Source organism: Triturus cristatus, chromosome 7, assembly GCF_964204655.1.
Source record: "Triturus cristatus chromosome 7, aTriCri1.1, whole genome shotgun sequence".
NCBI classification, from domain to species: domain Eukaryota; kingdom Metazoa; phylum Chordata; class Amphibia; order Caudata; family Salamandridae; genus Triturus; species Triturus cristatus.
Genome location: NC_140590.1, coordinates 218,939,796 through 219,083,974, shown reverse-complemented (window position 1 = coordinate 219,083,974; position 144,179 = coordinate 218,939,796). Strand labels below are relative to the sequence as shown.

The following is a 144,179-nucleotide window of genomic DNA, read 5'->3' as shown; positions in this document are numbered from 1 at the left end:
TTGGTTGTAATAGGGAGTCCCGACTTGAGGACTCTTGTCCGATTCCTTCGGTTGGAACTCCCACATATGAGCTCTACTCGAAACACGGTATCGGCCCAATTGCCTTTAACGAGACATGGACTCGATACACGAAGAAGGATGGTATTCTTAAATGGCCAGAAAACGGTAGTTTTGATCCTGATGTGCTAGATAATTTAGAAACAGTTTTGTTCAAAAGAAAAGCCCGGCCGGCAATGTTTGACTCTCTCCGCCTTTGGCGTAAGGAAGCCAAACAGAAAGAAATTAAACAAGCAAAACGAGCTAGGAAAGCACAGGGTATGACGATTATACAGGCTGCCCAACAGTTCAAGAATGATGAAATTGACAATGCGACTGAAATTTCAGAAAGACAACATCGTATGGCGATAGATAAATGCTATCCGGTGTTGCCTGTTTCTCTTTCTGATAACAAGAAAGATATAGAAGAAGATCCCCTAATGTCTCATTTGTTGAGGTTGCCTCCGCCTTATGCGCAAAATACCAATGTGCCTCAGCCGTTACAGCCTGCTCAGTTGCTGTTAGTACCTCCGCCGGTTCCGGCTCTTCAGCATTTTCCTTCTCCAGTACTACCGCCCTTGCCGGTTTCACCATTAGTCTCAACTTCTCAACCTTCATCTCCTGATCTTAGCTCTCCTTTGCCTTCTGCTCCTCCTGTAATTTCTAGTTCTCCTCTTGATAATTCTCCTAATATTCTGTCTCCAGTTCTGATGTCTAATTCACCGTCTATGCACAAGCGTCTCACAGATTCCGTCACTAGTATTCTATCTCCTTTCTTTGAAGCTCTTAATGCGTCTCCGGCTTTTGCACGAAGACAATCTCGTAGTCAGTTCCCAGATTTCGAGGAACGAGAGAAGCTAGATTCTCTTGCACGAAGATGGATCAAGAAGGGTCCACAATATAGTATGTCTGATATTATGCCTACCTTTTTGCAATGGAATGCACCTACACAAAGGTATGTTTTTAATGTAATGTGCGATATTCTCATTAAAGAATGGGAAGATGTGAGTTCGAGTCCGATCTCACAAGATTTATTAGATGTCCAAGCAGATTTTGAAAAAGGACTTATTGTAGGTTCCAAAGTTGAGGAAGCTGTAAGGACACTCATCTCTTATAGAACCTTATAGTTCTCTCAGATTTTTCTTGATTCTGATCCGTCGGTTAAACTGACATCGAAAAATTACCCTATGAGAGAGGTTCCTCCAGTATGGAAGGAAGAGGTTGCGGGAGTAGGTGCTAATCCAGCTCACTTTCAGCGTATATGGGTACATGTACCATGGAAGAGATCTGAAGTGTTGGCCCTTAAGCAGACTCTACCAGATCCTCGTAAGAACCCTGCAGGTTATTACAAAGAATTATCGCAGACAATCGATGCTTGTATTATGAATCTGGCAGATATTGATATGCTAATGGGTAATGTAGTCCCACAGACAATATGGGCTAAGATTCGTAGAGAGGATCACGCACAAGAACTGGGTGCTACTTGGGATGTCATAGCTGATACAGATAGAGACCAAGTGGGTGGTGCAAAGCCTGACGCTTTGATCTTTGAACTTCCTGGTAGAATCATTACGTTAATGAAAACTATGATGCCTGCATTGAGAGTGAATTGGGATAAGCTAGCAACATGTAAACAAAAGAAAGATGAAAGTGTCTCTGATTTCTTTACTCGCTTCGAGGAGACATTTATGGATCATAGTGGTCAAGACATGGCTACCGAAGGTGGACGGCGACTATTCTTGGACAAATTTGTATTCAATTTGCTTCCCGAGCTGTCACACAAACTAAAGGATTCAGAAAGTTCTTGGGCTGTTTCTTCTTCTGCCCAGATATTGGCTACTGCACAATATTACGAGAATAGAGACAAAGAAGAAAAAGAAAAGCAAGAGAAGAAGACGAAAGATTTAAAAACGAAGGTTCTCTTGCAGCAAGCTTATCCGCCACGTTATGTTCAGCCTCAAACTCAACAGCCACCGCAGTTTCAGAGATTGTATCAGTAACCTGAGCCATACATTCTGCGACCTTTGTTAGGTCCTAATCAATGTGCTTCTTGTAGAGAGGAAGGTCATTTTAAGAGCAGTTGTCCGAATTTTATTGCAGCGCAATGGAGCATCATCTGCTCCACGAGGTCGTGCTGGCCTCCAGTCAGCAAACAGAGGTAGAGGTCGAGGTATGTTAACTCAAGAACAGCATGCCCTTCCTTCTCCTAATTCTATGAACTACTTTGACCAGCAGAATGTGAGATCCACTCAATATTATAATGAGGACCATTATGTTGAAGGCGAGAATGAGAGTCTTCATGCCAACTAGGACAGCCATGGACAAAGTAGAGGAGTTGTGCCAATCCCAGTAGATCAAAATGGCCCTTATGTCAACGTCACTACAATGGGTGTATCAGAGCCATTCCTTCTACATACTGGAGCAATGAGAAGTTCTATTATTCATTCTAAACTCCCTGGGGCACCTTTGTCTGGCTTAATGAATGTTTCTGTAGGATTTTCTGGCGCCCCTGTTTGCAATCCGGTTTCTTGTCCTTTGCCTATTTCAGTTGGTCCTTATGACTTGGAAGCTTCACTTTTGTTAACGAATGGTTGTGGTGAGAATCTGTTGGGTCTAGACCTATTGAAAAGGGTGCATGCTACAATATATTGTTCTCCTTCAGGCGTACATCTCACCCTGGGTCAGAAGTTGATCTCCCCAATGTATCTGTCTAAAGATCAGTTTCCTCCTGAGTTGCTTTCTCTTCCGACAGCACTTTGGGCCACGGGTCCGAATGATGTGGGTTGTCTTGAGATACCGCCTTATGTTGTTACTCTTAAGCCCAATGTTGAATTACCACGCATCCCACATTACCGAATCTCTGCAGAGGGTGAAAAAGCGCTTTTGGAAATCATTCATGATCTTATTCGGAAGGGTGTGGTCGAAGAAACGAGAGGCAACACATGCAATAGTCCTATTCTTCCTGTTCTTAAACGTACTGATCCTTCTCAGCCTCCTGTGTACCGGTTTGTAATTGATCTGCGAGAAGTAAACAAAATTGTGATTCCACAATTTCCTGTTGTTCCAGATATCACTGCTTTGTTGACTATGATACCTTCCACAGCGACTTGGTTTTCTGTTATTGATCTAAAGAATGCCTTCTTCAGTATTCCAATTGCAGAAGAGAGTAGGGACATTTTTGGTTTTTCTCTTGGAGGCCGAAGCTTCCGATTTAAGCGTGCACCCCAAGGGTACTGTGAAAGTCCCTCCATTTACAGCCAAGCTTTGAAATGTCATCTTGATACTTTTCATTTGCCGTCTGGTGCCGCCCTTATCCAATATATGGACGACTTGTTAGTCGCCGCCGATTCAGAAGATATCTGCAAGGATGTCACTGTAGCACTGTTGCGTCACTTGTTTAAGCTGAATCACAAGGTTTCACCTTCCAAACTACAGTATGTTTGTCGAGAGGTTACCTACTTGGGTCATCTCCTATCAAAGGACGGACGACGATTGACACAAGAACGAATTCAGGCGATTGTTTGAATGTCTGTGCCATCCACACAAAGGGAAGTACTTGCTTTTCTGGGAATCACTTCTTATTGTAGACAGTGGATCCCTAACTTCTCTTTGATCGCCAAACCTTTGTTGGCACTCACTTTAAAAGATACGCCTCATCCCCTTCCTTGGACTGAAGAGTGCCAAAAGAGTTTCACTGATTTCCGCACTGCTCTGTGTTCTGCTCCTGTACTAGGTACCCCAGATTACACTAAGCCTTTTACGCTGTATGTTCACGAGAAAGAAGGTTGTGCATTATCAGTCTTGACACAGCAATTTGGAGATAGACAGCGGCCATGTGCTTATTTTTTGGCTACGTTAGATCCCGTAGCTAAAGCATTGTCTAGTTGTCTCAAAGCCACAGCAGCCGCAGCGATTTCTATCCGACAGTCCGCTGGGATAGTGTTAGATAACACTCTCATTGTCATGCTACCACATGCAGTGGATACCTTACTAAACAGAACGAAGACACAGCATCTCACGAGTGCACGTTTAACTGGTTACGAGCTGACGCTATTGGCTAGTCACGTAAACATCAAACGATGCAACACTCTGAATCCAGCTACTTTGTTGCCCCTTCCATATGAGGAGAGTGTTGAGGATCAACATGACTGTTTCTTCCGTACTGAGGAAGAGACAAAAGGAAGAATTGATTTGAGAGACACACCATTAGAGAATCCAGATGGGACTCTATGGGTGGATGGTTCTTGTTTTAAGATGCCTAATGGGGATATGGTTTCAGCCTATGCTGTAACTACCTTACATACGATTGTGGAAACTGCGCGTGTTAGACACAATTCAGCGCAAGCAGCAGAGTTGATAGCACTGACGAGAGCTTGTGTATTATCAAAAGGGAAAAGAGTCAACGTGTACACTGACAGTCAGTATGCCTTTGGTATCGCGTTCAATTTTGGGCGTCTCTGGAGAGAGAGGGTTACCTAACTTCACATGGCACTAAGATACAGCATGGTCAGTTAGTGACTGATCTCCTTGAGTCACTTGCTTTACCTGTTCAAATAGCTATAGTGAAGTGTAGTGCTCACAAGAAGATTACGGATGATGTTGGACGAGGAAATGCATTTGCTGATGAAACAGCAAAGAAAACAGCGAAAGATTCAATGAGTCGAATGTATATGGCAGGTCCTGCGAATTGGGTCATAGAGAGAGGAATGTGTGAGAATACAGTGGAAAGCGTGAAAACGATTCAAAAAGAGGCTACAGAAAGAGAGTTAAGCAAGTGGAGAGAAAGTACAGGAATGTTAGATGAGATGGGTTGTTGGGTAGAATTATCCGAACATCAACGTTGGTTGTTACCGGATGCTTATGTACTCCCAGTGGTTACTATGGCTCATGGTCCAGCTCACCTTAGTGCAAAAGGCATTTGTAAACTTCTAGCTCCAGTTTGGCAGAATGAAAATATTCCGAAATGTGCAGACAACGTAGTAAAGCATTGTATTGTTTGTCTGATGTATAATCCAGGAAAGGGAACCCCCACTCCAGCAGGTCACTTTGCTCCTCCGACATACCCATTTGAAGTGTTGCAAATCGATTACATTCACATGGATCGATGCAACAACCTCAAATATGTTCTGGTGGTAGTATGTGCCTTTTCGAGATGGATAGAAGCATACCCTTTGAAAGACAACACAGCTTTATCCACAGCCAAAATCCTACTAAAAGAGTTCTTTCCCAGGTTTGGATTGCCGCGCATTGTCTGGAGTGACAATGGGAGCGAATTTGTTGGCCAAGTCATGCAGAGAGTTTGTGCAGGTCTTGGAATCAAGCAAAAGTTCCATGCGGCAAATCATCCCCAATCAGCAGGTTTAGTAGAATGTTACAATGGGACCTTGAAGTTAAAGCTAGCGAAGATTGAAGCCAGTACAGGACTTAATTGGCCTGATGCTTTGCCGTTAGCTTTGCTATCCACCAGAACTGCAGTACACTCTCGTCTGGGACTTAGCCCTTACGAAGTGGTGTTTGGCCGTCCGGCCAACATATGGGCAATACCTCGTCCTAAAAGGTTCTCAGATTTGCCCTACCCAATGTTGATTGACTATTTGCATGACCTTACAACTAAATTGCATGTCCATTATCGACAGGTTTAGAGTGCTTTGTCGGAGGCTTCCACAGATCCAGGTCACTCCATCCATCCAGGTGACTGGGTCTGCACCCAAAATTTTCAGAAGAAGAAGAATTTGGAGCCCAGATGGCGGGAGCCCCGAATGGTCCTACTAACAACAAGGACAGCAGTTAAAGTTGAAGGAAAGAAAAATTGGATTCACGGTTTGCCCTTGCCTTTTGATCAGTGGGTTCGTAGAGGGGTTGGTGACTGTGAAGGCGAAACAGTTCCACGATTTGTACCCTTTAGCGATGCACACCTGAATGGGACATTGTCTGAGAAAGAGGACGACGACATTTTACAGGAAGCAATTCCATTGCATCGTCGCTTGAATACGACTAAACCAAGAACATTGTTTCAAGATCAGAGTGTTCTAGGGAAGGAGCACTACAATCTTAGGTCCAGACAAAAGAACAATTGAACTCTCTTCTTCTCCCTTGTGTAGTGTTCTGTTTAGGTTGCAGGGTCACGGTAGGAGTCTAGGTCACGACCTGAGTAGTGACCATAGGTCTGCAGGATTTTCAGTGTCATAGGACGGTTGAGCATCGTGACTTCAGTGATTGAGGAAGATTGCCGTGAGCATCCACTAGTGAAAATGGAAACTACACCAAGTTGAGGAAATATGAATTTTGTGATCAGTTATGTCCCCTATCGTAGACCCCAACGGCTCCATGTGCATGCTATAAGTACATGTATGTTCCCTCCAGTTCCAGTTATGAAGACGCAAATACATGTGCGTCCACCGTCAACATGTCCTCTTTCAGATCCGCCATGAATGGGTCAGATATTCCATTCCTAAGTATGAAAGGCCACCGACTTTATGTGGTTCACTTTCCACATTTTACAGATTCAGGCGAGTAGGCCCTGAATTCTACCATCAAGCCTTTTCCTGCCTTCTGCCTCTGAAAGCTCCAGTCCGAGCCCGCATCTGTATCCATGAACTTTGTCCTACTCCCTGCGCGGCTAACGGTGCCTGATCCAGCCTGTTGCCTGCCAAAAAGCTGTATTTCACCTTCAAAATTATCTGCTCCGCTCCTCATCCGATGCATTCCTGTCTAGTAGTTTAGGTAAACATTCTTCCAGCTACCGTGCAAAGGGCCAGGCCTCACTGTCCTCATGCAAGTAATTCATAGCCCCTGTTACCATGGAAGATTTCTGCCCCCTCGCATCTCATGTAGACACTTAGACGCTTGTACACGCACTAACAGTCAGTATAGAATAGATTTCATCCTAGAGACCTTTCCTTTTGGATAATACAGTTCTTTAAACATAAGATATTAGATATGATTTGGGATTAGGTTGACATGACCCCCCAGACTTCTGTCTCCACATATAGAGCTAAATGTCAAGTCCCCTTCACCCTCTAGTTGCACGTCAATCACACGTCATGCGGCTGCGCGCGCATCTCTGCCAAATATTTCTGCTGACATTGCAGGATTCTCTTATGGATCCACCCACTTGTGACATCATGTTTAATGACGTATTTAGTTACGCCTATGTTTACGCCTTTTTTCATTACGTATGTGTATCATATCTGTATTATCAGCTGTTACGCCTCTTGCATCTGTCTTAATGTAATGCTTTCCATATAAATACCATTACTTGTCAATAATGTATTGCCTTCCCTTCCTGAACCTTCGTGGTGATGGAATTTGAAGCCTGCAGTTCGAACTGTAAATTCCTTTGTAGAGGAATAAAGCCTTTTAGAACCTCTAATACCACGGATTCTGCCTCTTATATTTACTGAGTTATTCTTACTAGACTTTACCGCATAAAAAATAGTACCGGTAATGAAATATTTACCACATAAATTGGCGCCCGAACAGGGACACTTTCTCATCTCACACGCCGGAGGTGCGTTGCAGGCCCGGTCTCCTGCCACAGCTGAACGGACAAAAACGCGTACCTGCAGGATTTCCTGTATCTCCCTCCGGCCGAGCGGGGGTGACTGAGGCTGCGATCAACACCCAGACGAGGCGGTGAGAAGTGCGAAGTATCCCGACCAGAGCCTAGCTGAGAGAGCAAGATCCGAGGTATACAGAGGCCCACCAGGTTCCGAAGTTCCGAGTCCAGTCGAGTCGAGTCCAGTCCGGTCCAGTTTCAGTTCAGTTCCGAGGCCTTCCGTTCCGTGCTACCCGGTGAGTACCATTGCCGGGGAGGCATTTAAACGTGCACATAGTCTGTGCCGGTCAAGACGGGTTTGGGTACACAAATCCGGTCTGCACTGTTTCAGCAGTGTATCTGTACTGTTTAGCAGTATATCTAGTATGTCTTGCATATAATTAAGTATTATTTAGTGTTACTATTATGTCAGTAACTAGTTTTCTATTAGTTATTATCGTTCGTTAAACTGTTAAATGTAGGCCTGGGCAAAAATTTCGTTCCGTTCGCGGAAATTGCGATAATTTGACATTTTTGCGTTCCGCGGAGAGCGCGAAAATGTCAAAAATTCCGGTTTCCGCAGCTTGGCGATAATTTGTTTCTTGCTCGCGCTGTAAAATTATACATTCTCGCGCGCGCGCGATCGCCTTACCTGAATCCCTGCGTTCGCCGACAAGTTTTCTTGATCCGGTCGCGTTCTCCATGAGATGTTGTATTGTTTTTAGCCATTTGCGCTGTCTCGCGACAGTTCGCGCCCGCAGTGACGTCATGCGTCGCGCGATCACGTCTTTCTTCTCGCGATCATGCACCGCGAGAACAACTCAAAACAAGATGGCCGCGCCCGCAAGCAACCACATGGGTAAGTTGGCGACCCGCAACCATGCAGAAAATCTCGCGAACATGCCGGAAAAAAACTTCCGCATCTTCGCGATATTTCTGCTTGTTTGCGATAATTTTAAACATTCTCGCGATAATTTGCGAAGGTTAATTCCGCAAATTCCGCCCACCCCTAGTTAAATGTTAATTGTTTTAATACGTTCTACATATTGTGGTGTGAATGATTGTTCATTATTGTGTTTATTGTATAAAGTGTGTTCTAGTAATAAGGTCTAAAAATGCCGCTCTTTTCGAAATTAAGACAGATCAAAACCAGAAAAGGTGTACTCGAAGAAGCTGTTCCCATCCCACCTAGGGACACTCCAGGGTACTTTATGTATCATAAACATGGCCTAGATGCCGTATTATTTCTTGATTTATGGGTGGACTACACCAAGGATTTACCAGAGAGTCAGAGATGGCCCGCAGCGGGGACCTGGGATGCAGATTGCATCATGAGAGTAGAAGAAGAATTATGGAAAAAGAAAGCCAGACAATCACAGAAAGATGCCATTGAATTATGGCGTAAAGAATCATATAGACGTACAGAAAAAGCGCTCAGACAGGAAGAGAAAGGTAGGGAGAATTCAAATAAAGCCCGAGAAAATTTATTAATCGAGGAAGGTACCCGAGTAAAAACAGAACAAGTAGACAGACGACGAAACACTCTTATGAATGGTATGTATCCTCTTTTGGCCGAAGGGTTACCTCAGGCCACCGCGGAAATACCGAAAAACTTGACACCCCCATTACTCCCGATAAAAGCACATCCTAAAACAGCAAAAGACGTTTTCCTTTCCTCCTATTTAGATGACGTAGCTCCCGAGTATGCTAATACCATACCACACACACCGCTTGCTGATGGTGTTCAACGTCAAGATCATCCGTCTGTATCCCCGCAACAACAAACTCCTACGCCCATTCCCACAGGTCCATCCGTTTCTACTGTTTTTCCCGCATCTACAATTTCTATCTTACGTCCAACGAATCCTTTCTTGCCCAGCACCTCAGATGGTGCTACAGGAGATACGACAGACATGTTTGCCACACCGCCGCGAAATAAACAGACCCTTAGAGATTTAGCACTCCAACGTACACCCCAACTAGCGACATCCGACATGTTTAAAGAACATCTTGTGGATTGTAGATACGATCCAGTGCCAGGTAAACAGGACAGATTGCTACTATCATCACTACGTATAAGACGAGCTACATTGTATTTAATGACGATACCAGGAATGGTTGAACACCTAGACAATATATATCACTTTGTCCAAACAGGGCGAGGCCCAGAAAGTATTAACGAAGCTATGGAATACCAGAAAGTGGATGTACAAAGACAACTACTACGTTTTTTCATAAACTGCGTGATCAGGAACCAAGACAGGCCTGAGGCAGATCATGATACCATGCAAAAACTTGCCAAATGGGGTCAGAACATATCAGACGAGAAACATGATAGACAGGCGTGTATAATCGCCATGTATCGAAAGATCCGCAAGGAAGTAGAACGAATACATAAAGAAAGACGAGAAGCAGACAGAATTGAATCAGAGGGAGAGGAGGAGCAAGAATCAGAACAATTAGATACGATAGCTTACGTAGGTAGAGGAAAACCCCATAATAATACTAGATGCTTTAATGATCCGATACGTCCGATACGTCCAGAATGTAATAGACATTTTCAAACCCCTATGTTAAATACGAGGTCCCCTGAACACCTATTCCAAGCCACTGATAAATTACTCCGAGATCGAAGGGGGTACCATATGCTCGATTCCATGGACGAACAAGAATTAGCCAGGTCAGCAGTACTATGGGCTGACAGTCCCAGCAAATACAGTGATGATGCACTAGCACACACGTTTCTGAATCTTGCCCCAGACGAACAGCGTTTAGCTAGTATATACATGATTCAACACCTCCTTATATTATATAAAAGCCAACACTCCGATCCTGGACCCTTACCTGACATATTGACAGAACTACTTACGAATAAATGGAGAGGGTCAGGTACTGATTTAATTAAAGAAATTCTAGAATTTCGAAACCAGTATATAGTTTTCGCATACCCAGAACATGTTCCAATTCCCACTAGGGGTAGAAAAATGTATCACATAGATAGACAGAATCCGTTACGCGAAGTACACCCAATCAGAGGTGAAGATAATAACTTTACACGCGTGTTTGTGTACACGCCTATAACTAAAATTGAATTATTAGAAATGAAGAAAGTAGTACCCAGCCATGACAAGGATCCAGCAGGTTTCCACCGTGAGATAAAAGACATGTTACTCATGGGAGAGTATACCTACCCCGACATTATGAAAATATTGAAAGTGTTAATGCCTGCCGGTGTTTACGAGAAACTCAAAGAAAAGGAATGGGAGGTGGGAGACCAAAAGATAGATTGGACAGCATTAGAGAACGAAGAAAAGGCCCGAGCTGCAGGATCAGGGCTTGGGGAAAAGACTACAGCACTACCAGGATTACTAGTGCAGGTACTGCCACGTTTATTAACTACGAAAAAGGAGGACTGGGGTGCAATCTCAGCCTGTAAACAAAAGCAAGATGAAGACACTAGTGATTTCTATTCCCGATTTGAAAAATGTTTTGGTATTAATAGTGGCATAAAAGCAAGTAGCGAGTCATATCCACATCTGTTTGTGACAAAATTAGTTGAAAATTCCCTGCCGCAAGTTAAGAATAGAGTATTGAAATTTGAGAGTACCTGGCAAGGTAACACACCGTCACAGATGTTACAGATGTTACAATATCACCACAATAGAATTAGAGAAGAACAAGAACATGAACAAAGACGTATGAAAGATACGAAAATGAAAATGCTTGTTGCCCAGACAGTTCCAGCCGATGGTCATAAAAAAGGTGATTCCGCAGGTCCAACGAAAGGGACATGCAACTATTGTAAACAACAAGGTCATTATATACACGATTGTCCAGTCCTGAAACATAATATTGCCACAGGTAGAACCCAGGAAAGACCACGTCCACCTAGACAGGATCAGAATCAACAACAAATACCTCAGCATGCACAACATAGGTCAGCTCCGCAACAACTAGCTCCGCAACAGGCAGCTCCACAACAGACCGTAGCACCACCACAAGCGCAGCCTATTGCTGCCACACAAGCAACAACGCAACAGATGTACCAGTATGCACAAAATGACTATCCCGATTATCAGCGATACACATGAAATAGCCTAGAGAGGGAAGTTGGCTTACCCCTTATCGAGGTTCCTGTCGATCAAGAGGGACCTTATGTGCATAGTGAACTATTAGGGGAAGACAGAAAGTTTTTACTTGATACAGGGGCAAGCAGAACAACTATACGACGCAGTGAAGTTCCAGGGGCACCCCTCTCAGGCTCACAGAATATTTCCCTTGGATTCTCAGGAAAGCCTATCATTAATGAAGTGTCGCAACCTCTTCCACTTACGGTTGGTCCATTGACACGAACTACAGATTTATTGCTTACTAAATCATGTCCAGAAAACTTGTTAGGTATAAAAAGATTGAAAGCTCTAGGAGCTATAATATGTTGTTCTCCGGAAGGAGTACGATTATTTTTATGTGACTTCAAAGGTCACTACGTGTCCAGAGACATGGATCACCGGCTGCAGAATTTACCTACACACCTATGGGCACAAGGCCCAACTGATGTTGGTTGTATGAACATTACACCATATCGAGTCACACTAAAAACAGGAATAGTACTACCACGAATGCGACAATACAAGTTACCACCAGATGCTGTTGTGGCTTTGCTGCAAATCATTGACGAGCTCATTGCACAAGGAGTGGTTGTAGAAACCGACTCCAATGTATGTAATTCCCCGATAATTCCGATTCTTAAGAGAACGGATCCAAAAGCATCACCAGTATATCGATTGGTTATTGATCTGCGCGAATTAAATACATGTATTGTACCACAATACCCTGTGGTCCCAGATATCTCTTCATTACTAACAGCTATTGACTCAGAAGCAACGTTCTTCACTGTAATTGATCTCAAGAATGCCTTCTTTAGCGTCCCAATAGATCCGGAAAGTCAATATTTGTTCGGATTCAGTTTAAATGGACGAAGTTTTAAATTCACACGCGCACCTCAAGGATTTACAGAAAGCCCCAGCATCTATAGCCAAGCACTGAAACGAGAACTTGACAGTATCCACATGCCAGTTAACACTGCCTTGCTTCAATATGTCGATGATTTGCTGATCACCGCCCGAAGCGAACCTGAATGTGAAGAAGCGTCACTGACGGTTTTGAAATTTCTGGCCGACAAGGGGCACAAGGTGTCCCCTTCTAAGCTGCAATTTTGTGTCCAGCAAGTTGTTTACCTTGGGCACTCGCTGTCCAAGGAGGGAAGACAGCTTACACCCGACCGCATCCAGTTAATTGCTAACATGTCACCACCCAAGACACAAAAGGAGGTGCGGGCTTTTATAGGTCTCACTTCATACTGTAGGCAGTGGATCCCTCAATATGCATTTCTAGCAAAACCACTCATCCAGTTGACAACACAGGAGGCAGCCACATCGACTGTTCTCCCTTGGACTCAAGAACATACACATGCCTTTGAAAGCTTAAAGAAAGCTTTATGCCAAGCACCTGTTTTAGCAACACCATGTTACAGTAAACAGTTTACACTCTTTGTTACAGAACGCGAAGGTACTGCCTTGTCAGTACTCACTCAGGAACAAGCAGGATCACACAAACCATGTGCTTATTTCTCTAGTACATTAGATCCAGTAGCTCAGGCTCTTCCTGCGTGCCTGAAATCAGTGGCAGCAACAGCTTTAGCAATCAGACAAAGCGATGCTATAGTGTTAGGACATCAATTGACAGTACAAGTACCACACGCAGTAGAGGTTCTCTTGAACCGCACACAAACACAACATTTGACTATAGCGAGACTCACCGGTTATGAATTAACATTGTTTCAGCCACACATAGAAATCAGACGTTGTAATACGTTAACTCCTGCCACACTTTTGCCAGTAAATGGAGCAGATCCATTGGCACATGATTGTATTGAAGTCATTACTATCACGACAAAACCCAGACAAGACTTGACAGATATCCCTTTATCAGATCCAGACCTGACATTGTATGTAGATGGTTCATGTATGAGAACAAGTACAGGAGAGTTAGTGGCCGCTTACGCAGTCACAACAGACACTAAAGTCATTGAAACAAATTGTATTAACACTTTGTCAGCTCAAGCAGCAGAGCTCATCGCTCTGACACAAGCCTGTATTCAAGCCAAAAATAAGAAAGTCAACATATACACAGATTCACGTTATGCATTCGGAGTCGTCCATGATTTCGGCGTACTATGGCAAGAGAGAGGTTATTTAACTTCTCACGGCGCCCATATCCAACACGGACCACTCATTCAAGCCCTATTAGACGCGATTCATTTACCTACTGCAATATCGATTATGAAATGCAAAGCCCATACAAAAGTTACCGATATCATTTCTCAGGGTAACGACTTAGCTGACAGAACAGCTAAACAGACTGCTCAGAACCAGACCCACACAACTGACACGACAAAGACAATAGTTCTGACACCAACACATTGCATGACAGTTAAGGATCCCGCCCTTGATGTAATTGACATACAGACACATGCTACACCAGAAGAAATAAAGAAATGGACTGAATTAGGAGGGATCCAAACGGATCAAGGATGGATGACGAAGGAAAAATCTATATGGTTTCTTCCCGACTCCATGGTTCAAGTCATCATTAACACAATACATAGTCCAGCGCACCTAGGAGAAAAAGCTATGCTAGACAGCATTCAACACATTTGGTTTAACAAACACTTGCGAGCAGCAGCCAAACAGAAAGTACGTACCTGTATGATATGTTGTCAGTTTAATCCAGGTAAAAGCATCCCCGTAGAGCAGGGTGGATTTCAACCTCCCGATCATGCTTTTGAAGTCCTCCAGATGGATTATATCCAGATGGAACGATGTCGAGGATTCAAATATGTTCTCGTAGTTGTTTGTGCTCTTTCCCGTTGGACAGAAGCCTACCCGGTTTCAGATTACACTGCCCCGACTACTGCCAAACAGCTAGTTCGAGAATTCCTCCCACGATATGGTTTGCCACGTGTTGTATACTCAGATAACGGCCAGCCATTCTCATCTGAACTAATGAAACACGTTTCACTTCTATTAGGTTACCAATGGAAATTCCACTGTGTCCGACATCCCGAGGCAGCAGGTCTTGTGGAACGTCATAATCAAACTCTGAAAATTAGATTGTCCAAAATATGTAGAGAAAAAGGAGTCGATTGGATAGTAGCCTTACCAGTTGCGCTCTTTTACATGAGAATGGTAGCACATTCTCGAACAGGGCTATCCCCGTACGAAGTGATCTTCGGTAGACCACCAAATATGTGGGGGACGCCTATACCTCGCAAAATCACTGATGTTGACTGTAATATGCTGACAGATTACCTGGCTTCCTTGATGTCTGCACTACAATCTTGTCGTTCACAGGTAGCTGCAGCCTTTCCCGATAACACAGAGGTAAAACCCCATGACGTGGTTCCAGGTGACCTGGTTCTGGTGCGGAATTTCGACCGGAAGACCCAACTGGAGCCTAGGTGGAAATCGCCTAAACTCGTTCTACTAACAACAAGGACAGCCGTGAAGGTCGAGGGACGTAAAGGGTGGTTGCACTCGAGTCATATCAAGAAATTTTATGGACTACCGTCCGATGTGAACACTCAGCCCTGTATTCCCTCACAGACAGACTCAAAGCTTCCCTTGGTTGAACAAACAAAAACGGAGCTTTATAAACTGAAATTAAGGTCTAGCAAGTCAGACAATTTGATTGTTTAAGTCCTCTCCAAGATGAATCGGTTGAATTTGTCTCTGACATGTATCCTCTAGACCGGAGTAGAGAAAGAAATCGACAGATGCTGCTTAAAAAGCATGCGTATTGTAAATCACTTCGTAGTCACTGCACAGTAACATTATTAATTTTGTTTTCTCTAAGTTTTCTGATCATTATAACTAGTATATTGCTACATATGTATTACCCTATTTCTAAACGTGATTACAATGTTACTGCTGAACATTCTTTTAGCGAATTACCTCCGCATGAGTTGTCCTATAGATTTGCGCTGCGCAACAACACATTCATTAGTATGTTACATCATTCCCATCAGACCAGCAATGCTACAAATTGTTGGATATGTGGCCGACTCCCTCCCTATCAGAACTATAAGGGAGTTTTGCCCCTCTTTCCGTACCCATTCACTCATAATGGCTCCTGTGGAGCATGGTTTAGTTTGATCAATTCTCTAGATTCAAATTCAGTAGTTTATCAAGACAACTGGGTATGGGGAAACCTGAACCTAGTTTTGCTTAAAGTCTGCTACCCTAACAAGGAGGGACTTCCCAAAAGAACAGGAACCGATCTAGAAAATGAAGTATATGGATTAGGTAATTTTACACTTAACCTCATGATTCTGAATGTTGAATCTGAAGCTACACCAATCTTGCCCGCTATGTCAGTATTCCCAGTTAAAGGGGAATTATGTGTAAAAAAGAATGGTTCCATACACATGGGCCATAGTAAATGCACCACTGTAATAAAATTCAGTGATCAAGGCAAGTCTACATTTAGAGCTTCCCGTCATTCCTACTTCATATGTGGCCAGACCGCATATATACGTCTGCCTCTAGATTGGGATGGTACCTGTTACATAGCATTTCTTCTGCCACCTGTCTTCCTAGCCCCTCCTGACTATCACCGAAATATCCATTTAGTACACAATAGACAGCAGAGAGATCTCCCGATTGTCGATTACACTGAAACGGCATGGGAGCAATACACAGATTTCAATAAAGGTTTCTTTCCCTATATAGGTACAGTCACTAATAGTAAGCTGATACGTAGATTAACTAGAACCCTTGAAGCAGTAGTGAACGAGACTACTTCCGCCTTAGGCAATTTAACAGAAGAGCAGTCTGCTATGCGGATTGTTGTGCTTCAAAATCGTCTTGTCCTCGACGTCATCCTGGCCGATAGGGGCGGAGCTTGTAGGGTCACCGGATCAAGTTGCTGTGTTTTCATACCAGAAAACTCGCCGTCAGTATATAAAGCCATAACTCGCCTTCATAAGATTATAAGCCAGATACACCAAAGTTCAGGCACCTTGACTTGGTCCGGTTGGTTCTGGAGCGTGTTGTCAGCCTGGGGATGGAGAATCCTATCCTTCCTAGGTATTGGCTTTCTCATACTATTCAGTTGCTGCTTATGTCTACAATGTGGGCCAGCAATATGTGGTCTGTGTGCCACATCGTGTATCCCGCATCCAAGTTTTCGTTCAAGATCCCGGAAGAAGAAAGAAGAACAAATGATGCTATATGAACAGATCGATGGATTGATGAAGATCGATATCTCCTGAGGGTCCGTAGGGGACAAGGAGGGAATGAGGAAATATTAATTTTGTGATCAGTTATGTCCCCTATCGTAGACCCCAACGGCTCCATGTGCATGCTATAAGTACATGTATGTTCCCTCCAGTTCCAGTTATGAAGACGCAAATACATGTGCGTCCACCGTCAACATGTCCTCTTTCAGATCCGCCATGAATGGGTCAGATATTCCATTCCTAAGTATGAAAGGCCACCGACTTTATGTGGTTCACTTTCCACATTTTACAGATTCAGGCGAGTAGGCCCTGAATTCTACCATCAAGCCTTTTCCTGCCTTCTGCCTCTGAAAGCTCCAGTCCGAGCCCGCATCTGTATCCATGAACTTTGTCCTACTCCCTGCGCGGCTAACGGTGCCTGATCCAGCCTGTTGCCTGCCAAAAAGCTGTATTCCACCTTCAAGATTATCTGCTCCGCTCCTCATCCGATGCATTCCTGTCTAGTAGTTTAGGTAAACATTCTTCCAGCTACCGTGCAAAGGGCCAGGCCTCACTGTCCTCATGCAAGTAATTCATAGCCCCTGTTACCATGGAAGATTTCTGCCCCCTCGCATCTCATGTAGACACTTAGACGCTTGTACACGCACTAACAGTCAGTATAGAATAGATTTCATCCTAGAGACCTTTCCTTTTGGATAATACAGTTCTTTAAACATAAGATATTAGATATGATTTGGGATTAGGTTGACATGACCCCCCAGACTTCTGTCTCCACATATAGAGCTAAATGTCAAGTCCCCTTCACCCTCTAGTTGCACGTAAATCACACGTCATGCGGCTGCGCGCGCATCTCTGCCAAATATTTCTGCTGACATTGCAGGATTCTCTTATGGATCCACCCACTTGTGACATCATGTTTAATGACGTATTTAGTTACGCCTATGTTTACGCCTTTTTTCATTACGTATGTGTATCATATCTGTATTATCAGCTGTTACGCCTCTTGCATCTGTCTTAATGTAATGCTTTCCATATAAATACCATTACTTGTCAATAATGTATTGCCTTCCCTTCCTGAACCTTCGTGGTGATGGAATTTGAAGCCTGCAGTTCGAACTGTAAATTCCTTTGTAGAGGAATAAAGCCTTTTAGAACCTCTAATACCACGGATTCTGCCTCTTATATTTACTGAGTTATTCTTACTAGACTTTACCGCATAAAAAATAGTACCGGTAATGAAATATTTACCACAAAGTAATGAAGAGAGAAGAAATGAAATGAAGAAAGCATCTTGTAAAATAATGTACAGTCGTTACAGTATAACTCTATGTGTTTTAAAATCCTTATGTATTGCTTTGGCGATTATTGGTTGGATAGTTTATGTTTTGCAGCCAAGAAACACCTCCCCTTCCTCCTCTTTGCCTTCCTCTACTATCTCTCCACACCTCTTTCATACTTTTCCTTCACATGAACTTGTCAGAAGAACCGAGTGTCACAACAATTCCTTTGTCCAGCTATTACACCAGCATCAATTAGTGGTTAACACAACTGATTGTTGGGTATGTGGTCTTATGCCGCATACTACTGAGAAAGGAATACCATATTTGGTTCTCCCTTTCTCCTATGAGGGTTCTGCTTGGGTATTCTTTGTTATTTTCTCAAATGCATATCAAAGGAAATTCAGACGGTCTGTTGCTTCACAAATTAATTATCCGGATTTTAGTCATAGTTCTTTGATTAAGGGTATGGTAGTTATGGCTAAAATCATGGAGAATAGCAAGATTTCTATCGATGAAAGAAAAACCTACACCAATTGGAATGTCACCCAATACATGTCGAGTCTTAATAATAAAATGGGAAAGGAGAAATCCTCATCAATCTGGACTATACCGCATCAAGGTAACTTCTGTTTAAAGATAAACGATCGCTCTTCTGACACTGCACCAAAGAGTAACTGCTCCTACACGTACATTTATTCCTCTCAAAACTCGCCTCCTCTAGTACCGTCCCAAGGCACCTATTTCATTTGTTATGATAGAGCTTATACCTGGTTGCCAACTGGTTTCTCTGGTACCTGCTACATAGCTTTCCTTCTTCCTCCTACTTACACTGCTTCTGCCAATTATCCCCGAACCCGTCTCAGCCGAGGAATTATTGACTCCAAAGACACCACGGGACAAGAAGGAGGAGATTTCCTTAAAGGTTTTCTTCCCTTCTGGGGTCCAATGGCCAACAGCAGAAATATAAGGCAACTGGTCCGTGTTGTAGAGACTACAATAGACATCACTGTAGGAGCCTTGAGTAATATCACGGCGGAACTACAGGCGGATCGTCTTATGACCTTGCAAAATCGAGTTGCCTTAGACTTTATTCTTGCCGATCGCGGTGGAGTGTGTAAATTGATCGGGTCAAGCTGTTCTATTTTCATTCCTAATGACGCTCCGACAGTATACCAAGCTATTTACAAGTTGCATATAAACTCCGAGTCTATTCATCAGGACGAAGGAGATTGGCCCTTAACGGAATGGTTTTGGGGACTCCTGTCCAAATGGGGTTGGAAAGTATTGACATTCCTTGGAGTAATCTTGACAATCATATTTTCCTGTTGCCTTTGTATGCACTGTGGTCCCGCTATCTGTGATCTTTGTGCTACTATGTGCATTTCAAGACCCAAACCTCAAGTAACAGAAAACATAAGGATGATGTTACAACAACAGCTTGATGATCTCATGGCTATTGATGTGGACTCAGATTAACGTGAGTCTATCTTGCCTGAGTTCTGGCAAAAGGAGGGTCTGAGGAACTTCGATTTTCGATCACGATCGAATCGACCCGCCATTTTGTAACCCGCCGCCATTTTGTGTTGCCATCACTCAGGCGGCACAGCGAACGAAGTCTATTCTGCTTTTCCCATAGCTTGGTGTCGAAATACGTCCTCAGCCATGTTTGTGAAACTGATGTTTGGACTAGCCGAGTACACTAATCCGTGTCTGGCTTTCCTAATCCCTGTTCCAACTATCTGTAGGCTCACACCATTCTTTCCTGATCATATCTTATCGACTGGCCTTCACTGTCTCCTGCTAGCATTCTCTTGTGTCATGCCTGTCCTCCAATACACACAAACGTATCTCACCACCTGCAAGTCAGTTCTATTCTGTTAATAGATTAGTTCGGGGTGGGATGACAAACACAGTTGGAGGAGAGGTCTCTTCGAGTCATCTGATCTTTTTGTTTTCTAACCCTTCTTACTGGTTCCGCTTTATTTTCCACTTACCCTATTGGCTCTTTTCTTCTTTGCTTGGGGCGTGTGTTTTCTTAATAATTCTGTATTGTATAGTATTTAATCTGATGCGCCACAGAGTGAAGTGGCAGTCTCCTGAGAACCTACTTTGTGTACTTCTAGGATAACTGTACTAGCTGCAGCTAAATAAATCCAATCTTCTAACGCCGACAGAGTGTCCCGTATCTCTGTGTAACGAAGCAGGTGAACCCAGGAGACGGAGGGCGTACCCTGCGCCACCAGGTCCAAAAGGTTCTGGTTCTTCACACCCTCTACAAGTAGTCTTTTAAAACATGTCTACATGTAGTGCAGCTTTAAATTGTCAATTTGACCTGGCAAAATGAACAATTTGCCAGGCCTAACCCTCCTTTTTAAAATACATATAAGCTACCCTTAAAGTAGGCCCTAAACAGTCCATAGGGCCGGGTGCATTATATTCGAAAAGTAGTACATGAGTTTTTAAATTTTACATGCCCAGTTAGCGAAAAAATACAAAATTCTTTTTTCACTACTATAAGGTTTACTTTTCCCACAGGATAACATTGGGTTACCTTATTACATTTAATATTACATTAATTCCCAACTTCTAATTGGGAGACGGTGGAAATGTCATGTTTGCACTCAAATGAATTGTAATTTAAGATCCTCTCTAATGGAAAAAACAGATTTTAGATTCCAATTTTGAAAATGCCACTTTAAGAAAGTTGTCCTTTCCAGCCCAAAACTTTCTGAGCCCTTTTAGGAATTTCCATCTGCCTGGGCCTGTGTTTTGCTCCCCCATCAGTAGTGCTTATTGGCTCCCAACAGTGAATAATTGGACATGGGTGTAGCTGGGATAAAGGCCAGGATGGGAGGCGATGAGCTGTCTCGAGCACACTCACAAAGCACCTTGACACCAGCCTTTTGTCACTGTAGTCCTCTTGGATCCTGGGCACGGGAAGAAAGGGGAAGGAAGGAATTTTCAAGAACCAGATGTGCGGCTGGACTAGAAGTTCTCTCTCTTCAAAAGGTGGCAACAGGTATAAATATTAGACCTCCTGAGCCACCCATCAGTTCACTCCTGGACCTGCATTGTATCACCAGAAGGACTGCCTTGTACTTAAGCATGTTGCGTGAGGCCTTTTTGTACCTTAGAGGACCTCAATGCTGCTGTCAGTGGAATGGCTTGCTGCTTGAAGCCTGCCTTGTACCAACAGAGGACTTCCATGCTGCTTGAGATTTGCCTTAAGTCTTGATCCCAGGACTACCACAGTGACTACAGGGATCAGTTGTCTCACCTGCTGTTCTGAACAACAGGGACACAACAAGCTCCAGAGACATTCCTGCAACTGCCCAGCCAACCTGCTGCAACTGGCCCTGCCTGAACCTACAACTTGACCTTCCTGAGCTATGCTTGCATCTGCTGGAATGAGTTCCTGATACCCAAGTGGTGCCTAACAAGCTCCTGGATGCTTGGCTGACATCAGTTGAGCTCCTTCCATGAAATCCTGAAGTTTTGGTCACTGCGTGCCGGACTTTGACAGGGTAACGTTTTTAGTGGTAATAGCCTTGTCCCTGTATGAGGCCTGCACTCCATCGGAGTTGGCCTGAACTTGTGACTTTGTCTCCAACTAACGCAACACCAGATACCCATAGTTAGTGATTTCTGATTCTTGGTTGCTGTTTTCACTTAAACTTTAGAACTGCATATCTCTGGTTCTACTGACTTTATGTATACATTTTTACTCTATTTTTCCAAATTGGTGTGGGATATCTCCTGTGTTGTGTTTTCATGTTATTACTGTTTGTGTGCTGCATATATACTTAACAGAGTCCCTCTGTGGTAAGCCTGACTGCATTCATGTCAAGCTATCAGAGGGTTAAGCACAGGTTAATTTAGTGACTTTTGTGTTTCACACTGACAAGAAGACAACAGAAAAACTTTATTTTTACAATTATGGGGCCCAATGGTAAAAATCTGTCTCTGGGGCCGCACATCAGTTGCACTGCAAAGTTGGTCTCTTACCCTGCTCCAGAGTTGCTACAGTGTTAGATAAGTGACATGCAAATAGCAAAGTTGGATAGGGCACAGTCATAAAAGATAGTCAGCACTCTAGGAACCATTTGTGCATCCCTCTAGTCTGCATTATCCAAGGGAGCAACGCAGGCCTCTCATTTGCGTTGAGAAGTTCTCAGTTGGCGGGGGAGTGAAGGACCAGTGATTTAGATACAACTGAAATCCATCCCTTGCTCAGAGGGCCCTGAATCAGCCTGGACCTATACTATTGGAGGTTAAGCAGTTAATGCTGATGAACGTAGAGGGCGAACCGCAGCTGCAGCGATTTTTTCAACTGTGTGGTGGTATGTGAGAACGCCATTTTTACGTCTTGAAATGATAATGGACTCTCCCTTCCACTTATCACCTAGATCTAGATAGATTATACCAGTGACGTCCCATTTCCTGAACCTCTTGAGGCACGACACCTGGGCAAGTTGTCATCCCCTCCACAATAATGTATGTTGTGTGCTTTGCTTTCCCCACTCCAGGCGCATCAGTGCCATGCGTCAAATGGAGAACAGCACCCTAATGAGCTCAGGGAGTGAACGGGGAAGCATCCCTCCATTGAGTATATGAAAGGTGCTATTTAAACCTAGTAGGTAGAGTTCTAGTGTATAAGCCAGGTCTCCAAATCCCGTATTCATCTAGTCAATAAAAACCAGCAGTTGCGAGGCCCGGTAATACATTTGAACATTGACGATGCCCCCATCGGAATACGACGGGCAACATTTGTCCTAGGTTAATGTGAGGGTGTGTCCGGTCCAAAGGAAGGCCACCTTTCCTAAGATTTGAAGAGGAAGATGCTCCCATGACTTACAGACATGTTTATTGTGGTCAAGGGCGAAGGAAGGTTAAGGGATTTAGTCAAAGCTAGTTCTACAGAAACATGGATGCCAAGATACAGAAAGCTAAGGCATTTGACTGAGATCTATGTCTGCCAATTTGTGGCTTCCGCCCTCTGGTGAGTTCCATATGGAGCAACTTTGCCTAGTTAGTCCGCACTACTGAAGGCTTTCCAGTTGGGCCCAATTCCTGCAGGTTCATCAAACAAAGCAGCACATTGTTTGCGTATAACGCTATCCTATCCTTCACCATGCCAGCCCTATATCTGGGCATCACATCGAATAACCCTAACCAAGAGTTCAAACACAAGTGCAAAGAGCAAGAGGGTTAGAGATATCCTTGTCTGGTCCCCCTGCGAAAGGGGAAGGGATTTGAAAGAGTCTCATTGATTTGCACCGGCGCTGAAGGGAAGGCATACAACAACCGAACATAACACAGAAATCATGGGCTGAAGCCCATGGGCAGCAACACCTGGTCTAAGAACACACATTCAACCAAATCCAAAGTCTTTTCATAGTCAATGAGCAAAGGGGAATTGGATTCCTGAATTTCGGTGTGGTAGCAAGGCATGAAAATGTATTGATCAGGATGGACCAAATTAGTGGTGACACGGAGAAGCCTATGAGCCAGACTTTGGCAAAGACTTTAAGCTTCTAATTAATTAGCAAAATTGGCCTATATGTGACACAGACATCAGGGGGTGCCCAGGTTTCTGAAAACCTACTATAGTAGCAAGATCCAATTCCTGCAGGAAGCTCCCATCGGCCACCCATTCCAAGTATGGATGCAGCAATCAGGGAATAAGGGTGCTGTGATATTTACAATAGAATTCTAATGGAAATTAGTCTGGGCCAGGTGTTGTGCCAGGGTGTAACTCAGTCAAGGCTTCCTTCACCTCCTGCAGCATCAGAGGGGTGTCTAGATCCACCCGCTGCAGAGGAGCTGTTAGAAATGGGGTCTCTATTTGGCAAGGTCTTGCACCTTTGTCCAAGTAGGGACCCTTCTTCCTAGTTAGGATAAGGGAGTTACACTCCTAAAATAACCCCTTCTCACCCCCTTGGTAGCTTGGCATGAGTAGTCAGGCGTATCTTAGAGGCAGTGTGTAAAGCATTTGCACATAGCCAACAGTAATACTGTGAAAACACTACAAAAGGACACCACACCTGTTTAGAAAAATATCCAATATTTTTATATACTTAAGACAAGACCAAAATGATAAATATCCACAAAACAATACTTAGAAATCTGCAGTTATCAAAATAACCTTGAAAAACAATTCCTTGAAGTTGATAGCTCCCTCTTGGGCTATCACGGCGTTGTGAACAGCCATATTCAAACAGTTCTGGCTGACTGCGGCAACGCGGGCTAGCTACGGTGTCAGGAAGACCCGCAAAACAGTACCTTTAGAAATGCAGGGCATCGGGACCTCTCGTTGAGCTCTGAAAGCACAGCGCCTGCAGGCGATGGTTCCAGGAGGTAGGTGCAGGAGTCATCGTGCCCTTGAAGTCACACACATTGCAGATCGAACTCCTCCTGGTTGAAGTCAGGAGGGCTGGCAACGGCATGCGTTGGGTCCTGCGGTGTGAAGTGCAGCAGTGCGGCGTGCAATGCCCTCAGGTCACGGTGCGAGCTCAGTGGCAGTGTCAGATGGCATCATTGGTGAGACCAGGGTTGTGGTGCAAAGTGATGCGGTGCTTGTCGCGGTGCTGGCAGGTCGCGGTGCAAGCAGCTGCATCGCCGTTGCTGAAGCACTGTCGTCGGCTGACGAACTGGAGTCGATGGCGACAGCATCGGTAGGCCAAGGCTGCGGTGTGGGATCAGGACCGTGCATCGTGTGATTTTACGAGTGGTGCCCTCATACCACGGTGCAGGCAGCGGCGTCAAATTTGGCGAGGAGCGTCGTCGTTGGGGATACCAAGGCAGTGTCATGAAGCGAGGTGGTTCAGAGTGTGGTACCCACAGGTCGTTGTTCAAGCAACAGCTCAGTGGCGACGTCAGCCGTCGTCGTCAGTGAGACCAGGATTGAGGTGCAGCGTTGCGGCAGTGTCCTCTGCGGTGCCTTCAGGACATGGAGTTGGCAGCGGCATCTGCTTGCTTTTTATTCTGTTGCAGCACAAAACCCCTGTGCTGAGGGCAGAAGAACTTGAAGTGTTTGCTGTTCCTGAGACTTCTTGAACAGGGGCAAGCTCTACCTCAAACCCTTAGAGAAACTCACAAAAATAGATTGCGGAAAGTTCAGTCCAGTCCTTTCACTGCCCAAGACAGAGCAGCCACTGCAGGCAAACACAGCAAAGCACTCAGCAAATTGGTAGTTCCTCCTCACAGCTTCTCCGGCTCTTTTTCTTGGCAGTCTTCTTGGTCCAAAAGAGTTCTAAAGTTCAGGGGTTTGGAGCCCATTTTTTATAGCCCAAAAGTATTCGTCAGGCAGAGAGCGTCGGTGCCCAGCCAGAACCAGTTCTGCCCTCTCTGGTGTGGCTTCCTGGCAGGAGGTGGAGACGTCAGAGGCAAACCAGGCCAATTCAGCTAAAAGGAAATCCACCCCCTACTCTAAATGCAGCCCAGGTTTATTTAGCCCTTTCCTGACCCACCTAGACTATCTGGAGCCACAGCTCCTCCCCAGCCTCTGTCATCCAAAACCCAGACAGTCAATACACAACCCCAGCAGAGGCCTAATGTATGGCTGAGCAAGAAAATACCTACTTTCTAAAAGTGGTATTTTCAAACACAGAATGTAGAAATCACCTTCACTAAAAGATGCACCTTTAGATTCTGAGTTCAGGCACACTAAACTTTATTTTTCTACCTAGTTCCTATGGCCAGTTATGTTTATAAGTTGTTATAAACAAACTCTCCATTCTGTCCTATGGGAACAGGTAGCCTTGCAATAGTGAAAAATGAAATTGGCAGTAATTCACTATCGGGACATGCCACACACACCAGGGCATGTCCTGCCTTTCACATACACCGTACCCTGCCCACAGGGATACCTTGGGCCTACCTTAGGGGTGACTGACATGCAAGAAAAGGGAGGGTTAGGACCTGGCAAGTGAGAACACTTTCCAAGTCGACATGGCAGTCCCAGATTGCACACAGTCTCTGCAATGGCGGGCCAGAGTTACATTTACATGCTGTTTGCGTGGGTGGCACAATCCAGTGCTGCAGCCCACTAACAACATTTGATTTACAAGCCCTGGCACTTTACTATGGACTGACACAAAAATCAAATACGCCAATCATGGAAACACCAATCCATAATACAATTTACAATAGGAGCACTTGCACTTTAACACTGAACAGCAGTGGGAAAGTGCGCAGAAACACTTAGCCAGCAAAAACAGAGTCAAAACCGGGAGGTCAGAAAGCAAAAACTCAGGGGAAACACGCCAAACGATGCCAAATCTAACAGGAGTGATCCGCTGCAGGTGAATATCCACCAAGACCGAGGAGAAAGGAGCGGCTTGAGACTGTGCAGTGGATGCATACGTGGCATGGTAGTAAGCTGCGAAAGCAGTGGTGATTGCCACCGCTATATGGTGAGTCTCACCACCTTTATCCTCAATTGCAGCCACTATCCTGGAGGACATGTTGCCTGTGACCAGCCAGGTAAAGGAGCTTACTGGTTTTAACCCCAAACTCATATACCTGGCGGAGAGAGGCCCGCCCGCCTACACTGGCGGGCTACCTCCAGAGCAAGCAGATGCAGAGACAATTTGGTCACCACCATTTCACGGGAGTGAGTGATGAGGGGATTCGCTACACACTGTTTTTCAAACTGCACGATTTGGGATTCTAAATCCATCTAATGCTGGCTTTTCTCATGTTCTTGAGCCTGAAGAAGGGATTTAGCCCACCTGCAGATTACAGCCTTGACAGCCGCCCACAGCATCCCAGCAGAGAAGACCAAACCCTGGTTGCAATCAAAGTATGCTGCAAAGTCCTCACCAAAGTCCTCCACGAAGTAGTCATCATACAGAAACCAGCAATTAAATCACCAGACAGGGCTCCAAGTTACTGTAGGGTGGCCTACATGCAGTTAGACTGGTGAGTGATTTAAAAAAAGCCCACCGAGAATCTCAACCACAGTGGTAAGGAGCAAAGTCAATATGAGGAAGGGTTTCATGAGCTGCGGACGTGTGCGTGAATACTTGCGCATGTGGTGGACACAACAGCTACATATCACAGAGGTCAGCAGTGGTGTCCAGGTCAGGATTAGGAAGCACATTACTGGCAATGACAGTCACCTCGCAAGGAAACCACAGGATCACCCCGGGCAGTTATCCAGCGGACCTTTAGGAGACTGAGGTGGGATATAAACACAAAGGAAATTATAGTGAGAACCTTCACAGCTCCCCTCTAGTCCCAGAAATCTACTCTGTGGGTCAGCATGCAGTTGAGTGTGGGTCAAGGAAAAAGGATCTATGTAAAAGTATGCCCACTCCTCTCGAGTCTCTAAAGAAAACAATTCAAAACACACAGTCATACCCAAAAAAGCTAAGGAATGGACAACAAGTGCCTGCTGGATGTGTTTCCTGGAGCATGATAATTGCTGAGAGCCGCCTCCTAGTATACCGGAGGGTGGCTGCCTGTATGATGCAGTCTAGTAGACTATTAACATTCCAGGAAAGTACAGAAAATTTCTCCATGAGGTCAGTAAGTACAATGGACAACAAAGAATGTGGGGCAGTGGATGGACCGCCGAAACCCTATAAGCCACAGGGAACATGCAAGCTAAGCGTGGGGTGCAGAACCTGTAATATGAGGACTTTGGGTGCAGTCTGAGTATCGGTAACTGCAAATTACCCTATAACAACAGCAACAAAATCCCCCTAAATCACCCCTCCTCATACTTCCCCCAGAAGCATCTGTCGCCCACAAATAGCCACCAACTCTCACATTGTATCAAACATTTGGAAGCTTCGATGTAGAAACTTTGTCCACTATAGGATAAAAAGTATGTCAGTGCCCTGGGCCTCTGATAGAGGGCCAGAAACAGAAGGCAAGACAGGGGACCACCTGGCATACCAGGAGTGGAGCCCGGGGAAGAGCTATCCTGTGTCAGCCATGGCACCCACAGGGTCGTTTAGGGCACAAGTGTTCGAGGACCAACCCGAGTGGTCCATTGAGAGAGCAGGAAGGGGGGGACAGCAGTTTGACCATTCGTGAAAAATCCCAATAGGTCAATCTCATTCCCGGAGGAGTCTGTGGACCGCTGGAACTGGCCACACCATCAAAACAGCCACAGCCCTCTACGAGCCCAGGAGTAGGGGGTGCCCAACTGCCCCATCATTTTGGATGAGAGTCTTCCACTCCGCCGCCCAGTCCCCGGCGTCCTCCGGGTGCCATCAACATATACTGGTGACCCATTACTCTCAGCTTTTTCTTCACCTTGTCGAAGCATTTCCGCTTCTGCTGCACCAGTATCGGATAGTCCATCACTTGATTCATACCATTCTGGAGGTTTTGCCACAGAAGAGTAACATCCTTCATCACTTCCTCAATTCTCACTTCCATGGCCTCCCTTGAATGCTGGATGGCCTGCGGGATAGCACCAGTGTCCATTGAATCTGGTGCAGGGTTTCCTTAGGTTCTATCTGATGCTACCCCACTAACATTGAACGGATGAGTGGTGAATCTATCCATCTTCGATTTGGCCTGGGAGACAGGCTTATCTTTGCCCATGTTGACCAGTATTTAAGGCCTTCCAGCCACCATCCCATAGAACGGCCACCAAAGGTCAAAAGCTTGGTGGGACCAGCCCGCTTGCCACTACATAGAGACCTGCTCAGGTCACGTTCCTACAGCCTTCAAAGAAGCCATTGTGGTCCCTCTCCTCAAAAAACCTGGAGCAGACCCTATGAGCCTGTCAAACTACCGTCCCATCTCCCTGCTCCCATACCTGGCTAAAATACTGGAGGCCCATGTGGCAAGGTGCCTGTCCAGCTTCATGGAAGTGTCAAACTACCTTGACTCCCATCAAGCGGGTTTTCACCCCTCGCACTCCACGGAAACAGTGATATTAGCGGTCTTGGACACCCTGCGAGGAAAAGCTGATAGTGGCTCCCCTCAGTCCCTGGTGCTACTGGATCTCTCTGCCGCCTTTGACATGGTTGACCACGATATACTGGCAGACCGTGTCAAGCTGGCCGGTATCCAGGACACAGCGTTTAGTTAGCTCAGCTCCTTTCTTTGATAGACTGCTCCCAGGCAGTCTGCTCGGGCCAGTTCACAGCTCCCAAGCGAAGAACAATATGCGGGGTTCCGCAGGGTTCCTCATTTTCCCCACACCTGTTCAACCTTTACCTTTTCCCCCTGATTCAGTCCCTAAAGGAAAGGAACTTATCTGTTTTCAATTACGCCGACGACCTACAACTGGTGTTTACTGTCGACAATTCGCCAAAATCAGTCATTGAGTTTCAGGCCACCATGTTGCACATTCGACACTGGATGGACCAAAACCACCTAGAGGTCAATCCTGGCAAGACGGAGCTAGTCCTAACAGGGGGCAGCCATATATTCTGGGGCCCACACTATTGGCCGATTGAGCTAGGACCGCCTCCCAACCCCTCCGCATCTGACAAAACTCTCAGTGTAACCTTAAACAATGATCTATAATTAAGAATGCAAGTCCGATCTGTGATTTTGACATGCTTCTTTCAGCTATGTAAGATCAGGAAGATCAGCCGTTTACTCACGCAGGAAGCACTGACACAAGTCGTAATAGCCACGGTGATGTCGCACTTGGATTATGCAAACTCGGTCTACCTGGACTTGACAGTCTTCCTTACTAAGTGGCTGCAGATGGTCCAGAACCAGGCGGCTAGACTGATCCTCCGGGAACCTAGGTGGCAATCAGCCACCCCTCTCTTGAGGAAACTGCATTGGCTCTCAATTCCTCAACGCTGCGCTTTCAAAAACCGGTTGCCTTATTTTCAAATCTCTTCACAGTCGTAGTCCCAAATGTATAAACGATCTGATACTAAGGTACACTCCCTCACGTAACACACACCTTCTGCTTCTGCCTACCCCCACATTCAAGCGGAAACGTCAGGGAGGCTGCAGATTCGCCTCTCTCGCTCCAAGACTGTGGAATTCTTTCCCCTTGGAGATCCGTGCATGCACTGACCTACTGAGTTTCAGGAATACCCTGAAAACGTGGCTGTTTGTACAGGCTTACGAATAAGTATCTGTCCCCCGGACGCGGCTAATCCTTAAACTAGCACCAGTAAACTAATCGGTGTACGTGCGCTTTACAAGTAACATACCATAACCTGGAGGCGGGGCAGCAGGAGCAGCCAGTTGCCCACACCCAGGTGCCCCAAGAAAATATGCTGCTGATTGAGGAATGCCTCTAACTGCAATCCGGGGCAGCTGTCACGGCAGTATGCTCAGTACTCAGCCCGATCCGCTTGCCGCCACGGTGAAACCTCAAGTTTGAGGAAGGGACAGCATGAGCAGTGAGCCAGTAGCTCCAGGTAAAGCCAAGTCCTCCAAGGCACTCAGCCCTGGGAGCAAACAGCGAGTCCAGCAAGGTTCAGCCTGCCTCCAGGCCCCATGAGTTTCAGCTGAGTGCCCTCATCTCAAGCCACTTTCTACCCCTCCTACAACCCCTCCTGGCTGACAAAACAGTTTCAGGGGCCCCTGCATACCTGGGCCTTGCATCGAGCACATCTGGGCCTTGTTGGTGGCATCGGTAGCTTAGCACAATAACAGTCAGGCTTAACTTAGTGGCAATGTGCAAAGTATTTATGCAGCACTTTAAACAGTAACAAAGCGGAAACACAAAACAATAAAATGTCCCAAGCCAATTCAAAAATGTTTGGTAAAATCTAATAAACTATAGAGACCAAAATGACAAACATTCAATCAATAGAATCAGAGAAATGCAATTTTAGAGATCAAAGTGAAAATAGTACCTTAAAAGCACAAAGCGCCAAAAGTGGTTTTCTGGTAGTGCTGGACCGAGAAAAAGTCACAAGTTCATGTTGTCCATGATGGAGAATGGACCTGGTGCAGGGACCAAGTTAGACCCTCTGAGCAAAGTACCTTAAATTCTGGCTGCAGAGTCCTGTGTCGTAGGTGCGTCACTCAGTGGTGGTTCCAATGAGCTGTGGGCGTGGGTGTGAGGTTTTGTTTCAAGGATGCATTGTGCAGCTGTCGTACAGATGAAGCCATTGACAAGAGTTGCACTGCGAGGTCCTGTGGCATCATTCACAATGTCAGTGGCAGAGGATTGCGATGTGAAGTCCGGGTTCCAGGTACATCGCAGCAGCAGTTCTAAAGCAGCACTACAAAGAGATGTCTTACGCTCTGTCGGTTCTGCCCAAGAGCCCACAGCTGGGCTGGCAGAACAAATTCAGGCCCCTTACCAAGGTCCAGGACTGGGGTGGCACCACTTAGGGGGCAAGACTCACATAAGGCAGAATTCAGGTGCTGGGTTTAAGGTGGTTGGAGCCTTTTTTGTCCCTGAGGCTCTTGATCAGGCGGCCAGAGAACTAGCTTTTGAAAACTCTCTGGTGGTCCTGGGTCCAAGATGAAGATCCAGTCCATCTCACATAGGCAGCACGGCTGTAGAGAATCAGAGCTGCAGAAAAGCATAGTAGCCGTCCTTCTTGCAGTAGAGCAGCACTCCTTCCGAGTCTTCTACATGTCAATAGGTGTACTGAAGAGTTGGGTCTGAGTGCCTAACATTTATACCTGGTGCCAGCTTTAGAGTAGGAGAAGGTTCAGAAGGTTTCCACCTCTGAGGTGTTTGGAATTTCCTGCATCCCTGCCCTGGCACCAAATTGTCTTGGGGCACAAGAGACTAGTGTGAAACTCTGTGTGATACACTACACGCTGCCCTCTAGGATTGTCCTAGCCCTGCCCTGCCCTGAGGTGACTTACATGCATTAAAAAGGAGGGGTTGGGCCTGGCAAAAGGTTTATTTTGCAAGGTTGACATGGCAGTTTAAAACTGCAAAAAGAGGCTGAAATGGCATAAGTGGGACATGATTAAAGTACTCCTTCAGTGGGTAGAACAATCAGTGAAGCAGGTCCACTAGTAGCATTTAATTCTCTGGACCTGGGCACAGGTAGTGCCTTTTTAATAGAGACTTGTAAGTAAATTAAATATGCTACTTGGGTATAATCCAATTCTATCATGTTTTAGGGAGAGACCACAAGCACTTTAGCACTGGTTAGCAGTGATAAAGTGTACAGAGTTCCAAAGCCTGCAAAAACAAGGTCAGCAAAACAGGAGGGTTGAAGGAAATAATTAGGGAGGAAATCATGTCAAGGATGCAAGGTCTAACAGAAGCCCTTTGTGAATCTGCTGAGGCAGAGCCTTTGCGATGAGTAAGGGTGGTAAGTGACAACTCCTTGCACCTATCAAGACAGAGATGGGCGGTCCTGCCAACACCTATTCCCCTTTGTCTCTCTGTCTGGGAGCAATACATAAAAGACCAGCTGCCAGCTACGCCTACTCATGTAACCCAGGATACAGGCTGCAGGCACCGAATGGTTAGGACAAGAAAATACTAATTTTATAAAAGTGCTGTTTTACGAATTGTGACCAAAAATCCAAATTTACCATTAAAGAGAGTTTTAAATAGACATTCTTTAGACACCAAATTCGACATTCCTACCTGCTTCCAATTGAAAGTTATCACTTTTTAAATACATATGGTAACCCATTGTTTCACCAGATCGAAATGACAGACTCCACTACACACACAGATTGCAATAGTAGGCCTGAGACATATTTGAAAGGCTACTTACGTGGGTGGCAGAATCATTATTGCAGGCCCACTATTAACATTTAATTGACAAGCCCTGGGTGCATGTAGTAGCATTTACATGTGACTTACAAGTAAATGGAATGTGTCAACTGGGTTTAAGTCAATTTCACCATGCTTTAGGGAGTGACCACACACACCCTAGCACAAGTCAGCATTGGTAAAGTGCAGAGAGTACTGAGGCCAACAAAATCTAGATCAGCAAAAATGGAGGAATTAAGGTCACATTTTGGGGGAAGACCACCCTAAGCCTGACAGCTTTAACAGTGGACTACCTTCTGCCCCAACTACTAATCCACTTTCTCACCAGTGTGTAGCATGGTTTAATGAACAAAAATATATTGGCACTCATAGAGGAGTTTGATCCTGTTGGTCTCCATGCATCTTACCGTTGCTGATAATAATCGAAACCTACTAAACTGATCGGTCCTGTACGCGTCATCTGTGCAATTCTTACCAGTATTTCAGGATTCTGCTGTTAAAAAATGTTTACTAAGTGCATACCTGAGGTGGATGTTTGAAGGCAATTTGCTGCACCAGTTGTTACTTATTAACCTGTAATCTAACCTGATAAGGTAAACAACACCTGGAGACGTGAAGCAGGATTTCCAGCACTACCAAAAGCGTTTGCAGCCATGAAGGGAGCAGCCGCCGCCATACTTCTCCTCTTGCTTGGAGGTAGGAAGCAGCGGGCACGGGAGGAGGGGAGGTGGGCTAGTGTATTTTAATACAGTAAACCAGAATAAAAAAAGGTTTAACTAGTCCACGTAAAACAGGAAGTAAGAGGTCGTACATACTAGCAACCGCTTTTCTCCTTTTTTATGCAACATGGTGAGAATTCCAATTCCATACATTTAACCAGCTGTATATTTATACATGTAAAGACATTGAAGTCAAACTCGACTACCTTGTAATCTGTTGTCTAGCAATTAGCTTTCACTGTAATTACTAGGAAGAGGCCTATTTTTTTATCAGTTTGTTACCACGGGTTATATTATCCCTCAAAAGCGCCAATCATGCGCGTGCTTGTGGATTGTAGTTTGCCAAGCGCAGTCACGTACAATAGGAATTCTTCTAGGCGCACCGAAAAAGGAGCTGCTGTACACGAACGTTTCCAACAGCGGCCATCGTGTGGGGAAATAGCAGGGCAAATACAACTATTGCAAATGAATATCTGGATTCACCAGTGGCACCTTCTGGCTCACGCCTGACTTATCCCCGCGCGCATCGGAGGGGCTCAAAAGAGATTCTGGGCCCTATTCAGTGTCCGGTGAAAAAAAATATGTCGATTAGTGAGGAAAGTGCTAAATTATCTTCCGGAAGTGAACATCCCCATGCCCCCAAACCCTCCCCCCTAGGAAACTCCCCGTCCCCGGAAGAATTACCTCCCATACTGTACCTATTGCACAAGCTAATTTGGTTGCAGGTGTGTGTGACACTCGGTGGAAATCCTCAAGTTTCTTTACAGAATGTGAGCACTGCCCAGCAGCTGTTATTGTTATATATAATAGCCATTTTGTATCACAAAGTGTACGTTATAATCAAATATAGCTTTACAAAACTAGATTACGCTTCAACAGTGTATGTGTTGTAAACAGAGGACCGTATTTTTAGCGCATGCACCATCATTTGACAGCCTCTCATTCAGTGTTTAATAATGATTACTTTTTAAAAGTGTAAGTAATAAATGCTCTGACATCCCTCTGTGATCCTCTTCAAAGAATGAGTTAGGTTTTGAGTGGATTGTCTTTTTGAAAAATAATTAATGATTTGGGTAATTGTCACTGACATGAAAATTGATTCCTCGGTGATCAAACAAATGGGGTAACACAATTGAGGTTGATAACTTTGATAGGTATTAAAATCCAATGCGGGGCGCGGCTGGTCCGTGGGAAACCGGGATGGCATGGTGAGTGGGCAGCTGGTGACTGCTTTTAGGGCTCCATGAACCCAGAAAGCTGGCCATGGCTAGACTGGGCGATTCGACAAGTGTCCACGCTTAACCCCCTTCGCCCCCGCCCCCCTCAAACACCCTCCCCCCACCCCCACTTCAAGCTACGGCCAGAGTGTCAAATGCAGACGAACTGCCATCTGTTTCGCGCCGTGGTACCCAGCATGGTGTGTTGATGAGGGGCTCAATGGGTCGATAACGGGTGTGATGCAATTGGAGGAGAGCATGCACTTTGAGTTGGGATTGATGGCGAGTGAATGGCTGCTGTTGGTTTGCCAATAACTACCGTGGATAATGGAGAGACAATGTTGTTCTACGTCCAGGAAGCAATGGAGGATTGTTCGAAGGCAATGGGGCTTTACATCCATGGTGAAAACAAGAACACTGAAACGGAACGGTGAGATGTGTGGTGGAATATTTACACACACTGGATTGGCAGTGATGCTTTAAGTACAGGTGCACACTATAGATTAGAATCACAATCGTGCTGTGCACACCAGAAGAGATTATGGGTACAGGAATGGCAATGTGTTTTTACATACTGGAGTTTAGTAATGGCCAGGCAATGGTGTTTTGTATGGGGTGCCGGATGAGTATGGCATTCAGCGTCATATGTGAGGGCTGCAATGGTGCTTCACATACTGAGGGACATTGCAATAACTTACGTGAAATGTGTGCATTTACATACTGGGGAGACGTGGCCAACAGCATCATGCCAGTTTCTTTCAGCATCATGACGGACGGCTCTACAGACTGAGACCTTGGCATTCACTGAAGGTGAGCATTAGTCAGTGCCCTAGATAGTTTCAGCACTGGCAAGAACACCTGGAAGGCCTGCAACTGAGCAGAACCCTGGCATATGGAAGTATGGTATATTGTCATTTTTCCCTGACATGGCCCTTTTGGATGAGCTTTGTTTTGTAGTGAGACTTGCTTTATTAGATTGCCCCGGCTTCTCTTTTCTCTGGTGTGCATTCGTTGTTTTATGTTGGCATGTTTTGACATTTAGAATTATTTGGGAGTGGGCACCTAATCAACTTAATTTTGTAATATCTTGCTAGATCGAAACACAGTTTCAGTGATGAAATCATGCTCCGCCTTTGGAAGCTAGCACGTAAGCAGAAGGCTTTCTCCCTCAATAGTGCCTGTGAAGTATTTAGGCTGTACCAGTCAAAGTCCAGTTACAGCCTTTAGGGTTAGAGATGTAAATACATTCTTTCAGTGAAACAGGCCATAAAAGAACAAATGTACAAGAAGGAGGAGAACAGGGATGGAAGATAAGTGCACATTGCCATATATTGATGCTGATGAAAGCTCGTGTCTTCTTTTGCAGCTGCAGCGCATGCGCATGATAAGATCCTTGGAGGGTATGAGTGCCCCGCCCACTCCAAGCCCTGGCAGGTGTCTCTCCACTACATCAACAAGCACATCTGCGGGGGGGTCCTCATCAACAGCTGCTGGGTGCTGACGGCGGCGCACTGCCAGATGAAGTAAGTCTACTGAGTCTGGAACTGGATGATGAAGGCTTAACCTATGTGCAAAAAACATTACGGATTGTGTCATTTAAGTCAGGGACCCAGTCAGACTGGCTGACATAATATGCACAGATGCTAAAGCGAATCAACCTCCAAACTCCAATATACTTTATTTTGACCTCGTTATACTTTTATTTCGTCGATTTTATTAGATCATTAATGATTGATAATCATCATCATTTGTCTGAATAGCAAGGCAGGCGCCATTGGAAAGTCTAATGTGGCTAACGTGGCATAAGCATTTCTTGAAATTGTTCTGCAGGTTTTACCCCCAGGGGCTTAAGGCAGGCCATTCAAGGCACAGTGCAGGTGGGGCACAAACCCTTCAGGGGTCTTCCTACCATTCGAGAGTACTGTATTCAGCCCGATGCCAACAAATGTTTGCGAGATATGAGGGGCTCAGGCACAACCGCACTCGGCCTCTCACCAACCACCTCTGGCCACGCACGCAACCCCAGAATCATCCTGGACACCCACCTGGCCATGGAACAACAGATCAACGTTGTCTCCTCTGCCTGCTTCCTTTTCAATGGATCCTCGTCTCATCCAGGAAGACAGTCCCCGAGGCCCTCATCACCAGCTGACTCATCTACGGCAAAACATTCTACGCCAGGACCACCAAGCAAGTCCTGGGCTGCCTCCAGACCAGCCAGAACTTGGCGGCAAGGATCATCCTCGACCTCCCCAGAAGAACCAGCATCACCTTGCACCTCAGAGCTGTGCACTGGCAGGCCATTCAGGAAAGATGTCTCTTCAAGCTTCTCATTCATGCCTACAAAGCGCTCTATAAGTCTGGACCCTCCTACCTCAATGACCGCCTTACATTCCACCGACCGACTAGAGAATTCCGATCCTCCTCCCTTGCCTTGGCCCACATCCACCGCTGCCTCTGTGGAGGCAGCTCCTTCTCTATCCTCCTCTCCAGGTCTCGGAAAGACCACCCCTCCACCTGCACACCTCACCATCCCCGAAGGACTTCAAAAAGCCGCTGAAGACCTGGCTTTTTTTCCAAGTCTCACACTGCCCAAAAGCACCTGGAGACAACCCAAGGTAACAAGCTGCACCTTACAAGACCACCGATTGGTGATTGATTGATGTGTAACTTGCACAGTGACCAGTCTGTGAATGAGTATTGTAAGAAAGTCAGTTAATAATTTGGGGAGGTAGTCTGTAGCAAAGAACTTAATGATTCAGGCAGAGTTTTATGATTGAGTCCTATTTTTTAGCTACAGCCAAACACTAGTGCCCTCTGCCTGGCAGCACCAAAGCAACTGCTGTGAAACACTGGCAGGTGTTCAAAGTACAATAGTATAAAATCCCTAGAGTCCGGCACTAAGAGAGTGTTCCAAAGCTCCACTGGAATAACACATCTTCTTTCTTTATAAAGTAAAGGAGAGAAAGGAAACACACTGGGGGAAGATTTATCTAAATGTCATGAAATGCAGCTCAGCGAGACACCTTGCTGTGCTGCACTGCATGACAGAGAGAGGACAGGAATTTTCCATATTTAACATTATATGGTGCATTCCTGTACTCTCCTTGCAAAATAGAGGACACACAGATAGAGGAAAAATTGAGGAGAAATAAACATATTAATCCTTGTTAAGCTTCCCCTGGGAAGGTATGGCATTTTGACGCTCTCCCAGGTTTACCATTCATGGTAAATATGGGAATGTGCCAAAATCCATGCATGGATGCGTGGGAACAACCATGCTCCACCCCTGGAATGCCTTTCAAGGCAGAGTAACCCAAGCGTTCCTCTGGATTTTCCAAGCCACGCCAGGCCACACAAGGTGGCCGCGAGTGGCTTGGTAAATATCATTCAAGGTTTAGCCTTCTCCTGCATCCCCTTGCGTGGTGCAAGGTCACAGCAAAACTTTGAGAAATCTGGCCCTATGGCTGTGTGAAAATATAATTAGGGGTCATGCATCACGCTTACATGGGTAATGTAAAATATGCCATGCGAATGTCACTGGTAATGTTTTGTACTTAAAATAAATAAATAAACAAAATGGAAAATGTCCCTGTGGTCTGCAGCACATGTTGTGCCATCCCTTAGAATGACACAGAAAGCATGGCTTCATGCCTACTTGTGCAGCCTAACTCCTGTGGATTTTAAACCTGCAGGCAAAGCTTTCAAAATAACAATTTTCCAAGGGGAAAAAAACCTACTTATAAATATTAAATAACCCACCCCTGCATAGGCCATCTAGCCCACAATGTAGGGTGCCTAGTATTGAAAAGTGGTACTTGCAAGGATTTAGTGTTGCTATGTACCTACAGTAATTCACTCTTAAAATCTATTTTCACAGTGAAGAGCAGTAGTTGTCCTTTAAGGAAAAGTATAGTTCAGAATAAAAGCATTACTTTCCTAACTTTGATTAATTAGGACAAGGTACAGGAATAATTCAGGTACTATTTTTATTTTAATTAATTCAAAATTCAAATCAGTAATAAAGTCAGAATTTTAGTAATATGTAGGAAACGTGATTTTTAAAAAGTTAGACTTTGTCTGCCACAGCTTTTAGTCGGCTAATTAGCATTAGCCTGCCAGCAGCTAGCCCCGGCCTGTGTGTCTCCTTAATGAGGTGTGAAGGTTTTTGCAAGAAGACTCCTATCAGCTCAGAAAGGGCAGCTCTGTAAGGTTCAGGAATTTCATTATCTTGAACAGGGCCAGGGTGCAGCCTTCCTATTCACAGTTAAGTCCTGGAGAAGAGAAGCATTTTGTGTCTCTAGACAGCTTAGCACTTGCCCATCGGGAGGGGAAGCATGTTCCAGAGCCAGTTTGGTGTAGTTGAGGAGGAGAGGACAGCTCATTTCCATTAACGCCCTCCTAACGGGCACAGCAGCAGCAGCTTCCAAGGACAAACAAGCATTTGCAATGCAATCGGTTTCGCATTTACAAGCATTTGAGCTATTGGCATTGCAAATGACAATGCCTTTTATTTATGAGTAGTTGTAAATAAAAGCTAAATAAAAGACATTGTCATCTACAATGCCAATAGCTGAAACTCTCGTAAATGCGAGACCTATTGTATTGCAAATGCATTCAGCACCCGTGCTATAAAGATATATTTTTTAAAGCATTAGGAGAGAGCATGCCCTGCCTGGAACAGCAGGCAGGAGAAAGGTATTTGACAAAATAGTGCCCAGAGTGCAAATTGCCAAGTTTTCAGTTTCTTACGAAATATAGAGGGGCTGATTTTCTAATGTTTCATTCAGTGCAGAAACCAGGTTTGCTGTGCTGCATTGCACAAGGGGACAAAAATATAGCAGAGCAAAATCTGCTAAGGTTGGACTGCAGCTATGCCCTCTGCTGACACCTTTTGAGGGAAAAATGACCCTTGCTTTGGAAAGTAAATACCAATGTGTTTCTTTCAAACACATCCTGTCACTTTGCAATTGAGTAAAGCTTTAGTAACTCTTGGCCCAATAGTATCTAGAGATTGGTCACAGAGCAGGTAAAAGAATGTTCTAATGGTTGGCAGCAAAGAGCAAGGGAAGTTTTGTGAAAAAGCAGGATGATGAACTAATTGTAATTAGAACATTGGAATGTTGAGTGCACCATTGAAAACAATGGAGTGCTACGGACTTCTAATGGGCGGTAAAAGCCCGGAGCTCCAATACTCTAATGTTTGTACACAGCTGATGCTGTGAACAAGGGGCCTCACGGAACCCGAGGGGATTTCAACCCCCTCATGCTCCGTGAGCCCTTTGTTTTACAAATTTGAACATTTTGCCCTTCGGGGGTGGAATGTTCTAATAGCCTTAGAGCCCTCCTTACCAGTCTCTACTGTCCATTAAAGGGCCGCTCTCTTGTAAAGTTCCTCGCTTTCGGCTCAGGCCTTTAATGATGGAGCGGGCCTTTCATGGCCGGTATAGCCTGCTACGGCAGGCTCTAAGGCTATAGAAGAGGAGAGTATGAATGTTTGGGAATGTTTTGTTAAATGACAGTATCTGTGCAGTTAAGCTCAACAAAGGTGTGTAAAAGTCTCTGTGAATTCAGCCATGGATTTTAATATATAGGTAACCTCAATGCAGATGTGAAGGAAGGCATTCAGAAAATAGGTCAGAATATTTCAGTCAGAAGCAAAATGAATGATGGACACATTTCCACGGTGCTCTGCAGAGAAGATCTTGACATCTTTGACAGTTGCCAAATGTTATAGGCCGTCCAAACTGTACTCTATGGCACCTGGCAGGACATACAGTAATTGTAACACAGGCAATTCAGTATATGTTAAATCTACAAGAACTCACATTTCATCTTCAAATATAAAAAGTAGGAATCATTTAATTTCTTTGACAGAGGGGATTTGAAGATTATATGACATAAAAACGCAAACAATTACAACACATGCCTTTACAACACGGGTTTTACATCGCAGTTACCTTTGCAACACATGATTTTACAACGCATGCCATTACAACACATTTTTAGAAATTACATTTACAACGCATTCCATTACAACACATACCATTACAACGCATACCATTACAACGCATAATACTTTTAGGGTAACAGTGGGGTAAGTGTTGGATAACATGGAGGGAAAGTAAGCACCAAACTCTGTGACACACCAGGTATGGAAGACATGGAGAGAAACATTGCCATTCAGGGGAAATGGTATAGTCCAAAGCTCTGTTTTTAATATAAAATCAGGGCCTTCGGTGGTCATATCACTGAAAATATAAGATTTGTAAAAAATATTATTGTCTAAGGGTGCTCATGGAAGACAATTTCTATGGACTGGAATCTAGAGAAGGCTAAAGTGAATCTGTTATTTTACGGACCTCTGTTGGTCGTTTTGTATCAAGACAGTTAAATAGAGACAGTTGAACAGCACAAAAAGTCCCTAAGCAGAAGCAGATAAGTCCTAGGGCTGATCTACAGAGCCCCCAAAGTACATACACATATAAGTATTTACAAGAGGTCTTGAATGCTTGACCTAAAAACAGGATCTAACCAGCCACTATCCAATATGAACCATCAGGCCCAAAAATGTAAAATGCTCCTAATTCCCACATGTATCCACCAGTTGGACTGACATCAGATACCCCGCACCCAGCCGTAGTAAGAGACTCTACCTATGCAAGACCCAAGTAATCGCACAATAGACCACTTCTGCAACCCCTGTCTAAGGGCAACCTTTTCCTTTTTTATAGGCTCCTTTAGCCATTCGCTTTACAGAGATTTGCTTAAAAGTGAGTTATCGTATATAGTAACTAATCTTTGGAGTAAAGCAACCAGTTCCATAAATTTTCACAACCCATTAAGCCATTTTCCATATTGTAATTAAGCAATACAATACCTTCCTTATTTGATTGAAACAACAGACTTCATTCAATATGTTAATGAAATGTGATGTGTTCTCCTGTATTTGCTCTTCTCCATCTATCGACACACATTTCAATGACATGCGCTGGTCAGTTCCCCAACATGATCATTGCTTTGCATTCCCTCAACCTCTTTGAATTATGGGCACAATTGGAACCGCGTCTCAATGCACTCATATACCTCCACATCTGACTTATGAGCACATTTCTAGGTGCAGCGTCCATCCAGTCTAGCTTAAATGTCAGAGAAGATGGCCAGGTGGGATCACCTTCAATGCTTGTGTAGTCCTAGTTCCAGGCAGCAATAAATATTAAAGCAAGATGCCTGAGAGCGGGGCCCCTCAAATAACAGAGCAAGATGCTTCAGAGAGTGTGAAGAAACTCAAAACTCCTTCTCAGGATTAAACTAACAAAAAAAGAAGTTGGCACAGAAACTGAAATATAAAAGAACATCTTTATTAAACTCAAATTGAGTGTGACTACGTCACCCAGAAGGCGCAGCAACTGAATGAGGCAGTCCAAAGAGTACAGTACACTGAGGTCTTATATATGTGAGGGTTACAAACTCAGCATAAAATAAAGGGGCAGTCCTGGCTCATGCAAGCATGCAAAATGCCAAAATGGATATACAAAATCTGCCAAATATTAGCCAAAAGGAAAACATTCAAAACAAGGCATCATGTAACCAGAACGTCCCCCCTGAGTCGTGTTTTTGCCCAATCCCATAAGTCAATCAATGACAGCACCCATAGGTCAATCAGCAATGGCAGAACATGTTTGTGTGCTTCAAAGGAAAGGTTGTGGAATAGGAAAACACAGGGAGAGAATAGCGAAGGCCAAAAGATAAGATACGGCACGAGAAGAATACTAAAGGCTAACAGATAGTTGATATAGAGATTAGGTAGTCCAGACAAGGATTAGTTTAGGCCGGTTGGTGTCTGAGATGGGTTTCAAGACAAGGACGGAGGGGGTTTTTGACACGTTGCAGTCCAAGGGGCAGAGACACTTCGTGAATCGAGCAGCCTGTGTAAAGGCAACACAAAATGGCGTTGAATGTAAAATGGAGTCAAAATTACAGAACTTCAGACCCTCCTTTTGCCATTACGCAGGCAAATCCTAATTCATTGCTAGGTGAAATGGAAATATCCTTTATCAGAGTACAGACAGAACACTACTTCAGGACCATTTTGGGTGAACATATCCAACACCCACTTCATACAGTGGCACTGGAAACACTTGTGCAACCACAACTATACCCAAAGTCCATTCTAAGCCTCTCTGGTAGGCTTCTATCGTCCATCAAATCTGCTTCCATTGTCGCATTGGGCCTCTTGATTCAGGCCTTCCATGAAAATAGTGCTTCTCAGTATCCGTTGGAGTGCCCTCCTGGCAAACACTCAGAGCTCACTCGAAAGTCTCAATGTCTCAATGCAGTGCACCTCTGCGGCAGACACTACAGATAGTGTGCTCTTCATTGGTCGTAGGCACAGATCATCTAATGCAGACCCAAGTACTATTAATCGGGAAAGAGCAACAGACTTTCACACTCAGCAACACTTTCAGGCTCCAACACTCGCTATTCAGTGTCAGAGGATGTTTGGGCTGCTCTTTCATTTAATTTTTCCTTTCATCATGGGTACCACAATGTAGTGCCTTTTGCCAATCTTGGATCCTCCGGTGCACTGCCCTTCCGTTGGAGCAAAGAAAAGGGTGTGTGTGGCCAAAACTCAGGCCAAGGGGCTCAAGGGACTGCACACTGTCAGAGGTTACCAGCACATGACAGGTAGAAAACTGAAGCCTCAAACCAGCTATGCCATCAACAACAGGAATCCTTCTCTTTCGCTCTTTTACACTGAAACTCTGGTTTTGTGATGTCCAACGCCGTCTGATGGAGCAAGTACGATACCATGCGCTGGCGATCGCTACTTTCTGGGTGCTGAGACTGTAGGGCCAAGACGTCCGTCTTTCATCTGTAGCTGTCACTGATGGGAATTAGGCTTAAATCAATGTTCTGCAGGATATTATGACTTGATACCAGCAGAATCTTGTGACGTAGGAAATGTGACACAGTTGTTAGTTTCCTTCAATTTAGTACAAAAACAGTTCATTGTATTTAACAATGGGACTGCAAGCAGGTGGGCTGCAATCTGCGAGGGAGTGACCATACGCCATGGGACAACTCTGGTCTAGAATACACTGTCATTCTCAAAGGCAATACTTCTAGTCTCTTCAATTTGGGTACCCTTCATTATCCTCTGCCATCTGAGGGTAGATAATTACATGGGAATTCTATCACATGGTGGCATTGCCTAATGGGGTAAACATATATATATTTTTTAATGATTACGTCTAGGTGTTCCTAAATTCCTTATCTAGAACACCTCACAAGAGAAATCTCATGATACAGATTATCAGGGACATGTAGATACCTCCCTTTAATAATTGTGCATCAGGTGCACTATGCAATACAAAGGCTAATAATCAAAATGTGGAAACAAAAGACAAGAACTAGAGAGTCCTAGTATTTCCATGATTTAGAACACATCTGATCCCACCGAAAATTAAAGAAGCAGGAAAAAAGGGTAAAAATCCAAATTAAAATAGTCATTGAAAATTTGTCATGTTCAAAAAAATAAATGTAAGGTATCTCCTATTGAGGTGGAAAATTTGACTTACTATAGTATTGAGTCAGTTAACCAGTCCATCACTACCCTTACAGTCAGACTGGAAAACATCGAAGTAGGCCTAAAGAAAATTCTTAAAAACCAGTCTGGTCATACAAAAAGGGAATTGATACATAATATGGGGGTATGGGGGTACATTACTACAGTCTGGAAATGTGAACCTGAACAATACACCAATAATAATAAAAGGGCTGACTGGTGAAAGGAATTCAAAAAAGAGAAATGGGACTAGGACATAGCTAAAATCCCCAATAACTAGGCACAATGCAACATCAATCTGGGGAGAAAAAGTCAAAATAGTACACACATTTTAACTCTACTGCTGGCCCCTACACCATATACGGTAATCTCAGCTAATGTTCCAGTTCCTTCTTCAGGGAAAAATGAAACCTGGTTTCCTTTAAGGAACAAAGCCATACACTACTTAGGAAGCAGAACAAAACTGACTAATGTAATATAGAAATTAGGTCACCATGTACAAGAGCCACAGATCTATAATTTATCCTTACGTCCAATCAAGATACATAAATCTAGGGCTGCCTGTTCCTTAAGGGAAGGGGGCAGTAACGTGACTAACTGCAGGTGACACACTTTGATCCTGTATATCTCTTTTTATTTTCCTTCAATACCATTATAGCCAAATAGACATCCACTGGTGAAGTGTTGTCTCTCATGTTCACAGCATGAAATATCATTATCTGTGGAATTTAGTAACCAGAACAAGTCCAACCAACTGTTGTGTAGCGATGGGCATCGTCATGACCATCCCCTCACAACACAGGGGAGCTTGTAATAGTATCAAAAGCAAAAGTGTAAAAACAACGCAAAAACAAAAAACGTGCATAAAATAAAAACACACATGCCAAGCCATCAGGTATACTTGCTGTATTCCAAGCACAGAAAGCATAGACAAATTTCAATATCATGTGTAAATGAGCGGTGACGCACAACACTATGTCATGCATTTTATGCACAATGAACCTGCAGCCCAAAACCCAATATTCGGGCTGGCTTAATTTGTCGGGCTTAAAATGAAAATTACACTTTCTTTTTACTTTCCTAACGCTGGTGACCAGTTAGTGGTGACCGGCTGTCAAATATAACTTACTGTGTCGCTTCTGACACACAGGACCAGCAGGAACAATTCATAGAAAGACAAAATGCACAAAAACAAAGAAGTTATGCAACAACACATCTGTTTCAACACACAGCTGACAGCACACTCCTTCTTGCAATTTGCACATTTATTAAGTCCCACAGATACATATGGATCCACCACCTCATGATATGGACCATCGCTGTTACGTTTGCTGTTGACCCCTTCTTTTTCACTACTCCTCCACACCTACTGTAACATTCTCAATCCGTTCTAGTCTTCTCTCACCCTGATTTCCTGCCTATAGCCATTCAGGTCGCTCATTTCACCATTATCCCTTCACAACTATGACGTCTTCGTCAAACCAACTCACGTGTCCAACTGTAGTCTTATCAGCCCTAGAACCACCCAGAACAATCCATGAATGATCTGTGGGCAGAAGCAAAAAAAAAAAAATACACAACACACAAAAGAGAGACACTTCACATAACACACACAAATATCAACTGTAACTTTTAATCAGGAGACAAAACATAACACACATTAACAAAACACAAAATAGAAAATACAAACCTAGTGGTACTTAACTGTAACCATCTTGTCAATTTTGCAATGACTAAAACATGTGAGCATGTTAAGCCACCTTAATTTTAACTGTCTAAAAGGAAAACAGTTTCACAGACACTCTGTGTTCCCTTGCGCCACAATTCCTCCTGTGAAAAATGAATCTTAATTTGCTGATCGTTTTTACCTAGAGTCCACAAAATTCTAAGAAAGAGCTTCATCTTACTTTTTGTCTAAGGCTAATGCCACATTTTTTTATTTTTATTTTTTAAATGAAGGCAACTACGTGGACATTATTTTTTAAAAGCAGAAATATGAATGTATCATTTTCTTCACAGCACCCTTTTTTAATTTGTCTTGAACAATATGGGAACAGACAGGGCTCCGCAAGTTTCGATTCTCGGCCATCCTATCTTATCAGAAAAGCTAAAAATTGCACCTCAGCACGGAACTTTCTGGGCTGTTAGCCAACCACTGCGAGCACTCCTGGCACCCACCTCTTTCCAAAGCTCACCTGCTGCAAGCGTTACACATTTTCATGTCAGAGAAGCTTTCTAAGCAGTGATTTCTCCATCTGTTTACACTCACTCCTAACTCCTACCTTACTGACCTCGAGGTCAAAATCTGCCTCACATGTCTCTCTCTCCTCACCCTGAAGCTGTCAAAGACAAAAAAACCTTCCTAACTCTTTTTAACCTGCAATAATTAACCCTATTAAAAAACACGTTATATATATTACTTCTGTTAGAGGCTACAATTTGTTTCTATTCTTAAATTATTAAAACATTTATGGTGAATAACTCATAGAACATAATAACATAACATACTAGCTTTAGAACAAATGTTTGTTACTACCCTATGCAACGGTACTCAGTTCATCAACCTTAAATGAATGAACGTCTCAGTAGGTCCAGCTAGAGTTAGAACCTTCAACCCTGATATTAAACTCAAACCTCTGCACCGGGCACATTGGCTCACTGAGCCATTAAAAGCAACCCCAAATAGGAACAACTTGCAAATTTGTATTATACCTAAATGTATGCATTTACTGAAGCCTAAGGCACTTTAAAGCTATTGTAAAGGGCAAGAATGCTTTTAAATAGTCTATTTTACCCAATTTTCGACTTTTGATATTTGGGGCACTTAAAAATAAATATCCTATAATTGCATATTAATCATCCTCTGAATGTTCTTTACAGATTGCAGATATTGGATATTAGACATATCTCTTGCAAATCCTTTAAAAAAATGAGTTTTTTAAGCCTGCGCCAAGTGAAATTCCATATACAAATGTCCTCACTATGCAGTACAACACAACTTAAATTACATTATAATGCTAGGAGATCACAGTATGAGTATTAAGCTTTATAAATAGTAAAAAACGAATTTAGAAGCCCTTATTTTTAATAATTATTTTTCATAATTAATAATTATTTTTGATAAATCCAATCATTTTTGATAATTTTACATATAAAAGCAAGCTGCATTCCTTGCCTATCATTTTAGATGCATTCATTTCTAAGTTTAAGCACAGAAGCGTAACTTGAAACATGACACATTTTTGCGCCACTTTTATATATATTTTTTTAAAAGGACAATTATTATTTAGCAACAGAACCAAGAATATGCTTACAAAAATGCTTAAAGAGAGGAAAACCCTTAATTGAAATGTCTTCCTGTAATACAAAATAATGAACCTTAGTTTTGGAACCTTTTTAAAACAACATTTTGAAATGCAAAGTTTCACCCGTGTTTAACTGAGGGCGAAGTCCTGGCTAAGTAAACATTCCTGTCTATTAGAGCTGCTTGCTTAGCGACAATAAAAGCTTTTCTCTCAGTGTTGTAACATGAGTACGGTGTCAGTCTTTTTCAAACTAAGGGCATATCAATGCGTGTCGCGTTTAAAATTTACTTCAGCTGAAGTGTTTGCCTGTTAATATCTAATACAATGTATGTAAGTAAATAATACTATAAGTTTATTTTTCGACAAAACTCACAATTTCGTTTTTGAGGCCATTGTATTCCTAGTGAATGTGATTTTTTTTCTTTTAAGCATTTAACAGTTTTTACATGTGCATAGTTGCTTACTCTATAAATTATATAGCAACATATAGCTATTTAGCATATCACATTGTTCATTTCTGGATTTTTATTTAATTTCTACTTAATATTAATTAACTGACATTTTGCTTAACAGACTGAAAACATCAAGAAAAACCACAAACACACATTGAGCTCATTTCAGACATAAACAGAAAGGGGTCAAACACTCAGGACACATATATTTAACCCACAGAAACACACATTTAACCCACAAATCGACACTTAGGACAGAAACAAAGGACAGCCCACAGACTGTACTTAAACCAAACCATTTGTAAATACTAGTTGTAAGTCATATTTACAAGAAACGCTTCTCAATAGTGTTCCAAAGGACTTCAAAAACAGCCCAACAGACTGCTATATGTCCAAGAAGCCAAAATACACTCCATTCGTTAGATTGCGCAGAACAAAGGATCCTTGTATGTATTATGTCCATATTTTAATTCCCTGGGGATACAGAATCACCAAGGAAGAATGTTTTTAAACCTAAACCTATTTAGGTATTCCCTCTAGGGGAGCCGGCTAATTTACTTTATTACACTATGGTACCTCCAAAGAAAAAGCAACACATTCTTCGATGTGAGCTTGAAACAGGCATGCCAAAAAATACTGCAGAATATGCAAGTATTTATAATTAAGTAGTGCTTAAGGTACTCTCCGTACGTTGCACCGTTCAACAAAATCAGATAGAGAAAAATCTCCTCATTACCTGCCTACACAAATTGCAATTTGCATATCAATCCAATACAAATCCAAAGTTGGCCAACACAAAGTCCAAAATTCCAAAGCTACAGTAAGCGTTACTAAACTACCTTACTCTTACCAATCAAAAGGTTGTCCAAATTCTAACTGCCAAGTTCTGAATGACCTAACGGTCTGTTTTAAGAATACTCACACCAAAAAAGAAGTTCTCAGTCAGGAGTGATATCATGTGGAGGATCAAAATCAGGAAGATCAGAAATATGCTGGGCTGCAGAGACAAAGAATCCCCAGAATCTCCGTGCACAGAGTACCTTCTTAGTAGAGTCCTGTCCTGTCCTCCTCAGTAGATTTCAGTCTCCTGACAAGATCGCTCCCTCAGATAGCCACTCCTGATGATCCCGGGTTACGGCACCAATTGAAGAAACTCAAAACTCCTTCTCAGGATTAAACTAACAAAAAAAGAAGTTGGCACAGAAACTGAAATATAAAAGAACATCTTTATTAAACTCAAAATGAGCGTGACTACGTCACCCAGAAGCCGCAGCAACTAAATAAGGCAGTCCAAAGAGTACAGTACACTGGGGTCTTATATATGTGAGGGTTAGAAACTCAGCATAAAAGAAAGGGGCAGTCCTGGCTCATGCAAGCATGCAAAATGCCAATATGGATATACAAAATCTGCCAAATATTAGCCAAAAGGAAAACATTCAAAACAAGGCATCATGTAACCAGAACATCCCCCTTGAGTCGTGTTTTTGCCCAATCCCATAAGTCAATCAATGACAGCACCCATAGGTCAATCAGCAATGGCAGAACATGTTTGTGTGCTTCAAAGGAAAGGTTGTGGAATAGGAAAACACAGGGAGAGAATAGCGAAGGCCAAAAGATAAGATACGGCACAAGAAGAATACTAAAGGCTAACAGATAGTTGATATAGAGATTAGGTAGTCCAGACAAGGATTAGTTTAGGCCGTCTGGTGTTGAGATGGGTTTCAAGACAAGGACGGAGGGGGTTTTTGACACGTTGCAGTCCAAGGGGCAGAGACACTTCGTGAATCGAGCAGCCTGTGTAAAGGCAACACAAAATGGCGGTGAATGTAAAATGGAGTCAAAATTAAAGAACCTCAAGTGGCCACCGTAAAACTGAGAGCAGGATGCCTGAGTGTTTGGGTCACCTTATAAACAAAAGCAGTCTGCCTGGAAGCATGCCCACCGTAAATACACAAGCAGAATGACGTAAGCCTATCCAACTGAAAAAAACGAAGGTAACTGTGTGGGTGACCACCTGAAATGCCATTGTGGGGTGTGCGGGAATCTTAAATATCACAGAAATGTGTCTGAAACCATGCCCAACTTAAATACCAGAGAAAATAGTCTGGGTAGTGTGGCCACTTACAGCAGGATTTTGTTGCTATTTTTTTTTTAAATCTACGTAGTAGGCTTTGGCTTTACCTAAAGGAGTATTTCTCTCGCCTCATGCAATTGGCTATTTGATCTAGCTTTCTGCCCCTTCAAGTTTTTGCGTTGGAATACATGAATGACTCCCTCACATCTGAAAAGGTTACCAAACAATCACTTTTTATCTCATGCAGGCATTGTATTCAGAAAGCAATAATTGTTTTCTTCACAGAAGCACGCTTTAAATATTTAATCTGAAACCGAATTAGTGACACGTTACACATATATGCAACCAAGTAAGTGTGCATGAAATAACATTTTTAAACCAGACCTTTTGGCTTTGCCAATGCCTTGTTATGGTTTTGCCTTCAGGCTATGTTTGTAAACGTGATTTTTAGATCAACCCATGATTATTTATTGCTACCTGTTGATCTGTGCAACAGACTAAATGCTTCTGTAAAATATCAAGGGATTTCAAAACGAGCAATTGCAACAAGCACCGCATTCCTGCTGCGGAATAAACACAAAACATGCAGTGGAGGAGAGAATAGCAAGTATTTCGGGGGGGGGGAGCATTACACGTGGGAGAGAGCAACTAAAACATGCACTTTCTCTTGGAGTGCGTAAAACAGTGCTTGAAATGGAATAATAGAAGTTGCTTGTTTCTGAGAAGTGCCGGTACTCTCGAATTAAAAGTATTAAATTGTTATTAAAAAAGTGCAGGTAGTCTCCTGAAACAAAAGTTTTTAATTGCTTACTGACATTTTTGCTTTTCGACCAAAATGTACACATAACACATACATACTTCACTGTGCTAAAATAATCCATAAAAAAACAAAGATGTATATTTAAACAGCCGCGGTCGGTAGTAGGAGTACCTGCAGGGCGGTTACATGGGGAGGGGGAGGGGCAGGATGGGGGGTAGTAAACTATGGGTTACGTAGGTTTACAGGTAAGTTAACATATAAATTAATAAAACAAATTTCGTTGCGTGCACTGCATCGCATTTGGGGATGCAGTGCACGCAACGAAATTCATTTTATACGTCTGAGCATACCCTGCCAACTTATGGCGAACAAGTTGGCAGGGTATGCTCAGACGTGAGTCCCTTGCTCACTTTGCCACTGGATTCAAGCAAGCCTGGCTGAAGACGGCTGAAATGCCAGAAACCGGTCCTAGGAAGCTTGTTTCCGGTCCAGGGAAGACATGGCTTGGTAGTTCGGGCTGGACTGTTCCCATGAGGCACAGGGTCAGACTGATTTGCATATGGCCATGTCTGAACTGGGGTGGCAGAGTGGGCTAAAGAACGGTGATGGATTAAACCCAGATCAGTTGACTGTGGGTGAGTGCTTGCAATGTTCAACACTCCGTCCATCATTTCCTTTGGTTTTGCTTTGTTCGCCATAAGTTGGCAGGGTATGCTCAGACGTGAGTCCCTTGCTCACTTTGCCACTGGATTCAAGCAAGCCTGGCTGAAGACGGCTGAAATCCCAGAAACCGGTCCTAGGAAGCTTGTTTCCGGTCCAGGGAAGGCATGGCTTGGCAGTTAGGGCTGGACTGTTCCCATGAGGCACAGGGTCAGACTGATTTGCCTATGGCCATGTCTGACCTGGGGTGGCAGAGTGGGCTAAAGAACGGTGATGGATCAAACCCAGATCTGTTGACTGGGTGTGAGTGTTTGATTGGTTCTGATGCTCCGTCCATCACCACCCCCTTTTGTACCGCTTTGTTTGCCATAAGTTGGCAGGGTATGCTCAGACGTGAGTCCCTTGCTCACTTTGCCACTGGATTCAAGCAAGACTGGCTGAAGACGGTTGAAATACCAGAAACCGGTCCTAGGAAGCTTGTTTCCGGTCCAGGGAAGGCATGGCTTGGCAGTTCGGGCTGGACTGTTCCCATGAGGCACAGGGTCAGACTGATTTGCATATGGCAATGTCTGAACTGGGGTGGCAGAGTGGGCTAAACATCGGTGAGGGATCAAACCCAGATCTGTTGACTGGGTGTGAGTGTTTGCTCCGTCCATCACCACCCCCTTTTGTACCGTACTGGTCATAAAGGCTGAACCTGGTTCCCCAGTTCCAAATTCTGCATCTCTGGCCAAAGAAGTGCCACATCCTCTCCCCCACTGGACACCATACTGCCCCACTTAGAGAAAATCGCACTGCCTTTAACTACTACCAAATTGTGCCCCTCTATAAACATCTAGATGAGATTCAATTCAAAATATACTCTTGACAAGAGTAATACACTGGCTGAAAAAAGTAACAACATTCTGGAAAAAGCAAACACTTATAGGGAATACAACTTAACACTTTTACACTCATTATTCAGAAATCAATGAGCGTTTTTGCCTGAAATGTTAAGCACATGACTAAAGGGCTTGGAAGGGACCCGTTTCAATGTCCATTGCTTATATCCTTACAAGACATAGGCAGTATGGTTTAAAAATACCACATCCCTGGACACAGAGCTGCGGTACACATTTAATGAACTAAAATAGGGAAAACAACTGATAAGGATCACACTAAATGTTTCCCAATTCACTCATCAAGCAGGTATTGCAGTACGTCCATGAATGGTGAACTTCCCCACTTGGGGAAAAATGCTGTTTAGAGAAAGATGAGAAAGGAAAAGTAGCGCTTCATTGGCAAACGCTGTAAAGTGCTGCCAATGTGTTTGGGGGTGAATATAATCAATCAGGCCAATTTGCGACCACTCTCTCTTGCTTTATTTATTTATGTATTTATTGCTCAAACGTCAAACCTTGTTTTCTCTCCTCCCGAGGCTGCATAGAAAAATGTCAGAAAAAGACATTTGCAGCAAAAGTGTTTCCTCTTTTTTTGATCCATTTCGCAGGGGAACGAATGAAGGAAAGCAGAGGAAAGAAAAGTCACGGTTTTCCACAAGTGACCTGAAGCATGACAAAAAGGTAGAGAATAAGAGAAAGAGAGGGGGGCGGCTGCTGGCGGTGGAGCAGGAGAAGTGGACACTGTCCTTTGACTTCTCTGGGCAAGAAGGAAACGACAGTCCTTTTCCTTCAGTGCCCGCCCGTCCTTTAACAGCCACGAACGGCCGGGCTATTTCGGCCGTCCTAGGACGCATATCTAAAATAATAAAGTAGGGCAGTGGTTCTCAAAGTGTGCGCCGCGGCACCCTGGTGTGCCGTGATGAGAAGCCAGGGGCGCCGCGTTGCCGCGCAGGATGTGGGTCATGGAAATTGCAGCCGCAGCGTAACATGCCGGGGGTTTAGAAATGCCACCTTCAGAATGGTTTTGGCCAAGAGCGAGCTGCCACCATACGCATACTTGCGTACGTATGCACGCATCGTATGTGCTTTAAGATGCGCAGTGTAAGCATTACTGCCATAGCAAGCTTGGAGCGTTGGAGGATCGTTGTTGCTGACCCCCGTGCTGTGCCGTGCCTCATGGGACCCTCTTCACCAGGAAATCGGTAAGTAAGCAAGGGCTTGTAGTGCCGCGCCCCCGATACGCACTTTCTTGTAAATGTGGGATTTTTGCTCTCTTGTTTCTCTGAAAGCCTTTTTCTGTCCTCACCATGTGTTCTCTCATTTGTTCTTCTTTTGTTTTCCACCACATCTCAGCTCCCTTATTCTCAAATGATGCGTTCCTTTTTTCCTTCTCTTCTCCACGCGCTCTCTGGTCTCTCCCTTGTTCCTCTTCTTCTCGTTAAACTTATTTGACCAGTAGCTATCTAATTTAGCAACCCCCCGTGACCTCAGCTGTTGTTTACTTCTCTCTTCCCTCTCTGATCTTTCACTTCTCCCTCTCTGACCTGGAGAACTAAACACTGTGGGACAGACACGTCCCTCATACTTTTCCCCTATGGAGGCTTCTGCTTGCCCATCTCTGCAGGGTGCTAAGTGTAATTCTAGAAACGGAAGCTTTGGAAGTGTTTTAGACTTGTGTCTCCGGCGTGCATCCCTCAGGCAGGGGACGTTTATCACCTCTCGGAGGTTATGGCAGTTCCCGAACACATTCAGAAAAAAGTCTTTTCTTTGAGAGCAGTGGCCCCAAGAAGGGCGAGTTTGACATTCCCTGGGGAAACTAGTGACTGGTAAACTGATTGTGGCCGATCCAGGGGCCACCATGTCTCGGGGTGCCTCCGTGCAGGAATACTTGGAGAGAGGATGTGGTCCATCGGCTAGACTGCCGACTTTGGTGCTTAAAACCAGGGTTCGAGCCTCGGGTCGTGTCCACATCCTGTGATTCTGGAAAATCACTTAATCTCCCCGTGCCTGAATGTGTAATGTAAATACGGTGCTCTTGTACAGTGCTCCAATACGTTCGGGTCGAGTTAGCGCTATATAAATATGCAAAAAAATAAAATAAATACTTCGATGAACATGCTCTCCATTCATGACTCCAGTTCATCTGCGACTCAAAGATGTTCTGCTGCGCTCCCATTGTTGCTTTATGACAGGTGCCACGCACAGTGCCCGAAGGCTCCTTATTAAGGATGTTATTTTGTTTATTAGTCTGCATTTCTGTGTTAAAATCTGTATGATTCACAAAGAAAAAAGGCTTATAAGCGTAGCAAGTGTTGGAGATGGTTGTGTTATCTGCTGTCTCAATTTTCTCTTGTGCGACTATCGTTCTGGGTCATGGAGAAGAATCATAGACTTCTCGCTCTAGTATTGCACAAACAGCAAAAATAGCGCAATAGATTGGCCCTGCTTTTGCACTGATGCAAGCGTTCTGTACTTGGCCCTGATGCCCTGTTTCGGTGCTGACTGCTGTGTGGTAAGCACGTGGTTTTACCAAATGATGTTCCTTTGCAGTGTATCTATCCCACACATCTATTCACTCAATTTCGGTGGGGTAGGCATGGGCCCTCTCGACCAGTAGTAAGGCCCACCAGGATGTTGCAGATGGCTCAAGCCCCCTCCAGGAGTGAGAGGGAGGGTGGGAATGGAACCGTAAATGTGGTGGGGGTATTCAGACTGTCCTCACCCGTCATGTCCTCCAGCAGTCAGTGGGCCCCTGATGCTTCCACGAAGGCTGGAATTTTCCAAAGGAGGAAGCCATTTTGATGTTTTTTTGGCATGCAATGCTCTGACTTTGTGTTTAGAAACAACATGGCGCCAATCAAGACTAGTTCAAGTAAAAAACTGAGGTTGGGCAGAAGATCGGCATGGCATTTTAAATAATAGTAGTATCACCAGCATTATTTTTCCACTGAAAAGGCGGGCTCCACGGAGCTCGTAAAAGAAATCATAAGCCTTATTATCACGATTTCTTTATTTTAAGGAGTTCCATGGACCCCGCTTTTTAGTGTAAAAATAATGATGGTGATACTGATTACGACAGACCAAACCCATTGTTCCATTTTCTCAGAGTGGGTCTCAGTACCAAAAGCTACTGAAAGCAGCAGCTGGCATAAATAAGGGTTTGGGACCAGGCACACAGTTTGCATCACAGCAGCATGTGTGTGCTCTCTGTTGCATCTGCTGCCTTGTTGCATGGAAACATATTTTGCTATTAACCTTGTATTGTTTCTCACTTAACATGTTTTTATTAAACAACTGTTATCTTTTTATTTTGTTACAAATATGATTATAATACCTTCATTGCATCCCAATTAACTTAAGGGAGACAAAAGGAAGTACTCCAGAGGTCGGGCTTACAAGACCCCACCCACCAGTAAAAAAATGGTGGGGAGCCACGGCCAACCGCCAATTAGGTCAAGGGAGCCACGGGTCAAAAAAGTTTCGGAACCACTTAAGTAGGGGAATGGACTGTATTACATGAAAGAAGTAGGGGCACGCCGTGCCCTGCCAATCCCGCCCACTTCGACCGCTGGTTTAATTACTGCTTACTGTGCTCCATGTTTCAGCTTTGTCCTCTCCGAGATGCCACGACTGGTGCAGCCTTGCTAATGCCCGGCGCGCGCTGGCCTGCAGGACGAATAGTCCTTTCTGGCCATTTAATCTGAAATGTGACATTCCGGAGTACGCCACTCTCCTCCCCCTAGGTACATTCAGACCCCAAAGGCATTCCATTACCATAATAGGTGGTTTTGATTAATTTGATACCATTAACCAAAACACAATAAGAGCTGCAAACAAATGCTCATTAATTGAGGAGGCAAGTCTGTGTAATACCGTGAGATATTACTGCTGCATTGATATCGCTGTATAACACTTTGGAGAGCGGAGCTGTGTGCTCTCCTCTTAATGTACTGTCGATGTCTGTAAAAATGTTTGGCAACACCAATCAGCTCTCTATTACTTTTTTACATAATCCTTGGCAGCTACCTTTTCCCCTCCAGCGATTAGAGATGCAGCTTCCGGGTGAGCCAGGGAATCCAGGAGCATGCTGACTTTTGGCGCATGCGTAGAATATATGGCAGTAAGACAGCTGTTTGTATTGCGCATGTCATTAGGACAGGCCAGGCAAAATATAGTGCAAACTCACTAACCAATCACGGGACAAAAAAGCATTGAAAATGCAATAGGACTCGGATTTACCCGAGACCTATTGCATTTTCAATAGAGTGCCGCCATGAAAGAAGGCACGAACGGGAGGGGCCGGGGGGGGGGGGTGTTTGTGGTAAAAAAAAGTTACAGACTGTGGGAGGGAACGGGGACAGACAGGAAAAAAAACGGTTTTATTAGTAAAGGGGCTGATAGCCTCGGAAGAAGAAAAATTACGCCATGCCAGTCAGGAGGCGGGACTAAGACACCCAAAACCAATCAAAATGCAGGATTTTGTATTGCAGTCAATCAAACTGTATACAGCATCTCTTCCCGAGACAGCGCATGGGCTGCCTAGGCGAAACCTAAAAAGTGATGCAATTTTGGATTTTCCTCGGAATACTGCACTGTGGGAAGGGTAGCCCCTAGGAACCTTTTTTCTCATTGGTTAGGGAGTTCTCCATATAAATGACTAAGCCAAAAGGTAATTCTCAGATGGGTAGTGTTGGAGCACCTGAAACATGTAGACAACCTAGAAATAGATTGATCGAGAAAGAACAATGCTTGGTGTTCAAACTTCGCACTGACACCCAAGGCTTAACCCCTTCAGTGCCCACCCCTTTCCCCGCCCTGTGCCGGCCGTTTCATTAGCGGGCGGGGTTTATGACAAGCTGGTCTCGTCATGGGCACAGCGCAACCGCGGCCCATGACGAGACCAGCTCGTCACGGGCATTGAAGAGGTTAAACAACAACATCCCTTGGGGTCAATTTACCAAATAAACACAATATCACCTGTGACAATCTTCAGTTAGATAAATTCAACCTGATGTAGCATTGACATCATACCTACAGTTCTAGACATTTGACTATGGTGGCAGTCGCCGTTTTTCCAGTAATGATTTTCAATCATGAATAAAGATGAGCTTAGGTGTTCGTTAAAATTTCCTTCTAATGTTTCACCTTTCCAACAGAGCGACATTTATTTATTAGTTGGTGCACCTTTCTCGCAATCACGTGTGAAATATGTGTCTTATTAACTGTGCAGGAACGCGTATTCATCTTCGTACCCCAAAACAATCACTATGAGACCTGAGCCCCGCTCTCCATATAGGCGGTAATATACCTTAAGCCATTCCGTCATTTATAACCTCCTACGATGGCATTAAGTTTCCCAATGGAATTTATGTTTGATCGGTATTTAGTAACTACTTTGGAATCTATACGTCCAATATGGCCACCGGTTTTGCGACCTCCAACGCCCCTTTTTGATTCTGCGCCGCCCTAGTCAATACCACAATGACTGGGCCAATGTGGAAGTATATCTAGAAGCACCCGTGAACTCCAGGGGAACAAGTAGGTGTATTGCCGAGGTGCGCTCTGACAAAGTAAGTGCCATTGACTTTTTTCTTTACAGCGAAGTCAACAACTGGCATTTTTTTGACCGCATTGAGGTATCGGGCAACCCCCGTTTTCGTCTTTTACAGGGCCTTATTAAGAACTACACATTTATAACCATTACTATTGCAGAGTGTAACAGTGAGCCCCTCAACCCCTCCAGACCATGGGGCACATTTGGGCATCATAATAAGTATGTAACTTTAATTGTACATGTTCGTTATGTGGTGTTATATATCACGTGGTTTATGTTTTATAAACAGCACTAAATCACAATTTCCATCGGAGAGACAAATTATTTGTTTTCATTCCTTACAGCACGACGGAACACAAGGTAGTTGTAAAACTACACACACCATAGAGGAGAATTTATACTCATCAGTATGACGGCTATAATTATGATGCCTACCAGTATTCTGGGAGGCAAGTGTTTACTCTAACAGTGCTCTGTTTTATCTTCCTACAGTTACTATGTACCATTCGGTTAATCATATGTATTACTAGTGCACGCACAGTAGGTGTTACAGCAAACAAATGATGGACGGAATGCTGACAATGCAAACATTCTCCCCAGTCAAAAGATCTGGGTTAAATCCATCATTCTTTTCCCCACTACACCACCCCAGTTTGGACCCAGCCATATGCAAATCAGTCTTGACCCTGTGCCTCCTGGGAACAGTTCAGACCGAACTGCCAGGCCAGGCCCTCCCTGGACTGGAAACAAGCATCCCTGGACTGGTTTCAGGGTTTCACCTCTCTTCAGCCAGGATAGCTTGATTCCAGTCATTTGCCCACTAGGTAGGTATTTTTAAATCATTTTTCTCCACTCCACATCACTGCACTACACATTTATTACACATAAGTGCTCCTACGTAACTCCGCAAGTCGTAGCTTGCCTCAATCCGCAGTGGATTGAGACGACCCCTATGATCAAGCATGTCACCAAGGGGAAACCCTGGTGAGTGAGGGTACTATAGAAAGAAAGTTTTCTTTCCAACCAGTAGACTTTTCCACTCTACCTGATCGGAAGTCTGTTTTTTCTCCCTTAGCTAGGTTCCAATTTCCAGCATCCCATTTTTTTTGTGTTCATTACTGTACAAGGAGGGTGAACCTATTAGAAACCTCTTCCTCCCCCTGTTTTCTGATTTTTTCTTTGCCAAAATGTAGAAATCTTGGTCAGACAAAGGCCTGGCACAAGGACATTAGTGGGCTTGAAATCTGAATTTCTCCCGCTTGGAGCTTTTCATGCCAAACCAATGAATTCAGCTGAACTAAGCAACTATTCGGCTTTGAATAGACCTTTTCAGATACTGCCTGCAAGCTTGACTCTCTACAGGATTTCAACTTCCATTTCAGGGTTTAAGTCAGAATGAAAACCCTTTGACTGGGATGATCTGCTTGATGTATCCGACTGACGCTCCATCATGGTCAACCTGCAAGAATTTGGGCACATGGTCAGCTCTGATGAGTAACCAGTCTGGTTTATTATTTGCTGTCAAGCCAGCCTTATGATAATTGTTTTATGACTTGGATTTTTCATTGGAGAAGATGCACTTGATGGTTGCCGTAGAGTTGGAAGTGTCTCTTCCAAGTGTTGTCTATTGTTGTGATAGAGCAGTACAACAAGGTAATTTGGAGAGATGGACCATGCATAGAGTTTATCTGTTTGGGGAAGTTGTTCGTTTTAGAGAAGATGAAGTTGAGGGTTCATTCACCGATTGTAAGAATGTAGATGAATTTTTAAGAAAATAGAGGTGCAGGACAGCGCAGCAAGTTACCTTGCTGCACTGCGCTGCATCAGAGAAAAGGCAGGATTGTGCCATTCCTGTCCTTTCTCCCTGCACTGGCACCATTGTGGCAGCCTAGCACCAATGCAGGTACCCTTGCACATTGGTGGATCGAGTATTTGATGTACAACCTACTTACAAGATAACTACACAAAAGGAGAGATACAATCTATAAATGTACTCCAAGTGAGAGTTAGACACAGAGGGGGTTGAGTTTAAGAATCATAGTCAAGAAGCCTAGCAGTAATATACACACAGTGTTATTCAACTGTGAGATATGCACAGGTCTACTCTGGCTTTATTACTACAATGAGGTTTGAAATGTATGACTTTCTTAAGCAGTGGTGAATGCACTATCAGCTGAAGTTTAGACCTCAGACACAGGCCACCAAAGTACTTGTTCCTGTATGAAGAGGGCGTGTCTAGTGGTAGAATTTAACATTCACTGAGCTCGTGACTGATATCACCAGAGAGTGAAGGCTCTCATGCTGTCTGCGAATTCTCCTCCTTTCTTGAAGCTAAAGAAGTAAAATTATTGTTTAATTTTCTTTTAGAAGCCTTCAGATCCGCCTTGGAGAACATAACCTCAAAAACTATGATGAGACTGAACAGTTCACATATGTCGAGAAGGCGATCCCTCATAGCGGGTTTAATCGGCAGACCTATGAGAATGACATCATGCTACTCAAACTCGCGACACCTGCTGTCTACAATGAATATGTACGTGCACTCCCTCTGCCCACAAGCTGTGTACCCGAAGGAACTGACTGCCTGGTGTCTGGATGGGGAACGCTTAGCAGCCCTGAAGGTGACAAATATTCCACCGAAAGGAAAATTGTTGGTTCTACGTAATCTGTCATATTTTCACTGAGTAGCTCCTCATTTGTATAATCTCTTTCTGAAGTCCCTCTGTAGCATCATTCTCTCTTCCCTCCCTGTGAGGATATCCACAGGGACCATTCCCAAAGGAATGCTGTATCTTGGGTAATGCCAACCTGCAGTAAGTATGTAACCACAACTGAGTTGTGTCATATTAACATCGATGTAGCATCTCAAATACATAAAGGAGGAATACTTTGTACAAATACTGTCTCATGAGGTTAATCTCCAGTAATAGGTGAAGACATGCATTGCAGGATGTTGCTGAAGCTCGCTGATCTAGACAATTTCAATGCATTTTGTCCTCTGGCTATAAGCAGAGCTATGTGCTGTGCAGTGATTGGTGCTATATTTGTATAGTCAGGGGACTCCAGTAATTTTGCTACCAGAAGTCAAGATTTTCTCCAAATGTTGAGGTTCCAGGACTGCGCAATGGGCAGTATTAGGTGAATAATATTCTTACATTGAAAACTCAACTTGTTGGACTTTCGTTGAAGTGACTGCGATGAGCCTGCATCATGTATCAGACAAAGATGTAAGAAGTCTAGCTTCAAATTCTTTACTCAGAAAGAGCATTTGCAGTTTCACGAAAGAGCCTCCAAGCCTAATACCTGCTTGCATGAACTCTGCTTTACTGCCTAGTCTCCCAGATTTTTTGTTGTTGCAATTTTCACATTGGATTTTAAAAAACAATCTAAAGAGTTATGGCAGGGGCCGGCATGATTTTAATAAGGCATGCCCTAGATTGATGTTAGGGACTGGGGGCTGCAGTGCTTAATTTGTAAAATAAGAGTGCCGGTGCCCAATCTCTGCTCAGAAGCCAGCAGCGAGTGCAATTGTATGTCGATGGACTGAATACCAAGGCTGTATAGTTCAAAATCCATTTGGAGTTGTGTCATTCACTACCAGACACTCCCCGCCTCTTTATCTCACTCTTGCAGGTTCCTGCTTTCTCACTTTGAGAAGGCATTGCTATCTTTCTCGTCCTCTCTTTCCCCTTTATGTACATAAGCAGCAGTCCTCAGAAGTGAGTACCGGTGGCCCTCATATGCAAACATCAGCTCAAATTAGGCGCTGGTGGACAGAAGCATATGGGGTCCTGTTAGATTTGGGGGTTTCTAGCTGGCATAGGTAGGTACCTGTGACAAATAGGGACCTTTGTGTCTACTCAGGGTAAGGGGGTACACTCCTAAAATAACTCCTGCTCGCCCCCTTGGTAGCTTGGCACGAGCAGACAGGCTTATCTCAGAGGCAGTGTGTAAAGCATTTGTGAGCACATACAGTAATCAAGTGACAACGCTACAGATGGACACCAAACAGGTTGTATTATAAAAATAAGTATCTTTTACATAGATTTAACACAAGACCACAAACGACAAAAATCCACAATACTGTTAAAATGGTAGAATTAGCTTAGTTCTCTTAAGATGGTAAATGCGACACTCAGGGTTCAATGTACCTTAAGATGCGCAACACAAGACAACAAAAGTGTTGTAAGGACTGTGATGCGTTGAAGATCTGGTGCAAAGAAACAAAGATGGCACTTTCCTCTTGATGCGACACGCTTCCCGGTGATACGGCAGCGTCTGCTGCGACGTCGATCCTCTTCTCCAGCGATGCGAGATGCTTCCACACAATGCGAGCCGCGACAGGCCCTGCCACACGCTTCCCAGTGATGCGGCGCGTCTGCTGCGACGTTGAACCTCTCCCCTGGTGATGCAAGTTGCTTCCACATTGATGCGAGCCGCGACAGGCCCTACGACACTCTTCCCGGAGATGTGGCGGTGTCTGCTGTGACGTCGATCCTCTTCTCTGGCGAAGAGCCGCGACGGGCCCTGTAACACGCTTCCCGGAGATGCGGCAGCATCTGCAGCGACGTTGATCCTCTTCTCCGGCGATGAGCCGCGACAGGCCCTGCGACACGCTTCCCAGTGATGCGGTGGCATCTGCTGCGATGTCAATTCTCTCCCCTGGCGATGCAAGGCGCTTCGGTGAACCTGCAATGACTCAACGATTCTTCTGCAACACGCTTCCCGGTGGTGCGGCGGCATCTGCTGCGACGTTGATCCTCTTCTCCGGCGATGCGAGGCACTTCGTGTTGTGAAGCGGAAGCAGCAGTTCTGCGACACGCTTCTTGTTTGTGAGTCGCGCTTCCAGCTCCTTGCGACAGGCAGCCCCTCAGAAAGCCTCGCAAAACAGCAGGCACTTCCAAATAACTCTTGGGGAGCTGGTGGGCGAAGTCTGTTGCCCCTGAGACTTCAGCAGGAGGCAATCTCTTTTTCAAGCCCTTGGAGATCCTTCACAAGTTGGATAAAGTGCACACAAAGTCCTTTCTTTGGCAGTCAGGCAACCACTGCAGGCCAATCCCCAAAGCAGCACTTCAGCTTAGGGATAGTCTCTCCTCAGTTTCTTCTGGTTCCACTCCTCAGCAAAGGTTTCTTCTTGTTTCCCAAAGTGATCTAAAGTCTTGGGGTCTGGGTCCCCCTTTTATACTCATATTCTCTTTGTTCTCTGAAGGCGGAGAGGCCTTTGCCTAGTCCAAACCAGTTCTGGTCAATCTTGGAGCACTTTGTTTACATGAATCCTTCTTTCCTTTCAGAGTGCAGGGCAGAGACATCAGACGCACCACATGAGGTGGAGCCAGCATTGTGGAGGGAAGGCACAGCCCTCTTCAGGTCCCAGGTGCAACTCCTCCCACCCATCTAGATGCAGATGTCTCTATTCAGCCTTGTGCTGACTCACCCTGTCTCCTGGGATTTCCCCAGCCCCTTTCACTCAAACTCCAGAGAAGGAATACACAACCTAGCAGAGGCAGGTTTGGATGGTTAGACAAGAAAATACCTACTTTCTAAAAGTGGTATTTTCAAACACTGAATGCTAAAACCAACTTCACTAAAAGATGTATTTTATCATTTTGAGTTCAGGCATACTAAACTCGAATTTCTACCGTGTTCCCTGAGTCAGTTAGGATTATAAGATGTAATAATCAAACTGCCCATTCTGGCCTATGGGGAACAGGTAGCCTTGCAATAGTGAAAAACGAAAATGGCTGTAATTCACTATTAGGACATGCCACACACATCAGGGCTTGTCCTACCTTATACTTACAATGCACCCTGCCCTTGGGCCTACCATAGGGGTGTCTGATATGAAGAAAAGGGAAGGTTTAGGGACTGGCAAGTGGGTGCACTTACCCAGTCAGCATGGTAGTACCAGACTGCACACAGACTCTGCAATGGCAAGCCTTAGACACACTTTTACAGGCTGCTTCTGTGGGTGCCACAACCAATGCTGCAAGCCCACCAGCAGTATTTGGATTACCCACCCTGGGCACTCCTGGCGCACTGTACTAGGGTCTGACAGGTAAACAAAACCAGCCAATCATGGAATCACTAATCCATACATCAATTTACAATAGGAGCACTTTCACTGTGGCACTGGACAGCAGTGGCATAGTGCCCAAAGTATCTAACACCAGCAAGAACACATGAGGCAACAGCAAAAAATGGAAGGGAGACCCACGCCAAGGTGCCAGGTCTAACAGGTCCTGACATTTTAAAAGGCCCCAGAGCTTGGTTATCTAGGATATATCTGCAATAGAGTATAAGAAATGACAACACATAAACTGCTAAAAAAGTCGGCAGGGTGGTGTGTGCAACTTTTTTTTCAGTAGGCTAGAGATTGGGTGCATGATAAATATAATTTCCCACCTCAAGCACACCAGAGCACAACTGACATGGAAGAAAACCAGAAAACTGGCTTACATGCCAGATGCCTGATGCCTGATGCCTGCCTGGTGAAATACTGAGATGTGAAGTTACTTGCCTGTGTGTGCAGACTTTGGAAGTGTTATTAAAGGAAATCTAGCTTCCTGGTATCTTCAGGAGAATATGTTGCTGAAAAGGACTCTCGCTGTGTTGAACAACCAGCTCACCAGTTGAGACTGGACTAGAACTTTCTGGAGCCTTGCCTAAACTTAGTGATTGGGTTTGTCACCCACTGCTGAAGTGTGACCTGGAATCTAGTAGATTTCCTTAACTGTTTTGGAGCTGTAGAAGAGGGGATCCATTATCTCCCAGGAAACAGAACTTTTAGATGTAGCATGAGGTAAACAGTCATAATATCGAAAAAAAAATATCGACTAGACAGAATATCAAGTTTTAAATATAGAATGGACAGAATATCGAATTGCCAAAATATAGTGGTGAAGAATATCAGGTAAGAAATATCGATTTACATAATATAGAAGTAAGTAATATCGACAGTCATTATATAGTTGTTAAAAATTATCGCATTTTTTTTATAGTGTTTTAAGTGTTAGTATATGTGTGAAAAGTATGTATTAATTTTGGAATGTATGTTTGAATATTTTTAAAGTAATGAATTTTATGGTATTTAATTTTTGTGTAATTTAATTCCGTAGTGGGTTGTGGGTTTATAGGGGATTAGGGTGGGAAGTAATTTAATTATAGTACATTAAATAATAATTTTTTGGAATAATTAATTATTTTTAATTTAATTTTGCGTTTTACTTCTGTAGCGGGTTGTGGGTTTATAGGGGAATAGGGTGGGAAGTAATTTAATTGTTATTAAGTAATTATTGATTGGTATTGAAAATGTATTGGTTGTTGATTTATTATTAATTGGTAAATAATTTGTATTAATTGGTAATTAATTTGTATTGAGTTTAATTGATAATTATGTTAATTGTATTAATGTATTATTTGTAGCGGGTTGTGGGTTCATAGGGGAATATGGTGGGAAGTAATTTAATTGTAAATAATTAATTATTGAAATAATTTTTGTATATTGACAATTCATTTATTATTAATTAATTATTAATAGGTATTAGTTGTATTTATTAATTTTTTGGTATTGAAAATTAATTGGTTGTTAATGAATTATTAATAGGTAATTAATTGGGCAAAAATTAGTATTTATTATTAATTAATTATTAAATATTGTGTGATGGGTAATGAATTTTAATACGTTGTTTTGGGTATTAATAATTAATTTATTTGTAATAAAATATTAAATTAGTATTTTCCCTACTATTGCACTCACTGGAGTGGGAATAGTATTGTCTACCCCTATCATATCCAACACTTTCCCTACTATTGCTCTCACTGGAGTGGGAATAATAATTTTTACCCCTACACTATCCAACGCTTTCCCTACTGTTGCACTCTTTGGAGTGGGAATAGTAATTTTTACCCCTATGCTACCCAGCGCTTTCCCTACTGTTGCACTCACTGGAGTGGGAATAGTAAATTTTACCCTCCCGCTATCCAACGCTTTCCCTACTGTTGCACTCTCTGGAGTGGGAATAGTAATTTTTACCCCTACGCTATCCAACGCTTTCCCTACTGTTGCACTCTTTGGAGTGGGAATAGTCATTTTTACTCCTACGCCATCTGACGTTTTCCCTACTGTTGCACTCACTGGAGTGGGAATAGTACATTTTGCCCTCCCGCTATGCAACGCTTTCCCTACTGTTGCACTCTCTGGAGTGGGAATAGTAATTTTTACTCCTACACTATCCAACGCTTTCCCTACTGTTGCACTCTCTGGAGTGGGAATAGTAATTTTTACCCCTACGCTATCCAACGCTTTCCCTACTGTTGCACTCTCTGGAGTGGGAATAGTAATTTTTACCCCTACTCTATCCAATGCTTTCCCTACTGTTGCACTCTTTGGAGTGGGAATAGTAATTTTTACCCATACACTATCCAACGCTTTCCCTACTGTTGCACTCACTGGAGTGGGAATAGTAAATTTTACCCTCCCGCTATCCAACGCTTTCCCTACTGTTGCACACACTGGAGTGGGAATAGTACATTTTGCCCTCCCGCCATGCAACGCTTTCCCTACTGTTGCACTCTCTGGAGTGGGAATAGTAATTTTTACCCCTACACTATCCACCGCTTTCCCTACTGTTGCACTCTCTGGAGTGGGAATAGTAATTTTTACCCCTACGCTATCCAACGCTTTCCCTTCTGTTGCACTCTCTGGAGTGGGAATAGTAATTTTTAGCCCTACTCTATCCAATGCTTTCCCTACTGTTGCACTCTTTGGAGTGGGAATAGTAATTTTTACCCCTACGCTATCCAACTCTTTCCCTACTGTTGCACTCACTGGAGTGGGAAAGTAAATTTTACCCTCCCGCTATCCAACGCTTTCCCTACTGTTGCACACTCTGGAGTGGGAATAGTAATTTTTACCCCTACGCTATCCACTTCTTTCCCTATTATTGCACTCTCTGGAGTGGGAATAGTAATTTTTCCCCTCCCGCTATCCAACGCTTTCCCTACTGTTGCACTCTCTGGAGTGGGAATAGTAATTTTTACCCTCCTGTTATCCAACGCTTTCCCTACTATTGCACTTACTGAAGTGGTAATAGTAAATTTTACCCACCCGCTATCCTACGCAAAAAATATTGAATATTTTTAATTAATATTACGTTAATATATATGTAATAACATTTTTTTTTTACTTACATTAATTATTTATTAATTTTAAAGTTATTTAAGTCTTTTTAAGTATGTTTTAGTTAATTATATGTATTATTTCATTAATTTTACATTACTTTTAAGACATTTAAAAAATTCGATATTTTGACCAACTATATTGTTTACAACAATATTTTGGCATTCTATATTTTTTCCTCGATATTTTGGCAAGTCGATATTCTCCTTCTTGATATTTCGTCAGTGATCCGTAGCATGAGGCGGGATAGAGATGGTTTGAGTCAACTAGAAATGTACCAGGATGATTGGAAGAATGTTGACTGATTCTGCCACTACCCATCTGTCAGAATCCCGTTCAGAGCAAGCATGGGTTACTGGGCTTAACCGTTGGGGCTGTGTCATTTTGCTCCTGCTGTCCTGCTGCCCAACCTACTCTGAATCCTGTGCAACTGGGCCAAGTGCCTTCTCAGCACATAGCTCTTAGTGGTATCCCGGGTCGAGCAGTCCAAAGGATTTTGGGGGTATGTAGAGACAAGAGGGTGAGCACAGGCTCATAACTCAACATGTGCACAGCAGCAGCAGCAAATGATTTTTGAGTCAAATACTTGCTTTTGTGAAATAAGTATTAATTTATGACTATAAACTAAGTCAATCAATCAATCAATCAGTGGTTTATAGAGCGCTCTACTCACCCGTGAGGGTCTCAAGGCGCTGGGGGGTGAAACAGCTCTGGGTCAGTCGAAGAGCCAGGTCTTGCGGTCCTTCCTGAATGTGTGGAGGGTTGGGGAGCATCTTATGTTGACCGGGAGCTCCTTCCAGGTTTTTGCTGCGATGTAGGAGAAAGCTCTCCCTCCAGTTCTAGATCCGCGGATGCGGGGGACCTCTGCCAGGGTGAGGTCAGCGGAGCAGTTGAAACTGTTGGAGGAGACGGCGTTGATCTGGCGGTTCATGGAGAGGGACGAGTCGAGAATTATGCCGAGGTTCTGTCGGGATGGGTGGGTCCCGAGGGCGGAGGGCCACCAGGTGTTGTCCCAGGCGGAGGTGCAGGGTCCGGGGATGAGGACCTTGGTCTTCTTGGAGTTGAGCTTTAGGCAGCTGTCCTTCATCCAGGCTGCTACATTTCTCATTCTTCCTGGAGGCTGAGTCTGGTGCTTTCTGGGTTCTTGGTGAGAGAGAGGATGAGTTTGCTGTCGTCGGCGTAGGATACGATGCTAAGCCCGTGCTGTCTGACAATGGCAGCGATGGGGGCCATGTAGATGTTGGCTTAGTGAAGATCCTTGGGGTACTCCACAGACGATGTCAGTGGGGTCGGAGAGGAAGGGGGGAGCCTGATCCTCTGCCTTCTGGCGGAGAGGAAGGATTGTATCCAGTTGAGGGCGGATCCCTGTATTCCTGCATTGTGGAGTCTGGTGGCTAGTGTGCGATTTGAGATGGTGTTGAAGGCTGCGGAGAGGTCTAGGAGGATGAGAGCTGCTGTGCATTCCTGGTCTAGCAGCATGCGGATGTTGTCAGTGGCTGCAAGATGGGCCGTTAGTTCTTAAGGTCAGTTGGGTCTGCCATTGGTTTCTTGAGGAGGGGTTTCACCTCTGTGCATTTCCAGTCATCTGGGCAGATGTCTGATATGATGCAGGAGTTGATTGTACGCCCTAGTTCGATAGCGGCGGCCCTGTGGAAGATGTGAGGGGGGAAGGGGTCAGTTGGGGCTCCTAAGTACATCTTCGTCATGGTTGAGGAGATGAGCTCGACAGACGCGGTGGCCCAGGAGGTGATGGTCGGCTTCTCGGCGGTGCTGGGTGGTGTGGTGCTGTTTTCTGCTGGCTCACTGAAGTTGTCGTATAGGGCCTTGATCTTCAGGTGGAAATAGGAGCTGAGTTTGTCGCAGAGTTCCTGGGAGGGTGTGATGTCAGTGGATTCGCAAGTGGGTTTTGCGAACTGCTGAATGACGTTGAACAGTTCCTTGATGTTGGATGCCTTGGTCTTGACTTTTTCTCTGATGAAGGTGCTTTTGGTGTCCCTTATACGCTGGTGGTAGTCCTTCAGGGCGCTCTTGTGTTTGTTCCATGCTTCAGTATTCTTCTGGTTCCTCCAGGTTTTCTCCAAGCGTCTACAGGAGCGTCTGGCTTCTTGGAGTTGGTAAACCAGGTGGCCCTCAGTGGGTGTTGATCGGCGGTGCGGCAGAGAGGTGCCAGCTTGTCGGCGCAGCAGGAGACCCAGCGGTGGAATTCCCTGGCTGCGGAGTTGGTGTCGGTCGTAGCCGTGGGGGTTCTTGGAGGAGTGCGGAGTTCAGGTGCTTCTCTGTGACCTTACTCCAGTTCTGTCGCGGCGGGCGCAGGGCGGTCTTGGGTGCGGTGGTGGTGTTGAAAGTGAAATGGACGCAGTGGTGGTCAGTCCAGAGGGGCTGGGTGGTGTGGCTGAAGAAGATTTTTGATCCTCCCGCGAAGATGGGGTCGAGGGTGTGGCCCGCCCTGTGGGTGGGAGTACTGATGAGATGTTCCTGTCCTAGGATAGCGAGGTTCTCAAGGAGTGTGGTGGAGTCGGGGTCCTGGCTGTTTTCGAGCTGGAAGTTCACGTCCCCGAACAGGATGTAGTCCTGAATAGTATCAAGCCCCGAAGCACTATATGGCAAGTTCCCTTGGGGTCAACTCGCAGATTGTTCTGAAATTAGACTTACATGAGCAGGATCAAAGAGACTGAATTTTCTGAGCATGCCCCTTGCATGGCTGCTGAATCTGCAGCGGCTGTCTCTGGTGAGCCTTTCACTCGCAACCTGGATGGGCTGCGATTGGCTTTACTCAAGTTCCTCACAGACGGTCCTGCAGTGGTTTAGGGTTGTTAATGCTCTTCCAAGCTGGGTAAGTTCTTCGGGTCTTCATATGGGAAGTTGGGGCTGCAATGATTCAGGCGCTGGTCCTCAGTCATGGCTCAGGCCTGATAGTGTCACCAAGATGGCCTCTCTCCTCTGATGACGATCTTTGATCCGGTCACACTTGCTCAGTCACTGTGGCCATCTCTGGCATCCAGGGTCACCATCCGTCCAATGCACATGGGCTTGGTGAGAAATTGTATTGGTAGTTGAGAGGGGTAAAATACTACTCAACCAGCAGCCACAATCCTTGTCAGGGTGAACCATAAAAATCACTAAATTAAACGGCACTTAGCCCTCTGGTAACTTTGCACAAAGGCAGCCAGGCTTAACTTAGATGCAATGTGTAATGTATTTATGCAGCACAGAAACAGTAAGAAAGTGAAAATGCATCACAAGAAAAATTCCACACCATTTTTAAAAATGTAGAGTACATTTAAAAAACAAATTGACACCAAAACAACAAAATTACAATTTCTAGAACCAGTTTTAAGTGAAAACTAGATCCTAAAAGATCAAAGTGCTAACTGCGGATATCTGGTTGCGCAAGGTTGGGGCACAGGAAAAAGTTATGGCCGACCACGAATACGTGACAGATACACGAAGTGGATTGGGCCCGGTCTCTGCTTACCTTTGGACTTGGAAGACATTTTGAAAAAAACGGCTGAGAAGCTAAAGTTCAGTTTTTTAAAATATTTTTCTTTATTGACAGTATGTTAAGAAATACATGGTTGTTCATCGACAATCTTGGAAATGTAAAGAGCATCTCAGCATGCAACTGTATTAAAAGTTTCTCCTCCCCTCCCTGTTGTATGGACAATAATTGAGTTTTCAGACATAGATCTTTCCATAGTATCTGGAGAAAAAAGGTCACAGTTGAAACCTCGATATTCATTCCATCGTCCACAAATTTAGCCCATTTCTGGGGGCATCCACAGTCCTTGTACACCACCTTCTCCGTCAGCATACACTAATCCTTGTCTCTCTTTCAGTCCAACAGTTCCGGTGCCTGTTCTCCCCCATAGATTCGTCCAGTGTTCCTTTTGGCTATGCCCAGCCCCAATTGTAACCCATATTAACTACATATGATTAAGGTCTTATTCTCCCCAAATATTGAGTAAACACCATTTAGCAGAGATGGTAACATTATTACCGCCTATGGAACCCACACTTCTCACAATCGAGTATAAACCGTTGTATTAACTGGCAGTCACATAAAATGTGGTAAAAGGTGCACATTTTTCCACCACTGCGCTTGCAACCTTCATCAATTGCCAACCCCATTTTGATGATAGTGTGTTGTGCATAGTAGGAACATTAGTATTTTTAATTGTACAAGGCAAAAACCCACCCGTATGGACACCTCCGTTGGGGACGCTAAAACCTCAGTCCAAACATCATCTCCTAGGCCTAAATCCTGAGCCCATCTTTCCCATAAATATAGCCGGTCATCAGGGACGTTGTTGACACATTTGTTATACATCAGTGATGTGGCTTTGCGTGGCAAAAATGTATCAAGCAGTCTTTCTGCCAGGGGTGAGGATTAATAACACAGGCTAAAATGTGAATACTCGTCTGATGCTTCTAAATAGTCCTACCCTGGTGTACCTAACCTAAGTGTGGTGCAAGGTAAAAGTAGGTGCTGTTTTCTATAGTATGATATATACTAAGTTTAGTATGAGTTCAGTATGCCAAGAGTCCCTCTAGGGTCTAGTCAGCTCCATACCTTTAGAATGAACAAGGTGGGAATCTCTATCCGGGTCTCAAACTCTAACACCCCGCGAAGGGAGTCAGAACACTGGAAGCTGGATTCTCTGCGAGCAGGGATGACAGCGTCTGGTCAGTGCGTCAGGTCGGGATAGGGTCTCTTCCGAACTTGCCGTGGCGAACCGTGCAGTCAAGTCGTGCTGTGTAACCTCCGTGCCATGCCGTGGTTTGCCATTGTAAGGGAAGGTATATTTATACCTGGAAAGTACATAGGAATGCTAACGTTGACGTAAAGTTGGATAGAGGAGGACGTCATGATGAACCACTAAGGAATAGTAGTTCATGCATAATAGATGAGTTCTTAGAGAAATCAATAATCCTAGCTAGGGAAAGTCCAGTTCGGCTTAAGGGTCTGGTTTCTAAGAACTCGTTGTGACGTGGGATGGACGGATGTAGGTGACCATGCCTGTATTTGGTTAGCATGGCTCATGCCTAAATAAGGGCTGGGATTCTATGCCTAAATAAGGGCAAAGCGAGTTGTGCCTGTATAAGGACATGATTCAGGGAAGCCTATATACGGGTATCTAAATCGAAACACAACACCCACTCCAATGACTACGGTTTGATATTACTAAATGCTAAACATGCTAAAACACATAAATTGATTATCACATGTTCACTAAAAACATTTGTAAAAGCATACTAAAAGTCTTTGTTAAGAGTTTGCTACACATGAAATGCAGGTGATGTACATATTTAAGCAATGTTGCATTCTAAGCATATATTTACAGTGAATGCTAAGAGAATGAACAGAAATATATTTACATAGGTAATGAAATGGTCCAGTTTTACAGAAAAGAAAAAAAAAATAGTTCGGAGCCATTTCATGTCATGATTACATAAAGTTGAAAAAGGTGACAGCATGTCCCTGGAAGAGTTTCAAAGAAGTCTGTTCTTTATGAATATTTCTACTGTAAGCAGAGCTTTCAGCCATAAAAGAAAAAGTCAATATTCACAAAAGTGTGATCTTTGGAAAGTTCCTATTTTAGGGGCATATTAACAAGGCGGCGCAAAAAAATTATCGCCACTTTTGCGGCCGTTTTCGGCCGAAAAGCGGAGATAATTTTATCGCTTTATCAGCAAGGTCACGCTATCGCGTGAATCCTTGCCATAGCACCCTTTCCTGTAACGCCCACCTTTGCTTCTCTAATGAGATGCAAAGTGGGCGCTTCTTCCCAAAATAACTGGAGAAATGTCGCTAACCGACATTTCTCCAATCATCAATGGGCACGCTAACAAGCACAGTGATAAGAAAAGTAGCGCTAACCGCGGTTATCGCTACTTTCCTTACGCCTGCTTTTAGTTTGACTTAGCCATGATATCCAATGGAAGGTGGATATCATGGTTAAGTATGCCCTGCCCTATCAACAAACTATCGCCAAACCTTGTGCGATTATCGTTGGATTTCCAGCGATAATCGCACATTTGACAGCTTGCGCCGGGAATTTTATTGCTTTTGAGATAAGCGTTGCTGATAGCACGCTATCTCAGCAATTAAATTCTGCGATAGCAGGCGAAAACTATCCTAGCGCTAAGTGTGCTTAGCAATAATTATCGCCGGTTGTTGATGATATGCTCCTCAGTATTTTGTTTTGAAAAAATGAAGGCCAAATTCGTAGATTGCATGGTACAATGTGAGCCAAATCAAAAGTTATCTGAAGATGCTGGGGAAAATATGAAATCCTCTAATCCTGTAGACAAAATTTCGTCTTCTGTTGTCAGTGACAGGTCGATTACCTTGTTTAGAAGACTAATTGCACATAGATGTGATGCATCAACAGTGGCAGTGCTCGATGATACCTGTGTGCCTGTTGATCCATCTCGTACCCCAGCAGTAGCATGTTCCGTCTGTGAGATATCAATGAATGCCATCATCAGGATTGGTAGCCGTTGTGGACAACACAGAGCATGGGCCGTTATCGGGTCCAGCAGAGTATCGATATCCGTTGGCATGACTGATGGGAGTGTTAGACATATGTCTAGCACGCATTCTTCACTGCAAAGCAGGCAGCAGAGAACAGTTAAGATGCAATCTTGCCAGATTGATCAGAACGACAGAAACCATGTGGTATTTAGTTCTCGTAGACGAGGTAAACCCAATAGTTGCACTATGCGCTCACGACACTTCCTTTCCAGGAGAGCATTCTCCAAGGTGCTGGGAGTGACGCTGGTGGATTGGCTTGCCATAACGCAGCAGTAGGAATAAAATTAGGATTCCTGCGACGATTGCTAGAATCAGCGGCCGACCACCAAACACTGAGTGCATGAAATTTGGAATGATTCAGAGGACTGCTTCAAAAGGTGTTAACAGTCCTGAACATATGGTCTTAAATACATGCACAATACCGCTCGTATCAGACATGTTTAAGATACGTCCCAACATTTCTGTGAAATGTGTAGGGCAATTTGTCCTTAACAGAGCCTGTATCTCAGCCGAAGTCGTTGCGACTTGTAGATCATAGGTTTCTTTGGCCGAGGTCAAAGGCACGGTTTGTTGCAAAAGAATGGTGTTAAACCTGGCACCATTGGCGTGGGTCTTCCTTCCATTTTTGCTGTTGCCTCATGTGTGTTTGCTGGTGTTAGATGCTTTGGGCACTGTGCCACTGCTGCCCAGTGCCACAGTGCAAGTGCTCCCAACTGTAAATGAATGTATTGATTAGTGATTCCATGATTGACTGATTTGGTTTACTTGTCAGACCTTAATATAGTGCACTGAGTGTGCCTAGGGCTTGTAAATCCAAATGCTGCTGGTGGGCTTGCAGCACTGGTTGTGCCACCCACAGAAGCAGCCTTGTAAAATGTGTCTAAGGTCTGCCTTTGCAGAGCCTGTGTGCAGTCTGGTACTGTCATGCTGACTGGGCAAGTGCATCCACTTGCCAGTCCCTAAACCTTCCCCTTTCTTCATATCAGACACCCCTATGGTAGGCCCAAGGGCAGGGTGCATTGTAAGTAGAAGGTAGGACATGCCCTGATGTGTGTGGCATATCCTAATAGTAAATTACAGCCATTTTCGTTTTTCACTATTGCAAGGCTACCTGTTCTCCATAGGCCAGAATGGGCTGTTAGATTATTACATGTTTATAATCTTAACTGACTCAGGGAACATTGTAGAAATTCGAGCTTAGTACGCCTGAACTCAGAATGATAGAATACACCTTTTAGTAAAGGTGGTTTTAACATTTTGTGTTTGAAAATACCACTTTTAGAAAGTAGGTATTTTCTTGCCTAACCTTTCAAGCCTGCCTCTGCTAGGTTGTGTATTCCTTTGTCTGGTTTCTGTGAGTGACAGGGCTGGGGGATTCCAAGAGACAAGAGTCAGCCAAGTGGTCAATAGAGATATCTGCATCTAGATGGGAGGGAGGGGTTACACCTGAACCTTGAATAGGGCTGTGCCTGCCTTCCACAATGCTGGCTCCACCTCCTGAGGAGCGGCTGATGTCTCTGCCCTGCACAGTGAATGAAGAGAAGGAATCCTGTCAACAAAGTGCTCCAGGGCTGTACTTGCCTACCACAATGCTGGTTTCACCTCCTGTGGGGCATCTGATGTTTCTGCCCTACACTGTGAAAGGAAAGGAGAAGTCTGGTAAACAGAATGCTCAGGAACTGGTTTGGACCAGGCAAAGGCCCCTCTGCCCTCAGAGAACAAATGATTTTGGGGTATAAGTAGTGGGACACTGATCCCAAGAATTTAGATCACTTTTGGAACAAGAAGAAACCTTTACTGAGGAGCGGAACCTGAAGAAACTGAGGAGAGACTATCCCTAAGCTGAAGTGCTGCTTGGGGGATTGGCCTGCAGTGGTTTGCCTGACTGCCAAAGGAAGGAGAAAAGACTTTGTGTGCTTATTTCAACTTGTAAGGATCTCCATGGGCTTGGAACAGAGCTTGCCTCCTGCTGAAGTCTCAGGGACAACAGACGTCAATCCCCAGCTCCCCAGAGTTCTTTGGAAGTGCCTGCTGCTGTTTTGGGCCTTCTGAGGGACTGCGTGTCGCAAGGAGCTGGAAGCGCGACTCAACGAAGCCGAAGCGTGTCGCTGCTGCTGCCGTTGCACTTCTGAACAAGGGTGTCGCCGCTGGAGTTGTTGCACTGCACCGCATCAAGAGAAGCGTCTCGCAACGAAGAGGAAGCGTGTCGCCGTCACTGCTGCTTGCCGTCGCACTTCTGAACAAGGGTGTCGCCGCTGGATTTGTCGCACTGCACCGCATCGAGAGAAGGATCTCGCAACGAGGAAGAAGTGTGTCACCATCGCTGTTGCTGCCGTTGCACTTCTGAACAAGGGTGTTGCCGCCTGAACTGTCGCATTGCACCGCATCAGGTAAAAGCGCCTCGCATCCCAAAAGAAGCGTGCCGCCGTCAGAACTGCTGCCGTCGCATTTCGGAACAAGGATGTCGCCGCTGTAGTTGTCGCATTGTGCGGAAGCTTCACGCAAACTGGGAGAAGAGTGTCGTAGCTGAAGTTGTTGCCGTCGCACTTCTGAACAAGGGTGTCGCCGCTGCAGTCCACGCATCGAACCGAGAACTTCTCGCATCCCCGGAGAAGCATGCCGCATCTGGAAGATCTTCACGTCTTTATTTCTTTGCACCAGAACTTTGCCGCATTTCCATCGCTGCGACATTGCTTGTCGTGGAAGCGCAACGCATCGTAAGGTACATTGACGCAAAGTGTCGCATTTCAAAAACTGAACTGAACTAAGCTAAAAACTACCATCTTAAAGTAAATAGTATTGTGTATTTTTGTCGTTTATGGTCTTGTGGTAAATCTATATAAAGTATACTTATTTTTTATATAAAACATGTGTGGTGTCCATTTGTAGTGTTGTCACTGGATTACTGTATGTGGTCACAAATGCTTTACACACTGCCTCTGAGATAAGCCTCTCTGCTCGTGCCAAGCTACCAAGGGGGTGAGCAGGGGTCATTGTAGGAGTGTACCCCCTTACCCTGACTACAGGCAAGGGTCCCTATTTGTCACAAGTACCGACCTGTGCCAACTAGAGACCCCCAAATCTAACAAATGGCTTTTATTCTGCTTAAAGTATCAATACGTATAGAAGAGATGTTCAGTGAAGGCCATAAAGGCGACTCCCTAACTGTGTCTATTTGGGGGATCAAGACTTGCATACAGAAAATGACCCTGAAAGTAATGGTTACTAGATATGGGATACCTGGCAACATGCCACAACGGCTCTGATCATTCAACATGAAGTAACTCCTATTTGAAAGTTGCCCAAACGTTGGATTAATCAAAGCGGCTGGTGAACCTAGCAGGTGGCAGTATAAATTTGCATTGGAACCGCTACAAGCCCCGTGTAAACTAATATCCCTACATATGAGTGAACCGCTCAGTGCATTTTCACAGTCTGTACCGCTAATAAACACTTCACGCCCCCCACTCCATTATCTGTGTGTGTAAGGTAAATCCCAGGATGTCCTGATGTATTCTTTACCCAACCTTTCATATTTGCGTACTGGCATGTGTTTAAGGCAATGCAGAGTTATTTTGCCATGTATGATTCATTCTGTAGCTGGTTTTTCTGCTACCGTAAATGGCAATTTTTCCAGTCTTTCAATGCTCAGCACTGTATACTTTGCTACCCTTTTTGCTAGTTCAATCTGTTTATCCCTGAGATTGTAATCAGAAAACAGAGAAGACGTGTTGATAAAACGCCAAGGCACATAGCCTGCACGCAGGTTTTGTAGCATTCAGCTTAATGACAGAATAGAACATAATTGAGACTGGCCTTGATGCAGCAGGACCAAATCTTGTTCCACAATGTCTATAGACGAGGATACAATGTTGCCCAATGAATATATCCTGGATGACAGATTCGTTAACTCATTGTCGACCACAGCGAGAGATTTCTCTAAATTAATACGATCAATTTCTCGTATTATTTCTGCTGAGTCTGCTTGTGTCACCTTCCTTAATTCATTATAAGCAGCATAGATACCGGCATATATGAAACGTTTTTGACGCGTTTTTCTGGGACCTAGCAAGAATTCCCTAAGATCTGCATCTTCTATAGGTAAAGATAAGTGTTGTTTCACATCCTCTAGTGTAGATGTCTGTAGCCAGTCAAAGCATAATTTTCCTACACTGTGGGGCCGATTCCGATCCTGGAAAAATATTCCCTGTATCTAGATTTTTTACCGTACGAATCGTACAAGTCCCGTACAAACTGGCAAGTACGATTCGCATGTGAAAAAGTCCATATGAATCGCATTGGGTAAATTCCCCGACACGTCCTCGGGTTGGAAAAGGTGTCCGACACGTCCCCGGACATTTTAACGTCCGAATCTGAAAACTGAAGTCCGAGTGCGCAAGTACGATTCCTACCGTCCGTCCGATTGTACAACCGTATGGTAAAAAGACCGTCCGGAGCGAACTCCTATAGCAACCATGGTGACGTCCAAACAGGTGCCCGGTACGTGCCGAACAACCCCCCCAGCCCCCCGTATGTACGCGCCGTACCCCCACCCGTGTATGTACGGCACGTACCCCCACCTGTGTATGTACGGCACGTACCCCCACCCGTGTGTGTACGGCACGTACCCCCACCAGTGTATGTACGGCACGTACCCCCACCCGTGTATGTACGGCACATACCCCCACCCGTGTATGTACGGCACGTACCCCCACCCGTGTATGTACGTGCCGTACCCCCACCCGTGTATGTACGGCATGTACCCCCACCCGTGTATGTACCCCCACCCGTACATACACGGGTGGGGGTACGTGCCGTACATACACGGGTGGGGGTATGTGCCGTACATACACGGGTGGGGGCACGTGCCGTACATACACAGGTGGGGGTACGGCGCGTACTTCTGCGGGGGGGCTGGGGGTACGGCACGGCCATCTGCGGGGCTGGGGGGATGGCGCGTCCATCCGCGGGGCTGGGGGGGGACGGCGCGTACATATGGGGGGCTGGGGGGGGACGGCGCGTACACACGGGGGGCTGGGGGGGGAGACGGCACGTACCGGGCCCCCTATTCCGCTCGCATCGCGGTGTCCTTCACTTTTCTGGCACTTTTTGGGTGCCGTAAAAATATTGCCGTCCGGACTGCTGTCGGTGCGAATCGTACTTGCTGGGACGTAAAAACATGCCTAACTCCGTCCGGACGTCACGTCTGCGGTGTCCCGAATCACATTCGTATGGATTTTGCTGTCGGTCAGTGTTTTTTCCGACTCGTACGGAAATGGTGTTTCCGTAAGAATCGGACTTGCAAGTTTGTATGGTGTTTTTACCGGGTACGAGTCGGACGGAGAAAACGCTCCGACCGACGGTTCGTGCCCGGTTTTTCCAGGATCGGAATCGGCCCCTGTATGTTGTTACTACCCCTGGATGTTGTCTTTGAACATAGGGAGGGTCTGGCCTATGGATTTTTAAACCTGGTGTTTTGTTCTGGAATCGACACAACTTGGAACACACAATCTCTATTGGAAGTTGGTCCTGTTATTAAACAAATAGAAGTTGAAAACGGACTCATAACTTATCGCTATAGTGGATGTGTACAGCTAAAGACTAACAATAGTAGTCTATAATTACATTTTCTCTCGTTTGTGTTTTTTACATGATTTAATGTCTATATGAATTGGTGTATATTTGTTCTAGGAAGAAATATGTGTTTTTAATTGTGCGAACACAGGAGGAATAAAAACTCCTGGTGTTATTGTATATAAATGTAATGATTTTTATTTCAATTAAAAGAAAAAATTTGGAATATATTTTTAGATCTTGTGTTAGTGTTAATTTGGCTACATGAGCTGAAGTGTGTTTTTCTTTTTAATGAAATAAGGTTTATTTGTTCTGTAGTATATATACGGTTTATGCCATATCAACTAGTCCCATTGAGAACTTGCACCTTACTTGTTAAGAGTGCCCTATCCCTTTGGCTTGTAAAGAGGTCTCTCTCTTAAATTTACAACTGGAATCTTTCTTGACATATGTTTGTGTCTGTGGGCCAGAGCAACCATTTTTTCCATTCGGAATCTGATCTGTTGTTTTGTAAGATAGTATGTATGTCGACCACCCCATGTGTAGTGCTATTACTTGCAGGTTTCGGTATGGACGGTGTGTTCATGTCTGCTGTGGGATTATGCAGGCTCTAAACAAAGCTTCTATCCCCTGGACTTGCCAATCTTTTGTACACCAGACAGATTTTGTGTCAATTGTGTCTTTCTAAAAGTCGAAACCCTGTCTAGACAGTTGGGCAATAAAGGCTGCAGAATAAATTTGTTTCGTATTGGTTAACATATTTTTCGTTCCTGTTTTGTTCACATTTTTAAAGTAAAACGTTTCTAGATTGGATATATTGTACCCTGAAAAATATGGAAACTTAATTTCAAATGCTCTTGAGCTACCCCTTGGCGGTGTAGGACAACGTTCCCATTGGTTATGCATAAATACATTTCTAGGTGTTGCAGTTCTAACCTCGCTGGGTAGGAGTGGTAAAATCTGCCGAAGTGGTTTTAGCAAGGCGAAGCACACACTGACTGTTTTATTAGCCTGTGACAGCATTTGAAGATCTTCATCCACCAAGACACCTAGATTGCGCACTGTTTTAGCTGGCACCAGGGGGTCATCCTCAAGAGTGAGTCTAAACTCACACGGTAGGAGCTGTGACATTCTGGCTGCAGAGCAGCATAACAGCTCCGTTTTCCCCCCATTGAGCTTCAGAGAATTTGCTTTAAGCCAACCAGAAACCCGACGCATACATGAAAGGTGTCAATCCCATATGATTTTATGATGGGAATCAGTGGGAGTAAATATATATTAAAGAGGATGGGGCTTATTGCCAAGCCCTGAGGCACTCCATGGCAAACCAGGGACTTAGGGGAAGCAAATGGTGCCATGGTTACAACCTGTTGTCTATGTGACAAGTACGATTGTATCCATTTCAAGGCGCGGCCTTTCACCCCCAGTCTCTCCATCCTTCCTATCAGCACTGCGTGACTAGCCATGTCAAATGTGGCCGACATATCCAGTAGTACCAACACTGAGGAGTCACCATTGTTGGCTCGCATTCGCAGCTTTTCCAACACGGTTGCCAAAGCGGTTTCCGTCCCATGACCTGGGCGGAATCCAAACTGATCCCTGTCCAGTAGATGGTTATCCTCGAGGTAACTCGACAGGGACTTGCTGACAGCCTTTTCCAGGATTTTTATCGGATAAGGCAGGAGAGATATAGGCCTAAAATTAGCTGGAATTGTTGGATATAGAGAAGGTTTCTTTAACAGGGGAGTTACCACTGCCTGCTTCCATACTTCTGGGATTACTCCTTCCTCCAGAGATTGGCAACATATCAGTCGCATCCATGGGAATATTTCAGGACCATACTACTCCCAGATCCTGTGAAGAAGGGGATCTAGGGGGGACCCAGAGGACACATCCTGAGCGAGTCTGTTAAAGAGCTCTTCAGTGAGAGGTTGAAAACGCTCAATTGATGTTTCAGCCCAGGCTTCCTAATCTAATATCTGGCTTCTGACAATACTCAGATCGAGCCCCCCAACAATTTTGGCAATCTTTTCGTCAAAGAAAGTGGCGATTTCATTGCATAAATTCTGTGATGCCAGCACTATATTGGACAGACAAGCAGGGCTGGAGAGGTCTCTAATGATATTAAAAAGAGCCTTCGTACCGTTAGGTGCTTGTAGAATGGAACTGGCGTAGAAAAGTGATTTGGACCTGGTGATGGTCTGCTTATACTGGGCCTGTGCTAATTTCAGCGACTTCCTATCTGTTTCTAGGTATGATCTACGCCACCTCCTCTCGGCCTGTCGGCAGTAATTTCAGCTCCTCGCTAAACCAAGGGGCTGAGGGTTTTCTCCTGTTCTTAATCCTTTTCATGGGGGCATTTCTATCTAGGATGTTGGTGATGTAATTACAGTAGGTGTGGTAGTTCTTGTACACTAAATCAACTGGAGCAAAGAGAGTCTGGTTTGGAAATAGTGGATCTATTCTATATTTTGGCAATTTAGCCCAGTCTCTTCCCCATCAGTAGGTCGTTTGGCAGTTATTGTTATTTGTGACCTTGGGTATGGTGATCCTGAAATGGATTAAGAAGTGGTCAGTCCAACTTTAGGGCAGTATATTGATCACTTCTGTCTCAGTCTGATTTGCAAACACGAGATCCAGCTCGTGACCTCCCAGGTGGGTTGGTTCTTGTATTAGCTGGTGTAGACAAGAGTCCTCACATATTTGTCGCAGGTCTTGCAAGTGGCTCCCTAGGTTCCCGTTGTCCCATAGATTAAAATCTCCTAGGAGCAACATTCTGGAGTGTGCCAAGGTCAGAGCAGAGCAGGTATTGAGTAATACTTTACAACAAGAGATAGCTCTGCACACTTGTAAGTATTTAATATGAACAATCCACAATAAAGTACGACTATAGTACAATTGTTTGCTTTAATAAGGAGTCGATATTGTTCTGTTGGTATTAAAATTCATCTTTTATTCATTTTGCAACCACCAACGAGTTTCGTCCACAATTGGACTTCTTCAGGGCTAGCAATATGGACCTTGTTGTATGGTTTTAGAGGAACCAGTTGGGTCTCTCCTGGTTTCTCTATCTTTGGGACCTAGGGGATTGTGTCCCAGGCTCTTTTGCACCTTGTTCTGTGACTAAATTACATGAGATGTTAAGACTGGTGCGGGTATTTATGCTTTGATCCCCATTTCTTTGTGATATATAACATTGAGTAATACCTGGTACTGAGTGTCCAGACCCGGGGGTCTATAGCACACCAAACCAGTCAGTATCCTTTCTTTTGGCTCTTGCAGGGTGAAACCCAATAGCTCGAAGCCTGCAACCTCATTCACCTGAAAGGGTGCAAAGTTCTATCTCTCCTTGAATATTACCCTGCCCCCCCTCCTCTTCCAGAGGCCCTGGGTTTGTGGAATGTTTTATAGCCTTCTGGGCAGGCAAAACCAAGCTCAACAGAGGAGTCCATACTGGCCCAGGTCTCTGTGATAAATAAAACATCCAGATCAATGTCTTCTAGCAGACTAGATACCTCATTGAACAAGTGATCGCAGCTACGGAAGCCATTTGCACAGCCCCCTTTGCGGCTTCATCAGCCAATGAATTCCCTGCAATGTGAACGCCATCATGTTGATGACTCAGCGTGTGTATCACATGAGTGTTTTGCAGTACGTTTCGTAACTGAACTACTTGTTCCCAACGCGTTTTATGCTTGATTGTGCTACCCTTTGCATCTTTGAATCCATTTTGAAACCAATTCTATAAATATTTCTTGTATGATTGTACACAGTAAAAAGAATCGCACACTATGAGTGTGGGGAATTCGCGATCTGTATTATCAAGTGCCAATTTGAACGCTTGTAGTTCAGCTCACTGAGCAGTACAATCTCCTAGAGATTGTGTTTTAGTGACCATCGGTCGGAATTTTCCATTGCGCATATGACCTTTAACGATCGCGCAGGCTGCACTGTAAGCTTGCTTACTTTCCGTAGCGGGTTGTGCTGATCCGTCAGTATAAATTATAAATTCATACTGGTCAAGAGGGAGAATCTCAATAGGCAGAGGTCATTCGTGTTCGTATTGCAGGAGTGCTTGTGTTTTTAAATAAGGATCAAAAACATATTCAACATCTGTTGCACCAAGAGAATAAACCCATTGTATCCATCTTGGATGTAAAGCTTTTGCATTCAGAATGCTTGCTTTTGTTACCGCCTCAAAGGCTGGTACTTGAGTCACGATAATAATGAGTTTCCCCTGAGCTAGAGCTCTTTCTTTTGCTACAGCGGTTTGAACTGCTGTCAGAATTTTTTCTGTTGAAGTGAAGCACATTTCTGCTTGTGTATACAAATGTGATTTGTATGCAATTGGTACTTTTTCACCTTCATTAAAAGTTAAGTAAATGAATTCGCATTGACCCGAAATTATGCGGATCACTAGATTGTGTGTATTTACGAGTGTTTGTAAGTGATTTGTTGCTAAAAAGTCAGCTTGTAGTGAACGCAGGATGTTTGTGTGTTCCTGTTTGATTAGTTCGTAGAGAGGTTTAACCCTTTCTGCGTCATTTAGAATGTAAGTTCTTCCAAATTTCTTCCAAATTTCAGGAAACCTAGAATCAACTGTAAATTATTCCGCGTTTTTGGACGTTGGAGCAGCGCACACTTTTCTAAAAAGTTCGCAGCCAGGCTTTTGCCTTCACTTGAAAGTTCATATCCTAGTAAAAGGACTTTGAAATGGGCAATACTTGATTTCTTAAAGTTGAATTTATAGCCCTCAGAGGCGAAGACCAGTATAATGGTGTTCACCCTGTTCAAGTGCCTATCCAGCTCATTGTCTGTCAGATAGATATCATCGACATATGACAATGCCTCGTCATCATAAATTTGTAGTAACTCTGTTACTCTTGCTGAGAATAACCCCGGGCTGTTCTTGAACCCTTGTGGGAGTCGACAGAATTGATGCTGGGTCCCCATTATTGAGAAAGCTGTCAAGTACCTACTTTCAGGTGCTATGTTTTGACAAAAGAAACCATTTTAAATATCCAATGTTTTATATTTTGTACGCACAATGTTATTCATTAATGCTGTACTGTGTGCATTTTGCACTGCAGATGTCTCAGAACAAGTGTTCAGGTGTCTGTAATCCAAAACTAGACGATATGTGTTGTCTGGTTTGGAAACAGGAAACAAAGGATTGTTCATTGATGAGGTGCATGTTTCAATCACCCCTTGGTATTCAAGTTGATCTAAGATCTCCCTGTTCTGTTTTTTAGCTTCTTGCTTAATCGGGTACTGACTTTGTGCAGTAGGTTGACATTTTACTTGGATTTCATGGTGAGGTGAGTCCTCATCCCATCCTACATGGTTTTTGTATAATGCTGGGGCCTGGGCTACTGCCCATTTCCTGGCATAAGTATATTTTAAATGTATAGGAACATGGTTGGAGAAGGCTGGCATAATGATGTCTTCGCCATGTGGGCACTCCCTGACAAATTCTTCTTTTTCTGCTAGAAGTATATCATAACCCCTTGAAAGCTTCTCCCAAAAGAGTGCTTTCACTTTTCTTGGTATGTCTCCCTCCATCCGGAGTGTTATCTCATATAACCTTTGTGGAGAACTAACCCTGGTGTCTACCGTTTCAACTGTTATATGCTCATTCAAGTCCACTGTCTCCAGAAGTTCCTTCAGGGTCTGGGGAGCTATTGTTAATTCTGCTGCTCTGTCCAGCATTGTCTGAGTGCATTTTCTGTTCTTGAGTTTTGTCCTAAGTATTTTCGGCATGTCTGATCTTCAGACCTGCTACCTTTTTCTTGCTGAATTGAGGTTTTGGTTTGTTTTTCTGAACGTGTTGATCGTCTCTGGACTTCACGCGTTCTTCTTTGTGATCTGACCGTCCTCTTCTTTCGGATGTCTGTGAAGATGTCTGAAAGGTACGAGAGGAACGTGTATCAGTATCTTGAAACCTGTCAGGTTTTTTCAAATTATCCCTATTCCTGAGGTTATACCTCCTATCAGAGGGCTCCTTTTGGGGAGACCTACCTCGGGATTGAGAACGTTTCTCTTTTGAAAATTGTTTTTTGTTTTCCCACTTCTTTTTAGAGGATGTAGGATTGTTTTTAATTGAGTCCTTTTCAGGACCTTCAGACAGTTGTGGTTTAACTGGTTTCCCACCTAAACTGTCTCTGCCTCATTCTTCATAGGATTTTTCTATTATTCTGGGTAGTTCATGTTGATGTTCTGTTACATCAAATTCCCTTAATTTTTGGTGGGTCGCCACTGATGCTGCCTCTCCTTTAATATTAGATAATATTATTGTTGAGACCAGGTCGAAGTTTTTCAGTAATTTCATACCTAAGTTCAGAGCAGGCTTTGCCTTGTAATCATTTTGAATTTGTTTCAGGACATCAGGTATTACCGCAAAGGACGGTACATCATGTGTTTTGGTGTAGATGGCAGCAAAGACTGTGCCCCAAGTGGTGCAGTCTTCCAGATGTGGTGTGATCCCCATTAGTAAACAGATTGTTAGGATTCTGTGTTTCTCATTAGGGCTAGTATTAGGAAATACTGCTTCGATTTGAGTAATTTTTTGAGCTATCCAGAATGGTATTTGTTCACGTTTTGTGGGTATTTTACCCATGACTGCGTGTAAAGTCTGTGGAGTAATTTTTAGAGTATTCCCCTGATGAGGGGTATGCTTTGGAATGGTTATTGGTGGTTGGACTGTTGAAGTCCGCATGACATATTGTACTAACTGTCTGTACATTTTTATTAACTCTTTTAGTTGAGTGAGTAATTTATTGTCTGACATTGTTTCAATGTCAGGATGAGGTGTGTAGCCAGCTAAAATCGGCCATGTTGCTCCTGGTTTACCTAGTGGACCGAGCCTGGTAATGTGATTGTAATGTTTTAGGGCGCCTTTAAACCAGAGCTGATGCTCCTGGTATGTGAGTGGAATTTCAATATCCTCGAAGGGAATGTATTCCTCAGGTGGATCATCTTCTTTGAAGAAGTGAAACACTTGTCCTACTGGATTTGATTCTGGGAATGTAATCCACGAATAGAATAGCTCTGTCTGAAAAGATTCATGTGCCTCTATAACAAAAACTGCTCTACCACCTCTTGGTGTCAGGCCATGTTTTATAAGTTTTAGAATGATGGCTCTCCTTAAATTTGGATGGATGTGTATAACACCCTCATTGGTTTCATTTAAACCTGTAGTATTAAAATCTGTTACGACTGGATCAGCTGTAGCCTCTGTATTATTCCCGTTTTGGGACATTGTTTTTTGACAAATGCAGAACAAGTTTCAAGGAAACAAAGATAAGGTGCACAATATTTTGGAACACTGTATCCTTCAACATTGAATAAACCAAACAGCTAATACATAGGATTCTCATCTTACTCAGCTATGGTGGATATTATCCCTACCCACTCCAGACGTCTTATAGAGTTTTATGAGTAGGGGTCTCTGGGAAAAGCACGACTTAGTTACTTCAGTATCTAGTGTTAAATGAGTGCCTTACCAAACGTTGGGCGCCATGTAGCGTAGTTCCTATTTCCCTTATAGGCTCTGCACATTGGAATAATATACACTATAGTTTTTACATAGGACTAAGATTAGTATGCTCCTATCTAGTACATTAAACTTAATTACGTGTATGTGCCAGCTAACTCAGAGGACACTAGAAACTTCTCGAATGAACAAGAAGGGATTAGTTTCTGACAACCGCATAAAAACGACAACTCTGTTTCCCTTAGAATCGGAACACGTTTCAGAATCGTGGAAACAATAGATAACAGTTTCACTCAGTCAATCATGCATGCTTAGTTTCTCCAGAGTAACACAGAAATAGAAAAGATGGGTGTTTCAATAAAAGGGTTAATTGAACAGTGTTTCTCGTGTAAGAGATATTAGCTGTTACGATCATTAGACAGAAGGCAAAATATAATACGCACAGCGTAAGCAGTAAGAAGAAATAATACTGCAATAACATTGTGTTTTAGCTATGACATATATTCATACATAAATAACACAGGCTAAAATGTGAATACTCGTCTGATGCTTCTAAATAGTCCTACCCTGGTGTACCTAACCAAAGTGTGGTGCGAGATAAAAGTAGGTGCTGTTTTCTATAGTATGATATATACTAAGTGTAGTATGAGTTCAGTATGCAAGAGTCCCTTTAGGTTCTAGCCAGCTCCATACCTTTAGAATGAGCGAGGTGGGACTCTCTATCCGGGTCTCAAACTCTAACACCCCGCGAAGGGAGTCAGAACACTGGAAGCTGGATTCTCTGCAAGCAGGGATGACAGCGTCTGGTCAGTGCATCAGTGCGTCAGGCCGGGAGGGTCTCTTCCGAACTTGCCGTGGCGAACCGTGCAGTCAAGGCGTGCTGTGTAACCGCCGTGCCATGCTGTGGTTTGCCATGGTAAGGGAAGGTATATTTATACCTGGAAAGTACTTAGGAATGCTAGCATTGACGTAAAGTTGGCCAGAGGAAGACGTCATGGATGGACCCCTAAGGAATAGTACGATTTAATGGGCGTGCGCGGAATAACAAAGTCCAGATTGTAGAGATAAGTTTTTACTTCAGTTTCTTTATTTTTCAATCAGTATCAAAAAAGCTTTAAGGAATAGTAGTTCATGCATAATAGATGAGTTCTTGGAGAAATCAATAATCCTAGCTAGGGAAAGTCCTGTTCGGCTTAAGGGTCTGGTTTCTAAGAACTCGTTGTGACGTGAGATGGACGGATGTAGGTGACAATGCCTGTATTTGGTTAGCATGGCTCATGCTTAAGTAAGGGCTGGGATTCTATGCCTATTTAAGGACATCATTCTGGGAAACCTATATACTGGTATCTAAATCGAAACACAACACAACACACTTTGACCTCTAATAATCAGCGCCCTGCCTGGTCTCCTTTGTCTAACGATGCCAAGAGTTTTTCCTCCTTATTGACCACCTCGTAGAGGCAGTGCTCTGTAGCTCTGTGACTCTCTTAGGTGGCATCAGTAGTCTCATCTTTGTATTCCTTCTGTTTAAGTTGCAGGGCATGAACTCCCATGTTTTTTTACTTATTCCCTGATTTACCAAAACTGGTAAACCTGGGAATACACCAGAAATATAGACCTTCCCAGAACAGGTATAACAAGGAGAAATATCTTTATTTATACTATTATTCTGCAGCACACATAGGAAGGGGAAAATGCCTCTGGATTGTTTTTCAGCAGGAAGCTGCCCCTTCCTGCATAAAAACAATCCACCTCACAATTCAGGGTCCCTTGTACCATGGTGCAAGTGTTCCTGTGTTGGCGTTACCCAGCCAAAAGAGCACCAATAATGGGAAAAAGATAGGAATGTGCTGTATTTTTTCAAATACGGCATATTCCTGCACTTTACTATGATGCAGTGCAATGCAGCAAGGTGATTTGCCCCACTGCACTGCGTAAGAATGTCATAAATATGCCACTTAGCTGCTTTCTTGGAAGTCAAAGACCTCCAGAGAGACAAAGCTACAGCCGACTAGTACTCCATGAGGCCGGATACCCCATCTGCGACAAGCCACTGAATAGGATTGCTGCTGCAGAAAAGAATGCAGTTGGACCTGCCGCAAAGTTAGGCTGATGAGCAATGCATCTTAGGCAGATCAGCGAGTATGTAGGTCCAGGTCTCTTCTTGGTTCTCAGAGCACTTTTTATTTGAAAATTACCAAGTTTGGGATTTGGGCTATCTGTGCACCTTTAGCACCACTTTCAAGGGTCCAGGACTAAATGTTTGCCATTTGGAGGGTCAGGGTCAGGTGCAGGTTCAATGTCTCTGAGGCTCTGATCAGGAAGCCAGCCAACTAGCCCTTGGATTCACTCTGGTAATACTGGGTTGAGGCAATGGAATAGAGCTCAAGCAGCAGAGCAGACCAATGGGGACTCAAGGCAGGCAGGGATAGTGCTTTGGGTGGCCCCTGGTCAAAAAACACAGCAACCCGCTGGGCCACTCAGGGCAGGGGTGCACATCCAGCAGCATGCGAAGGACTTTTGCGTCCCAACAAAAGTTTCCTCATTTTGGCAGCATGTTTCTGATAACTTATTGTTATTTTTTGGTGCAAGAGTTTTATTTGAATTTATTTTTATTTGAAAGGTTTTATATGTTTAAAGGTTGTACATGTTCAGTCGAGACAAACAATAAGGGCATATGCATAAGGGAAATAGCAGGCAAGGGGATCGATTCAGGGGGGAGGGGGGAGGAGATGGGGAAGTAGACAGCGAATGAAGGAGGGAAAGAGGAGGGGGAGGGTGAGAGACACAGCATGAAAGAAGAGGGGGAGGGTGACAGGGGCACAAACCGGTAGACGAGTAAAGCTGCGTCCAAAGTCCAGTAAGCTGTGATAGTGGTATCATCCCCCTAACTCAGATGCGAGAGGCTCCCTTTACACAGTGGACTCTCTCTGAGGGGTCTCTGAGACTCCAAAACCTACCTACTGGATCCTGTTCCAAAAATGGGAGAGAGAGTGCTTTGGCAAGGGGCGCCATACCATGCCTCAACTGTGAGTGGCTCCCTTAGTGCTGTGGACTCTCTCAGAGGGATCACTGAGACCCAGAGTATAAGTAGTTGGATCTTTCCCCAACAAGGGGAGAAGGAGTGCTTAGTTAAAGGGCACAAGGGACAGGGGGCTAAGGGGCATAGCAGGCAAGGGGAGAGATTAAGGTGGGAGGGAGTTATCATTGTGGCATCTTTTTCTAGTGGAAATATGCCAAAATAACTTTTTTAAATACCATTGATTTATGGACATTTTAGAACCAAAAAATGGAATGATTATTTCTGGTTGCCATAATCAAATGTTTATCATTTGTACATTATTTTGTTTATTACATTCTACTCCTTTTAATTAGTGAAAAAATAGTATTGTTTAGGTTTCACAATGTAATATTGTTTTAATGTTAAACACACATTTCTTCAGGGATTTTCATGACATGCAGGCAATGCTTACCTCTGTATAGAATAGACCAACTTCTTCAGTTCTTGAGTTCTTCATTACAGGGCTTAGCAGTATGCATTAAGGGTGGTCAGAGCTTGGTTTGAGGCTTCACAGCTGCAACACTTGCAGTATGTGAAATAGGCAAGTGGAGTTAAGAGAAACGACAGGTCCACAAGTACAAGCCGCTATCACCACCACAACGTCACCTATATCGACGTTGTGTTGGCAATAGGGGCTGCGACTAATGTACAAGGCAGCGTTAAGTCACTTAATGTGGCTTAACGCTGCCTTCTACATAAGGCCCCTTTCACACTATTGTTTGCGTGAAAGTGGAAGGCAGTGGGTGTTGTGGTGGGCATTACACTGCAACACTCATTCATTGTGATGCTGCCCCTATGTACAAGGGTGGCGTACATAGTGGCAGCACTAAAAATAAGACCAGGTAAAAAATGGTCTTAAGATGGTGGAACAAGGAGAAATGCAGTATTTCTCCTCGTTTTTGCCTTGTGCAGCACACATGGAAAAAGCAAAATGCCATTGTTTGTTTATGTACAGGAAGGTGTCCCTTCCTGTACATAAACAAACTTTTTTTTAAATTCCATTGTGTCACTTTCATGTGTGCTGCAGGAAGAAGCACACATGACAGTGACAGAATGGCATTTTGGGAATGTTTTTGTGAAGGAAGAGACACCATCCTACACATAAGCAATCCTTCCCTGCACGCAGACACCCTTGCACCATGGTGCAAGGGTGCCTGCATTGGCGCTAAGTTGCTAAGTTTAGCGCCATCGCAGGGGGAAACGCAAGGCTGTACCACATTTTTAGGTCGAGCCTAGCCCAGCGCGCATGCACTGCTCTATGGGAGGCTTATTGTAAGCACTCCAAACTTCTCCTTGTGGGTTGGACTCCTCTCATACATTGGATTGGCCTTTGCATGTGTCTTTCAATAATGAAAGCACAAAAATGGCCAAAGGCGGGTGCATGTCCCACCTCCTTTCCAATGTGCCACTACCACGGTGTTTTGTTCTCGAGAGCGGGCAGTGGCACGCAGAGTGGCAGCTGCATTCCTCGTGTCCCCGTGGATCAGGTTACTATTTAAACACTACGCGTCGTGCGTTTTTAATCCAGCTGTCTTTGTCATGCAGGTCACTGCCCCCTCAACTGTGCTTCTTGTTCAAATCTCTCCTCCATTTGTTTTTATACCGCCGCTACTCTTGTTTGTTTTGTTTTTTTGCGGATTTATATAGCATGAACCCGACCGGAAGGTATTAGAGCGCTTTACATATGCATGAGTTATGTTACACACGGACACATTCATTTTTGGTAGGCACCAAAGGTCGCAGCCCCTGGCACAGTGTGCCCCGTTCCCCACCGAAGGCAAATGCACCATCACACAAATTTGGCCGTTCTGGGGGTAATCACCACAGCTGGACCTCTACAATCCGACGGACGCCTTCATCTTGCAACGCGGTCGCCGCTTCGGTCTTCAAATCCGGGCTCCCACTCCTCCACAGGGCCTACAGTCGCTGGCAGCTTTCCGCAATGATGACCTGTCATCCCTAGCCGCCCCGGAGCAGGGAAAATACAGCCCAGCTCCGGAGCAACAGACCCACACGTCCGACTCCTTGCGCTGCTTGTCTTGCTCGTAGACCCTCTATTTTGGCAATAATGTGATCTCCTGTATTTGTTGATGCCCCCCTATCCATTCCCGGCAGTCACAATATTGTGCCTCTTCCAGTTTATCATATGCTGTTTGTTTGCCAGCATGAAAGGCAACTAGTGAGCAGCAGTGAAAAAATAGTCTGGTTGAGTGCTGGAAATGGGGCAGTTTCAACACAAATTGTCTGACTTAAAGCCCTATGATACCTTTTTAAAATTTGATATAATTCATAAGTTTTTGAAGCAGCCACACAGTTATAATAGCATAAGATGAAAGGTAGAGCTGGCGACTTGGTGCCCAATTCACAAAGCTGCTTGCCTTTACACGTTCAGCGTGTTAAGCCTGGCAAAACTTGGTTTTACTCTAAAAAAAAAGAGTAATTCTTCCCTCAGAGGGAGAAACTTAGCTTTCCAAGGCAGAAATACCATGAAAGCTTGGACATACAAAGTACTTCTGTGACTGCATGCACCCATGCTTACATGCATATCATATACATGCTTACATTGCGCATCTAGGATGTCTTTGTTGATGTGTAAAGAGAAATTCGCAAAATTCTTCCAGGATTACGCCTCAAATCTTTTGTATTCGAGTAAATTTTACGAACGCAGAAAAAAGTTGGAGTAGTTTTCATTCTGCCCTAGTGTCTGTCTATTGGTTGGTTGGTTGTTTGGGTTGGTAGGTTGGTGGGTGGATGAGTGGATGGGTTAGGTAGATGGAGTGCTGAGTGAATGCACCGGTGACAGGGTTGGGCAAGTGGAAGTTGGGATGGTTGGATGGGCTAACTCCTGGCTGATGCCAAGCCGCAGTTTTAATTTGGCATCAATTAATTTGGTATTATTTATGTTATTCGGTATTTGGATAGCATACATTTGCCCATTGTATGGCTTCAGGGAGCTAAGCGCTGTCGATGTTTTCACGCTTGCCTCAGTCTGACTTGCATGAATTGAGTTTCTAGGTTTGCATTGCGAATTAAGGGCTTCAGCCCCCTATCCCCCCTCCGTCACGTGTGTGTCAGTTCGGGCTGGGACAGCTTCCCGGGCACACACTCAGACAGTTTTTGAGCTGCTGTAGGCTGCCATCTGTCTTATTGCAGCCGCACCTGAGTAATTCACAGGTCTTTAATAGGCCATTTACTTGTTCAAGGCTTTGTTGCTTTTTCACCCCTTCTTAGAGCCCCTGCATCTCTACTCTGCCTCTTGCTGGAAGAATTAGCCCTCCTCCCCCCTCCCCCGAAATTTGGTTCCAGTTGCACCTCTAAGTATGGCAAGTGAAAAAGAACTATAGGGGCATGTCTGTTTGGTTTTGCCTTCAATGAGCAAGATGAAGTTCCCATGTGCGTTAACAAGTAAATTAGATTGAGATTTAAGGGGGATCATTGGGAAGAGGGCAAGTGTTTTCTCTTTACAGGAAGTTCTGTTACCTTATTTAACCCATAGCCCTCAGACCTGGGCTTTCCAGTAAAAAGATGTTTCTTATTACAGTTAATAATTCGTACTGTATTTTATGTAGGCTTTGGTGCCACACCCCTGCTATTTCGAAGTGCTGTAACTGGCAGTTGTTACTTAATGAACGAACAGACCTCAGAAGGATGAAAGCCTGATTTAACACAGTCGGGATTAAAACTTGTGTCGGGCAGTTGTGATATTCAGATGTTGTCAAGGTGATGGTATTGACACCTTAGGATTTTTCCCCATTTTTTTAAATTCGTTTTGTGTAAATACCCACAGAAAAGTCAGTTAAAACTGACTTTTTTTTTTGCTGTACGAAAGTACACGAAAATGCCTGCGCACTCTCGCAGAAGATCTGAACAGCGTCTTTCAGCACACGAGGGAAGTTTTTGCCGGATTGGACTGATGTCAAGGAGGCAGGCCATAGCCACAAAAACGGTTCCCATTGCCTAATGTTGGAAATATGTTAAGAAAGCAGAAGGGGTCGTCGTTTTTTTATTTTTTTAATTTACATAATGGCTGCCGCGCGCAATGAGACACGTAGCTCACCCAACTCGAAACAAGCATTTGCAATGCAATAGGTCTCGCGTTTACGCACGTTTGAGCTGTTGGCATTGTAAAGGATAATGCCTTTTATTTCTGTTTTGGTTTTTAAAATTTAAATAAAAAGCATGGACATTTACAATGCCAATAGCTTAAACTCGCGTAAATGCGAGACCTATTGCATTGCAATTGCTTTTTGTAAACATGGTGCAGCCTTTCGTTTCAGAAGTAGTAGGAGAGAGGCTTAAGCCAGGAAGGCTAACGCCTCTCTCCGCCACTTCACTGTACTTATGGCCCTTCGTTTTGCAGCTGGAACCAACATGTGTTCCCTTAATGCTTGCACCCCTGCCACAAAAGCTACACATGCTGCAGCTGCATAGCTACTGTCACTGACTTTGAGGAAGGTGACTGTCAAGGTCCTCCCAGAGACTGACAGGATTCCCGGGCTGTTGTTTTCCTAACCCTGTAGCCAATGAGACCTTCTCAGAAATCACACCAACATCCAGATGTTTAAAAGACACACAATTGATGGACGGAATGCAGAACAAATCAAAACATTCACCCCCAGTCAAGAGATCTGGGTTAAATCCATCATTCTTTTGCTCACCATGCCACCCCTGTTTAGACCTGGCCATATGCAAATCAGTTTTGACCATGTGCCTCATGGGAACAGTCCAGCCTGAATTGCCAAGCCAAGTCAAGCTATCCTGGCTGAAGAAGGCTGAAAGCCCGAAACCGGTCCTAGGATGCTTGTTTCCAGTCCAGGGAGGGCCTTACTTGGCAGTTCGGTCTGGACTGTTCCCATTGGGTGCAGGGTCAAGACTGATTTGGATATGACTGGGTCCAAACTGGAATGGCATGGTGAGCAAAAAGCAATGGATTTAGGCCCAGATCTCTGTACTGGGGTGAATGTATGACATTGTTCTGCATTCTGTCCATCAATTGTTTTTGCATTTGTTACCCCGAGTGGGACGGGTATGCCCAGACGTGGGTCCCGTGCTCTCCATGCCACTGGAGTCAAGCTATCCTGGCTGATGAAGGCTGAAAGCCCGAAACCGGTCCTAGGATGCTTGTTTCCAGTCCAGGGAGGACCTTGCCTGGCAGTTTGGTCTGGACTGTTCCCATTGGTTGTAGGGTCAAGACTGATTTGCATATGGCTGGGTCCAAACTGAAATGGCATGGTGAGCAAAAAGGCAATGGATTTAGGCCCAGATCTCTGTACTGGGGTGAATGTATGACATTGTTCCGCATTCTGTCCATCAATTGTTTTTCAGACATCCAGATGTGTAGCAGCGGACTCACGCACCTCCTTAGGCTGTAGGCAATTCCGTACACTGTGATTGAGTTGCCGGCTGGCCTTTCTCTCCCAATAAAAGCTTTAACTAATGAGTGATTGATAAGATGATTTAACACAAGATTCCACTCAACAAATATGCATAAAGATTGTCAAACCTTACATTCTACACATTACTACCTTCAATTATATTGTGTGTGCTCCGTTGCTTTACAGACCACCAAAAACAAGAAATGGCTTCAGTAAAAAAAAGACGATCCCTCACCACAGGTCATTAACATCAAGCAGTGATTGCTTCTTTCTATTTGTCCACTGTGCTTCCTTCAGTCTATGCACTAACTAGGGAAATTCTTCAAGTTCAAAAGGAAGATAAAAAAAAAACTAGCACAAAAACGTATAAGGATAATAATAATAATATTAATAAAAGAAAAAAAAATTACACATAATAAGCAATTCAGTGTTGAAAAGGATAAAGGATCAAAAAATGTAAGTCAAGACAACATACCAACTGTAAGAAAAAGAACAATACCATAAGGAATCGGTGAACATAAGAGTATTACAATCTACGTGAATATGCGCACTACAAGAGAAAACATAGTTAAACCATAGAATAGCAATATGAAGGGAGTCATGGAGGTTTATTCACTTCTTGCTGGAGGGGAGTGAGAGATAGAGAGCGTTGAGCACTAGCATCAATAAACAGTGTAACAGGCGACCATAGGTCCAAACGTTTGGACGCCATATGCAGTGGGTATACAAAAGTTGTGTCCAATCTGTGATTGTAGCAGACAGCATACCACCATGCTTGATACGACAATTTAGTAAAGTCCTTCCAATTCTTAGTTATTTGCTGAAAGGCAACTGCTAACAACAGATCTATAATTTTTACATTGGAACCAAAACTTGTCCAAATAGGGGATAGACAACCCCAAAATATATGTGAAACAGAGAAAGGATAACGGGAGCCAAAGATCGAATTAATTTGAGACCACAGTTTTTCCCAAAAACTATGGCCGAGTGTACATGCAAAAAGTAAATGATATAAATCCGCAAGGGGCGAGGAACAAGTCCAACATACATCTGAGAGTGCATTATGTCTTGCATGGAGATTAAAGGGGGAGAGGAGGAGCTTATTGTAAATAAAAAAGAGTGTCTGTGTTGTGTTTGCAGCTCTAGAGGACTTCCTAAGTTTAAGCCAAATTCTATCCCAAAGTTCCACAGACCAAGGAGCGTCTAAATCCTTTTCCCAAGATAACTCTACTTTAGTTTTCTCTCTTGGAGTGTGTGAACTGTGTAAGAATTCATATATGACAGAGGCCCTAGAGTTGTGAGTTAGAAGAGTGTGTAGCTTATCTGCAGAAGAAGGTGCACGCGAAGCAGAAAGGGACGGAGTTTTATAATGAACATGGGCATTTTGAATGGCTTGTGATAAAGGGGAGTATTTTGAGGGGAAAGATGCAGGCAAATCAAACAAGCCGCTAGCTTGTGAAAAGGACATAATCTCATTCTGGACATACAATAGCCATACCCAGACCAGACCTCGCTTTCTCCAAGATTTCCAAAATAGAGGTTTATTGATTATTAAAATAAAAACATTGTGCCATATGGGGGAATTGAGAAATGATGTCCAGAAACTAGAGTTCGAGGCAGAAATAGATAGTAGAATCTTAGAGGTATGCTTAATTACAGCAGTGGATACAGGTTGCAGCTTACGTGTATAAGTCAAATATTCTTGAAATGAGAATGGGGAAATGCAGGACTGTTCAAGCGTGGTCCAAAGAGGGCAGTTTATAGAAGGTTCAGAGAGCCATCTCGAAGCCTGGTGTAGTAGAAAGGATTTATGGTAAATGGGAAAATCAGGGAAATTCACCCCACCCTCTGATTTTGGACGAATCAATTTGGATAGAGACATACGTGATTTCTTATTATTACATAGAAAGGAGGATAAAATGGAATTGAATTTCTTAAAATACTTTAAGGGAATAGATAATGGAATGTTAGAAATTGTATATAAAATTATAGGAGATAAAGATAAATACAAAGGGTGCCATTTCGTTGTTAACAAAGACAATCTCTGTATACAATTCTCCATACATCGTGATATTGTTCCTGAAACTGAGGGGGTAAAATGGAGACCCAAATATTTGATGAATTGGGGGCTCCATGCGAAACCTGAAGTGGAAAAGTCAGCCTTAAAAGTGTATTTTGTTAAAGGTAGAATTTCGCATTTATCTCTGTTTAATTTATATCCAGATTCACTGAAAAAACCATAGGTTTCACACAAGTTATGGTTAGCTGTACATTTCACTCGTAAAAAACCAATGAAATTCCCCCGTTATAGTTAGTGCAGGCAACTATAACTCACGCGACCGCAATCCTCTGCTGATGCTAATACTGTATTTAGACACTTATTTGCCCATGTCTTCTTCCATTAAATTTTAGCTATACATATATTACAAATATTTTTTTTTCATAAAGACACATATGTCATCAGCAGAGGATTGCGGTCGCGTGAGTTATAGTTGCCTGCACTAACTATAACGGGGGAATTTCATTGGTTTTTTACGAGTGAAATGTACAGCTAACTATAACTTGTGTGAAACCTATGGTTTTTTCAGTGAATTTGCAAGGTTTTTTAAATGCTAATTCCTAACTATAACGTGTGTGAAACCTATGGTTTTTTCAGTGAATTTGTACGGTTTTTTAAATGCTAAGTTACTTTACGCCATTCGTGGCGTGCGCGCCCAGTTAACGCAGTTCGTTCCGTGCGCGCACGGTGCACTTCGCGCATCGCGCGCCCACTTTACGCAGTTAGTGCCGTGCACGCACGGTGGTCACGCGGTGCGCTGTGCGCACCGCGTGCCCACGTTATGCGGGATGGGCCATGTACGCACGATGCGCTTCGCGCACCGTGCGCACATGGGGGACATATTATGCGCATCGTTGTGAAATGTATTCTTTATTAATTTCACAGAAGAAATATGCCATGCACAAATGGTGCCCTTTGGGCACCATTTCCACACGGGGAGGGGAGAGTGTGGATAATTTTTTTTTTTTTTACATTTTTACCGTACGCGTACGGTAAGCGTAATCGGCGATTTTTCGAAAAAAAAAAAATATATATTTTTTGGCCTTGGGGGTTGTTTGGGGACCCCTATATCAATGCTGGGTGGTTATGATCTCAATATACTGCCCCTTTAGGCATTTTTTGGCTTTATTTTTGCTGCCCCACTCAGAGTGCGAGAGAGAAAATGGCGGCCGCCACTTCCTGGTTTCGACCGATTCGAATGTTTACTTAGATCTAACAGCCAATCAGAATCGCGCTCGCGCACGTCACCGTACGCGTACGGTAAGCGCACCGTAAGCGCACCGTAAGCTGGCTCAGATATATATATTGATTTAAAGGCTATTTTCTCAGAATCTACTGAACAGATTTACACCAAACCTACAAAAGGCACTTCCTTGACCTGTAGACTACCTCTCTGCCAAATTTCAAGGAACTCTGTTCAGCCGTTCGGGCTGTAGCTGTGTCTAAAGGTCCTATGGAAAAATGCATGGGAAAAACGCGTTTTGGGACCCCCCTTTTATCTCAGCCCCCGCTTGACGAATCCCCCGAGACTTTCAGGGTAGGAGCGGAGCGCAGTGCCCCACCTATTTTGAAAATTTCGCAAGGATTCGTCGACCGGCGCCAAAGTTATTCAAAATAGAATGTTGCGGTTTTCCTATGGTAAGAGGGTCCTAACTATAACTACCTACTGGCGACCACCAGTAGGTAATACGAATGCGAAGGAATCAACCTCCTCCAAAAAGGCGGGAAGAGAGAGTTGGGGTTGTGAAAGAAATAAAAGAACATCGTCAGCATAAGCTGCCATTTTGATGTTGGTCTCTTTAAAAGTAAAACCATGAATATTGTCATCCTGGCGGATTTTCAACAAAAAAAGTTCTCAGGCAAGATTAAAAAGAAACGGAGAAAGTGGAAAACCATGTCGGACCCTCTGCCAAGTGGAAAATAAGAAGAAATACTCCCCATTTGCACTGACAGGGTTAGAATACAAAATAGAAATCAGAGCAATTATTTTTGGACCAAAGCCAAACCATTTATGTGTATGGAAAAGGTAGGGCCATTCAACTCTATCGAATGCTTTCTCTGCATCCAGGGCTATTGCTGCTAAAGAGTGGGAAAGATTGGAAGTTTTGGAAAGAACATAAAAAAATAAACAATTATTATCTGCAATAGACGTCCTTTGACGAAACCAGATTGTTCTGTGTCTAATAGGTCAGGCAAATGAGATTCTAAACGCGAGGCTAAGGCCTTTGAATTTTTTTTATAATCAATGTTAACCAAAGAAATGGGTCGATAGTTTTTACAATGTTGTGGATCCTTACCATCTTTAGGTATAAGACAAATTAGGGCGTCTGAAAAAGAGCCAGAAGATTCACCTGATTCTAAAAAGGCATTTATGAGTGTATGTAATTTGGGAATAAGTAAATGTGCAAAGTGGGTAAAAAATTCGACAGTGAAACCATCTGGGCCGGGTGCTTTGTCTTTTTTAAGAGTTTGCAAGGCGGCAAGAAGCTCCTTTTGTATGAGGTCAGATTCTAAAAGTGAAAGATCCAAGCACGTGTCAGAAGTGCGTTGAATTTTAGAGAAAAATTGAGAAATAGAATGATCAGAGGAAAGAGTCTCAGACGTGTACAGTTTTTTGTAAGACTGGAGAAATTCTTTTAGGATATCTTCATCTTTGAACTTCAATGTATGGTTATGATCATAAATAGATTCTATATTAAGTTTGTTTTGTTTAACTTTCAAATAATTGGCTAGCAATTTTTCAGCTTTATTCTGACCCCCATAAAATTTTGCACTAGACTTCAGCAAAAAGTTAGAAGCATTACTAGTTGTATCTTTTTTAAACTGAAATTTAGCATTTATAAGTTCAGACAAATAAGATTTCGATTTGGAAGAGTAGTACAAATGCGCCAGTCTCTTTATTTTAGCCAAGAGGGCGTTGGTTGTTTCTCGTGCCATCTTCCGTTTTTTTGAGATATATCCAATAATAAAATCTCTAGCGGATGCTTTGAAAGCGGCCCAAACCACGTGAAAAGGCAAAGTAGCTGATTGATTAAAGAGGAAATATTCCTTAAAAAGGAAACAAAGGAAGATGTAAATGTTGAATCTAGAAGTAGGGCATTATTGAAACAGCATTTTCAAGATAAATTGGGTTTCTGTAAAACATCAAGTTGGATACTGACAGGGGCGTGATTGGATATAAAGATAGAACCAATATCTGCTGCCACCAATGATTGAGAAATTTTGTGGGACACAAAAATATAGTCTAAACGTGATTGAGTGTGATGTGTTGGGGAGTAGTAAGAGTATTCTCTTAATGTGGGGTTACAAAGCCTCCAAGCGTCTGTAAGCTTATGTTGTTCAATTGTTTGTGTGAAAAGGTAATGAAACTTATGAGGGACAAAGGGGACAGACGAATTGCGATCCAAAAAAGGGTCAAAAATGTCATTACAGTCTCCTGTAAGGATAAAATTATCATCAAAACATTGTGTGATTTGTTGGTCTAGGGAAGACCAGAAAGAGGTATCTCCAACTGTGGGCGCATAAATATTTAACAAAGAGAGCGGAACATTTCCCATCATTAATTTAACAAATAGCCACCTACCATCCTTATCTGTACATTGCGATAACATTTTGATAGGAAGAGATTTGCGACAAAGAATGAGAACTCCATTACGTTTGCCATCGCCTGGGGAAAAAAAGACTTCCCCTACCCAACCTCTCTTTAACTTTACAGATTCTTCAGCCATCAAATGTGATTCTTGTAAACATGCGATATCTGCTCCCAACTTAGCTAAATGGGTCAAAACCCGCTGTCTTTTAATAGGTGAGTGCAAACCTCTGACATTCCACGTAATAAGTTTTAAAGACATAGAACAAAACTGTAAATGAGAAATACGCACCGATTGCAACAATTCTCTGAACCATTCAAACAATACCAAATACCAAACCAACTACATATAAAATGAGCCAAATAAAAAGGAGAAGAGAATAGAAAGGAAAGAAAAGTAAGGTGAGTAAATAACATTTGAGATGTGAAGGAGAAAGGCAAAAAGGGGAGTAATGTTATAATGAAAAGGCATCGAGATAAAGTCCTCAAAGGGAAGAAAAGATCAAAGAAAAAGAGTACGAAACGGGAGAATAAGAAGCTTAAAACAGTGAAAGACTTACATATAATCCAGGACATACGAAAGGTGGAGGGGTATGAGGCCACACGGAATAATGACGCGTCCAAAGCCCATGCGGGAAAACGGGGGAAAGAACAAACCAACGGATGATGGAACACAAGGAGAGATGGCACACGAATACTTAACCTGTGAAGAGAAAAAAGGAGATTACTTGTATAATCGAAGAAATGCTAATGAAAAACCTGCATTTTGCTATTAATCAACACACAAGCAAACAGATCCAAAGAACATGTAACATAAGTAAAAGCATTTCAGGAGTCAAGACAACTATTTGACATGTGATGTAGAAGTGTCCATAGAGTCAGCGTGATAAGAGTAGAGGAAGCTCTTGCGTTGAAGACTTAGGCTGAGAGGAGTTTCTAGTTAATCGTCCCATAAATAGAAACAATCTGATAATTGGAAGACCAGTAACAGTAAATTGTCCGTGTGCAAAGCCTGAATATTTGGCTCTTCAATTAGATATAATTGAATAAATAGACAGAGCTAAGCAGATGGAGAGATACAGCCAGAAAAAATGATTACAATGACATAGTTCGTCTAGTGGTGCAAAAACAGTAAATAAGAGTCAAAGGACTCAAATACCATTAAGATAACCAGCTAAAGTTGACAAAAATTGTAAAGGGCCAACTAGATTACAAGGAAAAAGGCAGACGAAAAAATAACGCTGATATAGCCTTCACTCGCTGAAAAATGTCATATGCAGTGGGGAGAGATTCACCAAACATATGTTAGCAAACAATACACAGTTGGTGTAAATGAAAACAGAATCCAGCAATGCAAGGCAGCCTCACATGACCGAAGAGTCAAATTGTGTGGAAGCACCACTGATATATGACCGAATGTTAGCTGTATTCAGGCGTAAAAATGAGATATTGCGAACAAATCAAGCATCAGGCAATCCCCAATTGTTAACGTGGCTCATAGCAAAGTGAAAAATAGCTGAAAAATTAACATTGCAGGAAGCGATCATGTTAAAAAGAACCACATTCTCAGCTTAAATGAATTATTTTCTGGTGCACTGAGGCGATTGGGCAGTAGATGGCAGCAGAGCACTTGTAAGCAGGGAAAAGAAGATCAAATAAAAGTTTCCTGAAGGCTGTTGAAGATATTGCAGAGCATCGAAGAAAGCAAGCTGCATGAAGGAGTCAGCGTTATTATGGCAGGCAAAGCACATACAATGCAGTAAAAACCAAATTAAGCATTAAGCTTTGACAGCCAGCTGAGAGACAATGCAGGGCCACAGCATGCAGAAACTCCGCGCGTGCAATGCTCGATAACATTTCCTAAGAGTGCAGTTTGAGATGGCGGCCGTTTCTGTGACGGAACCGCTCCAACACATAAATCAGGAAAGCCCCCCTTACATGACGTTGCTGCCGGTCATGAACACTTTAACGTGCGAAGCATCACCTCCGCCGAATGAGCTCATCATTTGCAGTCCGTGTGAGAATGCAGCCTCGCGTCAGGTTGGTCATTCTCTTATCTTATCTTATCTTAGGTGCAATTTGTAAAGCGCACTGACGCCGAAGCTTCCTGGCGCTGATAGACAGAATGAGAGAGGAGGGAGCATGAATGGCGGGATTCTAGCTAGGGGGAGGGAAGAGCTAGGGACAGTCCGCCATCTTCTCGGGCGCTAGCCACACCCCCTCCTAGGGAAATTCTTCAGACATTGCAATTACATTTTAACAGGCGCGCTGCTGTGCTCTGCGCAAACACAGAGCTTCATAATAAGGCCCAGAGGCTGTCTCATGATCCTGGAAACACAGGGCATAATTGCCTATGCCTGTTTATGAGCTCTGCTGTCTGAAGCCCGTACTCTAACGCAGAGATTCTTTTTGTTAATGCATGCACTGAAGACTCAAAAAAGAAATACAGCCCCCCATGTGCACCAGTGCAGCGCAGACAGCGGGATCATGATATGACCGCTGGTCATAATTGGTGAGCACACACGGGGTAATAATTAATTTAAAATTGAAATAAATATCTTAAGGTATCCAACTCCTCATCTATGTGCAAATCGGCTGAATCCACATACCTTGCAATGTTATTTGCAGAAGTGTACTTTAATCAAGTGTTTGCACCTACATGTAAGTGATGTGTTAGGTGCATAGGCATTTTTAGTACGCAAAAACATAATTTTGGCACGTGCTGTTGCAGCTATATTTGTATTTCAATTCAAACGTTGTTTTATGAAAGCGCAGTCGAAGCTACAGGCTGCAGAGTGGATGCCTCTTATTTAATATTCACAATAATGAGAATAAAAAAAAAATCAATTTTTTTGTCAGTGTAACAAAAATGCACTGTTCTCATTATGTGTTGAATAACTGTGTGCAAAGCTTATTTTAATTTTATATTCCCGGTAACGGATCCAATTACTCTGTGTTCTTTCCTAGATACCTTCCCGGATGTTCTGCAGTGCTTGAATGTAAAAACGGTTTCTCAGGCCGTTTGCGCCAAAGCCTTCCCTGATGATGTTATAACTGATGGCATGCTCTGTGCCGGGGATTTGGAGGGTGGTAAAGACTCGTGCCAGGTAAGAGATCTGCTTTTTAAATTTTTAAAGGGTCAGCTACTGTGAATAATGCATAACATACATGTTCATAAAATAACATCATTATGAAACATACCATACTTAAACATAACACATTACGGAATAACATAACAGAATCGCATAACGTATCGTATCATCTATTGATATTTCGAAACATTGTTTCATAATAAAAATAGTATACATCAGTTAAGGACATCTTAAAACAAAAATAAAACACACATAAAAACAACAATAAATAACATATAAAATCAATTAAGGGGGGTGTAAAATCCCAAGTGGGCATTCCTGACCTGGCCATGTGTGCCTTTTACATACAAGAATTTAGAGACGACCACCACCACCATCTAGGTTGTGTCCCTTTTGCATATTCTGTATGCCTCTCCTCTCGACAATTAACAGCGGGATCCACACATGGGGGCAATCCATTTAGACCTCAGATTCTCATGGAGGGGGCAAAAAAACAACACATATTTGTCACCTTTGTGGGGAGTTTGTCAGCATGGATAACACTCGGATTCCTGGTTTGCCTCCCTACATTTTGCCGTAAAGGCTGCTACAGCTAAACACCCATATCTAAATTATAGATATAGGGCTCGTGCCCACGGTGGGTGTATAAAGTCCAGGAACACCTCGCCCTCACACACAGACTTGTGACTTGTCAGACTCCCTAGTGATGCGTTGTGATCTCTTAGATGGATGGCTTTCTCCAGCACCATCTTCTTTACTGCAACAACATCCCCCCCAAATGGCCTGTGACTTGCTCCTGAACTTCCCAAGGCCCACATCAGAGCAAGTTTCTTTGAGCGCCCTTAACCAGCTCACACTGTCTACCCCATGGCTGCAAGCACATGCCTCAAGCCCTGCTTAAGGTGACACATTCATTCAGTACTACACACTTGAATCCAATACAACAATGGTTTTAACAGAAGCACTATCTCTAACTCATGCAATCCCAGGTCTAAACGGAGGGGAACTAATGGCGTGCCCCTCTATAGACCCAGCAGCCCCCTAATGAAATTGTTTTATGCAGTGCAAAGGGCTCTAGTATTAGAGCACCCCATAAGTCCATCCCCCCTGGCCTGTTCCTTATAGATTTCCACCGCTGGGCGGGTGGGCGACCAGGCTAGATGTTTAGCAAATTTTTGTATGGCACACGCCCAATGTTTCACAACAAGAATGCTTTGTAAGATCTGCGGGTTCCATGAGCCAGTCTCATCCAGCCTGATGCCCAGAAAGTTGAACTCATGCACCCTTTCTAGTACCTCTGCCCCAACCTTGATGGTTCCTCTAAACTGAAGTCTCTTGGAATACACCATGCATTTTGTCTTGTTGGTGTTGATTTCAAGATCAAAATCCCTGCAAAATTGGTTGAAATTATCAACCACATTCTGCAGCCAACTCCTAGTTTTGAACAGCAACAATGTTATGTTATGTTATGTTATCAATGATTTGTAAAGCTCTCGTACACCGGTTGGTTTCTTGGCGTTGAGAAGACTAGGGGGCCGCCATCCTGTAAACAGTTAATTTGTATGCTTGTGTGAATAGCCAGGTTTTGAGAGATTTTCTAAAGTTTAGTAGGTTGGCACTTAACCTGATTTCCAAGAGGATGCAGTTCCACAAACGTGGGGCCAGAGTAGCAAACCTACATCCCCCTTGGCGCTTCAGCTTGAAGGTAGGAACCGTCAGGAGTTGGAGTTGGGCTGAGTGGAGGTTTCGTGAGGGAGTGTAGCGGGAGATGAGATTATCAATAAATTTAGGGCTGCGGCAGTTTAGGGATTTGAACACCAGGAAGCCAACTTCGAAGGCACAGCGCTGGGGGATGGGTAGCCAGTGCAGCTCCCTAAGAAGAGGAGAAGCATGTTGCCAACTGGGCTGTTTGTATATTAGTTGGGCCGCTTGGTTCTGTTCTAACTGAAGTCGCTTAGTGAGGCCAAGTGGCAGTCCAAGATATGTGGCGTTGGTGTAGTCTAGATGAGATAGGACCAGGGCTAACACTACCCGTACCAGCGCAGCCTGGGTCAGTAGCCTGCTTATCTTTCTGATTTTTCGCAACTGAAGGAAGCAGATGGAAATCACTGTGCCTACATGCGTTTTTAGGGACAGGTCATTGCCTATGGTGACCCCTAGACTTTTTACTGAGGTGGAGGGGGCGGGGGGAGCCTGTTTTGCTAGGCCAGTATTGTGGGCCCCACTGATTGTGGCCTCCACCCGTCATTATCAGATCGATTTTGCTTGGGTTTCGTTTTAAATGGTTGTGATCCATCCATTGACGGATGAATGTCATTGTGGATTGAAAGTCAGATATTGACTGGGGGGAGTTATCAATGTGTTGTATACGAAGAGGAGAGCTGGTATTTTTACACCCACTAAGGAAGGGAAATCATTCACACAGCCCAATAAGTAGGTAATACAATTGTTGATGTAAAGGAGAACAAGAGTTGATATAAGTACCTATCCCTGCCATACACCTTGGTTGACAGGGACGGCATCAGTTAGCTCTCCTTTCGCCCCACATCTCACTTTCACAAAATTCCCCTAGTGCAAAATTCTAATTGAGTGGAGAAGATGAGGCACGATATCCATTTCCTGGAGGACTTCTCTAAGCTAGGTACCTGGTCGAAGGCAGCACACAGATCAATGAATGCCACATAAAGGTCCCCCTTGGCCAGATCTACCACCTTCCACTTGGTCAAGAGATAGCGAAATACCTAGTCCACTGCACTAACCTTCTGCCTAAAACCTGTTTTGAAGTTTGAAGAGGATTTTATTATTGTCATACCAATTTAATACTCTCTCCAGTACCTGTTTGCAAAATATTTTTGGGAGGCTGTCTAGGAGGCTAATAGGCCGATAGTTTGCGGGCACATTAGGGTTCCTCCTTTAGAAAATGTGCACAATTTCTGCCCCTTCCAAGCGGGAGGAATCATCCCCTTTGCCACAATGGCATTGGACACTTCATAACATAAAATAACATAACACAGCGTATCACATCATAAGATAAGAGCATAGCATACCATAATGTCATCAGATGAGATGGCACGAAATTATATGACCTATTTTGCCACATGAGAGCTACTGCTAGCTGTGAACACCCTTTTCACATTCACAGTCACAGTACTATTAGGCTGGTTGAGTAAGGCAGGTGAAATATATAATGAGGTTTATTAAAAAAACAGGGAAGCAGAATCAGGTATAAAATCAGAAGTAAAATCTGTTCTTGCCTATTTAACTAGAAAGTGCTCCAATTTCCTGATATCCAACTATATACTTCGCAGGATATTCAGTGGCGGCTCCTCGAGGGAGTGCTGCGGGGTATGGCGGGGGCGAGGGAAGGGCAGGGTGGGGGGTAGTAAACTCCGAAATTGGGCTGAACGGAGTTGAGTGAAGAAGTAAATAAATGAAATGAATTACATTGTGCCCTGCATCGACGATTTGGCATTGCAGCGCGCACAACTTAATTCGTTTTGTTTATTTATTTCTTTACTCGACTTTGTTAGGCGCGTTTGATAGAAAGGTATCAGACGTCAAGGGTGGGTTTGAATGACAGAGATGAGGTTTGGGCTTTGATTGAGAATTAAATCTGGTGTACCCATTATACATGGAAAATGGAAACGCGAAGCTCCTTATTCTCTCATTGTGGTGGGATTAAGAACTTTCCACTACCTTTATTCGGCTAAGATGTACAGTACTTTTCTTGTAATAAATGTGTATATTGTATGTTAAAGATGTCACCACTATAGGGTTCTTTACATTGTTCTTTTCATTGTTGTATAAATATATAGATATTGTAGATAATTGGTTGTTTATGAGTGAGATGTTGTTCTCACCCCTCAGTCTGAGGTCTTTCGGTGTGTTTTGGTGACTGCCCAAGTAGTATGATTCTATCTGCTGCCTCTGTTTATTCATTTATTTTCCGCGTTTATTATTTATTTAAATTCCCTTCAGTGGTTGGGTGTAGATTATGTGTTGGTCTTTATTGCTATTTTAGATCGGTGAGCCTTTCCCGCCTCCCAGGCGTTGCCTGATATTTATTTGTATTTATTTAGTACTTGTGCCTTCAGATGTTTTGTTATAGAAGGTGCCGTCCTTTAGTCCTCTTTTGTGTTACTGCTGCTGGAGGGCGGGACTGATCCATGCAGGGATTTGCACTTCCGCGTGTGACGCACGTCGCTTTGTGGCATACACTAACCCGAGCGACTGTGGAGTAGGTGTGTAGCGAGGAACCTTTAGCGGACCGACCCGATGTTCATTTAGTACAGGGGTACTCATAGTACGGCCCGCGGGCTGCCAGTGGCCCGACAAGCCTTCCCTGGCGGCCCGCGGGCCTTGCAGACATCGTACCTTCACAAGCACCGCCGGTTGCAGCAGCGCGGAGCTATGGGGCCGGGCGATTGTTAATGAGGCTTTGTTGTATTTCACCTCTTCTTAGCGCCCCTGCATCTCCCCTCTGAATGAGTGGAGATGCAGGGGCGCTAAGAAGAGATGAAATACAACAAAGCCTCATGAACAAGTGACTTGGCCTTTAAAAGACCTGTGAAGTACTTGGGTGCGGCGGCTGTTTGTGTTCCAGGGAAGCTGACTCAGCGGCGGGTGAGGTGACGGACGGGGGGGTGGGGCGGGCAGCAGCTAGTGAGCGCAGCAGGTGAGTTTAAAGCAGAAGGAAGACAGAGTGCGACAGAGGGAGGGAGAGAGGGAGAGGGGGAAGACAGAGCAGGAGACAGGGAGGGAGAGACAGCGAGAGAGAGACAGACAAGTTGGGAGAGGGAGGGAAACAGAGGGAGGGAGGGGGACAGAGGGAGAACAGATGGAGAGGGAGGGAGACAGAGAGGGAGGGAGACAGAGAGGGACGGAGACAGAGAGAAAGGGAGACAAACTGATTGAGAGAGAGGGAGAGAGATAGAGAGAGGGAGACATGGAGAGGGAGAGAGAGGGAGAGGGACGGGAGGGAGAGAGAGGGAGGGAGACAGAGAGGGAGGAAGAGAGAGGGAAGGAGGGAGAATTCGGTGTACGGATATTTATAGTGCTGAGGAGGTGAGCCCGCTGTTTGCCTCTTCGTTATGATTAATTGAGGTATATGAGTCATGATTTCGAAGGTCCATCATTGACTTGTTTCATTGCCCTTATTTATTTATTTATTTGCTCTAGGCAGTGCATCAGGTTCGCTGTCATTTGAGCAGCGCGAGAGAACTTAGCGCCCGACCTATTGTGGGAGTATATAAGTTGAATTTAGAGGGAAACACTCATTTTGACTAATTGGTGACATGGAATAAGGGACTTTTTCTTATATTTAAGGCTGATTAATTTGCTATTTATAAATTTATAATTATATTTAGGTATTGTGGGCACTTGTCATTAAACAGGTAGATAGTAAGTTCAGTTACTCTTTTTCTTCACAGATTGTCACTGTGTGGTGCTTTATGATAATAGGGGTATTTGTTTGTTATCAATTGGTTCACTATGGTACTTTTGTGTGGCACGTAGTGGGCAGTCACCATTCATATCTGTTGTGCCTAACCCTGAATCCCTGGATGAGAGTAATATTGTTGTTTTTGAATTTATTGTAGTTTTGTATAACCCCTGTCCTGAAGAGGCCATAAGGAATAAGGGCTGAAATGTGGTCACGTCGACAGACATTTGTTGGAGGAGTCACTAGAATTATAAGTGATTCTTATATTGACGTTGGGTCACACTAGAACTGGCCAACTAGCCTTTTTAGTGATGCCTTTTTGACTACCTCTCAGTGGTTCGCCTGAAATCACAGGGGGGACACTATTGTGAATAATTCTTTTTGGGTTATTGTCATTTGTGTTGTTTGTTCTTATTGATGTGTATAAGATTTTGTGATATATGTCTTTTGTTTCTCTTTGAATAAGTGCCATTTTCTATGGGTATTTGAAATTGATTTTGATGTATTCATTATGAATATTAGATATTTGAAGGGGTAATTAAATGTGCTCTCTTCGTTGATTCTTTTTGTATTTCTTCTTTGATACCTCCTTTTTTCTGTATATTATTTAAATTAAAGTCAGGCATGCTTGATTGTTTAATTAATGTGAAGCTTGTTTTCGAAATAACCCACAGACTATCATTTCTATCGGGTTTCTATTAATAAAGACCAGCCCAGGCCTTTTTCAACTTTCAATCTCTCTTTATTTCACCTTTCCTGATAAATAAATGTTACAGGAGATGCAGAATGTGCTGACTTTATAAAAAAACCATTTCTGGTATCCAAGCTACTTGCTCCCATTGCATTAAGATAGTTTCTAGCTGCCACATAGTCACACAATGGTGAATAGAGAATAGTATATTAAAACAAATATAGTTTAGACGAAGATCGGAATCTCGTGAATTATTCAGTATGCTGGATTATAATGTTTCTGTCTTTAGAGAAATTAATTGTTACTTAGTGAAACTTGCATAAGCTTATAGTTAGATGCGGCTGAGTTCCTCATGGGAAGTATGAATGATTAGCAACTGATTAATTTCCATAGTGTTCATCTACTTCAAGTGTTTACCGTGGGAACGAAGGAAGAAGCTGCAGATGATCGGACAATAGCTTTCCATTGGTTTGAGATAAAGAATACTGGAACATATTTACATATGTATTGTGCTTTATATTAGTGTGTGTTGTCTCTAGGTAATAAGGCAGATTTCCACAAAACTACTCTTCGTGAGGAGTTCTTTTCCCTACCCATTCTGACGTCCCCTTTACATACCTCAACTCAGAGCTACTGCTGACAGCTTTTGATACTTGCCTCTTGGGCAATGACTCTTTCATTCCTTCATCCTCCTGATTTATGGGTATACCGCAGCACCCATTGCATTATATAGGGAGACTTGTCTCAGTTTGCCTGAACTGCTTTTTACAGGGAATTCAGCTTCTGAACACGCCACAGATCTCATTCTTTTCGAGAACTCTTCATGGGTTCCACTTAGCACTCTGAATCTCATCTTTCATAGAGTAGGGATAGATTTCCTTTATGAACACGCTTGTCGTATTTTTTCATTCATTGATTTTAAACATGCTTGATATTTCTGTAAACAGATTGATCTGATTTACTAATTCAATAAAAAGACAAGTTTACTAATCTCCTAAATGATAAATTAAAGGTTTTTGAACCAATCCTAAAACTCTCATTATTAACCACGAAAAACATTAAAATTGTTAATGTCTGTTGAGATATATTGATTCATGCTCCATTCTAAAACGGTCGCAAACATCTATCAACCTAGAGAAGAAGGACGTGGGAGTAGAGTCCACCCATGTATCAGACAAGTTGAACTGATTAAAATTAATACATTGCCTCGCTATCACTGTCATTTCGATGGTGGTCATGGCAATGCCATCCAAAAAGTAGTCACACAGCCAACCTAGACTGGAGGTGTTGCTCAACCACTGTTTCTGGTGGCATGAGGAATGTTCTGAGTGGAACCCAGTGGTGGAGCTAAAGTAGGCTTCACCAATGGTGTCTGCCATTTACCATTGTCTTAACAGGATGGTTGGGCTGAAAGAGGATTGGGAAATATTTCTGCAATTGTTTGAAGCAAGGTGGGTATTTCCAGGAGGACATTGAGCTAAATGTGGCCTAGCATTGTCAAGTTGATCTGTTATAAGATGTGAATAGCTGATCAATTTAGCATTTTCTGTGCATTTGAATTATAATTAACAAACACATATACCATATGGGAAATGAATGAGCTGCTCAGCATGATATGGACGAAAATGTTGCTGACTTCTGGGTGAGGACTATGTATGGGCATCAGAGCTTAAACAATTACATTTTAAAAGCTGTAGCCATACAAAATCAACAAGGTTGATTATGGCATACCAAAAAGGTCCAAGTTCAAAATTATGCCATCAAGTACACATCTATTTTGGTTAAATTGATACCTTGCCCATATTCAGATGAAACCTCCAAAGATTGGGAAAGATGTCCCGTTATTCTTCAACCCTTCTGATAGCATACATTTGTCTGTGCTGTAATCAGAGAAGGTTTTATCTTCTCCTCTGTGCTAGACAGCTGTAACTTTGGAGTTTGTCAAACAGGGCATTGGAAAAGCAGTCAGCAATTGTTGAAAGTTGTTAAGCAAATAAGATTACAATCCCAGAATGGACCAGCTGGCCAAACACCCTCAACACCTCCAACCCGGCTACCACCACCAACCTCGAACAGGGAGTGAAAAACTTCAACGGCTGAAACAACTTTTGTGAAGACAGCATCGTAGCCATCCATCAAGAGCCTGAGAACATCCTCCATAAAGGCCAGCTGGTACACTCAAGAACTCAAAACAGCGAAACGGAACAGCAAGCAGTTGGAGAGAAAATGGTACGCCAACAACACACCTCTGACAAGGCAGCATTCAAGATCTCCCTTAACCTCTACCACTGCCTGCAGAGGGAAACAAAGAAGACAGGTCTTGCCGCACACATCAAAACCAGCACCAACAACACCGAGCAACCTGTCAACTTTGTTAAGGAATTCTCCAAGCCGGCTGCCAGTGAAAACAACATCGTACACTCACAGGAGCTGTGCGTCAACCTCGACCATGTCTTCCACGACAAGACCACAACCATTTATAGAAACTTTGAACACCAACCCACACCTACAGACTTCCCCAACAGATACGTCACTACCGTAACCGACACAAGCCATACACTGACCACTTTGAACATCCACTCCATCCCGGACACCACCTCCACCAAGAAATCCATCCACCAGGGAACTCCCATAGACCCATGCATTCACCACATCTTCACCTCAGAAACCAAAGGATCGACTAGGAACTCCCCACCCTCATCAACACCTATATCACCACCTCAGAATTTCCTAGCACGTGGAAATACGCCAAAGTCAGACCACTACTCAAAAAAATCTCAGCAAACTCAAAAACTACCCGCCAATCTCCCTGCTCCAGTTCCCAGCAAGGGTACTGGAAAAGATCTACAACAAACAACTCCTGACATACCTGGAGCAGAACCAGCTACTCAATGCCTCCCAATACAGCTTCCGTAGCAATCACAACATCAAAACTGCCCTGATCGCAGCCACTGATGACATCCGAACCCTCCTTTACCAAGGAGAAACAGCAGCTTTAATCCTTCTTTACCTCGACACGGTATCCCACCATATGCTGATCAAAAGACTCCACCACATCAACATCCAAGGGGACGTGCTCAGATGGATCTCCTCATTCCTCACCAGAAGAACTCAAGAGATCCACCTCCACCTTTCACTTCTGATCCCAAGGAGATCACCTGCAGTGTTCCACAGGGCTCATCCCTCAGCCCGACGTTCTTCAAAGTGCATTTCTGGCACAGCTGGCAAACATCGGTAGATCCCACAGTCTCAACATTATTTCCTGCGCAGACGGTACCCAACTTTCACTCACCAATGATCCCACCACCACCAGAACCAGATTTCAAAGATGAATTAAAAAGGCCACAGACTGAATAAGAACAACTGGCTACAGCTGTACAGAGACAAGACTGAAGTACTGATCTTTGGCAACAGATGGAACAACTCCTGATGGCCATTAGAACTAGGACGCGCAACCATGCCAGATACTTCTGAATCATCATTGACACCAAGATCACCATGAAATCACAGATCCGCGCTGTCTCTACTGGCTGCTTCCTCACCCTGTGCATGCTAAGTAAGATCTTCAAGAGGCTACCTCTGTATACGAGACGCTCCGTGACAAAGGCCCTCGTCACCAGCTGACTGGACTATGGCAATGCCTTCTAAGTCAGAATCGCCGCACACCTCCTACAGAGACTTCAGACCATACAGAATGCTGCATCCAGACTCATCCTCAGCCTTTCCTGATGACCCCGAATCACACCCGACCTTAGGCAACTCCAGTGGCTCCCCGTAAAGAAGAGATGCCAATTCAAGCTGATTCCCCACTCACACAAGGCTCTACACATCAAGGGCCGGTATACATTAACTACCCCCTGAACTTCCGCCAACCTTCAAGAAGACTACAATCTTCCCTCTTTCACTTGCCCATACTCCACGCACGGAAGCAGAAGTGATGGAGACTCCTTCTCCCACATTGCAGCAGAGACTTGGAACAGCCTCCCCAAGCACCTGGACCATCACCTTCCGGAATTCTGACTGGCCCTCAAGCCCTGGCTGTTTGAATAGGCCTCCAGGACTGTGCATTATAAGTCCTGATTGATCCCCAGGTATTCCCTGAAAGAACAGTCCCGTGCACTCATACAATTATCAGTTCCACAAAGTATGTGTGTCTTTGGTATGACATGAAGATGCTGAAGCTTCGCGATTTTTATGTATCCTCAGGTGTTAGAGTGTCTGCACCTCTTTCTTTATTTGCAGGATTGTAGCCCATAGCTATATATGAAGTCCTTTTTCTAACAAGGCTGATTGAATGACTATCCGTGTCTTGATGGGACGTATGAGTACTATATATTTTTTGCTATTTTGGATGACTTCCGGTTTTTTAGGTAAGATGTCGGGGGATGTTGATTCTTTTGGTATGTGGAATTGTGCTTTGCTTGGTCTTTTTGCATTTGTATTGGTGTCTCAGTGTTAACATCAATTCGTGACTACTTTGTGCTCACCAGGTGTGGTGGCACGTCAACACGTGTTCATGTGAATGGTAGTGGTTTCTTCTATTTTTCTACACATGATCAACCGACAGGATGGATGGGCACTATTCACTAGTTGAGAATCTTTTCGTTTTTGATACTTGTCACCCATGTGGGATTTATGGTGGCCTATCCCTTTTGTCTTTTTCTTTGCTTCCCTCTCACTCTCAGTTTTGTTGTTTGCAATAAATGTAAAAAGGGAATTTACACCGTATTGTTCCAAATATGTGTTTGTATTGTTTCCAGCCCTGAAGAGTCAGAGTTTGACTTTCTCTCTGACGAAACACGTGTCGGCTGGCTGTTTGTGTTCTCGCCTGATGACCCATTAAAGGATATATAAAAATCGCGAAGCTTCAGCATCTTCATGTCATACCAAAGACACACATACTTTGTGGAACTGATAATTGTATGAGTGCACGGGACTGTTCTTTCATGTTTTAAGTGTGGGTTTTCCCATACTGATTGAGGGGTTGAGGGCTTTCCCCTCCCTGTTAGCACCATACCTATTTTTGTATTTGTATTAATATTGCGTATATTGAATGTGTGCGCCATTTTCTTCCTGTCCATAAAACCCTTGCTTTGTGGTATTCAGCCCCAGGTATTCCCTTAAAGGTCTTACTTTCATGTCATCCAGTTCCTTTCCAAGTATGTGCTTTATGGGAAATGCTATTCCAAGGGACATTACTTTCTGAGGTGAAGCATCCTTCATTAACTGTGGAGGTTGCATACCAGGCCTTCCTAGTTCAACACATTAAATTACAGACAAATTCCCCCCTCTCTGATAATACATGTCCAGGCCTCTTTTCCAGGAGCAAGGGACTTATGCACACTCAGGAATTCCCTTCTGGGACTGGTTGGCATAGAATATGGTGGAGAAAGCCAGGAATGTTGTGAAGGACTGGTATATTGGTCCTGGGGTGTCAGGATCACCACTTGTCAAGGGGAGGGACTTTTATCTCATAAATGTTAGCAGAGCTTTAAAAACTGACTGCCCTCCTTGGGAACATGTCTGGCAACATTTCTGTGTTGTATTGGGTCTTTTGCTTTTGCTCAATATATTTACCGTTGTTGCATCCCTCACCATTGCTGTTTTGTTCCAGGTTCAGATCACTTGGTCCCCTCAACTTCTTGACTGAATTCTAACTTTCTCTCTAGATTATGATTTGGTACTGTTTGCTGACCAGATGCCTGAACTCTAACTTGCCTCTTGGATTTCGCTATGGTTGTGTTTGCTGAATAACTTGCTGAACTCTATCTTGCCTCTGGGTTATGCGTTGTTATTGTTTGCTATCCTTGGTTGCCCTCTTGCTCCCTCAATTCCAGGTTCATTATTGACCTAAAATTCCACAGTTGATGTTATCAACTTCCTTCATTTGTGGCTTAGGTTCCCTTTGGCGCACCAGTATGAAGGCAGCAAGCATATTCACCACTACTTCTCTTTCTCAGACTATTTCAATGTTCATGCAACATAGTAAAACTTTATTTGTTTTATTCACCTTCAGTATACTTTTGAGATTCACCTTTCTAAATGCTCTTAAGAATCCTGTGAAGATGAGGAAAAATTTAGTTTTCAAGACTGCTATCCAAACTGTCTCTTTCTCTCCCAGTCCCCTTCCCCACCAGGGTTTGATAATGCTGCTAGTGCTTGCTCACACATGGATATAGAGCTACAATTCGAGGAGTTGAGAGGATAGTCTTCAAACTCTCTTAAGCAAGACACGTGAATCCTGACACTCCCTCTCAGTTCTGTTCGGGTGTCCTGTCTCTGCCCTACAAAATGAAAGCGGTTTTGGATGTGGCATATGTGACACAAGATTAGCTGAGCAAATTGTCCCTCCTCATCCTGGACATTGCTATATTTCCAATGTGTTGGCAGCTAGGTGGAATTGACATAGCACAGGCATCAATCAAGTATCTGTGAAATGAAAGAAACCCATCCATGGTAATGAAGTGTGTTGTAATGGAGGCATAATTTACTTTCTGTTTCTGAACTAGTAAGAAGCATATAAGTATTTAAATTCAGAAATCACCAATGACATTTTCAAGCCGAAACACCTAAATTGGGCCAATGTAGTTTTGTTAGCAGCCAGGGCCAAACTGGGGCATAAATAGGCCTGGGCATCAAAATAAAAGCATTCCCAATTAGCAATTAAATAGCTATAAAGGTGGCCCATATTTGCAAATCAGGACAGTTTCACTCTTTTAAAGATAAATTGTATAGTTATCTTGCAAGGTACAGGAAACAGCATTTGTACTAGCTGCAGGCAATGTTTAGGATAATATCAGGGTAATCAACAACAAAAACTGGTCCATCAGACCATAAAACAGGCCCACAAAAAGGCTCAAAGCTTGGCCACATTCTGCCTTGTCAGACCAGCCATTCTGTCACTCCCTGATTGGCCTATAGGCCACTTCAAGCCTGATAACAGTTTTCTCTCTTCACTAATCACTTCTACACAATGGCCATTTGTCCTGCAGCCTGGACATAGAAAATATGCAGTCTTAAAAACGTGATCACAAACTGCATCTTGTATGTAAAATAGTACCGGAAAATGCTAGCCACACACTTAAGACCTCCTTCCAGAAGGCCCCAGGGAGCCCAGTCAGGGGGCTGATAAGTTTAGATATAGGGGGATGAGGGTCCCCCCTCTGAGCTGTAGAACCCATCCCCGGGTCCGCAATGGAAAATAGTGTGGGTGTTCCAGTCCCTACCAGGATACCTAGAGCAAATGCAGGTCTTACATATGCAAATGGAGCCCTGGAGTCACTACTGCTGCTGCTCTTCTGCCTGCACCCATTCCACGGGCAGAAAGAGCTGACTTCATTTCTATGATCCATCTTGGCTGGAGCAGCTTGTCTACTTCCACCGGGTGAGAACAAACATTTGTTACCTGCCCGTACATTTGTTACCTGCCCAAAAGAGTACGGGCAGGGAGTTGTAGTTACTACTGCCTACCCTCTTGCTGGCACGAAACAGCAGTGTCCCAGGAAATGAGGTCCCTCTGACACTGCTGCCATCAGGCATCAAGTGATGGGATCCCCAGAGCAATTCCGTGGCTTGGGAAGGGAGGCCCATGCCCCTCCATCAAACACGGCCTTTAGAAGGATGGGAAGTGGGGCTGCACACACCTGCTCTCCTCTCCATTAAAAAAAATGATCGCCCCTATGGGATTGGGTCTTCAGGGCTCTTTCAGGACCCGGGGAAGGGAACTGCATGTCCCCCTCCCCAATAAAAACCTATCAACGCCAGGGGATACAGAACTCGGGAACTTGAAAAGGCTTAGGTAGGGACGGCAGAGCACCCCCCTCTCCATTAACAAAAAGTGATCGACCCTGGGGAATGAGGTCCCCTGGGCCATGGAATGCCTCAGGAAGGGAGCTGCATGCTCCTCTCTCCAAATAATTTTAAAAAACAGTGAATGGGAAATATGTGTAGCAGCCACTCAGTTCTCATTCACAGCTCCAGCTGGGAAGCTCCTTGTAAGCAACACTTACTAAATGTTGTGGCAAGCTGCAGGGAGCACAGCAGCCCTGATAATATTTTCTTTTAATTGCAGTACATCTTCTGGATCACTGAATCCATGATCCCAGGAGAGCATAACATTTTTCTAAGCACTCAGAGCTGAAGCTGTGTACTCTTCAGCTGGAGTTAAGGAACCCCAATGAAGTTGGTTCTGGGGCTGCATTTTGTGACATGAAAATTGTAATACGTGAATGTATACACTATTCATTTAATTATAGTTATTGCTGACTTTTGACAAAGACACATGTTTCTGCTTTATATATTCTGATGTGCTGACCCCTTGATTAAGCAAACAGGTCAGCTTTTTACATTTTGGTGTTCTGGTCCTTTGACAATGTCAGTAGTCAGTAAGTCTGTATACGTAGAATGACAGCCGGTCCGGTTACCATGGCATGGTCAGCAGTGAGTAGTGGTGGGGGGTTGGGTGCCCATGAGAGACTGGGCAGAGGGCCCGGCCCTGCACTGAACCACACACCATGCATGATCTAAGGCCCTAAAGTACCTATAACTTGTACCCAAGCCACGCACTGCTAGTTACCTTACATATTACATCAGTCATGACATCTTCCAAGATATTATTGATAAAAACACAGTGCATGGTGGAGGAGCGAGTTTTAGTTACATTAGGGCAGGAGTTGTAGTTACTTGAGATAACTATAGCTAGTGCATTTCAGTAGTTTATATTAGTTTAAAATATGTTTTAACTGACATGTTCACCTAACTATAATGTCCCTTTAACCTTTGCTTTTGTCATTGATTATATATAAAGACACACAAACACACACACATATATGCAATCAATCAATTGAAGACAAATCTGATAAGAGGAGATTACATCATTTGGATTTGAGATTTATTATCATGTATATTTGACTTGCCTATATCTTTGGTGCCGTTTGACGAATCTTCATGACATTTTCAAAAAACAAAGTGTCATAGTGAGGCTTGTTGAGCATGGGGTGATCCATCACATGGATGTCAAGAAAAAGGGGGGTAAAAAAAAGCGATTTTCCATGTTAATTTCCATTGGAGCTTTGATCACAACTACAGCCACAGAATTACACAAAATTTGGCAGGAAGGTAGGTCATGCTTTGAGTTATCTGGTGCAAGTCAGCTCAGTAGTTGTTGAGAAACTTAAGGGAAAGCAACTATGGATATCTGGGCAGAGGCTATTCACAGATCTCATGGTGAGATCTGATTAGCTGCCAATACTTCAGCCAGGAAGAGTTGACATCCATCTTTGGACTCGGCTTCAGCTGAGTACCACAAAAATGTCTTAAAAAAGAAAAGGCGCAGGGTAGGAATACCCTGACCTCCTAGGTGTGGTGGTAGGGTCCCACCGTGACTCCAGCAGGGCCAAAAGTAAATTTAAAAAAAAACCTTTGCCACAAAAATGCACCAGAAGTGTGAATCCTGTGCTTGTTTCGAATACAGCAGCCGTGTGGACCAGGTCCCCCTGTGGGCATTTTTTTAAAAAGAGGGGGCGCACCAGGCCTCGCTCCTAAGGTTCATTGAGACCCCATCCTTCCTGCGGTTTATTGATAAAACAGGAGGGGGGTGCACGGCCCCCCCTACATGGCGTCTCCTCCCCGGGGCTAAAGAAAATGGATGGTGAGGGCGCACAGACCCACACAAACCCCGGGGGCCACCACCTGTCACGCGGGCAGGGAAACAGATGAAAAGATTGCTCTGACAGACAGGGAGCTCCATATTTATCAGCCCCCTGTCTTTGATACCAATGCTAGCTTCCGCAGGAGGTGGGGAGACAGCTGGGACCATGGGGGCCTTGAGGCTCCCCCTGTGGCTCCAGAGGCAAAAGACAAGAAAGCGCTGAAACAAAAGCTCAAAAATAACTTGCTGAAAGAGGCAGAAAAAAAGTCAGACGCTACCAGAAAGAGGCAGAATAAAAGTCAGCAACAAGCAGAAAGAAGCAAGATAAAAACCAGAAATTAGCAGAAAGAGGCACAATAAAGGTCAGCAATGAGCAAAAAGAGGAAGAATAAAGGTCAGCAATGAGCAGCAAGAAGTAGAATAATAGTCCAAAATGAGCAGAGAGACGCAAAATAGAGATAAAAAACAGACAGAAAGAGGCAAAATAAAGATGAGAAATTAGCTGAATAAGGCAAAATAAAGTGAAAAACAAGCAGAAAGAGGATGAATAAAGGTCAGCAACCTGCAGAAAGAGGCAAAATGAAAGGAGTGAAGTCAGCAGAAAGAGGCAGAATAAAGATCAGAAATTAGGAGAAAGAGGCAAAAAAAGTTTGAGAAATAAGCGAAAAGAGGCATAATAAAGGTGAGAAACAAGCAGAAAGAGGCATGCTAAAGGTCAGCAATGAGCAGAAAAAGGCATGATAAAGGTGAGAAGCGATCAGAAAGAGGCAGAATAGAGGTCAGAAATGAGCAGAAAGAGGCAGAATAGAGGTCAGAAACGAGCAGCAAGAAGCAGAATAGAAAACAGAAACTAGCAGAAACAGGTAAAATACAGGGCAGAAACGAGCAGAAAGTGGAAACATAAAGTTCAGCAAAGAGCAGAAAGAGGCAAAATAAAGGTCAGAAGTGAGCAGAAAAAAGGCAGAAGATTAGGGGTTGGTGGTAAACTCCGCTTCACTGGCAGAGTTTCCAGAATTTTGCCATTCCGCGCTCAGCTTTGAACGCAGAGTATGGCAAAAACTCTGCCCACCACTGGTGGAGCACAGTTTACAGATGCACTCACCCCTAGATGTAATCCCCCAAACAGTAGTGTGCCAGGAGGCATGTTTGCTGAGTGGGTGAGAAAGGGGATGGGGCCTCTGACAAGGTCTCAGCAACGCCCCCGTGGGGGACTTGCTCTTGGCAACAATAGGGGTTCGTTGCCCCCAGGGACCATCAACAGCTAAGGGGACTTCATTCCTCAACCAGTAGTGTGTCAAGAAAACCCTTCGAAGAGTGCTTGAGAAAGGAGGCAACGCCTCCGACAAGGCCTCAGCATTCCCACTGTAGGGGTCCTACTTGTGGCAACAATTGGAGATTCTCGTCCCCCAACAACCCGGAGCAGCCAAGGAGACTTCATCCCCCAACCAGTAGTTCGCCAAGAGTGGTTGAGAAAGAGGATGGTGCCTCTGACAAGGCCTCTGCAATTCCACAGTGAGGGACTTTCTCGTGGCAACAATCAATCAGGGAATTGTAAGCATGATACACACCCGTGAGGGTCTCAAGGCGCTGAGGGGGGGTCCGCAGATCTGTTTAGCCGAAGCGCCAGGTCTTGAGGGTCTTCCTGAAGGTGTTCAGAGAGGGCGCATGTCTGATGTTTGCTGGTAGCTCATTCCAGGTCTTGGCTGCAATGTGAGAGAAGGATCTTCCACCTGCTCTGGCCCTGTGGATGCACGGGATTTGGCCAGTGTGAGGTTGGAAAATCGGAGGTTTCTTTTGGGTATGTGGAAGTTGATTCTGTCATTAAGGTATTTGGGTCCGTTGTTGTGTAGGCATTTATAGGTGTGAGTGAGGATTTTGAAAGTGACTATTTTCTCCAAGGGGAGCTGGTGGAGGCTTTGTAGGTGTTGGCGGATGTGTGCATGTCGGGGGATGCTGAGGACGAGTCTGGTGGCGGTGTTCTGTATTGTCTGGAGTTTGCGGAGTAGGGACTTGATGCCGGCGTAGAGTGCGTTTCCATAGTCCAGTCTGCTGGTGATGAGTGCATGGGTAACTGTCTTCCTTGACTCAGGTGAGATCCACTTGAAAGTCTTGCAGAGGATGAGGAGGGTGTTGAAGTAGCTGGAGGTGACTGCGTTGACCTGTTGGTTCATAGTGAGTGATGCGTCGAGTACGATGCCAAGGTTCTTGGCGTGGTCTGAGGGGGTAGGTGGGCTTCTGAGGGCGGTCGGCCACGAGGTGCTTTCCCATGCAGAAGGGGTGGTACCGAGAACGAGGACTTCTGTCTTCTCGGCGTTGAGCTTTAGGCAGCTGTTGGTCATCCAGACTGCGACATCTTGCATTCCTTTCTGGAAGCTGAGTTTGGCAGCGGTGGGGTCTTTGGTGAGGGAGAGGATGAGCTAGTTGTCGTCGGCGTAGGATACGATGATGAGGCTGTGTTGTCAGACGATGACTGCGAGGGGGGCCATATAGATGTTGAAGAGGGTGGGGCTCAAGGATGAGCCCTGTGGGACTCTGCAGGGGATTTTCGTTGGGTCGGAGAGGAAGGGTGGGAGTCTGATCCTTTGGTTTCTTCCGGGGAGGAATGATCAGATCCAGTCCAGGGCTGTTCCCTGTATGCCTGCGTCGTGTAGTCTGGCGACTAGTGTGTGGTGGGAGATGGTGTCGAAGGCCGCTGATAGGTCCAGTAGGATGAGGGCTGCGGAGTGGCCTTGGTCAAGGAGGGTGCGGATGTCGTCTGTGGCGGCGAGTAGGGCACAAAATATGGTCCCAGGCATGATAAACAATTTGGAACTTTAAAGCCTAGACTGATGGTGATTGGATCCATTATTATGCATTTGATAATTTATATTGGAATTCATGAGGCAGGATTACAATGAAGTAAGTTTTTTCTTTGCAAGAGATGTTATGTACATAAAAGAGAAATTGACTTTGGAGCCTTGAAAAAGCCCTGCGGGCGAAACGCGCGTTGGCTGCTACGTGATTTTGGAATAAAAGTTCAATCATTGACATCTCGACATGGTATTGGATCATTATTTGTAATTTTCTGTGTTATTTGGCACAGTTGAATGGACATAATTTTATCAAGTGGAAGATCGCTATATGAATCAGGATTACGCATTGTATGACTTCATTCTGGTGTGCTACTGCACTTTTTAGGTTTTTTCAATCTTTTGGACTACATTGAAGTTACAAAGACATTTTAATACTTTAGATGGATAAGTATTTAGCACTGTCTTAGCACCCAAAACTATTGTTTAGATTGATACAATTGAGATTCTATGACATACGTACATTTGATGATGTGCAGATCAATATAGCATATCCATCCATTTGCTTTGTGTAAACACATCAACTCACTCATACAGCTAATAACGCAACTTGTAACTCATATATACACCCACTCTTGCATTGACTCACTGACCAATAGAGCCACTCACACAGTCAGTCATACACAACTAGAAACTTATACACAAACTCACACACTGAATCAGTCACCCATCCAGCTACTCATACACCTGCACACCCACCCAGACAGTCACTCATACAGCCACTCACTTAGTCATGCAGTTATTCACTCATACATATCACAACACATGTACTTACTTACCAAGCAGCCACTGAGACACACATTCTCTCCCATACAACATCTCTCACATACACTTAGTCACCCATACAGCCACTCACACACACATTCATTTACCCGTAGAGCCACTCCCACACCCACTCACTCACCCATACACCCACTTGCACACTCATTCAGGCACCCATTCAGTTACTCACTGATACAGAAACGTTTGTACCTGCTCAATCACCCATTCAGCCCCACATGCATCCTCTCATTCACCATTTACAGCCACTGACACACCTGCAAACTCACCCATACAGTCACTAATTCACCCTCTCATTCACTATTACTGCCGCTTACAAACTCACTTACTCACCCATACAGATATTCATGTAGCTACTCACTTACTCATACATCCCCTGACACACCCACTTACTCACCCATACAAAAATTCACACAGCCACTCATTCACATACCCACTTACTCTTCTACACACCTCTAACACACCCACTCACTCACCCTCCAGGCACTCACACTGTCACTTACCTTAGTATATATGTTTAATCCTCAGTAATGTTTAGAAAGCACTCACTGGATGATGTCATCAGTGATATCATCAGTGTTGTCACTGACCATGTCAGAAGTGATGTAGCATGTGAGGTCATAAGCAGTACATTGCTGAGGCCTAAGCTAAGGTTAGCTCAGCTAACTATCAATCAATCAACCAATCAATCAATCAATCAGGGGTTTATAGAGCACGCTACTCACCCGTGAGGGTCTCAAGGCGCTGGGAGGGTGGTAGGCAACTCCGGCTCAGTCGAAGAGGAAGGTCTTGAGGTCCTTCCTGAAGACATGCAGGTTCATGACCGCCTGATGCTGACTGAGAGCTTGTTTCAGGTCTTGGCTGTGATGTAGGAGAAGGCCCTTCCTCCTGCTCTGCTTCTGTGGATGCGGGGGGTCTCTGCTAGGGTAAGGTTGGCAGATCGGAGATTTCTTTTGGGTGTGTGGAAACAGACTCTCTTGTTGAGGTATTTGGGTCTGATGTTGTAGAGGGATTTGTAGGTGTGGGTGAGAAGCTTGAAGGTTATTCTCTTCTTGACGGGTAGCCAGTGTAGGTCAGGAAGGTGTTGAGTCTTGTGTTCATGCTGAGGGGTCCCGAGAACGAGTCTGGCCGTGGCATTCTAGATGGTTTGGAGCTTGTGTAGAAGGGTCCTGTTGATACCGGCTTAGAAGGTGTTTCCGTAGTCCAGTCTGCTGGTTATGAGTGCGTCGGTGTTGGTTTTTCTGTGCTGGGGGGATCCATTTGAAGGTCTTTCCGAGGATGCGGAGGCAGTTGAAACAGGTGGAGGCAACAGCGTTGATCTGGCGGGTCATGGTGCGGGAGGAGTCAAGGATGATGCCAGGGTTCCGAGCATGGTCTGTCAGGTGGGAGGACTCCCGAGGGCGGAGGACCACCATGTGTCATCCCATGCAAAGGTCGAGGGTCCCAGGATGAGGACCTCTGTTTTCTCTGTTTTGACCTTCAGGCAGCTCTCCTTCATCCAGGCCGCAACATCCCTCATTCCTTCTTGAAAGCTGAGCCTGGTGTCTTCAGGATCCTTCATGAGGGAGAGGATGAGCTGGGTGTCATCAGAATAAGTTACTATGTTGAGCCCATGCTGTCTGACGATGGCGGCAAGGGGGGCCACGTAGATGTTGAAGAGTGTGGGGCTGAGTGATGATCCCTGTGGTACTCCGCAGTTAATCTCTTTGCGTTTGGCGATGAGAAGGGGAAGTCTGATCCTCTGGGTTCTGTGGGAGAGAAAGGATCGGATCCAGTTGAGGGCGGTTCCTTGTATCCTTGCATCGTGCAGTATGGCTGCGAGGGTGAGGTGTGAGATGGTGTTGAAGGCTGCAGAGAGGTCTAGTAGGATGAGGTCTGCGGTTTGTCCCTGGTCGAGAAGAATGCAGATGTCAGCAGCGGCGAGGACGGCGGTGTCGGTGCTGTGGTTGCTGCAGAATCTGGACTGGGAGGCATCTAGGATGGAGTTCTCTTTCAGTGACTTTGGCGGTGAAAGGGAGCAGAGAGATGGGCCGGTAGTTCTTCAGGTCCGTAGGGTCGGCCATGGGTTTCTTCAGGAGGGGCTTGACTTCCGCTCGCTTCCAGTCGTCCGGAAAGATGCAATATTGGAAGGAGGCATTGATGGTCCATCCTAGTTCAGGGGCGATGGTGGTGGTGGCCCTCTGGTAGATGTGTGGTGGGCAGGGGTCCGTGGGGGCTCCAGACCGGGTTTTCGTCATGGTCATGGGGGTGAGTTCCACCATGGAGTTAGTCCAGGTGGTGATGGTCGGCTGGTGGTCAGCGGAGGGGGGAGGGGTGGTCAGCGGCATCTGGTCACTGAAGTGGTCGTAGAGGGCCTCGATCTTCTGATGGAAGTAGGAGCTGAGCTTGTTGCATAGTTCCATGGATAGTGTGACGTCCAAGGTCTCGCTGGGGGGTTTGGTGAATTGATGTATGACGTTGAAGAGTTCTTTGGCGTTAGTTGCTTTGGTGTCGATTTTGCTCTTGATGAAGGTCCATTTGGTGTCCCTTATGAGCTGGTGGTAGCTCCTTCAGGGCGTTCCTGTGGTTGGTTAGGTCTTCTGTGGTTTTCCGGCTTTGCCATTTTATCTTGAGGCGTATGCAGGAGCACCTGGTGACTTGGAGTTCGGTGGTGAACCAGATGGCCTTCAGGGAGCATTGTTTGGCAGGGTGGCGATCTTGTCAGCGCATCTGGAGATCCATTGGTGAAGCTCTTTGGCTGCAGAGTTGGCATCGGTAGTAGTGGCGGGGGAGTCCAGGAGGTGGGTGGAGGTGAGGTGCTCCTCTGTGATTTTGCTCCAGTTCCTTCATGGTGGGCGGGAGGCTGGTTTGGGTGCGGTGGTGGTGTTGAAGGCGAAGTGTACGCAGTGGTGGTTGGTCCAGGGGGGCTGTGTCGTGTGGCTGAAGTTGACGTTTGACCCTCCTGCAAAGATGGGGTTGAGAGTGCGTCCTGCTCTGTGCGCGGAGGTGTTAACGAGCTGCTTCAGTCTCAGGTTGGAGAGGTTGTCGGGGAGGGAGGTGGAGTTGGGGTCGCTGCGGTTGTCGAGGTGGAAATTCAGGTCTCTGAGTAGGATATAGCACATGGAGGAGATGGCATGGGGTTCGACAAGGTCGTTATTGCTGTTGTGGCCATGGAGCGGGGTCACGGGGGTCTGTAGGCCAGGGTGACGTGTAGCATGGTCCTGATGGAGGTCCGGATCTGGAAGTGGAGGTGTTCTGTGTTGGAGTGGGGGTCACTCGTGCTTGAGGAGAGGAGTCAGAGGGATGTCTTGTGTGTGATGGCGAGTCCTCCTCCTAGGCGGTGAGGGCGGTCCTTCATCTGGATCTTGTAGCTTTCGGGGATTGCGGTGGCGATGTCGGGACCGGAGGTGGCGCTGTTCCAGGTTTCCGTGAGGAAGGCGACGTCGGGTGCGAGGGTGTCGATCAGGTCCCAGATCTCTACAGCGTGTCTGTGGAGGGATTGCACATTGAGGAGGATGCACTTCAGGGCTTCGGTGGCCCGGGCTTCCCGTGAGCTTGCGGCGGATGTGAGGGTGCTGTAGATGGTGCAGGAACGTTGGCAGTGTCTGCAGGAGAATGGTCCATGGGTGGTGTTCGGTGAGGCGCTCTGGCAGTCGGTGTCTTCCTGGGTTGAGAGCGAGGAGGGTGGTGGTGTCATATCGGTGGAGCCCTGGGGGGCCAGGGTTCCTGGCGCTGGCTTCGGTCTGGTCTCGGACAAGTGCAGATGAGCTTGCCTCAGGCGCGCCTTCGGCATGCCAGCGGCACAACCGCACAACGGTCGGCATTATGTAGGGGAGGGGAGGGATGCTCAGTTGGGAGGCGGGAAACAGGCGAGGGCAGGGGGAGGGGCTGCAGGTCAGCAGCGGTGGGAAACAGGGAGAAGGGAATGGCAAGGGGAAGAGAGAGGGCCAGTAAATACAGTGAAATAGAAGAGCAGAAAAAACACAGTGAACGCGGCACAATGCATAATAAAAGAGGAACCAAATGATAAAAATGAAACCAATAGGACAATAACTCAGAGGTCAATAATAACCGCATTGCGGCAGGCAGGGAATACAGCAGCCTCGAAAACCCAGGCAGGGGGCTCAGCGGCGGCGGCGGAGTGAAGGAGCTGCTGGGGAGAGTGCAGGCCTGTGACCAAGGTCTTAATATAACTGCTAAATTTCTCTAGTTTTGTATGAGAGATATCTGAGCCTAACTATAACGTCACTGTATATATATGTGTGTGTGTGTCTCAAAACAATACCCTTTTGTGGTTAGAGTGCCAAATACATTATGCAAAACAGAAAGCAAGGATATCTGGGTGGTTCCCAAGTTTAGGCAGAGAGCAGCTCCTTTATATGGGTAACCCTATAATACCAGTGACACTGAATCTTCTCACCTCATATGTCTATTTTCCTAGCAGAGTTTTAAGCATAGGATTAGCACAATGCTAGCATTTCACACTGAGCTACAAAGTGACAAAACCCTTTTTCCCATTCTTCCAGCAAAGTCTTTAAGTTTAGAATTTGTGGGTGCCATCCACTCCGATTTGAAAAATTATAAACACCATTCACCAACCAACATAAAAACATTACCAAATCATCTGCATAGGCTAGATGTGTTTTCGGTTGTGTGAGGAATTGGGTTATTGGTTGAGTAAGGGGGAGCCTTCTCAAGAAAAAGCCAGCATACAGGTCAAGGTGAACCACAAATGTCACTAAATTAACATGTGCAAAACCCTCTGGTTGCTTGGCATAAAAACAGTCAGGCTTAACTTAGAGGCAATGTGTAAAATGTTTATGCAGCATAGAAACAGCAGTAAAGGGAAAACACCACACAAGAAAAATCTCACACTAATGAAGAAAAATAGAGTACAATGTAATAAATGATTTGACATCAAAACAACAAAACTCCAATAAGTAGAACAGGAGATATGTAATTTCAAATGTTTAGGGTAACTATAGCCCCTAAAAGCCCAAAGCGCCAACTGTCGTTATCTGGTCACACTGGACCAGGACAAATTCACAAGTTTAGGACGACCACAATGGAGTTCAGGCTAGATACAGGGATGAAGTTAATTCCACTGAACATTGTACCTTATATCCTTGAAACAGAGCATTGCACTTTGCTGTCAATTCCGATGAGGAGCTGCGAGGACTGCAACGTGAGGTCCTGCAGTGAGTAGTGTTGCGCTGCGCCTGTTCCGGAGAAACCTACAGTTTGGCCAGAAGGAATGCACTCTGTTGTCAACCAAATGTCTAGGAATTGTGGGGTATCACCTCTTGGGGATCAGGACTCACTCCAGTAAAAGCTAAATTATGTGGTAAATACACTAAGTACATAACTATAAGGGTACACACTGCCGCCACAGAGTCACATAAATCAGCTGACCTTCACCATTGCCTACTGATTCAATGAACAATTTATTCAAGAAAAATAAAACCTAAACATACTAATTCCAGTTGGTGCACACTGTTACCAATTTTTTGAATAAACAGCTTTTTCAAAGTAATCTTAAAATACATAATGGGTAATGTGCAATATGATCAAATATTGCCATTGTAAGGTTCTGGTGATATTTGCCTTTGGTCTTGTGGTTTTATGATGTCACCAGAACCCCTCAATGGCAATATTGTAGCAGATGGCTCCTGTTCAAGGGCATTACTGCTGCAGTTAGAAATGCCCTGCCTTCTGAAGTGACCCGGATGAAGTCCGAAGTGTTGAGAAAGATTTACTTACTTGAGTGATCTAAATGTCAGTTTTGTTTTGTAGGAAGAGAATCTGACAGCCATATATATTTTATAAATTTATATTGTTAAGGTACATGTAAGCGGAGTTAGTTATAAATAATCTATGCTTACCTAAACATTCTAACATCTGCAGTCTTTTTGTAGTCAGTATACTAGCTATGACACTTTTGTACAGCATCTAACATTATCCTGGTAGTATACCATTTAACTAGTATACTATTTTACCATACATATTGCTATAAAATGCCAGAATTATGACGGGCCTGAGAGAAAAGTGGGATCATTTCTCAATGCTTCCTCCCATTTGTCCAGTATTTCAAACCCTGTTGATTTTCACAGCCAATGGAGCCCCTCTTTCAACCCTCTAGAGGACTCTTTTGTCAAGCACACTTCAATCCTCTCTGAAGTGTAGGCGTGATTGGGAGGATTATTTAGTAGATGGGTTACCAATTGGCAAATGGTTCTCAGTCTATTTGAACATTACTGATGTTTATAGTGGTGTGGAGTTAAAGCTGGTGCAATTATGTTCCCTACATAGAACAAACATCTCCTCAGTAACTATGTATAAAAAATACCTAATTATTTGAATGGCTGTATAATGACTATGTTAATTCTTCTGTGGTTCGTCTGGAGGGCACTGTTGAATGAATGCTGAGTGAGAGACCATTTTCTGACACAAGTGCACATGACTCAGACTGAATCCATGTACTCCACTAACTAAAAGTGCAGTTTGCTCTGCTTGCACTAAGTGCACCATTTACGTACATGAGCAGAAGAGTCAACAGCACACAGGCATAGTTCGTCAGATCAAAAAGCTCCTCCATTTTTAGGTCTCGCCTGACCCAGCGCATGCGCTGGGCTGTTGACACTTTTCGTGAGGGCTCAAAAAATGCTGCCATGGCCAGCCTAGAGCTACAGTGCATGTGCACGGGCGCACACTTAGGAGCAGAGGCACCATATGGCAAACCTCATCATGCTCATTAAGCGCCCGCGATCATTCACTTTTGCCCGTTCGCGGCACCCCTTTGATGTTCTCGTTCAAAGAACATCAAACAGCAAAGAACATGTTGTTGCGTTAATGCTTTGCTGCGCCCGTTTGACTTACAATGTGCTTTCTCTTTCCACAAACTCGATGTTTGTATTCCTTTATTTTGATATGCTTTTAGTACTACTGTCACACACACAACCACAACCACACACACAACCACATGCACAACCACACATACAACCACACACACACACACAACCACACACACACAGCCACAACCACACATACAACCACACACACAACCACACACACCCAACCACACACACAACCACAAACATACACACAACCAAACACACAACCATACAAACAACCACACACAACCACACACACAACCACACACACAACCCCACACATAACCACACACACAACCACACACACAACCACAACCACACACACAACCACACAAACAACCACACAAACACACGCACAGCCACCTACACCCACACACACAATCACACACACACAACCACACACACAACCACACACACACACAACCATACACATAATCACACAGTCACACAACCACACCCAAAACCACACACAACAACCACACAACCACACACATACAACCACACACAACCACACACACAACCCCACACACAACCGCCCACACACAACCACACACACAATCACACACACACATACAACCACACACATCACAACCACACACACAACCACATGCACAACCACACCCACAACCACACACACACGCAACCACACACACACGCACACACACACCCACACAACCACACACACAACCACACACAACCACACAGACACAATCACACACACAACCACACACACAACCACACACACAACCATACACACACACACACACAACCAGATACAACCGCACACACAACCACAACCCCACAAACACAACCACACAAACAACCACACACACAACCACACCCACAACCACACACACAAACCACAACCACACCCAACCACACCCACAACCACATACACAGAACCAAAACCAAACAAACTCACAACCACACACACACAACCACACACACACACTCACACACACACACAATCACACACACAACCACACACACAATCACAACCACACACAACACACAACCACACACACACACAACCACACACAACCACACACACAACCACACACACAACCACAACAACACACAACCACACACACAACCACACACAACCACAAACACATTCACACAACCACACACAACCACACACACAACCACAACCACAACCACACACACAACCACAGACACACAACCACAACCACACACACTCATAACCACACCCAACCACACACACAACCACACACACAACCACAACCACACACACAACCACAACCACACACAATCACACAACCACAACCACACACATACACAACCATAACCACACACACACACAACCACACACACAACCACAACCACACACACAACCACACACACACAACCACACACACAACCACATACACAACCACACACACACAGCCACACACACACACCCACACAAACAACCACACACAACAACCACACAACCACACCCACTACCACACACACACAACCACACACACACAACCACACACACAACCACAAGCACACACACTACCACACAACCACACATACAACCACACACACACACAACCACACACACAACCACAAGCACACACACAACCACACAACAATACTCACAACCACACACACAAACACACAAACACACCCAACACCACACACACAACCACAAACACACAACCACACACACAACCCCACACAACCACACACAATCACAACCACACACACAACCATACACACAACCACACACACACACACAACCACACACAACCACAACCAAACACAAACACACAAACAACCACACCCACAGAACCACACCCACACATAACCACACCCAACCACACATACACAACCACACACATACACACACACAACCACACACACACAACCACAACCACATACATAACCACAACCACACACACAACCACACACTCAACGACAACCACACAAACAACACACACAAACACACACATAACCACACACACACAACCACACACACACAACCACACACACACACAACCATACACACATAACCACAACCACACACAAAACCACACATGATCACACCCAACCACACACACAACCACATACACACAACCACACACAACCACACACACAACCACACACACAACCACACGCAGAACCACACACATACAACCACACCCAACCACACATACAACCACACACACAACCACACACACAACCAGACACACAAAAAACTACAACCACACCCAATCATACAACCACACCCACAACCACACACACACAACCACACACACACAACCACACACACAACCACACACAACCACAACCACACACAACCACACACACACACAACCACACACACACACCAAAACATACACAACCACACACACAACCACACAAACAACCACACACACACAGACACACCTACAACCACACCCACATACACAACCACAACCACACCCACAACCACACATACAAAAAACCACAACCACACCCAATCACACAACCACACCCAGAACCACACACACAAAACCACAACCACACACACACAACCACACACACAACCACACACACAACCACAACCACATGCAACCACACACACACAACCACACACACAACCACACACAACCACACACACACACACACACCCACACACACACAGCAACACACACAACCACAACCACACACACACACAACACACACAACCACAAACACAACACCACACACATACAACCGCACACATACAACCACACACACAACAACACACAACCACACACACAACCACACACAACCACACACACAACCACAACCACACACACACACACAACCACACACAACCACACACACACACACACAACCAAAACCACACACACAACCACACACAACCACACACACAACCACACACACTCACAATCACAACCACACCCAATCACACAACCACACCCACAACGACACACACACAAACATAACCACACACACACACACACAACCACACACACACAACCACAACCACACACAACCACACACACACACAACCACACACAAACCACACACACAACCACACATCCACACACACAACCACACACAACCACACACACAACCACACACACAACCATAAACACAACCACACACACACAACCACACACCCACACCCACACACACAGCCACACAGACAACCACACACAACCACACATCCACACACACACACACATACAACCACACCTGCACCCACAACTGTACCCACACACAACCACAACCACACACACAACCACAACCACACACACAACTACACACAAACACAACCAAACACACAACCACACACAACCACACACACACAACTTCACACACAACCACACACACACAACAATCACACACACAACCACACACACAACCACACAGACAACCACACGCAACCACACACAACCACACATCCACACACACACACACATACAACCACACCTGCACCCACAACTGTACCCACACACAACCACAACCACACACACAACCACAACCAAACACACAACCACAACCACACACACAACCACAACCAAACACACAACCACACACAACCACACACACACAACTACACACACAACCACACACAACCACACACACACACAACAATCACACACAAAACCACACACACAACCATACACACAACCCCACCACACACAAAACCAGACACACACAACCGCACACACAACCACACACAACCACACACACAAACACACACACAACCACCCACACAACCACCCTGTTGGAAGGCGGTTCCCGGGGAGGTTGCGGAATATGTTCCCGACCACCCGGAGGCCCACCTTTCCCAGAGTTAGGCCGAGCAAGAGCGGGGAGGCCCTTCCTGGAAGGGTCTCGTACCTAGGATCGCACACGCTGCACTCACTCTCTTCGGATAGAGGGACACCACACAGGAGTTCTTTACAAGATAATAATCTTTATCGTTGGTTGTCAGGGATCTTTATGACCCAGAAGGCAGGTGCAGAATTAGTGCCACAAGCGGCAGCGATCTCGTGATGAGGGGTAAGGGGTAGCGGGACAGTCTTTGAATCAGTGTCTCTGCGGAGTATCCGGCGCCCAGCTCTCAATCCTCGAGCTGAGGGGATGTTGCTTCTTTCGGCAATCTCTGCCGATTCTCTTGAAGGAGCGGGCCGCGAGTCACTCAGCAGGCACCGGAGGTTCGTAGTTTGGGGAGCCGCGACGGCGTCAGCAGGGCTCAGATGGTTCAGAGTTCGGGGAGCCGCGACAGCGTCAGCAGGGCTCAGATGGTTCAGAGTTCGGGGAGCCGCGACAGCGTCAGCAGGGCTCAGATGGTTCAGAGTTCGTGGAGCCGCGACAGCGTCAGCAGGGCTCAGATGGTTCGGAGTTCGGGGAGCCGCGACAGCGTCAGCAGGGCTCAGATGGTTCAGAGTTCTTCCGTTCGGGGAGCGATCGACCCGCGACCAGGTCAGCAGGCTCTCGTCAGTCCAGGTCTTCTCTGCCTCCCGTCCCTTCAGCACCCCTTGTTATACTTCACCTCTTCTTTGAAGTCCGGAGTCCTCGCGGAGAGGGGTCTGGTGCCTGGGGGCGGTGTGTTGGGACTTCCTGTCGCTCGGCCCTTTGATCTGTTCAGGTGGGTCTGGGAGGGACTCCAGACACCCAGCAGGTGAGGCGGCCGCTCACCGGGGGCCTGGTGGTCGATCGAAACCTCCCTCGGGGAAGAGACCAGAGGTGTGACAGGGTCGGCGCCTCTCAGGCTGGTTTGGGGGGTTTCGCTCTCCCTCGGCTGGGCATGCGTGTAGGGGATCTGGCCGGCCCTCGGGATGTTGGGCCATGGGGGCCGGAAGTCTGTGACATCGAGGATCGGTGCGGTTGCAGGGTAGCTTGCTGGTTGGGAGGGCCCACGCCACGAGGCCGGTCTCACACGTGCCCCCCCCAGCTGAAAGGCAGGGAGAACTACCCATCCACTTGGGGGTTCTCCTCGCTGAAGCGGAAGAATCGGGACAGGCCGTCCGCGTTGGCGTGGTCCATCCCGGGGCGATGTTCCACAGTAAAATCCATCCCCTGGAGGGAGATGGACCAGCGTAGCAGCTTGGGGATTTCCCCTCACATCTGCATCCACCACCGCAATGGTCGGTGATCGGTTTGTATTCGGAAGTGTGTTCCGAACAGGTAGGGCCGTAGCTTTTTGAGGGCCCAGACTACTGCGAAGGTCTCTCTTTCAATAGTGCTCCACCGCTGTTCTCGGGGCAGCAACCTTCGGCTGATGAAGGCTATGGGCAGATCTATGCCTTTGTCGTCGAACTGTGAGAGGACTGCCCCGATGCCGTGTTCCGAGGCGTCTGTCTGGACCACAAACTCCTGGGCGTAGTCAGGGGCTTTAAGCACTGGAGCCGTACACATAGCGGCTTTTAGGGCGTCGAACGCTTTCTGGCAGGGGGGAGTCCATTGTACTTTCTTGGGGTGTCTTTTGGAGGTCAGCTCTGTGAGGGGGCCTGCAATGCTGCCATAGTTCTTAATAAACCGGTAGTAACCGGTGAGGCCCAGGAAGGCCCGGACTTCCGTTTGGGTCGTGGGGGTTTCCCAGGACAAGATGGCGTCGATCTTTGGCTGGAGGGGGGCGACCTGTCCGCTTCCCACCTGGTGCCCCAGATAGGTTACGGAGCTGTGCCCAATTTGACATTTGCTGGCTTTGATGGTGAGTCCGGCCTGGCGCAGAGCCAGCAGGACTTGTCGGAGGTGCTGGAGGTGCTCGCTCCATTGGGAGCTGAATACCGCTATATCATCGAGGTATGCTGCGCTGAACCCCTCTAGTCCGGACAGGACCCTGTTCACCAGCCGCTGGAAGGTGGCCGGGGCATTCTTCATTCCAAACGGCATTACCCTAAAGCGGTAGTGCCCATCCGGGGTGGAGAAGGCGGAGCGCTCCTTGGCGCCCTCGGTGAGGGCAATCTGCCAGTATCCGCAGGTTAGGTCGAAGGTGCTGAGGTAGCGAGCGGCCCCGAGGCGGTCAATGAGCTCGTCTGCGTGGGGGATAGGGTGAGCGTCTGCTCGGGTGACCGCATTGAGTCCTCGATAGTCCACGCAAAACCTCAGCTTGGGGGCGATACCCGGGGTAGTCGCTTTCGGAACCAGGACTACCGGGCTGGCCCAGGGGCTGTCGGAGGGTTCAATCACCCCGAGGGCCAGCATCTTTGCTACCTCAGTCTGGATGCAGGTTCGGACCCGATCAGGGACCCGGTAGGCCCAGTGTCTCACGGGCGGGCTGTCGCCGGTGTTCACGTCGTGGACACACCAGTTGGTGACCCCAGGGGTTAGGGAGAAGAGGTCCGCGAACTGCCTTAGTAGCTGGCGGCAGTCGTCGGACTGTTGGGCTGTGAGGGCGGTTGATAATCTCACCCCCTCCATGGAACCATCGGTCTCTTTCGCCCCCAGGGGGTCTGGAAGGGGCTCGGTGTCTTCTTCAGCCCCATCGTCGGTGGCCAGGAGTAAACTCAACTCCGTCCTTACAAAGTGGGGTTTGAGGCGGTTCACGTGGAGAATCCGGAGGGGGTTCCGCGGGGACTGCACATAGATGAGATAGGTGACTTGGCTCTTCCGCTCGACCACCTTGAAGGGTCCAGTCCATTTATCTTGGAGAGCGCAGGGTTTCACCGGGGCCATGACCCAGACTTGTTGGCCCGGCTGAAACTCGACCAGCGTAGCATTCTGGTCATACCAGCGCTTCATCTCTTCCTGGCTAGCCTCGAGGTTTGCCTCTGCGAGTTCTCGGAATTTCCGGGTCTGGTTGCGGAGCGCCAAGATGTATCGGAACACATCCGGAGGGGTCCCCCGGAGAGTCGTTTCCCAACCCTCCTTGACCAGGCTCAGGGGTCCCCGGACGGGGTGTCCATATAGCAGTTCGAAAGGGCTGAACCCCAGGGATTTTTGTGGAACCTCCCGGTAGGCGAACAGGAGGCATGGGAGGAGGACGTCCCATCGCCGGCGTAGAGGTTCTTCGAGGCCCATGATCATTCCTTTCAGGATCCTGTTAAAGCGCTCGACTAGGCCATTCCCTTGGGGGTGGTACGGGGTGGTGAACTTGTACGATACTCCGCACTGCTGCCAGAGGGACCTCATGTATCTGGAGATAAAGTTCGTACCCCGATCACTCACGACTTCACGGGGGAACACCACGCGGGAGAAGATCCCCATCAAGGCCCGGCCCACCACGGGGGCCATCACGGTGCGGAGGGGGATGGCTTCGGGGTAGCGGGTGGCATGGTCCACCAGGACGAGGATGAACCGGTGGCCCTGGGCGGTCTAGGGGTCCAGCGGTCCCACGATGTCGATTCCTACCCGCTCAAAAGGAGTACTGACGACGGGGAAGGGTTGTAGCGGAGCCTTGCGCTTCCCCCCACTCTTTCCGCTGGCCTGGCACGTGAGGCAGGACTTGCAGTGGGCCTCCACATTCGCTCGCATCTTGGGCCAATAGAAGTGGGTGACGAGTCGCTGGTAGGTCTTATCTTGGCCTAAGTGTTCGGCCAGGGGTACATCATGGGCCAGGCCCAGGAGGAGACTTCGGAAGCGCCGGGGTACCACCAGTACTCTGGCCGATCCCAACTCGGCCGACTTCTGTTCGCTGTACAGGAGGCCGTTTTCCCAGTATACCCAGTGGTTGCCGTTCCGGTCGCCTGCTGCTTGGGCCTCGGCCTGTTGTCGGGGTCCAATGAGGGAAGGGCAGGTGGATTGTTCTTTGCAGAATTCTTCTCGGGAGGGGCCTCCTTCGCAGTGCCAATGGGCCATTACCGGCAGGTCCCCGAGCTCGGTCAGGGGTTCGGGGTCGGGAGGCACGGACCCCTCGTAGGGAACGGTCGCTTCGTCCGGAAGGGGGTCGTTGGCCCCTGGTGGCGCATTCTGGACCTCGGGGATGGTGGCGGTGCTCAGCGGCATGGCCTCCCCCTCCTCGGAGGAAGGCACTCTGAGAGTCATCGAGCGCGTGGTGGCGCAAACCCATTCGGGTAGGCCCATCATCTCGAGATGGGCTCTTCGTTCCACTTGTCCCCACGGGGAATTCTCCAGGTCGTTGCCCAGGAGGCAGTCCACGGGCTGGGAGGTTCGGACCGCCACTTTTAACTTGCCAGTGACTCCCCCCCATTCGAAGGGAACTAGGGCCATACGGCAGAGGCTCTCGGAATTGTCTGATGATACGACGGGACAAAAGGCGCCGGGCAGGATCTGATCTTCGGAGACCAGGTGACAATGAACCGCCGTGACACTCGCCCCCGTGTCCCGGAGGCCCTCGACGCGGTGACCGTTGACCGTCACCTGCTGTCGGTACTTCTTCGTGTTGGCGGGTAGGGACGTTCCGGGGACCATCTCCCGGTCCCCTAGGGAGACCAAGGCCATGGCGGCTGGTTCCCATTCTTCGGAGTCTTCCATCTCTTCCCCCAGGGCTACGGAGGCCATTTGTCGAGCCGGCGGGGTGGTTGTGGTGGTTCGCTGGTACATGGGACATTGAGGGTCGCTGGCGTAGTGTCCGGTCTGTTGGCAGCGAAAACAGGTGATCCTCACTCGGGGCCCCGGCCTCCCCGGTGGTCCGGAGCTGGCCGGAGGTGGAGCTGGAAAGGGCGGAGGTTTTCCTCTGGGGGGGCTGAGCGGGGATCCCCCCGGAAGTTCCCTTGGCCGGCCTTGATTCCCTCCGCCCCTCTGGCGGGGGGTCCCTGACTGTGGCGACCGTAGTCTCCCACGGGACCCCGGGAGGCCCGGGTGTTGACCCACCGGTCAGCCTCGACGGCCAGTTTTCGAGGGTCTGTGAGTTTGCTGTCCAGGAGGTGCTGGCGCAGTTCTACAAAGCAATTAGCGGACAAGTGTTCCCATGCGATTAGGTCGAACAGCTCCTCAAAGGTGGAGATCTTGCTGCCCTTGATCCACCCGTCCAAGGCCCGGCTGTAAAAGTTCACGTACTCCACCCAGGTTGTACTGGGTATCTTCTTGCAGTCTCTAAACCGTTGCCGGTACATTTCAGGGGTGAGCCCATATCTGGCTACTAGGGCCTCTTTCATGTGACTGTAGGAGTTCATCACCGTGGAGGGCAGGTCCAGCAGGGTATCTCTCCCCTCGCTCAGGAACCGGCCCCACAGCCCAGCCCCCCAGTCTTTCTGCGGGACTCGGTGGGAGGTCATGGCGACCTCGTAGGCTTTGAACCATTGCTGGATGTCGTCGTTCTTATAGTATTCCTTCACCACATCCTTGGGGATGTGGACCTTTGGTTCCACGGTGGAGGAGATGGGTTGGGTTTCCGAGGGTCTGGCCTCCGCATTCTTAGCCTTGAGCTCAATCTCTTTCAGGCTACGTTTGTGCTCCAGTTGGAGTTTTCTTTCTTCGTGTTCTCTTTGTCGTTTCTTTTCCTCAAGTTCTCCTTGTAGGCGTAACTGTTCTACCACCAGCTTTTTTTCGGCCAGTTTTAGTTCTCCTTCGATTTTTAATTTTGCTAGTTCTAGTTCGTGGTTGCGACCTCTCTCTCGGTCTGCTAGTTCCTCTGGGGATAGGCCCCCCTCGGGGGCGCCGTTCCTCCCCGGGGTGCATCGTGGTTCGTTAGGAGGCTCTCCTTCTGTTTGTGTCCGGGGAGTCCCCGCCTCGACCCAGGTTTTTAATGCTCCCTGGAAGTCCTCTTTCGTGCTTAGTCCAGTGGTAGCGATTCCAAGGTCTTTGCAAAATTGTTTCAGTTCTCGGTGCGTATAAGATTCCAACTGGTCCTCTCGGATGTCGTGCTCGGGTCGGTGCCTGCGGCACCTAGGGAGGTTTCTCCTTCCATTTCTTCTTGGTAGTGCGTTAGCCGTCTACTGCACGATCTCTAGGTGTTGGTTCGGATCCCGTCGCCTGCCACCAAATGTTGGAAGGCGGTGCCTGGGGAGGTTGCGGAATACGTTCCCGACCACCCGGAGGCCCACCTTTCCCAGAGTTAGGCCGAGCAAGAGCGGGGAGGCCCTTCCTGGAAGGGTCTCGTACCTAGGATCGCACACGCTGCACTCACTCTCTTCGGATAGAGGGACACCACACAGGAGTTCTTTACAAGATAATAATCTTTATCGTTATTTGTCAGGGATCTTTATGATCCAGAAGGCAGGTGCAGAATTAGTGCCACAAGTGGCAGCGATCTCGTGATGAGGGGTAAGGGGTAGCGGGACAGTCTTTGAATCAGTGTCTCTGCGGAGTATCCGGCGCCCAGCTCTCAATCCGCGAGCTGAGGGGATGTTGCTTCTTTCGGCGATCTCTGCCGATTCTCTTGGAGGAGCGGGCCGCGAGTCACTCAGCAGGCACCGGAGGTTCGTAGTTCGGGGAGCCGCGACGGCGTCAGCAGGGCTCAGATGGTTCAGAGTTCGGGGAGCCGCGACAGTGTCAGCAGGGCTCAGATGGTTCAGAGTTCGGGGAGCTGCAACAGCGTCAGCAGGGCTCAGATGGTTCAGAGTTCGTGGAGCCGCGACAGCGTCAGTAGGGCTCAGATGGTTCGGAGTTCGGGGAGCCGCGACAGCGTCAGCAGGGCTCAGATGGTTCAGAGTTCTTCTGTTCGGGGAGCGATTGAGCCGCGACCAGGTCAGCAGGCTCTCGTCAGTCCAGGTCTTCTCTGCCTCCCGTCCCTTCAGCACCCCTTGTTATACTTCCCCTCCTCTTTGAAGTCTGGAGTCCTCGCGGAGAGGGGTCTGGTGCCTGGGGGCAATGTGTCGGGACTTCCTGTCGCTCGGCCCTTTGATCTGTTCAGGTGGGTCTGGGAGGGACTCCAGACACCCAGCAGGCGAGGCGGCCGCTCACCGGGGGCCTGGTGGTCGATCGAAACCTCCCTCGGGGAAGAGACCAGAGGTGTGAAAGGGTCGGCGCCTCTCGGTCTGGTTTGGGGGGTTTCGCTCTCCCTCGGCTGGGCATGTGTGTAGGGGATCTGGCCGGCCCTCGGGATGTTGGGCCATGGGGGCCGGAAGTCTGTGACATCGAGGATCGGTGCGGTTGCAGGGTAGCTTGCTGGTCGGAAGGGCCCATGCCACGAGGCCGGTCTCACACACCCACAACCACACACACAACCACACACACCCAACCACAACCACACACAACACACACACACACAACCACACAAACCCACACACAACTACACACAACCACACACAACCACACACACAACCACAACTACACACACAACCACACACACACAACCACATACACAAACACACACACACAACCACACACACACAACCACACACACAACCACACACCTAACCACACCCAACCACACATCCACACACACACCCACAACCACACCCACACCCACAACCGCACCCACGACCACACACAACCACAACCACACACACAACCACACATACAAACACACACACACAACCACACACACAACCATACACACACACAACCACACACACAACCACAACAACACACAACCACACATACAACCACACACACAACCACAACCACACACACAACCACACATACAACACACACAACCACACATACAACCACACACAACCACACACACAACCACACACACACAACCACACACACAGAGAACCACACACACAACCACTCACACAACCACACACACAACCACACACAACCACACATCCACACACACACCCACAACTGCACCTGCTCCCACAACTGCATCCACACACACAGCCACTCACACACACGCACAACCACACCCACAACCACACACACACAACCACACACACACACAACCACGAACACACATGCACAACTACACACAACAACACACACAACCACACCAAGCATTGGCTTAGCCAATAGGCCTCACCTTTGGGACCTTATAAGTGTTTAGCCATGAAACAGTTGATGTGGTTGTACCAAGGATATTGTGCTGCATATCTAAATACTTAGAAGGTCCCAAAAGCAAGACCTATTGGCTATGCAAATGCTTGTTCTGTTTGCCTATAGCTACCAGTTCAACACATGCACACCCATTTTAGAGTGCTCTACAAGGTCTGAGATCGATGATGGATGTCCTAACACACTCGGGGCCAGATGTACAACCGCTTTATAGCGGGCAGTTTGTGCCCGCTATAAAGGGTTGTAGAATGTACAAACCTACAACTTGCAAAATAGGATTTGCAAGTCGCTATTCGGAAGAGGCATGCCAAGGGCGTCCCTTCCTAATAGCGAGTCGCAGAGGGATGTACAATTGTTTTGCGGCCACAAATGTGGGTGCAAAACATTTGCAGTGTATCGCCTACTTCAAGTAGGTGGTAAGCCCATCCAAAACTGGAAGGGGTTTTGTGAGTGTATGCGGAAATATCTTTTAAGACCCATAAAAAATGAAAAGAATACTTTTCATTTTTTTTTTTTAAATGCAACCCATTTTCCTTTAATGAAAAGGGGATGCATTTGAAAAAAAAGTCACTTTATTTAAAAAGCAAACACAGAAATGGTAGTCTGCTGTCCCCAGCATGCCACCATCCCTGTGATTGCAGCCCATTTGCAATGGGTTGCAAATTGCGACCTGCCTCATGAATATTGATGAAGCAGGTTATTTGCGACCTGATTGGGAATTGCTAAATTGTCTGAGGCGTATTAGTACATTCCTATTTGCAAGTCGCAAAAAATCGCAATTTGTAACGCACAATACGAAATACTCGTACATCTGGCCCTCAATGTCTTGTGGTGCAGCCCACTCTTGGTACGGGGAGCATGGGTTCTACCGTGCGGACCTGCAGTCTGTGACACAAGCTACTCTGTGGGAACTAAATGTACACAGTTATCCTTGTGGCACTCATTGAACGTGTCTTCCACTGTCTTTTGAGAAAATAAAACAGGGAAATAGCAACCCATAAATGATGGGGAGCCCCTCTTGGAATGTGCACCTGTTGCATGTGTAGTCACCCATCTCATTTTTTGTTTGAGTCGATGTATTAGTTTTTGCAAAGTGTTAACAAAGCGGTCAAACAACAAGACAAATCAGAATTACCAATGGAGTGTTATGCATTAGTTGCAGAGCGGCATTTTGGAATACAGATTATTTTTAACTTAAGTAGATAGAAATGAGAGCAAGAAACCACACACCAGCTTAAAAATGTTCTGCTGGGTTGGACGCCGCATTGTGGGAGAAATGCATGATACTGGCATAGTGACCCTATTAAGGGTCCAGCCACATAGTTATCAAGGAGTAAGCAAACAAGTTTAATTTCTATGAAAGACAGTAAAAACCCCATCATGGACCTCCCCTGCTGTAGTCACACATCTCATATCACAGAATAGCCGATGATGGCCCTCCTTTAAAGCCAGTCTGCTCCTCTGCAATAAGACCAGCTCTTAGAAATGTTTGCTGGGCAGATCCTAGAGTCTGAGCCATGGTGTCTAACCGTCTAGTCTTTATCACACAACAGTCCATCCCAATTTTTTTCATCCTTTACTTTAACTCATACAGCGCCAATCAATGTTTAAAATTGTTTTTCTTGCTTGTTCTCCTGTTACAGAAAAGTGTGCACCTTGTTCTCACTGTCTGACATTTGTGCTCACTTCCAGGGTGACTCCGGAGGACCTCTTGTCTGCAATAATCAACTTGCAGGGATTGTTTCCTGGGGGCATTTGCCATGTGGTGCCGCAGGAAAGCCCGGAGTATACACCAACATCTGCAAATACTTGGAATGGATAAATGGAAAAATAGCTGGAACCTGTGGAAAATAGCATCCCCATCATATGTGTTTCACTTCTGAGTTCAGCCTGTACAGTCAATAAATTTGTCGTTAAATAATGACATATTCAGTTCTTTTTTTTTCTACGTATTGTAAAGTTATACATGTACAAAGTATAATCTTGACATACTCAGTTTAATCTCTGTGAATCTTGTTTGATATTAGAATCTATATTGGCAAACAGGAGTCATGTTTAACGTACAAAATGCTAGGGACTCAGGGGCATATTATCAAGGATGGCGTTAAAATTATCGCCGGTTTAGCCAGAACATGGGCTTCTATGGGAATTCACAAGGGCATATTATCAAGCCCATT

General features: G+C 45.1%; 1 protein-coding gene across 1 annotated transcript; it reads left to right on the top strand.

Annotated features, from left to right (window-relative positions):
- The first annotated feature begins 33,387 nt into the window (after nt 1-33,387).
- Nucleotides 33,388-143,926, top strand: LOC146809260 (trypsin-like). The gene is made up of 5 exons (XM_085616082.1): nt 33,388-33,482; nt 36,089-36,245; nt 60,344-60,597; nt 103,807-103,946; nt 143,695-143,926. Exons 1-5 carry the CDS (start codon nt 33,440-33,442, stop codon nt 143,854-143,856), a joined length of 756 nt encoding a protein of 251 aa, XP_085472208.1. The 5' UTR covers nt 33,388-33,439; the 3' UTR covers nt 143,857-143,926.
- Nucleotides 143,927-144,179: the final 253 nt, after the last annotated feature.

What these genes read in the sequence shown, in the direction of transcription:
- LOC146809260 (XM_085616082.1), top strand. Translation starts at nt 33,440, where the DNA reads ATGAAGGGAGCAGCCGCCGCCATACTTCTCCTCTTGCTTGGAG. An exon ending in ACTTCTCCTCTTGCTTGGAG is followed by an intron (nt 33,483 to 36,088) that starts GTAGGAAGCAGC and finishes CTTCTTTTGCAG; the next exon opens with CTGCAGCGCATGCGCATGAT. An exon ending in GCGGCGCACTGCCAGATGAA is followed by an intron (nt 36,246 to 60,343) that starts GTAAGTCTACTG and finishes ATTTTCTTTTAG; the next exon opens with AAGCCTTCAGATCCGCCTTG.